The sequence below is a fragment of the Canis aureus genome, chromosome 1, assembly GCF_053574225.1.
Source record: "Canis aureus isolate CA01 chromosome 1, VMU_Caureus_v.1.0, whole genome shotgun sequence".
Lineage (NCBI taxonomy): Eukaryota > Metazoa > Chordata > Mammalia > Carnivora > Canidae > Canis > Canis aureus.
In genome coordinates this window covers 17,267,434-17,410,437 of record NC_135611.1, presented here as the reverse complement: position 1 = coordinate 17,410,437, position 143,004 = coordinate 17,267,434, and the positions used below count along the sequence as shown (strand labels likewise).

The 143,004-nt window shown below is 45.6% G+C and overlaps 4 protein-coding genes and 1 non-coding gene across 7 annotated transcripts; 1 reads left to right on the top strand and 4 right to left on the bottom strand.

Moving 5' to 3' along the window:
• Positions 1-18,510: 18,510 nt before the first annotated feature.
• On the top strand, positions 18,511-31,232 carry GRP (gastrin releasing peptide). The gene is made up of 3 exons (XM_077843059.1): positions 18,511-18,649; positions 23,739-23,981; positions 30,873-31,232. Exons 1-3 carry the CDS (start codon positions 18,511-18,513, stop codon positions 30,929-30,931), a joined length of 441 nt encoding a protein of 146 aa, XP_077699185.1. The 3' UTR covers positions 30,932-31,232.
• Positions 31,233-52,795: 21,563 nt separating this feature from the next.
• Positions 52,796-52,984, bottom strand: LOC144289434 (U2 spliceosomal RNA). Its single transcript, XR_013357330.1, has one exon. It is a non-coding gene; the product is annotated as a U2 spliceosomal RNA (small nuclear RNA).
• Positions 52,985-61,036: 8,052 nt separating this feature from the next.
• RAX (retina and anterior neural fold homeobox) lies at positions 61,037-65,451 on the bottom strand. Its single transcript, XM_077842958.1, has 3 exons — positions 65,163-65,451; positions 64,617-64,870; positions 61,037-61,549 (listed from the first exon to the last, which is right to left on the bottom strand). Exons 1-3 carry the CDS (start codon positions 65,449-65,451, stop codon positions 61,037-61,039), a joined length of 1,056 nt encoding a protein of 351 aa, XP_077699084.1.
• A 17,742-nt stretch (positions 65,452-83,193) lies between these two features.
• Positions 83,194-106,846, bottom strand: CPLX4 (complexin 4). The gene is made up of 3 exons (XM_077891504.1): positions 104,550-106,846; positions 98,664-98,751; positions 83,194-84,206 (listed from the first exon to the last, which is right to left on the bottom strand). The coding sequence occupies exons 1-3, from the start codon at positions 104,714-104,716 to the stop codon at positions 83,979-83,981; spliced, it is 483 nt and encodes a 160-aa protein (XP_077747630.1). The 5' UTR covers positions 104,717-106,846; the 3' UTR covers positions 83,194-83,978.
• A 919-nt stretch (positions 106,847-107,765) lies between these two features.
• LMAN1 (lectin, mannose binding 1) lies at positions 107,766-136,564 on the bottom strand. 3 transcript variants are annotated; one of them, XM_077891481.1, is made up of 14 exons: positions 136,311-136,563; positions 132,634-132,788; positions 132,443-132,550; positions 131,440-131,501; positions 130,320-130,419; positions 125,882-126,005; positions 124,070-124,128; positions 123,476-123,608; positions 121,443-121,636; positions 121,246-121,316; positions 116,423-116,576; positions 111,391-111,512; positions 111,036-111,098; positions 107,766-109,427 (listed from the first exon to the last, which is right to left on the bottom strand). In XM_077891481.1, exons 1-13 carry the CDS (start codon positions 136,546-136,548, stop codon positions 111,062-111,064), a joined length of 1,557 nt encoding a protein of 518 aa, XP_077747607.1. In that variant the 5' UTR covers positions 136,549-136,563; the 3' UTR covers positions 107,766-109,427; positions 111,036-111,061. The 3 variants fall into 3 exon arrangements, with proteins under 3 accessions (XP_077747607.1, XP_077747615.1, XP_077747601.1); XM_077891489.1 differs by having other exon boundaries at positions 107,766-111,098; positions 121,443-121,633; positions 136,311-136,564; XM_077891475.1 differs by having other exon boundaries at positions 107,766-111,098.
• Between the last annotated feature and the right edge of the window lie 6,440 nt (positions 136,565-143,004).

Here is a 143,004-nt window from a genome sequence, read left to right as displayed (position 1 = left end):
TTGAGCCACCACTGTGTCATCCAAAGTAGTAGCGACTCCTGTTAGCAAGCAGCAGGTGACAAGCACCCTCGACGAGCCCCTGCGTGCTCCCGTCATGGAGCTGTTGATGCCACTGGGGAAAACAGGCCTCCAGATTAAGCCTGTGGCTGTGGGTACCAGGCACCGTGCCCCAAGGAAATATGGTTGTGGAGGAAGGAATTCCATGTATGACCAGGTGCCTCTGTGGCTCCAGGACTGGATCAGCTTCAGGCCTGTGGCGAAAGGCACAGCTCATGAGCACCAGCCCCCTGGGGACATGTTCCCCCATGCATTGGGTGTGTGTATGTGTGTGTGCAAAACTGATGGGTTTGAGAGGAATGAGACACACATAGAGACCCTCCCGGCATCCTCCTAGCGGAGCTCATTCCCCTCGTTTGTAAGAGATGCGCTCAACATCACAGCGGAGGTAATTCAGTGCCATGGCTTTCCCTCGCCTTTGCCTCACTGGTGGGATTCAAGTTTGGAAAAATCCCATCTCAGCTGTGTGCCTCTGAGCTTCCCCCTAACCTCAGTAGAGCCCCTCGCCCCCATGGCTTGCCTGTCTCTAACGGCTTAGCACACTCTCCTTTTCCGTGCCTTGTCCCCCAGACAGATGGTGTTTATAGAAGGAAAGACATGGAAGCTATCGAGCTGCAAGGCTGGTGATCAATACCCAGAAACCGGCCCTCCCAGGACAGTCGGAGGAGGGGCTCTCAGTGGTGAGGCTGGAGCAGACCCCCCACCCCGCCTGGCCTGGCCTGTGTCCTATCCTGCAGGTCGGCCGGGCGGCCTAAAGGGATGTGTTTCCTGCAGCTTTTTCTTCTTCGGGCTTCAGGGCTGTGTTTGTGCAGCTTTTATAGTCGTGCAGCCGGGAGCAAACAGAGACCCGCTTTTCCCTGCGCTGCGGTCCCTCGGCCTCTAGGAGGTATTTATTGAGCTCCTGCTGATTGCTGTACTCTGCGTGCACGGTGGGGACCCAAGGGAAGAAGCGCCGGGCTCCTAGGGCTGATGCGCAGGCCGTGCTGCTAGGGCAGCCTGGCCTCTGAGAAACGTCCTGGGAGAAGGGGAGAGGAGCGGGGCAGCCAGGGTGAATGTGTTTGTGTCCTGGGAGCTGCGGGAACAACCGGTGAATGTGGAATCACACGCACATGCATGTGCAAGTGTACGTTTGGCAGCCAGGAATCTGGGGTGCAGGAGAGGGAGGGGCCTGATTTCTGAACCCACTGCTGCCGGGGGAGTTGGAATGCAGGGCTGTGGCAGTGAGCAGGGACTGGGGGTGGCATGGGGCCCGGCTGCTGAGAGAGAGACCATGGGAAAGACCACAGGTTCCCCCGTAAACTCGGGACAAGAGGTCGCTAGTCACAGACAGGCTTCCTGGTGGGTCAGGGGCCTGTCTGTAAGAGGGCCTGGCAACGCACGGGATTTGGGGCAGCCCCAAAGCTCGGCCAATAACAATTTCAGAAACCAACCTCTGTGTGGGTCCCTCTTCTTCCCCGTGGAAAGGTAATGTGTCTTTTGGTCAGTGCCCAAAATGTCTGTAGCAAAGATAAATGTGTTTATACTGGGGTGTGAGATAAGGCCTGTAATGCAGCAGGTGCTGCGGGTACGGGCATCCCCAGGGGGAGGTTAGAAACAGGCTGTGGGTTTCACTGAGGCCTGGGATCCCTCTCAGCAATGCCACGTGCTTCTGAAGTGATTCCCATCCCTCTCTGGGCCTCATCTTCTTCCTCTGCAGACTGGGGGCTGCAGTTTACACCTTCCTTGTGGGATCGTGCAGTCGTAGTTGTCAACCACCAACAACACCAACACCTAGCGACTGTTAGGAGCCCACCCATGCAATCGAGTGGAAAGTGACAGGGTCTCTATTTATCTAAGGGGACAAGCAAAGCGAAGTCAGAGGATACTGAAGGACTTAAAACTTTAGAAGTGGGGTGGGGCACGTGGGTGGCTCAGCAGTTGAGCACCTGCCTTTGGCTCAGGGCCTGATCCCAGGGTCCTGGTCACTCCCTGCAGGGAGCCTGCTTCTCCCTCTGCCTGTGTCTCTGCCTCTCTCTCTGTGTCTTTCATGAATAAATAAATAAAATCTTTGAAAAAAAAAAAAGGAATAAGGGGGAAATTAGCAAAGGCCACCCCAAGGCTGGCAATTGAAGGCAGAGGGATGCGCAGGTCCCCCACCCTGCCCAGAGGCACTTGGGGTTCCCTGGGCCACACTCTGGAAGGGATTGTCATCCTGTTGTCCTGAAGCAGGTGGCTTGGCTTCCTATCACTTCCGTGGATGTTTCACTTGCGTAAAGGAAACTCATTCCCAGGCCGACTGCTAATTAAATATGTTCCCGGTTGAGACGTGGTCTTTGCCCTCAAGCCATTGACAGTCTGAGTGGGGAGATCAAGTACCAGCGAAAGGAAGAGAAGTCGGGCAGGTTGAACTGGGGAGGGGCGGTGCACCTGCTGTGCATTGAGAGGCTGGGGGGGAGGGTGCGGGGGGGGGGTGCGGGGGCAACCAGAGACCACTGGGAGGAGGGGCATTTAGGGCTGAGCCTGGAGGAGTCGGGGCAGTGTGAACAGAACCAATGGAAGGAGCAGCCCTGCCGAGCAGAGGAGCAAAGAAAGCTAAGGGGGAGCCCGAATAGCAGTGCGGAGACCTGCGCCCCTGGACGAAGTGCTTGTGTCTGGCGTGCTGGGGACATGGGGGTCCCAGCTGAACCTAGGGAGGGTTCTGACAAGGTTCTGAAGCAGAGTCAGGCTCCTGGGGTGGGGGAGACACCGATTTCCTGAGGGGCAGGGAAGGCATTGAGGGAATAGGAGGGCAGGGAGAGGCAGGCGTGGTTCCCCAGGGCCGGGATGAGCAGGACCTGCTTGGGGGCAGGCAGGCGGTGGCAGGGGGCTTGTCAGGTGCACGGTGGCGCTGGAGTCAGGGACACTGACTTTGGGGAAGAGTCAAGTGGAGTGAGAGGTTTCCTGATTGCTCTTTAAAGTGATAACAGATCCTTCTGCTAATAAAAAATATAAATTCATCAACTCCCCATAAAGATCACAAACTTCCAGGAAATCAGACAGTAAGTCTCTGCATGGAGGGGGAAAAAAAAGACTTTGAGCTGGTGCATCGTCTGGCGGTTTTCTAGCTATTTCTCTCCCTTGCACTAAGCATGTGTAGACGACTATGTCTGTTAATATATATTCAGTTCATATCAGCCCTGGTTTTTGAAAGTCCCTGTGGCTCTGATGTTTTAAGTTGAGTAATGACAAATGTGTGGCAGTTTTTATTTTTTGTTATTTCCATGCAAACTACTTGAATGGCAGAGCAATGAAACTGCCAGCATGCAACCCATTAATGTCTTCCTGTCCCCAAGCTCATTCCTGGATCATTTTTCCTGAGGCTGGGGAAAAAAAAAAAAACAACAACAATAAAGCACCTTCCTTCTAACTGAGGGGGAAGGCGATGTGCTTTGGTATTCATACTTTTAAGTCAATTAAAATTGGTTTATCTGGTTTCTTTAGACTATAGGAAATTTAAAAGGTCATGAAATTTTTTTGGCTCCAATTAAAGAATTTCCTCATGACCAACTCTACTGCTAATTCAACCCGTTTCTTTAGGAGACTTAAGCCTCAAATGAAAAATAAAAAGTCAACCCCAAGGAGACTTAGAGTCTGAGCTGTGATTAAATTTACGCCTCGATTCCAAAATCAGAGAAGATAACTGGGAGCCCCTCCAGCCAAGCTGAAGCCAGGTTTATGACCCCTACTCCATTCATCAGAATTAACCGTTAATTTTAATTCAAAATCAGTGCAAGAGGGCACTCCACAGAGCCTCCCCTGGCACACTGGAGCCAGCATGCTAATTTTCTGACCATCAACAGCCAGCTGTTTTACCCAAGAAGTTCTTAAATGGCGGGAGGCCAAATATTTCAGCCCCAAGTGACACAAGTGAAGGTCCCAGGGACACAGTTTCTATTCTTTAAAATTTTTTTAAATAAATTTATTTTTTATTGGTGTTCAATTTGTCAACATATAGAATAACACCCAGTGTTCATCCCGTCAAGTGCCCACCTCAGTGCCTGTCACCCAGTCACCCCACCCCCGCCCACCTCCCCTCTAACATGGTTTCTATCAGCCTCAACCATGGCTCCAGGGTGACCCCAGCCTTCTTAATGTGCCTATATAAGAAAGCTCAACACTGTCAAGAGAATTTACTGTTTTTTTCCATCTAAAACCCAACTACAGGTCCCAGATGTCTCTTTTCTTAGAGCAGTTACTTTAGAAAAATTACAATTATAAATCTTTTCTCTGCCCTTTGAAATATAAATCCTCTGCCACTTGGGAAAGTTTCCTCGAGGATCTGGGAGCCACCTCTATGGAATGCAGACTCCCTGGGTGATGGCTCCTTTGACTCCCAGTCTGGTGGGAAAGTAGACGCCCAACTTTGGTGGGCACCTTGTTCCAATTCGCGAACTATCTCTTGTCATAAAGATATGAGAAGGGCGTCTCTCTGCTGGATCAGCACCAAATAACAAACACAGATGGTCTAATCACAGTAACCCCACCCCCCACCCCCAAGCGTCTCCTTCAGTACTCTTCCTTTAGCACAACTCATCATTTAAAAATTCTCCCACCTTCTATCTCAGCGGAGAAGAGTTCGGTTCTATACTGGTGGCTCTCCACTACCTTGGTCCCTTTCACAGCTGCCTACCTCCATTTCTCTGATACCACTGGTGAGGGGGGAGCTTGGTTCAATAGAAAGCCATGACTATGGAAGAGGGAGGTCTTGGGATTTACCCTAAAGGTATTTACTAAATCTCTGCCTCCCAGTAGACACTAGAGGAAGAAGAAGGTAGTGGTGGCTCACTGTGCAAAGGACAGCTTAAATGTGCAAAAGGTTGCTTCCTCCATATGAATAATAGCCCCTTGTCTGAGAACTTTACAGAGTACTGGGATATGTGTTGAGCTCTCAACATACAACATCTCATGAATCCTTAGAGCAACTCTACAAGATAGGTACCATTATTTTCTTGGAATCGAATCCTCAGGAAGATTATGGAGTTTGCTCAAGGCCACACAGCTCATAAGTACCAAACCCCGGGGCCAAACTCAGTATCCCTGCCTCCATTCATGTTTGCAGGGCTAAGGTAAAGAGCATGGTAGTAGACAAGTGAAGAACAGATTAAATTCACTGTTCTGGGAAGTGTTCTCTCCATGGGCAGTAGCTATGCCTTACTGTATGTAATCCAAGAATGGCCTTGCTAAAATGAGAGCCACAGCACCCATCTCTGTGGTAAAGATTCAGCTTTATTGACTCAGAACTGGGGTTCAGGCCCCCAAAATGGGGGTGGTCATCAAACAGGGCCTAGAACCCTGCCTTCTTTTCTTGATAGCCCCTACAGGTCTCTGAAGTGTCCTCGCTTGAGTCTCATTCCCCAGCTCCCTGTGGGGAGGGGTTTTGTCTCTTTTGTTGACTTATCTCTCTGCACTGTCTAGGAACGTGCTTGGCTCATGGTCGGCACTCGGCACTCGGTATAAATACATGTTCAAAAAAGGAAGAAAGGAAGGAGAGAGGGAGGGAGGGAAGGATAAAGGAAGATAACTGAAATGGGATTTAGAAACATACTATGTGTAACTTAATACCCACCCCCACCTAAACATAATGATGAGACGCTGTGGTCCAGACAGGTAAGGGGCTGGCCAGTGGGGAGCAGGTCTCTTTACTCCTCAGCCGGGTTGTTGGTGGTGCTGGTAGGAGAGAGGGCCCCCTTTGAGAATAATCTAGATATTACAGGGCTTCTCAGCTTCTGCACTATTGACATTTTGGGCCAGAAAATGCTTTGTTGGAGACTGCCCTATGCATTTAAGGTGCTGAGCCACATCCCAGGCCCCCATCCACCTGATGCCAGTAGCACTGCCCCCTAACACCCCATACCTCTGAGTTGTGACAGCCACAAGTCTCTAGGCATTGCCAAATATCCTGGGGCAGGGGTGATGGAAGGTGGGGACGTGGGTGGGGGGCAAAATTGACCAAAGTCGGGAAGCACTGGATTAAAAGGTAATGTAATGACTGGCTACTAACCAAGTGGGAAGGGGTAATTAAACTCTAGTGCTTCCGTTTAGGAAGTGGGGGACACTTCAGGCTTTGGTGGGGAATCAGAGCCATTGGGTACAGTGTGAGGAGAACAGGAATCTTGGGATTCCATATCCTCCAGGATATGGAATCCCAAGATTCCCAGAAGCAAAGGAATATTCATCAACATGATGACTCAGGAAATGAATGTTCTCGAGCTCTGCCTGACATTCCAGGTAAAAATTTAATAAGAAAATTGATCTGTCCGCACATGGCGAAAGAGAATCTAATGAGCAACAAGCCAGGCAGATTCAAAAGCCTCAAATTATTTTCTCTAATAGCGGCACAGCCATTTTTGAACACAATTATGGGCTTGAAACCCCGCAGGGGAATTCAGTGGAAATCATTTAAATATTTATTTGATGTGAAACCTCTGACCCAGGCAATTCATAGGGCAATTAAAGAAGGAGGGCCTGGAAGATTTGATGGAATGTAGTTTTGGGTTTTCTGACAAATGGTCGATGCAAGTAATAATTAGTGGCATCTTAAATTAGATCTAAATGTGAGTAAGAATCAAGGATCCCATAGGCCTCGGTACAGGAAACTGTATTATCCAATATACAGTGCTCATTAACAACCCGGAGGAGAAAGTAAATCCGACTTTAGATTTAGATTAAATTTGCAGATAATGCAAAACGAGTGACAAATGGCAAACACAGAAGATAAATTAAAGTCAAAATTACCAAAGGAACTAGACATTTGAGAAGCCGGGTCAGAGCTAAATAAGATGGCATTGAATGAGAAAAGGGAAAGCATTTCACCGTTGGGTTTGATTACATTTGACTGAGTAATCAGCAGGCCCACGAGAGAGGAGGGAGTGGTGTTGGAGAGGCTGGCGGGAGACTTGGCTTTCCTCCAACATACCTTGGAAGGTTGGCTTAATAACTTAGCATATTGTGTTTGAAGGAGATTTTGCTGCAGGGAAAGGGGAAGGTGGCAGATACAGACCTGCTGTCCCTGCAGTCCTAGCTCAGAGGTACAGAGTTTTGCGAAAGACAAACTGACCTCTGGGGAAGTCCATACCTTCATCAGGCTACAAGGTGATTCAGTGCTTCCAAGCCATCATTCTGTCTCCATCATCACCATCATCATCATCACCATCGTCAACAACACCCATTGAGCTCCTACAGATAGCCCAGACTCTGTTAGAACAACTTTATTTAGCTTAAAAAAAAAAAATCTTTGACAAAGGCTGGTGAACATCCATTGCTACTTGAACACGTGCCCTCACACATATATACTGAAGAAAAGAGCATTCAACAAAATCTACAACAGGAAGATAAACACTGGTATAATGGAAAAGATTTCTTTTTTCCTGATATCATGGAATAGTATAGAAAGCACTTTAAAATGCTGACATCACAGAGGACACTTGCTGTGATGAGCACTGAGAAATGTATAGAATTGTTGAATCATTATATTGCACACCTGAAACTATTGTCTACCTACAGCATGGCCTGCTAATTCTGAAGAAAATAAAATGCTCAAGCCATTTCCTCAGTTTTTCCTTTTTAAGTCCTCACAACAATCCTTACCAATGAGGAAACCGGGATGCAGAGAGTGTTTTGGCCAAGGTCACACAGTAAATGGTGGAGAAGAAGGGATTAACCACCCTTATTCCTTGGGGAACACACAGCAGCAGGAGGAAATCAGTGTGAAAACCTAGAAGATTCCCAGAAACTTTGAGAAAAGAATTTGATTCTGTTTGTAGGCAAATCCTGTTTGCTGGTGCTAGCAAAGAAACAGGACATTTCCCTTCAGTATGCTCCTACTTCCTTTTTCAGGATCTGCCTGTGTTGCTGAGGGATTTATTGATCTGTAAAAAAACCAATTTATTCACAGTACCTTAAGCAGATAGGGGTTTATTTGTTTATTTGTCACATGTAACAAGAAGGCAGAGGTGGACAGATGCTAGTGATAATTTCCTATTTTGGCAATGTCAGGCCTGACGTTTCTATATTTCTGAGCCTTCCTGTCATGGTTGCAAGATGGCTGCTAGAGCTGGGTGGAATGTCTGTGTTCAAGGCAAGAGAAGGTGGAAGGCCAGTGCCATCCATAGCTGTTCCCTTTATCATGAAGGCAAAAGCTTTCCCATGGGTCTTGGGTCCCATTGGCCAGTTGGGTGGCCAAAATAGGTCATATGAATGCTCCTGTCCCAGGAAAGACAAGAAAAGTAGGAAACCAGACAGCTATGATTGAGTTGGAGCAGCCATGCTCCACCATGAGAGGCTGGGCTCTGGGGGTAGCAAGAAAGAGATACATGGACTCAATGTATCTACGACAGGCTCCGTGTCTCCTTCTCTCTTCCCCTCAGCCAAGCAACTGGGTTCCTCCGGTGCCTTGATCTGAGTAGCTGACATGCTCTGGCTTAAGTGTGAGTCAATAGGGAGCTAAGATGGGCTCATTCACAATAGTTTGCAATAGTTCATTTTCAGTAGAGTGTCTTCAAAGGAAGTTAAATCATAAATCTGTAGAAATGGGTTCTGGAAAGCTGTCCTTTTGCAGGGGCAAACATTCAAGGAGGAGTTTAAATGTTCACTGGCTGAAGCCCTGGCAGGCATTTATTTCTGGGCGGTAAATAAAATCAGAATCAGAGGCATTCCGAACATGGAGTTATAACTTGATGGATTACTCAGACGGGGAGGATTGGCTTTTGGATCAGGAGGTAATGCTGGGCAGCTTTTTAGAGTGTTAAACATATAGTCAACCATATGACCAAGCAATTCCACTCCCAGACACTCACCCCAGAGAAATGAAGACATATGTTACACAAAGATATAAATGTTCTTAGCAGCTTCATTTATTATAGCCAGAAACAAAGCTCAAAGCAAAATGAAACAAAACAACCCCCTCCCCCCCCAATTGGCAACAGCCCAAATAAGGAAACAAATTGAAACACAGCCACAAGATGGAAGACTATTTATCAGAAGAAAGAAACAAACATCTGACACATGCAAGGTTGTATCTGAATCTCAAAAGCATTACTATAAATGAAAGACAACAGTCACAAAAGACTACAGACTGCAGAATGCCATTGACATGGAGCTCTAGAAAAGACAAACCAATCTCTAGAAACAGAAAGTGGATCAGTGATTTACTGAAGCTGGGGGTACGTTTGGGGGTGACGTGAAAGTTCTTGATTGGGGCGGTTGTACTCATTTCATACTCATCAAAATTCAACAAAGTGTGTCCTCAAAATAGGTGCCTTGTAAGAAGTCAATGATACGTCAATACAATTGGTGTATATTTTGAAAAATCCTATCCATGTCTCCATTTTCATGTTTTCTTTTTGTTTCCTTTGTTTCTAGCCAAGTTCCTTTGGAAAACCCCAACTTTGGTGGAACGCCAGGGAAAGCGGTATTTGCCCAATGCCTACGGGAAATGCAGAGTGCCTTTGAGATCACAGTTGCCCAAATTTGACAACAGAGAGAGACAGCAGGATGGTTAATTTTACGTGTCAACTTGGCTGGCCCTCAGTATCTAGACACTTGGTAAAACATCATTCTAGATGTTTCCGTGAAAGTACTGTTTAGATAAAATTAACATTTAAATCAGTAGACGTTGGGGAAAACAGATTGGCCTCCAGAATATGGATGGGTCTTACCCAACCAGTTGAAGGCCTTAGAGAAAAAAATCTGACCTTCACTAAGCAAGAAGGAATTTTGCCCACAGTCTGCATTTGGATTCTGCAACTCTGCCTTGAGTCTCCACCCTGCTGGCCCAGCCCATCAGATTTTGGACCTGGAAGCCTCCACTATTGCTTGAGTTAATTCTTTAAAATCTCTCGATACATAGATCAATCAACTGATCCATCTGTGTGTATTCATACATACACATATCCCATTGGTTTGTCTCTCTGGAGAACCATGACTAACACATACAGGTATAAACTAGATGTGAATTAGGCAAAACTCTAGATCCTTAGTATACAAGTTGTTGCACCAGGACAGCAACCAAGAGTTGTGTTTAACAGGGAGAGCCAGTCCCATACCACCAGGGTTCTAATGCCAGCTGCTTGATCATGGACATGTATTTACATTTTCTAATATTCTCTCTCCCCAAGAAAGGGAAAAATGAAATCATCTACCTGTCAATAAGGATTAAATGAGGTATCAATACAAAGCAATTCTCACTTTATCATAAATACTATGTCTACAAGAAGGTCACATGGAGTTAAGCCTCATGACTTCTGGAGCACTACTCTTTTCACTGCCTCTGGATACCTAGGTTGTGTCCCCTCCCCTGTCTTAGATGACAGCCAAATGACCCCACTTTGAACCTTACACGGACCCACATTAGTCTATACTTGAATTAGAATTCCGATTCAGGCGGAAAGGATCGTCACAGTATTACATTAGGTGCTACGATCGATCATTTTAAGCAGCTTCCACCTAATTCATCTGAGCTGACGTTATTCTCCTCCTCACTGGTCAGCAGACTTCAAGAAATGCCATGCATGCCACAGGACACTACTGTACTACAGAACCCACCCCTTCCCCAGCATTCCAGAGAGGCTGTGCTGAGAGGCTCCATGTTTGCAGTTGACCCACCAGCCACCCTTTCCCATCATATTGTGATATATTGGTCTGAATACCTGGGTGCCACAGTGCTAGGCGCCATCCAGAAGGAGCATAAGAGAGATGGATCGAGGTACCTTGATTTGATAAGCCAAATCGGATTAAACTAATAGCATTTCAGAGACCTTCCTGAATAATATTTTCCTTAGAAACTCACTACTAAACTCGGTTGCAACTTTGCCTGGCTGAAGTTGAGGGACTATGGCTGGAGAAGCCCGCTGGTGGAGGGGGATGAGGATTTGGAGATAACCATGCTTCACATTGGTGCAGTCAGCTTCTCACAAAGTCTAGAAAGGGCTTTCAAATGCATGGTCTTTTTTATTGTTGTCCTTACAAATATCCCAGGAGACAGCCAGGATGAGGAGCACAGCCTCTGTGGATAGGTCCTTAGGAGAAAGAGCCAGCGTTGCTCAGAACTAGGACTTGCACCACTCTGTGCTCACTTCTCCGCAGTCTGTGGGGTGGGCACAACATCTGAAGCCTCCTAGCCTTCCAGTCAGGGTTGGCCCGAAACAGGCAGCAGCTCATACAGTGGCTTTCATTCCCTACAAGGCCAACTGACCCAAGCATATATCTGTGGAAAGTTCTAGAAAACAGTGCCTCTTGCCCACCACCTCCCTTGACCAATGCTCAGCTCCCTCTGGAGATGAGCCAAGCAAGTGATTCTTTTGTGGTCACCCTCAGCAGCACCTCTGTCCCTCACTTTATTAAGCTTAGAGGGGACGTAGGCACACTGGAGGATGTCCAGACCAGTCAGGACTGGGAGGAGAGGGGCAATCATATTTGGGGGGGTGTTGGTGGCACAGGGAAAATCTAACGTAGGGAAGAATCAGGGCAGGCATGAGAGGGTTTGTAAGCAGTGGAGGGAGTGTCAGAAGGACTGGACAGGGCAGACCAGGACCATGACGGAGGAAGCTAGAGACATTCACTATAAGAAAGAGTTTTCCAATGTCAGTGTTCTCCAAAGAGGAGAACGAGTGAGTTCTCCAGTCCTGGGGTGTTCAAGTGGGAGCATCAGGAGGTCAGGTGAGAAAGTAGTTCAGGAGGACGAGCAGTTAGGTTCCCAGCTGAGGGTGATCATCCCCTCCCAAGGGGATATTTGCGATGTCTGCAGACACTGAGAGGTGCGACTAGCATCTCATGGGGAGAAACCAGGGGTCCTGCTAAATAGCTTACAAATGCCCAGGGCAGCCCCCACAACAAAGAGTTATCTGGCCCCATATCTGAATAGTGCAGAGGTTGAAAAGCCCTGGAACACAGAAACTGTAAATCTGGAATTGAGGGTCATGGTCCAGTCTGCCCGGTCATGGAGAAGACCATGGAAGGTAATCAATGAGATGCCAGGAATATTCAGATTTCAAGGAGGACGGCACTGTAGAATGTTCAAGTAGGCAGATCTCGGAAATATATTTTCAGTTTCAGACATTGTGGGCTATGTTGTGGGACTCTGGCCATCTTTGCTGTAGCCAAAACTATGAGCCTCTCTGGAAAGCAAACTGATATGTTCCCACCACTTCTGCCCACTTCCATGTGTAAGTTGGAAGGCGATGTACAAAAATCTACAGGCAGGGTGGGGTGGGGAGTGGGCAACAGCTGAAAAGAAGCAGAGGGGTTTGCAGTGAGATTTCACCCAAAAGCCTCTCAAAATTATCCCCAATATCCATTCTAAAATTATTTTTAGTATACCTTTTATGTCTTCTGGGCAATGAAATTTGTCACACCCCAGAAAGTTCTGGAACTACAAAGAAGTCCGTTTTTACCAGACTTACTGCAATTAAAGCTCAGAAATCAGATGGACCGGAGGTCAACCCTTGGCTCTGCCAATTACCAGGGGGCCATCAGACAAGTCATGTAATTCCTCCGGGCCTCCGTGTCCACCTTGATAAAATGGGATAAATAACATCCGCGTCCTTGGACAACTGTGAAGATCACACGAGCTAATGTACATACAACCAGGCATAATACCTGGTCCATAATAGGTATACGATTACCTCCTCGGGGGGCTAAATAACCTGGAGTTAGGCATTGAACAAGGAAAGTGTGCTATCTTGAAGCTCACAATGTATAATAAAAATTAGCTTGCCCTAATTATATTTCTCCATCATTAATTAAAATAAATAAGGAGCTGCCAATCCATACATACACACGACCTCAGTTAATCATCTCAACACCAACTCAATTTATAGATGAAGAGACTAGGATGCACATGCCAAGTGACTTGCCTGAGGTCACCCAGTTGTTCCTGTGTGGCTGAGACTGAATTAGAACCCACATCCATGCCGCACACAACTGCCCTGTTCCGGGCCGTGTCCCATCATTTCCCTTCTCAGCCTTCTTCCTTTGCTCTGTCCTGGGCCTGGAAACCTTGGGGTATCTCTCCACAGCAAGACCTGCCCTCAAAGCCTTCACAGACACCAATGTGTAAGTGACCAGTGACAGCCAACCCAGGCCCTCAATCTTAAGCAGGGACTCCCAGGCTGGACAATGAGGGGGCAATGATGGAGGTAGGACCCATTTCTGTATTTCCAGCAGTCACCTTAAAAATATACATTGACATTTGATGAAGTTGAAAAGATTAACTAAAAGCCCATGTTCCACTGATTTGAGCTGGAATTACATTGATCTTCTGCGGTACTCCTTATTTCAACATGATTAGACATACAGATGGACAATTCCTTATGTCTTTGATGAAGGAAAGTGGGAAATCTAAGCAATATGGTCAGCTTCACAATAAGAAGCCCATCAAAACCTGAATTCTTGGGATGCCTGGGTAGCTTAGTGGTTGCCTTTAGCTCAGGGTGTGATCCCAGAGTCCTGGAATCGAGCCCTGCATCAGGCTCTCCGCAGAGAGCCTGCGTCTCCCTCTTTTAAAAAAGAAAAACACCTGAATACTGTAGAAGAAATTAATTGAAAAATGCTTTAGTGATGAACTATCTGGGAATCACTGAGCTAAAAGGTAAAGTACAAATCATGGAATATTAGACACAAGACGACATAGACCTGAGGATCTGGGGAGAAAGGCCCTGGTGCATGAGACATTGGGTGCCCATCGGCTCATGCCTTCTTTTCAGGGAACGCTGCTTGCCCACGGGCCCCATGGAGCAGACACTGCCATAGACATCCTCATGTGTTCCTAGCCCCTGACAAGGGTTGACTGGATATTCTGGACTCATTCATCCATAAGCTGTGGGTCTGAATCAAAATAATGAGCTGAGTTGATCATGTTTCTCTCTTGGAAATTGGGAATTAGGAAACAGAGATGGAGGCTGTTTCCAGCAGAGGTGGAGGCCATGTGAAAAGTGGTCTCCTACAGTGGGTGCTGGGCTGGGGAGGTAACTCTCACATAGTGGGTGGGGAGGTAACTTCTCACGGAGTTTCATGGGACTGGAAACCCACGAATGGCCAGGGAAGCCAGTCCAGAGTGTGGAGAATGGAGCAGGTGTGGAGAGCAGAAACAGTTCATGAGCAGTGGCTCGAGGGGAGATTGGGGCCAATCCTAGCTCCCGTAAGACCTGGATGTATATTTATCTTCTGTGGAGTAGAGAGAGCTTGCTGGGGGGACCGCCATGGAATTTCCTGGAAAATGCCACTTGGGAGTGGAGAGAAGAGCACACAGGGGGGGTGGCCCTAGAAGTCTCCAGCAGGAATGCCAAGTTAAAAGTGAATGAACACCATTCTGTTGGCCAGAGTATTTTGCTAGATGTCACTCTTTGTCTCTCTTTTCCCTCTGTTCTGTAGACTGTGATAGACTGAGGGACTGGCCTCATTACTGCTCCCTGGATATTCATGCTCATACCACTGTCTCTTCGGGGACAGGGCTTTCCCACACCTAGATGTTGGGCATAGCCAAGTGACTTGCTTTGGCCAATGGCACAACAGGTAGACGACAGTGGGTGAGTTCTAGGTCTAGACATTAAGAGAGCTTGCATGTTGTATCTCTGCCACCACCAGGAGGAGACCATGCTCTGGCCAGCCCACTGGTTTCACCAGAGGGAGAGAAACATGGAGCAGACTTAGAACCTTGGCCAAGAACCCAGACCAGTGGAGCTGACGTGGGATCATCAGAGCCCCCCTAGTCCGCCATCCCACATGTGAAAAATTAATGCCACTGAAATGGTGTGCCCATTTGACACATAAAACTTTTGTGGAAGTAGCAAAACAGGAAGATCCATTTAGAAAGATTAGATTAAATGTTCTCAATTCAGGCCACAGTGATAAGAAAATATAGCACCCCATTGGGCCTAAAGGGTGCTGGCCATAGTGGATAGCAAGAGATTCCTGATGGGATGTAGATCTTTGGGACAGAGGGAAATGAGCTACAGGTCCAGTCTTTCCTGTCCCTGAAGAGATCCCCCTCTTTGCCAGCCTTGTAGAATTTCATTTTACTTCATTAAGTAATATTTGTAAGACCGTCCTCCTGCCCGAGGTACATTAGGCTGGTTTTGGCAGCTGTCCACAGAGGGGCAATCTGAGTCAGGCTCCTGACTATCAAGGCTAGTGTCTCTTACACTTACCTGTGACCTTGTGGCTGCCTGTTTCACCAATGAAATATGAGAGGAAAAGAGAAGTGTTACATTTGGGCTGCTGCATTCAGAGAGGGGGCTCCTCACTTTCCTCTTCCCGCCAGCTACAATTCAGGCCATGAAGGACAGACACTAGAACTGTACTAATAAAGTTGGTCCATGCCCCAGCTGCTCATCCTTGAACCTTCTGTTGCTCACCTACACCGTGATAAAGAGCTTGTGCTAGGGATGCCTGGGTGGCTCAGCAGTTTAGCGCCGCCTTCAGCCCAGGGCGTGATCCTGGATCCTGTATCGGGCTCCCTGCGTGGAGCCTGCTTCTCCCTCTGCCTCTCTCTCTCTCTCTCTCTCTCTCTCATGAATAAATAAATTTTAAAAAATCTTTAAAAAAAAGATTTGGCAAATCTTTATTTAAAAAAAAAAAAGAGCTTGTGCTAGAGTGCAAAACCACAACATTACCAGCACACTGTTGAACTCAGCTGACTTTTTTTTTCCCCCATAGGAAGATGTTCTCGATGAAGGAAGCGGTGCATTGATTTACATTTTGGTACAAGCTCCTTGTCTCCTTGTCGATCAGCCCTTTGAGGAGAGGCACACTGGGGATGGCAGAGGCACAGGATGAAATAAACCTGAATTTCTGAATATCCATATAGAACACAGCTGCTTTGCAGCTGAGGACATCTGCCCTAGGCTGTAATGAGAAAAAGAAAGAGACCTGTCTTTTGTTTTAAAGGTTTTGTTTGTTTGTTTGTTTGTTTATTTATTTATTTGAGAGAAAGCGAGAGCAAGCGAGGTCACAGAGGAAGAGGGAGAAGCAGACTCCCCGTTGAGCAGAAAGCCCAATGTGGGGCTCTATCTCAGGACCCGGAGATCATGGCCTGAGCTGAAGGCAGATGATGCTCTGAGTAAGCCACCCAGGCGGTCCCCCAAGACGTGTCATTTGGATGTGGCATTGCATTGTGCGATTTCTTTCTCACAGCACTTTAGCTTTCCCCTAACTAAGTCAGCGGGGTTAATCATCTCTACCTGCAGGGCTGTGGTGAAGATTTTAAAAGGCATAGAAGAGGTTACCAAGCCAGGATCTGTTCGGGCTCACTCAATGCTGACTGAATCAAGCATGCTATGGTTTCTTTCTCTAACTTGTAACAATCCATGGTCTTTTCCGGTTAGGGGACTGGACTCAGGTTCCCAGATCTGCGGGACAGTGCATCCATTCCCACCTATGGAGTCTCTTCCCGAGCCTAGGACTGGGCCAGGCACTGTGGACACAGCCCTGAGCAAGCCTGACACAGTCGCTGCCCTGATGGGGTGCCAAAGCAAGTCACATGTCCAAGCCCAAGACCAGGTGCAGACAGCCTGTGTGCTGGGATGCTTAGAGGAAGACCAGGAGTGGATGGAGCGACCCAGGTATTTCCTGGCCTGCAAGAGACCCAAGAAACAGTGGTTCGCCTGAATTAGCAGAAGAGTTGCACTTGCCATACAATTGTTCCTACACTTTAATATATTTACATATTGTGGTTTTTCCACAGTCTCATGGGGGCAAAGCATCATTTGAAGATCCTAAAATAATCTTGATTAAACAAAGGGAAGGGACATTTTTCTAAGACTTGATCTGCAAAGATAAAGGTTGAATGTTCCTCCAAAGACCCAAGGTTGTAGAAGGCATTTAGACCTGACCATTTCTCAGGTTAGTTGTTCATGTCTCAACTACACGGTAAACACTACTATGATCCAGGTTCTCTATAGGAACACGGGGGGACAAGACCAATAGAAGTTCATGGCCAAATGGGAGGCAGTAAATCTATGGATGATCACCATCAGTGCTCAGTGGAATGTCTGCTTACTGATGGGATGGATGCAGAGGCTGGGGACCCAGGATGGGTGGAGTCCAGGCCAGGTATGGACTTTTTCTACTGAATGTCACTTGGGTCATTCCCTCGAGATAGTAGTACTATATTTCTGTGGCTAATAATGTGATCTTGAATTTATTTATTTATTTATTTTTATTTTTTATTTCTTTTTACCTTATAGCCAGACATAGGCATGGAAATACTCTTCCAAGCCCAAATCAGTCATGCAAGGTGCCCATGTAATCTTCTCAGAATGGCACATATACAGTGAGTGACCAGATAGGTGGAGAAAAATGTAGGATTTCTACTTCTAAAGTATCAACACCAGAGTTGAGAAGGAACACCAGAGGCCCACCAGCGAGACAGGTCACCAGCACTGGTGAGGAGTAGCCCTGCAGGAGCCTTCCTCAAGGTGGGCAACAGCATCCTCCCAGCTTCTGTTTATTGTGGCATTGCTGTGGCCTTCATCTGCTTTGTATCCATGACATCAGACACCGGGGGGAGTTGGGCCCTTGACCCTCCTTGACAGCTGAGAACAGAAGGAACAGAGGGAAGTTGAGCAACTCTAGAGAGGCCTGTGCGTAGCAGCTTGGGGCAGTTTGAGCTTTCTGGTAGACGCAGCTGAAAGCAGCTACTTCCTGGAAGCAATAGGCTTCTGGAAGGGGCCAGGTGTATAATAAAATTATTGTCAGCTCTGTTCACATAACATATCCTTCCCGCTGCCACCTGCATCTCATCATACAAGTGGGCAAGGGCATCTCTGAAGTGTCAGAGGTGGGGTGAGGGTATTGCTGGTGGTGGTGAGAAGGGGGCTCTGAAGGGCGGTGAGAGGGAGGCAAGGTCCGGAGGGGTGTGGACTGGGACCTCGAGAGGGGCGGTGGTCCACGGAGGGGGAGAGGGGTGAGCATCCCAAAGCCCAGCCTGAAAGCATCTTTCCTCCGTGCTCCTCCGCCCCGCCCCAACTCCTCCCTGCCCACCCCCTGGGGTCGCCCGCGGGGTCGCAGGATCCGAAGGCAGCTCACCCGGTGAACCCCGGGTGGGGCCGGGGTGGAGCTCGGGGCCGTGGGGCCGGAGCCGGGGCGTCGAGATGGGCCGCATGAATCCACCGTGGGCCGGGCGGACAGGGCTAGGGGAAGGTCGGGAGGGGCAGTGCGCACGGCCTTACCCCGCACCCCCCACTCTGGGCCGGAAGATGGATGATTTTCGGGGACTGCTGTCCCAGCGCCCCGGCTCGCTGCGGGGAGACGTCAGAGCGCTCGGGGCCGCGGGAGAAGACCCCCCCAGCCCCACCCCCGCCCGGGCTGCCTATAAAGTCGGGGCCTCGCGGCGCTGCGGCGGCACCGGCGGCGCTCCCCGGGTCCCGCTCCTCGCGCCCGCGCTCCGAGGGGAGAGCGCGCTCCGCCGGCCTCCGCGCTCCAGCGCTTCCCGCCCGGACCATGCGCGGCCGCGAGCTCCCGCTCGTCCTGCTGGCGCTGGTCCTCTGCCAGGCGCCCCGGGGCCCCGCCGCCCCGGTGCCGGGGGGCCAGGGCACGGTGCTGGACAAGATGTACCCGCGCGGCAACCACTGGGCGGTGGGTGAGTGTCCCGCGCGCTCCAGTCCTCGGCGGGACCCCGGCTGGGGGAGGGCTCCGCCGCGACCCTTCATCTGCGTCCTCCCAAAGATCCACGCCGCCGCCGCCGCCCCCCCGCCCCTCGCGGGTCCCGGGAAGCCGTCGGTCCCTGAGCAGCCTCGGGCTGCCGGGAGCTCCTTCCCCGCTCGGGCACCCGGGCGGGCGCAGCTCCCCGAACCCGCCAACCCGCCCTCCGCACCCACCCCACACCTGCTTCGGCCAGCCGGGCGGTAGCCTCGCCTCGCACGGCTCTGTCCTTGAACGCCGCGGGCAGCGGGGTCCCCGAGCGCGTCCGGGAGCCCCGGGATTCCGCCCGCGGGGAGCCGGATGCGGGCTGCGCCCCGGGCGCCGCGCGAAGCCACAGGTGTGGGAGCCGGTCCTGGGGCCCGCCGCCGCCCCTCGGCCGCGGCTCTCCTGGACTCCCCCAGTCCTTCCGCCTGCGAACATTCCCTCTCCCCTGCCCCTTTGCCCAGCCCTCCCTCCATCCCTCTCTCGGGCTCGGGGAGCGCCCCCCACCCCCACGCCGGAGCCTCTCGGGCCCCCCAGACCCCGCTGTCCTCCGTCTGTCGAGATCTGCGGCCTCCCCGCTCCTTCCCCCTTCCCTCTGCCCTCACGTCCGACCCAGGGGAGGACGCGACCCCCCAGCTTTCCCGCTACTGCTGGCCGGCGGGGGTGGGGGTAGGGGCCCGCCACCTGGGCCCACCCAGCGTCACCCAGGGGCTCGCCCCCCCGCCAGCAGAGCCTCCGGTGCCCAGTGCAAAGCGTCCAGCTTGCTCGGAAGCCTCCCCACCTAGCCGGCCGCGACAGCTCCAACTCTTCCCGGGGAAGCAGGTCGATCCCAAAGCGACTTAAGGGGTGGCGGTGGTGCGGGTGGGGTGCGGTCCTCTCTTCCTTAACCATCTACTCAGAGGGGGCGACGGTGTGTTGGGAAGATACTTGCTAATCCAAGTACCAGCCGAGTCACAGATGGTGTGAGGACCAGGACGCATTTATGGGAAGAGGTGAGGCGCAGCTGTCCCGTGCTCTGCTCCTCTGTGCTGCATATGCTTTGGCAGAGGAATCCAGAACTCCGGGTTGCAGCGGGTTAGTCTTCAGCACGGCTAACAGAACCGGCTAACAGAACCTTTTGCCGAGTCCTGGAGGCCGCAGGGGTGCGGGTATTTGTGATCTCCGAGGGGACACTGAGAACCCAGCCCCGGGGCTTGGAGAAGAGAGGTTGGGATGGGTGGAGATGAAAAGCCCCCCCACCCTTGAAGAGAGAAGGATATTTAGAAAGTAGAAGCTGAACCTAGAATTGATGCTTTAAAAGGACTTCTGGGAATTTAGACCAAGTGACCAGTGTCTAGTCCAGCCACCAGCCGGTGGCCTAGGAAGGTAGAACGAAACTCCCAGGTTTCCAATCTCTTTTCCCTCATCCATCTTTTTGGATTAAAAAGACATATTATAAGGCAGCCCTTGCAGGCCAAAAGCAGGACAAGAGAGTCATATGGGGAGGAGAATCGTGTTGTTTTTGAGGCAGGCCAACCCTGATTGCTGTAGTTCTCCAACACATCTGTCCCATCCCCGCGTGTTTAGGGGCTCTGGTGGTGAAACACCCTTGGGCGTTCCTCATCCAGGAGCATACCAACCAGTGGCAACCCCCAATTTTCTCACTTTCCTATTTGTTCTGGAATGCACTCTTTCCCCTTTTTCTCTCTTGGCTGGCTGTGCAGAGATGGTGGAGAACAAGAGACAGAGGAAGGTGAAGTAGAAAATCAGTTTGGTCTAAAATAACATGGCGATTGAGGAAAAGTTTGCTTTGCAGAGACGTCTATCTCTGGGAATCTGAGCACCACTCATAAGCATGAATGATGTTGTTAGATTTTAAATTTAGCTTTCCACTCTCCTAAGTAAATGCCTGTCCTCCTCAATCACGGAAGACATGCAGTTTAGTTTCAATTATATCAACCGAAAGCTACATATTGCTGTCCAAGCTGTCAGCACAAATTTGCAGGTTTGTTAAGGGAATTGCTTCTTGCAGCTGAGAGAAGCATGGTGTGGCAATGGAAAGCAAGTTAACAGATGGAAAACTTAAATTCTTGTCTGGCTTGATGTTTATGGTAATGTTTTGTTTGTGCAAAATATAGATATGAAAATATAGGTCAACACTACTACTGGTAACTGTCCCCACTGCTCCCAGGAAATGCTTCCAGTCGTGACACTGATGTCACCTATGTTGTAGCAGGTTGAATTCTGAAACACCCAGGTTCAGCCGCAGAATGGCTTTCCATGGGAATGCTACCCCAGAGACTGTGAAATGTAGTTTCTGGATCACTCCAGAAAAACTCGCCCTCAGAAGAGTTCAACACTTGATGTCTCTATGTTTTAATGGACATTTTCCTCAGTTGAGGTGATCTTCAAATTTTGAGCTTAAGAAAATTCATTTATGCTTCCAGCCTGCTGTGTTAGTGGTATTTTGAAGTGATTAAAAAGGACAAAAGCCTTTTTTTTTTTTTTAAACTTCTGGGCAAGCTTTTATTTATTTATTTTTTCAAGAGCCTGTCTTTTGTCTAGGCGGAGATCTCTATTACTATGATACGGACACATAACAAACGAGGATGGGAAAAGAGGAAGTGGGCAGATCATCCGTGTTGCCATGGAGACTTTTATTTGGTTGGTAGTTGCCAGCTCCAAAGTGAAATAGGACCCAGACAGTGTGTTCCCTGGGATGCCATAGATGGTGCACTTTCCTTAATGACCAGTCAGTCTGTGGATCCGGGGATGAGAGCCTGACCAGCACCCACCCACCAAATATGCAGATACGTACACTGTCACAAGGAACTACGTTAAATCAATCACAGGATGGAGGATTACTTTGTCTTCCCGTTTTACAAAGGTCCACCAAATTATTCCAGTGTGACAAAAATGAAGATCTTATTTGTAAAAACGTCTCCATGGCCCCTCTGCTTCATTGGGGATAACACCTTTCTCATCTGTAGTGTCCTAATTAGATGAGAGCAGTGAGGGAAGGGAAGAGTGACCAAGGTGATTACTGTAGCATCAGGTTCTAATCCTGCTTTCCCATTATCATGATTCAATTTACTCCGTAGAAATAAAGCCAAATCCTTCAGTGCTTCCTGAGAAGTTGTGCAACATAATCACTGTTATGGCTAAAAGCAAGGTGATTTCATGGATATCCGGGCACCAAGTTGACCAAGCAGACAAGTGAGGAGCCAGTCCTTCAGGATTCCAGTCTTGCAGCTGGGGCTGTGTCCTCTGTAGGGTCTTGAAATTGTGTGAAGTGTCATGTCATAAGTGACTTGACAAGTGCTCACATGGCAATGTAGGAAAACCTCATTGTCAGGCAGGCTCCCCAGGACTCACAGAATTAATTTTTCTAAGTCAGAAGGTGGCTGGGTGGCTCAGTCTGTTGAATGTCTGCCTTCAGCTCAGGTCATGATCCGGACGTCTAGGGATCGAGTCCCACACCAGGCTCCCTGCTCAGTGCGGAGTCTGCTTCTCCTCTGCCCTTCCCCTCTGCTCATAATCTCTTTCTCAAATCAATAGAATCTTCAAAAGAAAAAAAATTTTTTTTCTGAGTCACATAATGAGTCGTGATACACTGATATATCACCTCTATTCCTTTTTATAACATTAGAAAGCCTTTTGTTGACCTTACCCTTACTGCAGACCCCAGAGTGATTTCTACCTGCCTTATATTTTTTGGAAGTTCAAAGACACTTCACAGCAGTATAATATAGTAGAGTCTGGACTGTGCGCTGATTTTAATTCTAGAATCTTTGCTTACACGTGGGTGACCTTTGACAAGTCTCCTCTGCATCGAACTTATTGTGGAGTAGACCAAATGGAACGTCCTGTAAACAGACGCCAACAGTAAAGTCCTGGTGAGGGCTCCTCTGGTGGTGGCCAGAGGTCTTGTCATTTTCAGTAGCCATGGTCTGTCCAACATTATTCCCATTATTCCCGCAATGTTTGCTTAAATATATCTAATGCCAGACAACATTGGAATCACCAAGAGCTTTCTTTCCTTATGAGCTTTAAATCAAAAGTATCATAGTTTTACGAGTATCAGGAGCTTAAAAGTACTATAAAATGCAAGTGCTGAGAGATGGGGAGGAAAAAAACCACGGAGGAAAGTAAATAAAATAATGTGAGCATTATTAGCAAGGGGCTAAGGCATTAAGAATGAAGACCTTGAATTCCACACCCACTTCTGACACTGTGGCTTTTCCCACTTACATACATGAATGTCCACGTTTTTAGTGGCCTGGCCTCTTGCGCAGCAACTTTTATTCCTTTATATATAGCAGTGTCCATCCCTGGACCCATTGGTGGAGTTTGACTGACCCTTTTAGACATCTAGGAGAAAATTCTGCACTTCTGTGACTGAAAAGTGTTACTCAGAACTTGTTTTCACCTCGTTTTTCATTACATACTCGGCAAATGAATTTCTAGGTGACAATTCCTAGATTCAGTCTCAGCTAAAATTCTAAGAAAGTTTAAATGAAAAATTCCTTTGGCACATTTATTTGTATTAGAGAACAGAGGAAACCAACATCTTTTTTTAATCACACCAAGAAAAGCAGCAAGACTCTTCTTTGCAGCAGCAATTCAGAAGTGATTGAGGAAGACGTTTAACCTCTGTCATTCAGCTGGGAATAGAATTTAGTGCACGCAGAATTGGTGGCAATATTTTAGGTATGGAAGGTTCCTTAGTTTTCATCCAGTCTGACCCGTTCATTTTAGAGTTGAGAAAATTGAGGACTGGGGATACTCAAAACTTGGCAGAGGTCTCCTCGCTGGTTAGCAGAGGTGCTGGGACCAACCCCAGGGCCCCTGGGTTGTGGTTATAAATTTTGTCCAACTTACTGCACATGTTGGACAGGGAGCAAAATAGATCAGTTATTGATGAAGTAACTTCTGAGAATTAAATGCTATTTATTCTGCGCTTGGGAGGAAGCTGTACACACCTAACTGGTGTCCTTTGAAATTTCTTGTTTATGAGTTCCCCTGGGTTCAATGGTCATATTTTGGTTTTGTGTTTCTTTTCACAGGGCACCTAATGGGGAAAAAGAGCACCAGAGAGTCCCCATATGTTTATGAGGAAGGGAGCCTGAAGCAGCAGCTGCAGGGGTACATCCGGTGGGAAGAAGCTGCAAGGAATTTACTAAGCCTCATGGAAGCAAAGGGGACCAGGAGCCATCAGACACCTCAGAGGGAGCCCCTGGGCATTCGCCAGTCTGCTTGGGATTACCAGGACGACAGCAACTTTAAAGTCATAGGTCCAACTCGTGAAGGTACAACACACTGGGTGGGAGAGTGGGAACGGGGTGGGATGGGGTGAAGGGTGGAGGTGTTTGGGGGAGAGCTGGAAGGTTAGGTTGGAGCTGAGAAGAATAAAATTGTGCAAGCCTTCAGAGCTACTTAACTAGGCTGACACCAATACACGCTGAGAAATGAGTAGGCGCTTCCCCGTCTAATTTCAACGTAATAGATGATTTTTCTTCTTAGCAAATCAAAAGGATATTGGTTCCAAACTCCAATTTAGGAGTTTTATTAGTTATCATGCTTATTAGTGATTGTGCATTGAAGGGATTTTTTTTTTAACCCACCAACCAGGCCCTCCCAGAATTTTTTGAAAGTGAGGCCAGAGATTATTTGAGTCTCTCCCTATGTTTGTTTGTTTTGATTTTTATTTAAATTTTAGTTAGTTAGCATACAGTGCAATATTGGTTTCGGGACTAGAAGTCAGTGATTCATCACTTACATACAACCCTTGGTGCTCATGGCCAGTGCCCTCCTTAATCCCCTTCACCCATCTAGCCCATCCCCCACTCACCTCCCTCCATCAGTCCTCAGTTTGTTCTCCACCATTAAGAGTCTCTTATGGTTTGTTTCCTCTCTCCTTTTTCCACCTTCCCATACGTTCATCTGTCTTGTTTCTTAAATTCCACATATGAGTGAAATCATATATTTGTTTTTCTGTGACTAATTTCACTTAGCGTAGTACACTCAGGCACCATCCACGTTGTTGCAAATGGCAAGATTTCATTTTTGATGGCTGAGTAATATTCCATATCTTCTTTATCCATTCATCAGTTGATGAATATTTGAGCTCTCTCCATAGTTTAGCTATTGTTGGTATTGCTTATATAAACATCATGGCGCAGGTGTCCCTTCAAATCTGCAATTTTATATCTTTTGGGTAAATACCTAGTAGTGCAATTACTGGGTCGTAGGGTAGTTCTATTTTTAACTTTTGAGGAAAGTCCACACTGGTTTCCAGAGTGGCTGCACCGGTTTGCATTCCCACCAACAATGTAGGAGGGTTCCCCTTCCTCATCCTCATAGGCACCTGTTGTTTCTTGTGTTACTAATTTTAGCCATTCTAATGTGTGTGAGGTGGTATCTCATTGTGGTTTTGATTTGTATTTCTCTGGTGATGACTGATGTTGAGCATCTTTTCATGTGTCTGTCAGCCATCTGCATGTCTTCTTTGGAAAAGTGTCTATTTATGTCTTCTGCCCATTTCCTTAACCGGATTATTTGGTTTTTGAGCGTTGAGTTTCATGAGTTCTTTATAGATTTTGGATACTAACCCTTTATCTGATAAGACATTTCATTTTTTAAAAAGATTTATTTATTTTTTTATCCATGAGAGACACAGAGAGAGAGAAAGAGGCAGAAACACAGGCAGAGGGAGAAGCAGGCTTCATGCAGGGAGCCCAACGCGGGACTCGATCCTGGGGCCTCCAGGATCATGCCCTGGGCCGAAGGCAGGCGCTAAACCACTGAGCCACCCAGGGATCCCCTGATAAGACATTTCAAATATCTTCTCCCATTCCACAGGCTGCCTTCTTTTAATTGTGTTGACTGTTTTTGCTGTGCAGAAGCTTTTTATGTTGATGAAGTCCCGATAGTTCATTTTTGCTTTTGTTTCCCTTGCCTCTGGGATGTGCCCTATGTTTGTTTTTGATGAGCACTAGTGGAGGGGGCTATTCACATACACTTTTAGAAGAGAACATTCTGGTTTGCTACCTTCTATGCAGAGGAGCACTTCTTTATATTTGTTCTAAGATTACTTAGTTTGGGTCTCACATAATATTTTAAAACTTGATGAACACATCTAATCAACTGATTTTTTTTTTTTTTTTGGTATAGTGTCTCGTAGAAAAGAGGGATAAGGAATTATACCAAATGGGCATTGCTTAGGTACAAAGAGTAAATGGGATGGAAGAGAGAATAAAGATGATGGAAGAGAGAATAAAATGTATAGGAAGAAAGCAAAGCAACAGAAAATGAAGTGATTCTCATTAACCTTTAAGAAGTTTCCACAAAATTGATATAAAAAGCAAAAACAATAATCACAATTCTAGTAATACTAAGGATGGCTGCTTTTATTGAGTGATTACCATAATCCAAGTACCAGGCAATGCAGTTCACCTTCACTTTTCTCTGTTCATGCTCACAGCAGTATTAGGAGAAAGATTCAAGGGACGCCTGGGTGGCTCAGCGGTTGAGTCCCGGGGTCAAGTCCCATGTCAGGCTCCCCGCATGGAGCCTGCTTCTCCCTCTGCCTATGTCTCTGCCTCTCTCTGGGTGTGTCTCATGAATAAATAAAAAAAATCTTTTTTAAAAATTTTAAAAAAGGAGGAAGATTCAAGAAAATTCTATCATTCTCCCCGTTTCACACATGAGTAAACTGAGACAAGTCACATAGCTTTTCACTGGTGAGAGCAGGATAGGAGCCCACGTCTCTCCATGGACAGTCTGGGGCCACACAAAGCATCTCCTGGGGAACGAGAGAGTCCTTGTGGATCCTAAATATGAAGGATGTGGGATCTAGTAGTAGCCTTGCTCCTCATGGTTTCTTTTTTTTTTTTTTTTTTAAGATTTTATTTATTTATTTATGAGAGACACACAGAGAGAGAGGGGGAGAGAGAGAGAAGCAGGCTCTATGCAGGGAGCCCGACATGGGACTCGATCCCGGGTCTCCAGGATCAGGCCCTGAGCTGAAGGCAGGCTAAACCACTGAGCCACCTGGGCTGCCCTCCTCACGGTTTCTGACCAGAATAATACTGCGTTTCACTCACCGAGCTTGGGGAGCTGGCGCCTTCACTCCTTCACGGTGATTAACTCTTTGACTGATGGGCCCTTTGCAGAGATGCAGGGCTGGCTTTGCCAAGCCTCGCTGGCTTCTCTGTGTTTCACTGCACTTTGGTCTACTGTGGATTCTCTATGCCAAACACAAATGCAAAGTTCACTTGTTGCATTAAGCACCTAGGGAGAAAAATCTCTAGGAGCCTTTATTCAGAAAGAAAATCTGGATTAAGCCAACCGATACGGAAATAAGTAGCAACTTTGTACAAAGCCCCGAGTGATTCTCTTACCCACATCTGTATTATTGGGGTCACAACCAGCTCACTTCTTTGTTGGTGGATTACAGGTCTCTGAGGGCTCCGGGAATTTAGGATTGACTTCCCAGCCCCTGACTGAAGCCTTTTCTTGATCAGGTGACTTTATGGACTTACTGCGTGGATGTCCAACAGCAGTGCCTTCTCCTTTGTCTGAGGAGTAACAATGATCACTGCCACAAAACTCCCTAAAGCAACTTTATAAACACGGAAATGGACTTACACTCATCACTCATTCCTTTTTTTTTTAAAAAAAAGCTTTTATTTATTTATTCATGACAGACACACAGAGAAAGGCACAGACATGGGGGGAGGGAGAAGTAGGCTCCCTGAGGGGAGCCCGCTGTGGAACTCAATCCCAGGACCCCAGGATCATGATCTGAGCCAAAGGCAGATGCTCTTGGACCACTGAGCCACTCAGGCATCCCTAACTCATTCCTATTTGAGTGAAACTGCAATATCCACTTTGAGTTACTTTATTCCTCTAACCCTGGATCTGCATAAATTTGAGATTGAAAAAAATTCAGCTCCCGGGGCACCTGAGTAGCTCAGTCGGTTAAGCATCCGACTCTTAATTTCAGTTCAGGTCATGATGTCAGGGTCCTGGGCTCAAGAGCCACATCAGGCTCTGCACTCAGCGGGGAGTCTACTTGAGATTCTCTCTCCCTCTGCTTCTCTGTCTCTTGCTCAAATAAATAAATAGGTCTTTTTAAAAGATTCAGCTCCTTCCTTAAAAATCAAAAATTTTCTGTCATATTCAGAAGAATATTCTGTAAGCTGAGAAGCCAAGTATGAAAGAATAGCTCCAAAATAATCACTGAGTGGTCATAGTGTGAGGTGGCCTGAGTGGGCAGTCACAAAGAGTGAGTGTTTCAAGGGGACAGTGTTTCTGTTTTCATGTGATGCAGGGGGGAAAAAGCTATCTTTTAATAATCAGACCTCAATTTTCTACTCTATCTTTTTATGTTTTGTTTTTATTCCTTCTATAAGCTTTGATGACCCATCCCATTTTATTCCTTTTTTTTTTTAAGATTTTACTTTATTTATTTGAGAGAGAGAGGTCACATGAGCAGTGTGAGGGTCAGAATGAGAGGGGAAAGAGACTTCACTGAGCATGAACCCCTTGTCAGGCTCAATCCCTTGACCCTGTGATCATGAGCTGAGTGGAAACCAAGAGTTGGGTGCCCAACTGACTGAGCCACCCCGATCTCCCACGTTATGTTCCATCTCAAGTCGAATAATTAACTATTGCACACATTGGTACCGTTCTTTTGGATATATTTCCCAGCAATATGAAAAAATTCAACCATTGTATAGTTGTTGCACAGACGGAAAGGGTTTATCACTCTTCTTGTTTGGAAACTCCATCTTAGTGAAACAATGTTGACATGCAAATTGAAAGCATCTTCTAGTTTTCTTATTCACAAAGAGGGAATACCAAGAGAATGGTTCTATTAGAAATCCATATATTGCTCAATGTTAGGACGAGGTTTAATAACTTAGCTGAGCATTGCCAGAAGTAGCAGCAGGAATTTTCAAAGGCTGAAGGACTTTTCTTAAAATTAAAAACTGTGCACATATGCTCTCCTCTCCCATTTTAGTCATAAAACATGAAGTCCTGTCGCCAGATCTCCCAGAGCTGTAGTCAGAAACTCTGAGCATCTTCATGTTTTGGTGACAAAGATATTTACTTAATTCAGGAAAGGTTTGTGTAAATGTGCACTGAAACTAGACTACTATAATCATGGCAGAAGAGCTCCAGAACTTTATTAGCAATTATGGCCAATCATTTTCAAGGTTAACCTAATCTTTTAACTGTACCCTTATCACAAAAAATTAATGGAACTTTTACCCTATGGTTTCTAGCACATGAAACAGTGTTTAGGTCAGCCCCAGTACTGAAAACATAATACTAGATGTGGCTATGGATTGTCTTGAGTTTCAAGGAAGTTTGAAGTTGACCTTTGGGTTCCTTTTGTAATTTAGAGCATTGTTCTTTGCAGCCTTGTGTGTGTGTGTGTGTGTGTTTTCTTTTATTCAGTGGACAAGAAGAAAGGGGCCTAGGGAGTGCATTGCGGAGGGTGTTACAGGAAGGAAGTAAAAATACAAGTTTGCCCTCACTTTTAAGGGATGGCTCCCACTGTCCCGTCAAATCAGCATTGAGAATAGAAAGGTTTTATTTCTTCATGTGTGAAACACTCCAGAGGAAGTTCCAAATGTAGGAAAAACAGCAATATGTAATTGAGAATAACTAAAAAGTCTCTGATCACCCTGACATTTCCTCTGAAGGATCAGAGTGAAGTCACCCCCACCTCCAGTATAGCTCCCCCCACCATAACGGACCCCTCCCTCTTGCCTCTGGCTCCTTGATCTTCCTCGGTTACCTTTACTTTTTCCTTGTAGCTTTACTTCCATTCCCTTGAGCCAAACAGCTCAGATTCAATATTTTGAGCCAGTGTAGGGGCTTCACGGATCCTTGCCCACATCCTCCACTGGCCCCTTTTATGAGCACTGGCCTATATTGCAAGATGGATGGAAGCATCTTCAGGCAGGCTGGTGACCCTTAACAGTGCAGCCCAGGTTACATGGAGAAAAGCAAAACTAATTAGTCTGTGTGGGAATTGAGCCTCAGTCCCTGGCCTTATTAGCACCTTGCCAAAGCAGTTGAGTCACAGAGCAGGTAATAATAACTCGTCTAAGTAACTCCTTTATTAGAAACAAATGGCGGGTCTGGCCATTGGGGAACCTGAATTGCCAGAGAACCTTGGAAAGTGTAATAAGCTCCAGTCTGGTTGAAAAGCATTTTCTCATTTCCCCATAGATAGGGTGCTATATATGGGGAACAAAGACATATTTTAACATTACAACTACTCATTCTTTCTTCAGTCTGAATTTGAGCAGAAGCCATAACAAGCAAGCCACAATAAATTTACAACTGGCGGAAATCCAAATTAGCTCCTGTTCCCAAGTTGCATGCTACTACCACTTACAGTCCGAGCTTCGTAATGTGTCATCCTGTGATTCATAAACTAGCTTTGATTTGTGCAATGAGGCGTTGCCAAACTAAACAAAGTAAGAATTAAGATTCCATATTCGCTAAGGGCCCCCCTACCAAGCTGACACTTGAGTAAGAAATTCCCGGTGATCATACATTTAATTTCCAACTGTGGTCAAAATATACCTGAATGAGGGGCACCTGGGTGGCTCAGTGGTTGAGTGTCTGCCTTCAGCTCAGGGCATGATCCCAGGGTCCTGGATCAAGTCCCACATCGGGCTCCCTGCTCAGCGGGGGTCTGCTTCTCCCTCTGCCTGTGTCTCTGCCTCTCTCTTTTTCTCTCTGTCTCTCATGAATAAATGGATGAAATATTTAAAATATATGTATATACCTGAATAGTCCTATCAGGATACAAGTTCAGCTAATGAAACAAAGAGAGCCAAACATAGAGCAGCTCCAGAAAAAAGAGGAAGTCAGTTTGTTTCTGTCTCTCTGTCTCTCTCTGTCTCTCTGTCTCTCTCTTTCCGTCTCTCGTTAGAGAACTGTGGTTCTCCAGCATGAACAGACTCAGAATCACCTGGAGGACTTCTGAAAGGCCAGATCGCTGGGCTCCCCCCACCCAGAGTTTCTAACTCAGTAGGTCGGGGGTAGACCTAAGAATTTGCTTTTCTAATAAGCTCCCAAGTGATGCTGATGGTTTGTGGGGGAATGTATTTGCCTTTAGCATGAGACTTAGGTATCGCTAACTGTTTGCTTTCCTCTTTTTAATATTTTTTAAGTTGGCGGACTCTCTGCTTCAGGTTCTCAACCTGAGGGAAGAAACCCCCCGCGGAATTAACATGGACAGCAACAGCCTCTCTCAAAGAAGCAAAGCAAAACCCTTAAGAGACTATGTTCTACAGTCATCGATTATACTGGATCATCAACAAGATTCCCTTTGTGCAAAACACTTAACTATTCTTGTATCTTTCAACCAAATCCATAATTTTCAAGCAGCATCTTCTGCTTTGAACTTGTTTGCCGTGAATAATTGTCCATAAAGAGTCTTCCAATCAATGCTCTTTACATCTAAGCTATTTGTCCATTAGACTCCAGCCCCCAACCTGTTACCATTCACAATAAAAAACCTAAGCACCTTATCCAAAGGGCAGATAGTTCTCTTATTTCAATTCCAAATGAAAGGATGCAGCAGAGATAACAAACAAAACAGCTTGATAATGAACTTGTGTGCTCACTGATGAAGATAGACTGGATTTTTAACTCTCCCTTCATTGTTTTGGGGAATTAATGTTTAAGATATTTTATTTATATATTTGAGAGTGAGAGTGAGAGAGAGCATGAGTGAGGGGAAAGGGAGAGAGAGAGAAGCAGGGCTCAGTCCCAGGACCCTGAGATCATGACCTGAACTGAAGTCAAATGCTTGACCCACTGAGCCACCCAGACGCCCCTTAACTCTCCTTGTGAAGGCCACTTACTGAATCCGGGTAGTGACATACAGCCTTTCTGGAGGCTTCAACTAGAAGCTCATATTCTCTTATCCTTACCATCACATGAGCTAGGCTGAAGGTAGAGGCTTACGCATCACTTAATAATTCTCATTTATTTAGCCCTTACCATGACCAGGTATTTTGCCAATGTTATCAATATTCTCCTCATAACAGCTTTATAAGCCAAGAATGAACATTCTCGCTTAATAGATGAGGAAACAGCATTAGAGAGGTCAAGTGACTTGGCCAAGGTCACATGGCAGATGGAACTTCAATTCAAACATCCAAATCACCAGAGGTTCTGCAGCATTTAACATTGTCCACGTTACCTTGTTTTTAACCTCCCTGTCAGTATATTTAAGCCCAGCGAGTAGCACTTTTTCTTCAAAATTTCATTGTCAATCTTGGAGGAAAGTGGTCCCCACAGACAGATTTAGTCAGCTCCACAACAAAAGGAGATGAATTCGAGAGGTTCCCTGCCATTTCCAGAGAATGTGGCCTGGCGGTTGGTAGCACTTACCAGTTCCAAATTTATCATGACATTCACACAGGAACAGATTTAAAGCTTCTTGCCATACGTTTAGATTTCCTTCGTTTGGGGAAATCAGATTTGAAACAGTAAAGAGATTTATCTTGCTCTTGTTTTGATTGTCAAAGAACCACAGAAGATGGGATGTTTTCTTTCTAATTTCTTTTAAAACCGTGTTGACTCACAACCCTCACACAGCCAGACCTGGGGAGATACATGAAGTGTGTCGCCAGTGTCCTGCCACCGTCCTCTTCCTGGGACTCTCCTGGTGTCTTTCCCAAAAATTTGATCCTGGGCTGTGCCGGGGAAAGTCTACCACGAAGCTAATGAGCAATTCCCTTCATTTCATGAAGATGAAAAGGGTCTTCCAGACCCAGGGGAAACTTTCTTGAATGCTGACACTTCAGGCAGGGACAGAAAGGCAATACTCTTAGAACACCCCATCTAGATGGTCACTTCTTTGCTTATGTCATAAGAGTAGATGTGATCCTGTGTTTTAGCTGCAATTATTTTTTTTCTCTATGTGTTCTGAGAGACAGGAACAGCTCCCTCAAATCTCCTGATCCTTGCAGGGCTCCTCTGTACCAAGGCCAAGTCAGCATTGGAATCTGTGTATTTGAGAGAAACAGTTTTCCCTCCTAGAAGAGCTTTCTTGAACCGTCCTTTGCAAGTGCAGTCCTATCACATATCACAGTGTGTGTCTCCCGGGTGGGGTAATTTTCAGCTGCGAATAGCAGCATCCTCCTTGACTTGTTTTGGTAGGAAAGGAACTCTTCTGGGAAGATAGGAAGCAGGGAAGATGAGAGAAATGGGCTCAAGGCTAAACTAGCAGGTTCCATGACCCAAGCCACGCCCCTGATGGGGTTGATGAGATGGTTAGTGCATACCCTGCTGTCCCCAAATCATTCTGCAGAACTGCCACACTTGGCACTGTTTTCTACGGCCTCTGTCTCCACTTGTGCGGGAAGTGGTATGTCCCTCCTCTCCAAAACTTCCTCAACCTTGGCTGACTTCCAAAGCAGAGTTTCGAATGTCTGTGTCTAATTGGTGGAACCTAGCTCACATGGCTGGATCTAGCTGCAAGGGAAACTGGGAAATGTAGCTTTAAGGATTCTATTTTGGAAATATGGGATTAAAACTGTGGGACCCCATCAAAAGAAAAAAAAAAGAGTGTGTATTCAAATCATATGGTCAGAGACAGATAACATATGCTTTTCTCCTTTTTCCTCAAAAAAAGAAACAAACAAACAACAAAAAAAAACTTCCTCTTTGATTTCTGCCCATTGCTCTTCTAGAGGGTAGTTAACATCCAGCCTGGGATTCTGGGAAAGCAGGAGCCTGGTGGCTGTTTTCCACAGCACAAGGCCAGATGTGCACGCAGAGAGCAAGAAGAGAAGACTGCATTTAAGAGGTGACAATATTTAGAAGTCCTTGCAGCAAAGCAGGATAACCAGTAGGAAGAATCCAGAAGGGAAGCAAGCAATAATCTTCAAATTTGTTCTTTTAAAAACAATCTTTCTCTCTCTCTCTCTTTTTAAGTGTTACAGGGTGGATTGCTCAGGGCAATTTGGCAGTCTTTGCTTATGATCAGAGGTTCAGTAACACACTAAATAGGCATTTCAAGCAGTGCAGTACAGTTTCTAGCCCCACAATGCGCACCTTTCAGTTCCCACTGGGGACATTTGATCATCACAAAGCTTTTTAACTCAGCTCAGATGTGGAGGGAGTAATCTAAGTAAATTGTGGGATTTGCATTATTCATTTTCTCAGCCACAGGCTGCTTCAATCAGACACTGTAAAATAGCTCTTTGAGGGAAACCCACAACAATGAATGATTGCCATTCCCAAAGCAGAAGGACGGTGGTCATCACGTGCACTGAAAGGGCTCCTAGCTTTGCCTCTTGGGACTTTGTGTTTTCCAATTAATCACTTCCTTAATTAGACCCAGATAAAACACAGAAACATCTCTCTGTTTCCCCTCTGGTTTTCCTTCCATTCTCCCCAGCCCACATAATTTATAGAACATATCACCTGATTGACAAGCGAGGTGGCTCTAGCCACGGGTGGATTGAGAGAGTCTCCAAGGAGAGAATTAAAATGTTCTTGGTCCTTTCAATCATGCCCTGCTCTTGCCCCACTTCTCCACCAATGAAGATTCTGGTGGTCCTCCCCAGCTCTGTCTCCAGAGACCCCCAGGGGTGGCCTCTCCTCGCTGGATAGGGCTGTGCTCTCCCGCCTTGGGGAAACAGACACCATTCTTGCACACATCTGCGGTGGCTGTGATATTTGGGCACAAAACATATAAGCTCTGTTATTTGAAATCTTCAGCCTTTGCCTTTTGGTCAGAACTGCAAAGGAGGCTGAGAAATGTAGTTTTTCCAGCTGGGGACATTGCTGCCACCTGCCCTTCCCTCACCCTGTAAGTCGCATTTACCTTAATATTAACAAGGACGAGAAGAGGATGGATGTTGGATAGGCACTGTTGGCCGTGTTGGCTATCAGAAGATCGAATCTCTGGAAGGAACCTAGCTGGTAGTAGTGGGTCTTGATGCTGACATGACCAGAAGACTCCTAGACAACAGGTCTTCTGGTTTAATGAGAAGTTGCTCTGCCCTGTGTCTCTCCTGAACATTAAATGTCAGAAAACCATGGTTTCCAGACAGTATGTTTTCTCTGTGGCTCCACCTATTCTTCATCTTTGAAAACAAGGGACTGGAGGGCTCGAGTGGCTCATCGGTTAAGCATCTGCTTTCAGATAAGGTCACGATCCTGGGGTCCTGGGATTGAGTCCCACATCAGGCTCCCTGCTCAGGGGAACCTGCTTCTCCCTCTCCGTCTGCTTTACTCTCTCCCTCTGCCTCTGTCTCTCTCTGCTTCTCCTTGTCCCTTGGCTTCTCCCCCCACTTAAACTCTATTGTTCTCCATCAAATAAGTACATTAAAATTTAAAAAACAACAACAAAGGACTATAATAAACATCACGCTTTGTTGATTGGAAGTCATTTTTATTACTAAAAAAAGTAAACTCAGGATACTTTCTAAATGCCTACTGGCATAGAAAAGCCCCCATTGTGCTGTGTCACACCTGTCTTTATAGAAGGATGTGTGTATTTATTTGTTTGTGTGGGAGATATGTTTGCATTCTTCTGCCCACATTTCTTTAGGAACAGAAGGACTTGGCAAACAAGCTGGAGGAAGGGAGCCTATAGCCTTGCTTTTGTCTTTTTGGTAGTCTGTTTTTTTTTTTTTTTTTTTTTCAGTTTTAGTGAGGTATCATTGACAAATAAAAATTGTGTATATTTAAGGTGTACAATATGATGTTTTGATATACATATGCATTGAGAAATGTTTACCACAACCAAGCTAGTTAATAAATCCATCACTTTACGTGTCACTTTTTTCTTTCTTTCTCTTTCTTTCTTTCTTTCTTTCTTTCTTTCTTTCTTTCTTTCTTTCTTTCTTTTCTTCTTTCTTTCTCTATGCAAAGAGTTAAGATCTCCTCTTAGCAAATTTCAAGTTTACAATACAGTATTATTAACTATAGTCACCATGCTGTGCATTAGATCCCCAGATTTTATTCATCCTGCATAACTGAAACTTTGACCAATATTTCCCCTCCCCCCCAACCCTGAGCCCCGAACCACCATTCTATTCTGCTTCTTTGAGTCAACTTTTTGGGTTCTACTTATAAGTGACACCATGCAGCTGTTGTCGTTCTGTGTCTGGCTTATTTCACTTGGCATACAGACCTCCAGTTTCATTCACGTCATCACAAATGACAGGGTTTCTTTTTTTCTAAGGCTGAGTAATATTCCACGGCCTCTGAACACTACATTTTCTTTCTCCATTCATCCATCGACAGACGTTTAAGTAGTTCCCACATCTTGGCGATTGTGAGTAATGCCGCAACCAACATGAGAATGCAGGTATCTCTTCAAGACACTGACTTTGTTTCCTGTGGGGACCCAGAGGTGAGATCGCTGGAACAGGAGGGAGTTCTAACTGTGGCCGTGCTTTCCTGCCCTGTGATCAGACTCGTGAGCTCATCAATGGCTGATGAGTGAATGATTCCACCCGACTCTAGATGGAAAAGAGATTTACTGTAGACTTTTAAGAATGAACATCATACCAGTTAGGACACTTTGGCTGTTGGTAACAGAACACCCTTAATTCAAATTTGCATAAAAGATAAAAAGATTTATTTTCTCACCAGGAGATGGGATTCAAGGTTGTTTAGTTCAGCTTTATTCAGGGACTCACATTATAGTCCAAAGATGTAGGTTTTTCCATCTCACCACTCTGCCACTGGCAGTTCAGATTCTCTCATGGTCACAGGATGGCTGCTGGAGTTCCGGGTGTCACATCTAGACATGACCATATTCAAAGGAAGAAAAGAGGCCATCTCTTTTTAGGCTCCCCATTATTAATAGTGATAAATCCTTTCCTGGAGGTCTCTAACCCACTCCTCACCTCCATGACCAGCTGGGTCACACGCTTGCCCTAACCCTGCCATTAATGAAGGGAATCTGACCGCTGGAACTGATCTCCCCTGATTAGGATTTACCAATGAGTCATGTGGCAGGAGGGACAAGAACATAAACAAAATCAAGACTCTCTCAGTGAAGAAGGAAGTGGAAGTGATTTGAGACGGACTTCCAACAGCATCTGCAATAAGCATGAACCTCATTTCTCATGACCTCACACCCTGGTTTCGTCGTATACCAATTTCAAAATGTAGCCACTGCTAGTAAGTATAAACTTGTTGGGTTTTAGTCTATTCTCAGATGCTCGTGTAAAGTCCTTCCAGTAGTTTTAAAACCATGAGTCCCAAAGAGCAAGCAATAGTCTATTTCTCTTCCTCAAAGCACTGATGTTGTGATTGCAGTTGACAGGCTGCTCCTGGCTTTTGTCTGGGCCTCCCTCAGCCTTTACTGCTTTCTTTGCCTGGCAAGACAAATGGCCATCACTGTAGCAACGTAATTGCTCCTCTGACTCCACCACTGAAATAAACAGAAATGAAAAGGAAACAGGGAGCTTCAAATTGTGGTCCCACCGCCTGGCAATCTCCCATGATACCTCAAGCGAGAAGCAGACTAAATGGGTGGGCTGGGGGTTGATCTTGAATTAAAAAAAAAAAAAAAAAAAAAAAAAGCCCAGACCAGATTGTAGAGAGGGTGCCTTTCTTCCCACTTAATTCCTAGGGTTGGGTGGAGAAAAGAAAAGTGGATAGCATAAAGCAATTTGTCTTAGTAGTCAGGAATAGGCAGCCTGCCGGTCAGATGCTTAAATAGGCATGCTGTTTGCCTGGCTGGTGTCTTAAAAATTAGAATTTGTCACACATATTTAAAAATCAAGGGATTTCACATATCAATCCAGGTTGCAAGCTCTTGCAAAATCCTGTTCTCCCTGAAGTCAGGCAGTGCATGGTGCTGCCCCTATGGGTGGGACTCACCTTGTCCACTTTGCCACAGTCCCCATCACACCCTAGTGTCCACCCCTTCCTGCTTAGTTTGTTTATATTACCTGTCTGCCCATGTGAGGCATTGAGTCTATGCTCTTGGTTTAACTATTAGGTATGTTAGAGGTAAGGGGAGTATCCATGCTTGTTGGACAATATTGTTTAAATTCCTGTCCCTGCTTGTGATTCTCTGGTTGTGCGTGCGATGTTTTGAAAAGACGTTTACTGCATAATATTTGCTCTCCTGGCTGATTTTGAAGATTCATTCATTCCCTTCCCAGCTGGTGGCTGGAATAAGTTAGAAAGCCTGTTTAAGAAGAGACAAAATTGCTAGGCAATGCCATCCACTCTGAAGTGCTACTGGTCAGACATCCCTGATAAGTGAACAGAGCTGGAATCAGATCACATGGAAAACTTACAACCGGACCATTTATTTCCAGAGATTCGTTTGCTGAGGCTCTTACTGTATCTGGAAACAAAGAGCAGGCCCCGCGTGGAATCTTGATGAATAACTGTGCTCTGTGCGGCACATACCCCACCTGACCTCTCCCTGCTTCACCTAATCTTGTGGCACTTAATGCATTTGTGAGAGATGGAGACCACAGTTCTCACAGAACCAACAACCATTACTTAGAGACTTTAATGCCACAAACAGGACATTTTCCTGTTCTTGGACAGTGAGAATGAGAGATTGAATTTGCACAAAGACTTCCAGAGATTCCTTATGATTTTGACAGGTGAGGTGGTAAAAGAAGGGAGTCCCAGATGGCAGAGGAGTAGGAGACCTGAGTCTCACGTGGTCCCAGGAATTCAGCGGGATAGCCATGAAATCATGCTGAACACCTGCGAACTCAACTCGGGATCTAAGGAAAGAATAGTTGCAACTCTGCAAATAGAAAAGTGATCACTTTCTACAAGGTGGGAGGTATGGAGAAGTGAATCCGAGAGAAGAATCCCAGGCAGGACAGTAGGGTCTCAGGATCCCCCCAGGTCACCGGGAGACCAAGGTGCCTGGGTGCAGCAGAGTTCCCAGGCCCTGGAGGGGAAACGGCTGCCATCAGTGAGCCCAGGAGTGGACACTCAGCTCTGGGTGGCATAAACCACGAACCACTGCATGGTGGGTGGCCGCTCTGCGAGTAGGGGCCCAGCAAGCATCAGAACCCCACGGAGAACCCCCTCCCCTGGGGGGAGCAGCATACACATGCACTGCAGAGGTCAACAGGGTTTGGGGATTCCCAAGATAGAAACCTTGGTCACAGGCTGGGTGAGCACAAAGTCCCATCAGAGACCAGGGAAACAGGGGTGACTGATTGCTTTTCCCTGAGGGCACACTGAGGAGTGACCCCCCCCACCCAGCTTTCAGCTCCAGGGCTGGAGACTGGGAGGCCTCCATTCTCACTCTCATCTTCTAAAGCTGTGAGGAAAGCCTTCGGGGAGCAAAAACCACCTAGAGCAATCTGAGCAAGGGCGGTGCAATTCTGCTGGGGGCAAAGACCCCTGAGACTCAGAGCAACAGGCGCCTCCCCCAGAAGGTTGGCAAGAACATCCAGCCAAGACCAAGTTTAGGGATCACTGAGAACTGCAAAACTCCTGCGCTAGGGGGAAACAGCATATAGAATTCATGGGTTTTTTTCCCCCCATAATTCTTTTTTTTTTTTTTTTTTAATTTTATTTATTTATGATAGTCACAGAGAGAGACAGAGAAGCAGAGACATAGGCAGAGGGAGAAGCAGGCTCCATGCACCGGGAGCCCGACGTGGGATTCGATCCCGGGTCTCCAGGATCGCGCCCTGGGCCAAAGGCAGGCGCTAAACCGCTGCGCCACCCAGGGATCCCCCCCCCCCATAATTCTTTAGTCTTTCTATTCTAATTTTCTTTTTTCTTTCTTTTTGCAACCAATTTCTTATTTTATCAACTCTTTAAATTTTTAAAAATTTTTATTTAACAGTTACATTCTATCCTTTTGTTGTATTTAATTTTGTTTTTGTATATATATGTTTTTCTTTCTTTACAATTTTGGAAGCCAGTTTCTTCTAACAAACAAAGTAAAAGATATTCAAGGTATAATGCTTTGCTCTGTTCTGTTCACCTGTCTGTTTATATTCCTTCTTTTTTTATTGTCTTTTAATTTTGATTTTTACATTACATTCTATCCTTTCTTAGTATTTAATTTTGTTTTTGTACATATGTAAATTTTTCTTTCTTTACAATCTTGGGATCTAGTTTTCTAAAAGACCAAAATACACATTGGGATCTAGTGTATTGTTCTGTTCTGTTCACCTGTCTGATTATATTCTCTTTTTTTTTGTTCTTTAATTTTTATTTATTTATTTATTTTTGTTTTGGGTCTCTTCTGCTTTGTTTAGTGTATACTTGTCTGTGGTCATTGTAGCCATTTTAGTATTTTCTTCTCTTGTTCATCATTCTACTCTGGCAGAAAGACAAGATAGAAAAACTCACCTCAAAGAAGAGAACAAGAGGCAGTAATGACTGTCAGTGACCTAGTCAGTATGGACATAAGTAAGATGTCAGTACTAGAGCTCAGAATAACGATTATAAGGATACTAGCTGGGCTTGCGAAAAGCAGAGAAGACACTAGAGAATACCTTTCTGGAGAAATAAAAGAACTAAAATCTAAACAAGTTGAGATTTAAAAAGGCTATTAATAAGATGCAATAAAAATAGAGGCTCTAACTGCTAGGATAAATGAAGCAGAAGAAAGAATTGGTGATGTACAAGACAAAATAATGGAGAATAAAGAAGCTGAGAAAAAGAGAGATAAACAATTACTGGATCACAAGGGGAGAATTTGAGAGATAAGAGATACCATAAAAAGAAACAATATTAGAATAATTGGGATCCCAGAGGAAGAGGAAAGAGGGAGGCAAGGGACAGAAGTTATATTGGAGCAAATTATAGCAGAGAACTTCCCTAATCTGGGGACGGAAACACACATTCAAGTCGAGGAGGTGCAAAGAATCCCCTTCAAAATCAGTAAAAATAGGTCAACACCCTGGCACATGATAGTGAAATTGCAAATCTCAGAGACAAAGAGAAAACCCTGAAAGCAGATCAGAAAGAGAGACTGGTAACCTACAAGGGTAGAAACATTAGACTGGCAGCAGACCTATCCACAGAGACCTGACAGGCCAACGGACTGACATGATATATTCAGGGTGCTAAATGAGAAAAATATGCAACCAAGAATACTTTATCCAGCTAGGCTTTCATTCAAAATAGAAGGAGAGATAAATAGCTTCCAAGACAAACAGAAACTAAAAGACTTTGTGATTATTTAACCAGCCCTACAAGAAATATTAAAAGGGATCCTTTAAGCAAAGAGAGAGCCCCAAAGTAACATAGACCAGAAAGGAACAGAGACAATATACAGACACAGTGACTTTACAGGTAATAAAATGGCACTAAATTAATATCTTTCAATAGTTACTCTAAATGTAAATGGGAGGGGGGCATCCTGGGTGGCTCAGTGGTTTAGCACCACTTTCAGCCCAGGGCCTGATCCTGGAGACCTGGGATCGAGTCCCATGTCAAGCTCCCTGCATGGAGCCTGCTTCTCCCTCTACCTGTGTCTCTGCCTCTCTCTCTCTCTCTCTCTCTCTCTCATGAATAAATAAAATCTTTAAAAAAATGTAAATGGGCTAAATGCCCCAAAGACAAGAGTATCAGATTGGATATAAAAGCAAGACCCATCAATAAATAGTCTGCAAGAGACTCCTTTTAGACTCAAAAACACCTCCAGATTGAACATGAGGAGATGGAAAACCATTTATACTGCTAATGGACATCAAAAGAAAGCTGGGTGGCAATGCTTATATCAGACAAATTAGAATTTAAAACAAAGCCTAATAAAAGATGAATAAAATCATAATTGAAAGGTCTATACAACAAGATCTAACAGTTGTAAATATTTATGTCCCTAACATGGCAGTAGCCAGTTATATAAACCAATTAATAACAAAATTAAAGAAACACATTGATAATAATACAATAATAGTAGGAGACTTTAACACCCCACTCACACAACAGATAGATCATCTAAGCAGATGACTAACAAGGAAACAAGGGCATTGAATGACACACTGGACCAGATGGACTTCACAGATATATCTAGAACAGAACAGCAACAGAATATGCATTCTTCTCAAGTGCACATGGAACATTCTCCAGAATAGATCACATACTGGGTCATAGATCAGGTCTCAACCAGCACCAAAGAATGGGATCATTCCCTGAATATTTTCAGACCACAATGCTCTGAAACTTGAACTCAATCACAAGAGGAAATTTGGAAGGAACTCAAATACATGGAGGCTAAGGAGCAACCTGCTAAAGAATGAATGTGTCAACCAGTAAATTAAAGAATTTTAAAAATTCATGGAAAAAATAAAAATGAAAGCACAACTATTCAAAACCTTTGGGATGCAGCAAATGCAGTTCTAAGAGGGAAGTATGTAGCAATACTAGCCTTTCTCAAGAAACAAGAAAGGTCTCAAATATACAACCTAACCTTACACCTAAAGGAGCCAGAAAAAGAACAGCAAGTAAAGCCTAAACCCAACAGGAGAAGATAATTAATAAAGAGCAGAGCAGAAATCAATGAAATAGAAACCAAAAGTGCAGTTAGAACAGATCAATGAAACTAGGAGCTGGTTCTTTGAAATAATTAATTAGATCGATAAACCCCTGGCCAGACTTATCAAAAAGAAAAGAGAAAGGACCCAAATAAATAGAATCATGAATGAAAGAGGAGAGATCACAATATTGAATAAATGCAATCATAAGAACATATTATGAGCAACTATATGCCCACAAATTAGGCAATCTGAAAGAAATGGATGTGTTCCTAAAGATGTATAAACTACCAAAACAGAAACAGGAGAAATAGAAAACCTGAACTGACCCATAACTGGCAAGGAAATTGAAGCACTAATAATAAAAAAAATCTCCTAACAAATAAGAGTCCAGGGTCAGACTGCTTCCCAGGGGAATTCCGCCAAATATTTAAAGAATCAATACTGGGAAGACCAGGTGGCTCAGTGGTTGAGCATCTGCCTTCAACCCAGGGCACGATTCTGGAGACCCAGGATCAAGTCCCACATCAGGGTCCCTGCATGGAGCCTGCTTCTCCCTCTGCCTGTGTCTCTGCCTCTCTCTCTCTCTCTCTCTCTCTGTGTCTCATGAATAAATAAATAAAATCTTTTAAAAACTTTAAAAATTAAATAATTAATTCCTATTCTTTTGAAGGTATTTCAAAAAATAGAAATGGAAGGAAAACTTCCAAACTCTTTCTATGAGGCCATCATTACCTTGATCCCAAAAGCAGACAAAGACCCTACCAAAAAAGGAGAATTATAGACCAATATCCCTGATGAACATGGATGCCAAAATTCTCACCACGATATTAACCAATAGGATCCAACACTGCATTAAAAGGATTATTCACCATGACCAAAGGGGATTTATTCCTGGGCTGGAAGGGTGGTTCAATATCAACAAATCAATAAGTGCAATATACCACATAAATAAAAGAAAAGACAAAAGCCATGTGATCCTCTTAATAGATGCAGAAAAAGTATTTGACAAAGTAGAGTACCCTTTCTTGATTAAAACTCTCCACAGTATAGGGATGGAGGGAGCATACCTCAATTTTGTAAAAGCCATCTACAAAAAGCCCATAGTGAATATCATTCTCAATGGGGGAAAACTGAGAGCTTTTCCCCTAAAGTCAGGAACACGACAGGGATGTCCACTATACCACTGCTGTTCAACATAGTACTAGAAGTCCTAGCTGCAGCAATCAGACAACAAAAAGAAATAAAAGGCATCCAAATCAGCAAAGAAGTCAAAATCTCACTCCTCACAAATGGTATGACACTCTATGTGGAAAACCCAAAGACTCCACCCCAAAACTGCTATAACTCATTCAGGAATTCACCAACCTGGTAGGATATAAAATCAATACACAGAAAACAGTTGTGTTTCTATACATTAACAATGAGACAGAAGAAAAATTAAGGAGTCAATCCCATTTACAATTGCACCAAAAAACCCTAAGATACCTAGGAGTAAACCTAACCAAAGAGGTAAAGGATCTGTAGTCAGAAAACTATGGAACACTCATGAAAGAAATGGAAGAAGACAATAAGAAATGGAAAAATGGGGGATCCCTGGTGGCTCAGTGGTTAAGTGCCTGCCTTTGGCCCAGGGCATGATCCTAGAGTCCTGGGATCGAGTCCCACGTTGGGCTCCCTGCATGGAGCCTGCTTCTCCCTGTGCCTGTGTCTCTGCCTCTCTCTCTCTCTCTCTCTCTCTCTCTCCCGCTCCCCTCCCCCGTGTCTCTCATGAATAAATAAATATCTTTAAAAAAAAAAGAAATGGAAAAATGGTTCATATTGATAGATTGGAAGAACAAATATTGTTAAAATGTCTATGCTACCTAGAGCAATCTATACATTCAGTGCAATCCCTATCAGAATACCACCAACTTTATTCACAGAGCTGGAACAAATAATCCTAAAATTTGTTTGCAACCAGAAAACAAAATAAAACAAAACAAAACAAAAAAACCAAAGAGCCAAAGGAATGTTGAAAAAGAAAACCAAAGCCGGTGGCATCACAGTTCTAGACTTCAAGCTCTATTACAAAGCTGTGATCATCAAGACAGTGTGGGACTGGCACAAAAGTAGACACACAGATCAATGGAGCAGAATAGAGAACCCAGAAATGGATCCTCAACTCTATGTTCAACTGCTCTTTCACAAAGCAGGAAAGAATATCCAATGGACAAAGGACAGTCTCTTTAACAAATGGTGTTGGGAAAGTCGTACAACTGCATGCAGAAGAATGAAACTGTACCATTTTCTTATACCATATGCAAAAATAGACTCTAAATGGATGAAAGGCCTAAAAATGAGACTGGAATCCATCAAAATCCTAGAGGAGAACACAGGCAGCAACCTCCGTGACCTCAGCCACAGCAACTTCTTGCTAGACACATCTCCAAAGGCAAGGGAAACAGAGGTAAAAATGAAATATTGGGACTTCATCAAGATAGAAAGCTTTTGCACAGCAAAGGAAACAATTGACAAAACCAAAAGATACTCCCCCCCCCAAAAAAACCAAAAAATAACAGACAGAATGGGAGAAGATATTTGCAAATGTCTTATCAGATAAAGGGCTAGTATCCAAAATCTATAAAGAACTTATCAAACTCAACACCCAAAGAACAAATAATCCAATCAAGAAATGGACAGAAGACATGAACAGAACAAGACATTTCTCCAAAGAAGACATACAAACAGCCAACAGACACATGAAAATATGCTCAACATTACTCGGCATCAAGGAAATACAAATCAAAACCACAAGGAGATATCACCTTACACCTGTCAGAATGGATAAAATTAACAAGTCGGAAATGACAAATGTTGGCAAGGATGCGGAGAAAGGGGAACACTCGTACACTGTTAGTGGAAACACAAATGGTGCAGCCACTCTGGAAAACAGCATGGGGTTTCCTCAGAAAGTTGAAAATAGAGCTATCTTACGACCCAGCAATTGCACTACTGGGTATTTATCCCCAAAATATAAATGTAGTGATCCAAAGGGGCACCTGCACCCCAATGTTTATAGCAGCAATGTCCACAATAGCCAAACTATGGAAAGAGTCCAGATGGATAAAAAAAGATGTGGTGTATATATGCAATGGAATATTGCTTAGCCGTCCAAAAAATGAAACCTTGTCATTTGCAACAACATGAATGGAACTAGAAGGCATTATGCTAAGCAAAATAAGTCAGAGAAAGACAATTATATGATTTCACTCATATGTGGAATTTAAGAAACAAAACAGAGGATCATAGGGGAAGAGAGGAAAAAATAAAACAAGACAAAATCAGAGAGGGAGACAAACCATAAGAAACTCTTAATCATAGGAAATAAACTGTGGGTCACTGGAGGGCGGGGGGATCAGGGGAGGTGTAAGTGGGTGATGGGCATTAAGGAAGGCACGTGATGTCATGAGCACTGGGTGTTTTTTTTTTTTGTTTGTTTGTTTGTTTTTTAGCACTGGGTGTTTTATGCAACTGATGAATCACTGAGCTCTACCCCTGAAACTGATGATATGTTAATTCACTGAATTTAAATTTTAAAAAATAATGAAATTCCTAGGGACAGGGATCATGTTTTAAACAAAAAAAAAAAAAAAAAAAAAAAGAAGAAGAAGAAGAAGAAGAAGAGAAGGAGGAGAAAAGAGAGAGATATTAAAAGAGAGAGAGTCATATGAAGCAAGAACCTCTGTCCTATTTGAAGATGTCAGTAAATGTCCAGTCTCGACCCTGGTGGGGCAGTGGAGGGCCCAGGCTTCCCTCCATCCCTCCTCGGTCTCTGAGAGGAGGGGCCCGGGCACCACATCTGACTTATTCCCTCTCCTCTGGAGTACGTGGGCTGACTTTCTACATTTTGGGTCGGCCAGAAGCAAAAAATGTGATCCCAACCATCTGCTGTTTAAACAAGAAGTGGTTCATTAGTTTAAAGTTCAAGAAACTGTGTTACAGGCAGACTAGCCACGTCAGGTGGCCGGAAGATGCCACCTGTGGTCCTGATGTGTCCCCGGAGTGACTCCGAGCTGTGCATTTCTGGCCCTGCTGGAGAAGCACGTGGTTTCCAGAGAGTCATGGAGGGAAGGAAACCTATGGCATTACGTGGTTGCTGAGGTGACTGATGGATTTAGTTCCTAGTAGACCTCAACCAGGATCCGTCAGCTGGCCTTATATACGGCCGACACTCAAAACAAGTCCTTTATTCATTAATAAGTCCAAGTGTGAGGGGCGCCTGGGTGGCTCAGTGGTTGAGCGCCTGCCTTCAGCCCACGGTGTGATCCCAGGGTCCTGGGATCAAGTCCCGCATCGGGCTCCCTGCAGGGAGCCTGCTTCTCCCTCTACCTGTGTCTCTGCCTCTGTGTGTCTTTCATGAATAAATAAATAAAATCTCGAAAAAAAAAACAGTCCAAGTGTGAGACGTAGTACTCCTCTGCTCGTGCCCTCTCGCAAGTCCACAGTGAATCTTATCATCCCAAATCTCCTTCTCGATGGATGTTGAAATAGTTTTCCTGTGGCCACATGGCCCGAATGGTCTCTCTACACGCTTCCTTGCTGCCTTCCAACCCATGATCCACACACCCTGGGTGAGCTTTTCCAAATTTAGAAGAAATCATGGACTTCTGCCGCTTAATACATGGTCTCTCTTCATTTTCAGGCAGAAGGCCAAATCTCTAGAGTTGTCTGTTGCCCTGCCTGGTCTGGCTGTGGTCTCCAACCTCACCTCTCCCCACCTGGGTCTCACTGGACTTCTTTAGTTTCATGGATTCACCAAGCTTTCTGCTGCTTCAGGGCCTTTGCCCATTCTGCTGCCCCCTTTGTACCTCCATGTCTGGGCCTAACTGTCATTTCCTCACCAACCCATCCCTTTCATCACCATCCTCCCAAGTAGGTTAAACTCTTCCATTTTTTTAACTGAAAAACGTGAGGTAATTATAGATTCACATGTAGTTATAAGAAATAATACAGAAGCTTTGTACACTTTGCCCCATTTCTCTTAATGATAATATTTTGCAGCACAACCAGGATGTTGGCATTGAAATGATCTTGCTAATTTTTTAATTCAGATTTCCCAGTTACACTTGTAACCATTTGTGTGTGTGTGTGTGTGTGTGTGTGTGTGTGTGTTCTGGGTTCCATACTCTTTTATCACCCATGTGGGTTCATGTTTCCACCAGCAGTCAAGATACCGACCAGTTTCAACGCTGTGAGGTCCCTCTTGTTGTCCTTCTATAACCCACTCTCCATCCGGCCATCACCCCTCACCCTGGCAAGCACTAACCTGTCCTCTATTTTTCAAATTTGTCCTTTCAAAAGTATTATATAAGTGGAACCATAGAGAACACACATCTTTTGGAATTAGCTTTCTTCCTCGGCATGGTTCCCTGGAAATGCATTCATGGCTGCATCTACCAAGACGTCACTCTTTCTATTGCTAAGTAGTATCCTGTGGCTTGTGGGCCGCAGTCTGGTTAGCCACTCATCTGTGCAAGGATTATCTGGGCAGACTCCAGGTTAGGGCTGCTATCAGCATTCTTGTGTAGGCTTTTGTGTGAACCTAAGTTTCCAAATTAGAGCCCCTCCACTAACACGGCAGCCCCCAGCTCCATATCCCGTTTGTCCAGTACAACCCAGATTTTTGCACCACTGGCTCCTGTTCAGGGCCAAATCATCTTGGGGTGGTTATTAGATACCACCCGGCCTCATGTCTCCATACTGCTCCGTACTGGCAAAAGTATAAATATACGTAACTATAGCAAGTCCCCGGTGCTATTATCTCTATACTTTTCATATATTGAAGTCCTGAGCCCCAACGTCTCAGAATGTGACCTTATTTGGAAGTTATGTTAATTATTAAGGAGTGAACTCAAGATGAAGCCTTTTTTTTTTCAAGATTATTTATTTATTTATTCATGAGAGAGAGGCAGAGACACAGGCAGAGGGAGAAGCAGGCTCCACGTGGGGAGCCTGACGCAGGACTCGATCCCAGGACCCCGGGATCACGCCCTGAGCCAAAGGCAGATGCTCAACCACTGAGCCACCCCGGCGTCCCAGACATCTGTTTTTATTCAGTATCTACTCATTCCCTACTCCAAACAGTGTTTCTCCTCCCTCCTTCCCTTTGCCCTATCTCCCATATTAGTCAATAAAGTTACCTTTTTTGTATTTAGCTTTGTATGATTAAATATACATATACTTTTCAGTTTTTTTATTTTTCTATTTTTTATTTTTTTTACTTTTCAGTTTTAAGTGATATTATTTGAGCTCTAGCTATTACACATGTGGCATTAACAAATTTACTCTAGTCCTATATTTTTCCTTTTTTTTTTTTTTTGGTCAGTTGCATCAGTTCCATAATATTCATGCCTCAACACATCCCTCATTCGTTTCACCATGGTTCTGTAGACAGCACATGTTCAACGCTCATCCACAATTCCTTGGCTGTAGTTTCCTTCATTATCTCCTGATTACCTGAAATCCATTCTTTAAGAGTTATTTTTTAAAAGATTTTATTTTTTAGGCAATCTCTACACCCAGCATGGGCCTTGAACTCACAACCCTGAGATCAAAAGTCCATCGACTGAGCCAGCCAGATGCCTCTCTAATAGTCACTTTAAAATGGGCTTAAGAAGGAATAATACCCTTTAGATTCCTGCTTATTTGCAACTATTTGTCAGCTCCATCTGGACACAAAATCCTTTCCTGAGTACCTAAAAAATACTGAGTTGTTCTGCATGGCTTCTATGGCAATCTCAGTGATGTGGAGCAGCATTTACACACTTTCTTCCTCAAATCATGACTACTTTCTAGTGTCACTGACATTGGTGTTCGAGGGTCTCGCGTCTTTTGCATAATATCTAGGTGGAGGAAATGGGAAGATACATTCACAAATACTGTGCTCATTCTGAAAGCCTCTGCTATGTGACTCTTAAAAAAAATAGAAGGATGTGCCTTTTCCTATAACAGGGGAACAGACACCACTTTAGCATAAATAGAAGCCATACCTGGAAATTCCAAATAGATTATCTTGTTCAGTGTTTCAGAACAACCCTTAACATAGATGACATTATGCAAATCATACAGAGTAGTAACCTGAAGTATGTAAGTTAAGAACTGACTCAAGGACACCTGGCTTGTAAATAGGAAAAACAGGGCAGAGGGGAAAGGCAAGTTCTAGTTACTCTACCGCAGTTGTCTCCTACAAATACCTTGGAGTCAAGGTAATCCCATTCCTGGGACAATGTCTGTTCCTCTAGGAAGCAAGTAAACGAATAGACCATTCTCAGTATCCTTTCCCACAGATGAGCCTTGAGAATCGCCAACATCTCGGTCATTGAAGGGTGGTCCCCAAGCTTCAAAATATCTCCCCACCATATTTCTTACACACCTACATCCCACCATTGATTCTTTGCATCGGTCATTGTACACCTCAGATTGTCTCTTAAAATGTATGTATTTCTAAGTGGGGTGGCGTATTAAGATATTTGTGTTCCTAATACATTGGTATGAAACACCAGGTATTAGAGATTAACCTGATTGGAAATCCTATAGTATATAATGTCTACTGGTAGGACTGAATTTATTGCCTATTTGCTGTAATTTGAAGGATACCAGGATGGGGACGCTCTGGATCAAATGTATTCACTTCACAGACATCTAAAATTCTCCCCCCAGTATGATTTTTAATTAATTGAATTTAAATTAAGAATTGCCCTACTTCAATACAGACAATATTGTACTATGATCATCAAACTTGCTGAGACGGAAACTTTATTATCACAACCACTAAAAAGAGGATAATTACGTAATGTGATAGAGGTGCCAAGTGTTGCGACAACAGAAATCATATAGCAATATAGAAATGTATCACATTAACAGGTACACCTTAAATTCGCCCAATGTGATATGTCAAATGCATTCAATTAAAAAGAAAAAAAAGAACTGCCCTACTTCAGGGCTCATTTTATTAAAAAATGCAAATAGTGCCTCATGAAAATTTTAAGGGGTTAAGTCACACCTGCTTTGCACGAATTCCCTTAGAACCCATTCATTCCTAACTTGAAGTGGGGGTGGGGGGGTGCATGAGAACATGAAATCACAGCTTGCTTGGCCTCCTGGTTTCTCTTAGGGTGGCTTTAATGATGTAGGGATCCACGGGGCTGGGTCCCAGCCTGGGCGGGAACCTGAGTGGAGAAGGCGGGCCTCTCCACTCAAGGGGAAGCATGGAGGCCACGGACTTGGAAGAACTCAGGAGGGTCATTGCTTGGCTGCGGGAAGGCCCTTCTTGCAGGGAAGCAAGCCTTCCAGTAGGACAGCTTCTAGGGCGCCGGCAGCAGGTGTAGTTCCCAAAACGGCCATTAGATGGCAGCCTCCGCCAAATTACCGAAGTTCGTGTGTTCGCCGGAGCCAATTGTGCAGCAGGGAAGGTAGTGGAGGCCCCGGGTCTGGCCCTTTGGTTTTGCAGCCCAGGAACTCCAGCCAGACCGAGCCTACGCAGCCTGAAGCCACTGATCATCAAGTCGGTGGCAGAGCTGGGGGTCCCGCGACCTCCTGCCAAGAAGTCCAGTCATCTCTCTATAATGGGAACCTGAAAGGAGTGCTCTTCACCTCAAACAAAATGAAATAAAGGATAGAAAAGACAGAGCAGGCCTGTTTGAATACTCACGTAGTCATGTGAGCTTGAGTACAAAGCCTTGCAGGCCAAACCTTGAGCCTCCAGCAGATTTTTGTTAATATATGTGCTGCCGAAGCGAGCACCAGATCTTTGTTAAATGCTAGGCAGTCACGTTTACCAAGGGCTTATTTGCTTTAAAAAGGGATGGAGGAGGATACTAGTCCTTTTATGCAAGACATTTGAAATACCTTCTCCTATTCCACAGGCTGCCTTTTAGTTTTATTGACTGTTTCCTTTACTGTGCAAAGCTTTTTCTCTCGAGGAAGTCCCAGTAGTTCATGTTTGCTTTTGTTTGCACCCCAGTGTTTATGGCAACAATGTTCCCCACAACGGCCAAAATATAAAAAGATCCCAGATGTCCATCCACAGATGAACAATAAAGAAGATGTGCTATGTGTATGTATATATATATGTATATATATATACACATTTATATATGTGTATATATATTTATATATGTATATAGGATTATTACTCAGCCATCAAAAAGAAGGAAATCTTGACATTTACAATGTGGATGGAACTGGAGGGTATTATGTTGAGGGAAATAAGTCAATCAGAGAAAGACAAATACCATATGATTTCACTCATATGTGAAATCTAAGAAACAAAACAGATGAGCATAGGAGAAGGGAAGGAAAAATGAAATAAGATGAAAATAGAAAGGGAGGCAAACCATAACAGATGCTGAACTCTAGGAAACAAACTGAGGGTTGCCCGAGGGGAGGGGGGCAAGAGGTGAGGTCACTGTGTGATGGGTATTAAGGAGGGCACCTGATGGGATGAGCACTGGGTGTTACATGCAACGGATGAATCACTAAATTCCTGAAACTAATAAAACACTATGTCAACTAAATTGAATTTAAATAAAGAATTTTTAAAGATAGATTTATTTATTTATTTATTTATTTATTTATTTATTTATTTATTTATGATAGAGAGAGAGAGAGAGAGAGAGAGAGAGAGAAAGAGTCAAGGAGAGACACAGGCAGAGGGAGAAGCAGGCTCCAGGCTGGGAGCCCGACGTGGGACTTGATCCCAGGACTCCAGGATCGTGCCCTGGGGCAAAGGCAGGAGCCAAACCACTGAGCCACCCAGGGATCCCCTAAATAAAGAATTTTTAAAATAAAAAAATTAGCAATAAAAAGGAGTTGGGGAGGACAGAAGAGGGGAATTCATAGACACAAGATCCTGGGGAAGTAGGAAGACTGCAACCAGGGAAACCAGAGAGATCCCTGGAGGAGATGAGCTTTGAACTAGGGTTAGATGCAAGGAGAGGAGAAAAGGAGACAGACACAGGATGGTTAGTATGAACCAGGTGGAAAAAAAAGCAGGAACAAGCCCACCTTGCAGCAGGGCTAGCCCTGTGCAAATGGCATGTGAGCCCAGCTTCCCTTGAGCCTCAGGCCTCCCTCTTTTCATGCTTGCTCCTCACAGGACGCCCCCACCATCCCCATCCCCACCTTTCTGAACTATCACTGGCAGAGAAATTTCCCTCCAGCCAAGCTTCAACATCACATGGTGATTTTAAGTGATTGCTCTTTCCCAGGAGAAGTGGGATTTTAGGCCAGTCTGTCATTTTGGATGAAAGGGTACTGCTCACCCTGAGAAATAGTATGGGGAAGGAATTACGGAGAGGAAGATGCTGTCCAGGTTGCTTGTTTAAAGCAGAGAGTCTCTATTATCACCCAGAAGGTCAATGGGAGGGGAAACGAGTGAGTAAGGCAAGCAGAAAGAGGATTTGAGATCTGAAACTGGAAGTGTGTGGATGTACCTCTGTGCCTAGGACAGTAGGCACTGACTATGTGTTAGCTGAATTAGCAAGTTAGAAGCCTGTTGCAGGTCCTGAAGGAAAATGAAGGCTTAGCCTCCTGTCGTGGCAAGGTGGCCAGGTTTGAGGGTGAATGAGGAGATTTTTGATGTTGCGGCTGCCCCAAGAGGGTGCACCATCCTAGAAGTACTGCAATACAGGTCGATGAGTGAAGTGGACAGAGCCAGCTCCTTTTCCACCTCCCTGCTCCAAAAATCCATGTAATATATTGTCTTCAGATACAGGACATGTCAGATAGTAAACTGATAAGAACAGATACTATACTTGATCTTAGCCAAAAGGCTGAGAAACATTTTTTTTTAGTTCAGTTTTGATCAAATGCATTTGAGTGAAGCTATTGAGTTGTTTGTTTGTTTGTTTGTTTCTTTTTTTCAGGGCTGGACAGTAAGTTTATACACACCCACATCAGGTCTAGGAGCCACAGTGGGCTCCAACTCATTTACAAGCATTTCATCACAGCACCTGCTTGGGGGCCCGCAGACGCAACCAGGCTGTCCCCGTACAGGTCCTCACATCGCAGTAATGCTTTATTAAAGGGAAGATTAATATGCAGCTTTTGGGGAGGGGGAATTTTTACAAGTATCAAAAGGAGCTCAGGGAAAGAATCCGAGCTCTGAGATCAGTGTACAGAAGATAATAGAAGCCGTGGGCATAGAGGGGGGTGCCGCGGGGGAGGGAGTGGAGGGAGAAGAGGATGCCTTGAGAAATGCCAGCATTTAGTGGACCGTGTTGGAGGAGCCAGAGGAGTGACAGCACTTCCACTTCTCTCATTCCACATCTAGGAAGAAAGTGAAACAACACAGTGGTCCTAGAAGTGGTAACTGATGATCTGAAACCCATTCAGTGTAAACTTCTTAGTCTTTTGTACACTGTGACTCCAACTGACTTCTCTCCATCACTCGCTCCTCTGCGCACACCCTCTGCTCTTGCCAAACTCGGCTCTCTACTGAACTTGCCCTGAGAGTTTCCCACCCCTATGCCTTCGCCCAAGCTCTGGAATATCTTTCCCCCACAGAAAATGCTTTAAGATGAAGGAGGGTGCAACATAAACTTCTGGCATGCAGCTAAAGCAGTGCTTAGAAGGATTTTTAGCAGCAAGTGCCCATATTAAAAAAAGAGGAAAGATCTGAAATCTACAACCTTCTTAGAACGCTCTCCTTCCTCCTCCCAAGCTCTTCTGCATACGACGCACGCCATGATCTATTTGAAGTGATCGTGTCACCACCTGTAGTGACATTAGTTAATTTTTGGCTGTCCAGCACCGGAACACCCTTCCCATGTTGGAGAATTCCCCTCTTTCCGACTCCTGATTGGATACAGAGCCTACCTCCTGCATTGTTTGTGGCCACACATAGACTCTTGTTTCCTTAATTTGTCCTTTGGCTCCTGTCGGACCAGCCTAGTTTGGGAGCCTCAGACAAGCCCTGTTCCTTCTTCCTTTGCAGGAAGGAAGTTGGTGACCTCCCCCTCAACTCTTCCCTGTTTTCTTCTTCCGTTTTTCCTTCACGGCTCAGCCTCAGGGAAGTCTTCCAGGACTTCATGACTTCACAGGCTAAGGCAGGTTTCTTTGTTATACGCTGTTACAGAATGTGGTGCTTCCTCTGGGAATCACCCACCCCTTGTGCTGGTTACTGCCCATCAATTACTGGGTGCTTCCATGGGGTCAGGCACTGAAGGATCAGACTAGGGCCTTTAAGGATCCTACAGTCCCCCTGGGGACCATAGGTGACACTGTGGGGTACGTGCTGGAAAGGCCCTTGAGTGGACAGCAGCGAAGTGCTCCTGGGGCAGTAGGCACTGGGGTAGGGGAGGACAAGGAACTGATGCTGCCGGAATGCAGCCAAGCTTCATGGAGGGGCAGAGCCACCTGGGTCAGGTCCCGAAGGAGTCCACCAGGAGCAGGACGCTGGGAAGTCCTTCTAGGCAGAAGGAACATTTATGCTCAAAGCCACAAAGTGAAAAGCACATGGTGGACCAGTGAGATGCAGGGTGCCTTGGTATCACTTGAACAGAAGGCAAGGAAAGAAAGAGAGAAAGAGGAAGAATGCCAGACACAAGCCTGGAAATATGGCTCGGGTCTGATTCAGAAGAGCCCCAGATGCCATACTGACCAGGAGGAGCTTAGATTTGGTTGCTTAGGCCACAAGAATTGTTTTAAGCAGAGGAATTGTTTGAGATACCTAATTCTGGCTATAGTATGAAGGATAGATTGAGGATTGAGTGACATGCAGATCCATGTGGAGGCCATGTCTTTATAGCTCGAGAGAGAGAGAGAGAGAGAGAGAGAGAGACTCAATACATGGTTGTGAGTGAATCAATGAAGAAGCAACCATAAAGCAGGAGCGTCTGTGATAAGTGCCATATGAGACGCTCTGCATGCCATGGGAAGCCGTGCAGCGCGGGGGAGATCTGGAAGAGAAAATCAAGGATAGGTGAGCTTAGACGTGTTCTGAAGTAAAAGCGATGCGGTTAAGTAATGAACTGCATTAGTTGTTGAAAGGAATGACTAATTAAGGGCTAGGTTTGGCTGATGGTGACAAATGGACTTGAAACGGAGAGCCCAGACAGCAATCCAGAGCCAGTACAGTGCTCACATATGGTCCCTTCTATCCTGTTACTCAACATTCTCAACGCATGGCTTCATGACGTGGTCCCAGATGGGTGCTCCAGCACCAGCACCACACCCTCCTTGTAGGCAGTGGACTATGGGGAAAGGGACACGGGCAGGGCACACCAGTGACGTGTAAGAACTTACTTTCTCGAAGTGTTTTCCCTTCCAAGACATTAGTAGATATTTAGTCATATCTAATTGATGGGAGTTTGGCAAGTGTCTTTGTTCTGGACAGCTAAGATCTGGAAGCTCTATGGCTGAGCAGTAAGAGGCACCAAGAATGAGTCTCATATCCATTGGGTGGCTCTGGCTGAAGAAAGAAGGAGGAGTTTTAAGGAGGTTTATAGGAAGCCACAGAGTAGAGATGAGTAAGTTTTGTTTTGAACATGTCTATTTTGGGCAGCCTATGGAACACAAAGTGGAGAAAACCAGTAGATATTTGAAAACATATATAGAAATGGGTTATTTCCTCTACTTACACCATGTTCCTTGAGGGTGGAGATTCTTACTATTACACGTCCATCACGCCTTACAGATGTCCAGAATGGATAAGGATTGCAGGGAAGTTAAGAAGGTGAAAACAACAATAACAACAACAACTAAGGGCTAATTTTTTTTTTCTTTAAGTACACATGGAGAGACTAGATATAGAACCCAGCTGGTGTCAGCACTGGAAAGAACTTTCTCAGGTAACTTTGGACAGGAAGGCACCCTAGTATACACCTCATTCAGAATCTACTGTGAACACACACCCATGTTAAGTACAGAGCAGAGGAAAGCTGCTTCTAAAATGGGATGTTACATTCCAGGTGACTTTGGTGCGGGCGATGAGGGAAGAGGGGAGATCTTGGAGATCCAAGTGTGTGTGGTGAGGGATGCGGCTACTGAAAGTCACCAGCAGGCAGTGTCACAGCTCTGCTGGCCACAGATCTCCCCACTTCCTGGCTGAGGGGCACTGCTGCACCTGTTTTTTTTTTTTTTTTTTTTTAGATTTTATTTATTTATTCTTGAGAAACACACAGAGAGGCAGAGACATAGGCAGAGAGGGAAGCAGGCTCCATGCAGAGAGCCAGAAGCGGGACTCGATCCCAGGACCCCGGGATCAGGACCTGAGCCAAGGCAGATGCTCAACCACTGAGCCACCCAGGCGTCCCAGCTGCACCTGCTGGAAGTTGAGGGGAACTTGGCATTCTCTGAGTGTTTTCCAGGGCTGTGAGAGACGTGGCCAAGGATCTAGAAGATTTAATCCAGTTTTGCCAAAGGGGGTTTACAGTGAGCAATTAAGGCACAGTTAAAGAATTAATCACTAATGAGTCATTAACTCTGCCCACTATTGTACAGTTAACAAGCTGAGGCCAGATTATTGGAGCCGGTTCCCAATTAAGGGGCCGGCATTGGCCGCAAAGCACACCATCCGCCTCTTGGAGGGTGGGGGCGCCAGTGGGGCGCTGCGGGGCCGCCTCTTTCCCAGGCGAGTTAGGACGCGGGTGGAGCCCGAGGCGGTGCGGAGCTCGGGCTGGTGCAGAGCTCGGGCTGGCCGCGCAGAGAGGAAGTGCCGGTTTTTTCACTAATTTTATCTGCCGGGGAAATCTTTTCCTCCTGGAGGCCTGAATTCTATGGGTGCAGTAAGGTTCTAGGAGCACTTGGCCGGAGGCGGAGAAGGGCCTGCGGCGAGGCTGCGGGGCGCGGCGGGGGCGGGAGGGTGGCGGGAGCCGGGACGCACGACTACCGACGTTAAGCCCCGAGGTCCCCACCCGACACCCCCGCGGGGCTGACGCGGAGTCCTGGGCGTCCCCGCTTCCAGAATCCCGCAGCAACGACCTTCAATTCACCGATGAACTTGGCTGAGAGAGGGGAGGATTGGGATCCCCCGCCTCCGCTCTTCGGATTCTGGATTAGCTGGAGGTGGGAGTGGGGGTCGGGCAGGGACTGTCTCCCCTGGTTTGACAGCTCCCATCTCCTAAACAAGGGGCTCTGTTTAAATACACGCGGGCCACCCCAGGCCGTTGCTGGCCAAAGCCTGCTCCTCCCATCCTCCCGGTGTCGCCCATTCCAGCCCCATCACCCTCCCGGGCAGCAGGGGTGGGAGCTCAGACCCGCCAGGCCCAGAGCTGGGTTTCGAAAGCCAGACGGCCCATCCGGATGCACGGCCTGGGCGGGCCTGAGGCCGCAGCGCGGGCCCCAGGACACGGAGCCAGGAGGCCCCGCAGGTCGGAGCGGTCCCTGGACCCCGTGGCTCCCGGAGACCCGAGAGGCGGAGCCCTGAGTCCCCCCGCGTCCCTGCGGGAGAGAAACAGCCCCACCGCCGATCCGGAGCCGTGGCGCGCACTGTGATCACGACACCCCCGTGGGCAAGAAGAGACTCCTTCAAAATGAGGAAAACGCGAAAACGGAAACAGCTCCCCCCAACGCGGGGGCTGCGGCCCGGGGGGCTCGGCCCCGCGCGCCCGGACCTGGGGATGCGCCCGTGGAGTGCGCGCCGCACCTGCCGCGGGGCGCCCCGGCCGCCCGGCCCGCGCCTGGCTCCGCCCCCTCCCGGAGTGGCCCAATCCGAGGCGGCCTTTCCGGCCCTGGAGCCCCGCCCCGCCCTGGAGCCCCGCCCCTCGGCCCTGGAGCCCCGCCCCTCGGCCCTGGAGCCCCGCCCCGCGCGGCTCCCCGGCTGGTACCCAGGAGCCGGACGGAGCCATCCAGCTCCAGGCTCACCCGCTTTCCTCCCGCCGCAGGTCGGACGGAGCACGTGTCCTCCGCTGGGGAGGAGGCTCCCTAGGCCTCCCTCCTGACTGACTGACTGAATCCGGTCAACCCGAATCGGTGCCTGCCTCGAGACCCAGGTCGCTGTGATTGGGCCTCGGTGTCTTTCCTCCCCAACCCTGTTGAACCACTCCCAACTAGTCCTTTCTCCCCTTCGGTGCACCCCGGGAGGGTCGCCTGAGCCAAACCCGCAATCTCCCTATGCAGGACTCGAGAACTAAGTGATGCAGGCTTACTGGGGAGACCTGTCCCCCCCCCTCCACTCCCGGAGTCCCTGGAAGACTCGTGGCCGCCCCAAGTCATAGCCAGCACAATCTAGTTTCTCGGAAGCTGCGACTCCACCTTGGCCGGCGCCTCTGCAAAGTGCTTTCTGTAGCCGTGAGCTTGAGCAGCATCCTACCCCCCCCCCCCCGCCGCGTTTCAGGGTCCTCTGGGGCTGTAATGCTCTGCTGCGCGGCCTTCTCACCTCCAGCCGGAGTTTCGTCCTGACTTCTGGCCTCTCCTGCGTTTCTACTCCTGGAGCTCTTAGAGCTGCTCTTTTAGGCAGCCCCTAGGAGTGGGGGGAGAGGGGCGCTGGGGCTGGTGGAAGCCCAGGAAACACTGCTGCCATCCATCCCTCGGGATCTTAATTCCCAATGTGGCATAATGAGTTATCCCTCAGAGTTGAAATAGGAGCATTTATTCAGCAAGTGTTTCCCGAACACTGCGCTATGCTTGCAAACTGACCAGAGCTTCTGGCTACTCCAGCTCCAACGCTTGCAAAAGGTGTTATTTGAGGCAACCTCCCTGTACCTCAGTGTCCCCATTTGTAAAATGAGGCTAATCGTATTTTCCTGGCATGGTCCTTGTGAGGCTTAAATGAATCAGCAGGTGTAAACTGCTTGGAAGAGTGCCGGCACATAATAAACTCAAAGATTATTAGCCGTTAGTATTTTGATCATTTTTCAAGTATTTGTCCCTGAAATTCAGGTATGACCCACCCTGCTGGTTTCTAAGGAGATGGTTTAGAATATTCATTCTCAGACTAAGTAGTAAGAGAGGAGAAAGAAGGGATGGAAAGCTGCAGATGATAAAGAATACAAAGAAAAATGGCATAACGAGGCAAAATGAGTAGTCATGGAAATGATCTAAAGGAAGCAAAGAAGATGCTGACGGTGGGATGGGCAAGTCAGAGGTGCCCAGGACTGTGGGAAGGAGAAGGAAGGCAGAGCAAGTACTCACCAGTGAAGTTGGAAGTTCTCGGAATAAATCCCAGTAAAGGGAGGGCATTAAAGGATGAAACGATGGATGAAAGGGGATAGTGCAAACTGAAAGAAGTTTACTTACACATCCACCCTGTTTGCCTATTTTCCCCCACGCCACCGGCTAGTATCACTTGGTCAATCCATCCATTTCCCAACCAACGTCCTTGTGAGGGAAAGTGACAGTATCACTTCCTACCTCTTGAGGGAAATAACAGATCCAGGAAACCCTTACTGGCCAGCCTGCTACATACAAGGCGCCACGTGAGGGTCTAGGGGCACACACCCCTGGTCATGCTATAGCATCTCGAGGCCCTGATGGCAAGGCTTGAATCCTGTGATGACACTTCCTCTACCCCCAGCCTCGGGATACTCCTCCTTGGCCCAGGTAGGTTTCAGGAACCCAAGAGCAGGTGGACTGGAATACCGTGGGATCGGAGAGGCGGGATCACAATCTGCGTTGCCTCGCGTGGCGTCCTTGGGTTCGTTTAGATAAGGAAAGGGGGCTGGAGCGGCCCACTAACGTGCTGCGGCACGGCGAGCCGCAGTGGGTGGATGATGCTAAGGCGCGGGCCGCGTCTTTCCCGGCGCACTCTAAGCCACGAGGCCAGAGAACGTGCGCGGCGGGAACCCGGGTTACATCCAGGACCCGCCGCAGAGACCGCGCTGCCCAGGGTGGGACGCCCCGAGAGCCGGAGGGGGACCTCCGGGCTCCCTCCCGCCCCAGAGCCCGCGCCAAAGAGCAGCGGAAACTGCCCACCACGCGCCGCAAGCACGGGTCCCCCGGGGGCGCGGCGCAGACAGCTCCAGGACACGGCCCCAGGGCGCAGCAGCAAACCTGGCCGGCACTGAACGGAACCGCGGGGCTGGGGGGTCAGCGGCGAGCTGGGGGCAAGCGAGAGAGGCTCGGGAACCAGAAGAGGAACAGTCGCCCTGCCCGTGTCCTCGGAGGACTAAGTCATCAGTCCTGGGTAGCAGGGGCTGGCACCCAGCCCGCGCCCTGGACGGTGATCCGGGGGGCCCTGGGGCAGCGGCGGGCTGCAGACGGGGAGGAGGAGCCACAGCTCTTCCCCGGGGCAAGGGGGTGCCGACGCTTCCTATTGGGGTCAATCCTTCCAGGGAGCGGCCGCAAGCTTGACTAGCGGGGTGCAGAGGGCCCGGGAACGCGCAGGCCGCTGAGCCTGGGGCTTGGGGCCCCCGGAGCCCCGCACGGTCGCCGCTCGGGCACGCGCCAGGGGAGGGCGCGCGGGGGGAGTCTCCGCGGCAGGAGCATCCGCAGGGGGGGCCCGGCTCCTGCACGACCCTCGGCTTTCCCCGACGCGCCCCGGGCGTCGCCGCAGCCCCTCCCGGACCCCCATCCGCACACGGGCCAGCGCAGTCCGGGGCGCCCTTCACCGGAGTCAAACCAGAACAAGGCAATGTTTAATTCTCCTCCCCAGGGCTTCAAACTACGCATACACAGTGCCTCGAACTCTATTCCTCGGCTCCCCCCTCCTCCCAGCGTCGTTTTCCGGGGTCGGGCGCTTTAGGTCCCCGGAAGCCCGAGGGCCCGGGCCGCTCGCCCCCCCCCCCCCCCGCAGCAGGGCCGGGGGCCGCGGGGACGGAGGGGTGGCCGGAGGGTCTCCGCACGGCTGGTGCTGCCCGGCGAGCCAGCTGCAGCTCAGACGGCTCGGGAGGGCGGCCGCGGGGGAGCCGGAGGCGGGAAGGGCCGGCCGCCCGGTCCCGTCGGGTCCCCGGAGCCCCCTAGAGGGCCTGCCACGGCTTCCCGATGGCCTGGATGTGCTCCTTGGCCTTCAGGCGCAGGGCCGCGATGCTGCTGTTGCGCGGGTCCGCCTCGTCCAGCGGGAACTTGTCCCCGAAGCCGGGCGCGCACGGGTAGGCGGGCGGCGGCGGCGGCGGCGGCGCGAGGGGCTGCAGGCCGGGGCCCAGCGGCGGAGAGTTCAGGAAGGGCGGCGGCGGCGGCGTGTAGCTGGCGGGCAGGCTCTGCGCCGGCGGCCCGAAGCCCGGCAGGCTCTGCAGCGCCGTGGCGCCCCCGCCCGGCAGCGGCGCCCCGAGCCACGACTCGAGCGGCAGCGCGCCCCCCGCCGGCCCGCCGCCGCCGCCGCCGCCGCCGCCCGGGCCCGCCCCGAGGGGCGCCAGAGCGGCCGACGGCGGGGAGCGGCTGAACGAGAGCAGCGGCGAGTCCTGCAGCTTCATGGACGACACCTCCAGCTTCTCCTGCCGCCGCCACTTGGCCCGGCGGTTCTGGAACCACACCTGCGGAGGGCAGCAAGGCGGCCGTCGGGCTGCGGCCGAGCTCGGGGCGCACCCCGCCCTGCTCCCGGGCAGCCCGGCCGGGCCGCGGCGACTCCCCCCGCCCCCACGCTCCCCTTCCCTTTCCACCCCGTTTCCACCTTTTTGCCCCTTGCCTCCTCTCGTTTCCTCGGAGTCGCTTTCTCCCATCTTCTTCGTCCCCCCCCCCCCCCGCCCCGCCCCTGCACACCTCACCCGCAGCTGCGGCTGTTCTCTATTTCCGACTCCTGGCACCCAGCGGGCGCTCCGAAAACAAACAAATGAATAAATGAAATTTAAAAATGAAGCTAACTTTGGGAATCGACCCAGCATTTTGGAAAGCAGGTCTCACCAAATTTCGGGGACCTGCTGGTTGGGCTCCGGCACTTCGGGTTAGACTTTGTTTCCTCCCTGTGTGGCTCAGCTCGCGCTCGCTGTGATTTTGGCTCAGACTTTCTGTGCTTTACCTGTTTTTGTCTCCATGATAAACATAGACATAGGTATAGACAAATACTCTAAGAACCCTGACTGACAACACTGCATGTTAACATACAGCGATTCCAGGAATTACTGGGTTTGAGAACTAGTAGGACAAAAAAAAGTGGGTTTATTTTATTCCAAGCTTATTTGAGCTGCTGCTTTCATAAGATCTTCCTTCTTCTTTTATTAATATCCCTTTGGTATTTCCTTTTTTTAAAAAAAAGTGATTTTTAAAAAAATTTATTCATGAGAGACACAGAGAGAGGCAGAGACATAGACGGAGAAGCAGGCTCCCTGCAGGGAGCCCAATTGGGGGCTCCATCCGGGACCCAGGGATCGCACCCTGAGCTGAAGGCAGAGGCTCAACCGCTGAGCCAACCAGATATCCTCCCCCCCTTTTTAAAGTCCTTTAGTATTTCTGATATTTCTTATAAATGGTTCTCAGTGAGTAGAGGAGTTCAAGTTTATTATATTTACGTTGAGTTTTTTTGGAGTCAATTTTGACATTAAGATGAGTTCAATGAGTTCAAGTTTTTCTTTTTTCTTTTCTTTACACATAGAAAGTCTGCACCGAGAGTGAAGTCTGGTCTCTTAATGATGAAAACGTCCATTACTGATTTGGTAAAAGCACAAGAAAAAAAGGTGTGATTAAGGTGGTGACCAAGTTATCACCCTTGGAAACAGAACCGGTCTAGTTTAGCAGAGAATCTAAAAGAACTTTGACCAAACTGGTGGCTTCAGTGTTAGACTAATGGAAGGAAATAGGGGAGTAGCTGAGACCTTAGGAGGGAGAAGGCAATTTTGAGTGGGGGTGGGGGGGGCGGTGGGGACGGACCTCCCAGCGCCTGGGCAGAGCAGGGCAAGTGTATGTAAGGCTAGGATTTGGGGGAAACAGAGAACAAAAAAGTGAATACCCTACTCCTTTGCCACAAAGGATTCATCCCCATAGCCGAGACCCCAATTTTCCCCAGAAACATTAGATATCTGCCGATAATAGAGAAAAGAGAAATATTAGCTTGGAAAAGGCTCCCATGCCACTGCTTCCTCCAATTCCCTGCATGCCCCATCCGGCCCCCAAAATATTGGCCAGAGTCTTCCACCCAGTATTCAAAGTCAGAGAGTTAAAGACTGGGATAGTCCGCTCTTAAGGGCTGTACTGCTGCCCTCTACACAGTTGGAGGTCCACAGTAGACCCCTCCACCCCGTCTGATTACATCATAGCCATGTGTTAAGAACCCGCCATATGCTGGGCACTGTGCTGGCCCTGTGGTCACAGAGAAGTCACATACACTGTTCTCAAGAAGCTGACAACGTAGAGGAGGAGCCAAAATCCCTGAACAAATAAAGAGGGAGGAAGGAACATAGGACGGAGGTGGTATCAAGTGTGAGGGCAGCCCCTGCCCTGGCAGTGCCTGTATTCTGTAGGGGCACCGGGAGGCTTTGTCTCTCCTCTCCCTTCATCTTTCACTGGTGTTCTTTTCTTACCCCGTACTCCATCCTCTCCCCTTGAAAAGCAGGTACTAAAATGTCTGCACCTTCAATGCAACCATTGCAGTTCTACTGCCCCAAAGTCAGAGAAATTGAACTGTCCTTGCAAATTAATCCTGAGTTACATTATGGAACTATATGTTAAAACTACGACATTTACTCATTACTTTAAACCCCTTATTACTTTAATAAGCAGAAGAGACAAAAGGCAAAAGCTTGTCTCCCCTTTTACCTTTAAGGTAAGGCTAAAAAGTCCCCAAACATCTGAATATCTTCACTTCCTGGAAATATAATTCATTAGACACGCACAAAAATCCCATCTTCGTTCCACCGCCTTTCAGATGCAATGAAATTTGTTCCCAATGACTCCCTTTCAGGCCTCTGTAAACTCTCCTAATTTGGAAATCCTCCCAGATTTTTCACAGATGACTAGCAAATATTTAAGGCTTTCAAATATTTTAATGATCAGGGATTAAAGATAATTCAGCTTTAATTAAAGCGAAAACCCCTTTACAGAAGGAAAAAAAAAGAAGAAGAAGAAAAAGAAAGAACGAAAAGAAGAGAAAAGGCCTCTCTGCAGCAGCGGGAAGTTTGGTTGGATGTGCACCAAAGAAGCAAAAGTCAATTTCTTAAACAAATCCACCAAAATTTGCAACTGCAGGCGCCAGGACCCTTGCAAGAAGACTGGGTTTTCGTTTCTCGACAGGGTGGGCGCAGTTAGCGACTAGGGTGGCATTTGGGGCCCCAATCCCGGAGACCGCCTACATCCCGTCCGGATCCTGGCTGCGTCTAACGAGCTGTCGCTCTTCATCTTTCCAGCCATTTCTAAGTCCCCTCTTTAGTTAAGAAAAAGGAGACCCCCTTTCTGTCCAAAGGGGGCATTGGGACAGAATGTCCAAGAGGGCTGTGCTGGGGCGCGCGCAAGGTGGGTGACGCTCCTCCGCGGCTCTGGGCGAGCCGGGTCGAGGCAGACGGATGGGTGGGAAGGGTGCCACGGTACACGCGTGGACGCCCGGGGACCCAGGGGAGCACTGGCTGCAGCGCGGGCCTCGGGCCCTCCCGGGGACCCATGTGGGCGCTTTACCTGGACCCGGACTTCGGGTAGGTTGACCTTGCCGGCCAGCTCCTCGCGGCTGTACACGTCGGGGTAGTGAGACTTCTCGAACGCGCGTTCCAGCTCGTGCAGCTGGTACGTGGTGAAGGTCGTGCGGTTCCGCCGGTGCTTCTTCTTGGGCTGCTCCTCCTCCGACAGCTTCGCGTCGCCGGTGGCGGGCCCGACCGGCAGCCCGGGGCTCGGCCGTGCCTCGCCGGGCTCCTTGGGGCAATAGGGCCGAGGGGCTGGGACGAAGGGGCCCCAGGCGGTCAGAGTCACTCCGGAGCATTCCTGGGCCCACTGCGCCCGTCGTGCGCGCCGGCAGCGGGACACGCGCTCCTCCCGGGGGCCGGGCCAGGAGGTCGGGGCAAGGCCGTGCGGGGCCCCCAAGACTTCTCCCACCGCAAACTGCACCCTAACCCCGACTCCGCGTCCAAACCCCTTCCTGGAAGGTAAGGCAGGGGCTTATTCCCCCTGCGGAGCTCCCAAGGCTGGGCGCCCCTCGGGGCCCCGCAGCCGCCAGGGATGCGCACTCACCTTCGTACTCCGGGGCCGGCGCCGGGGCCGGCTGCGGGGAGGGCTCGCCGCTGCCCCCGGGCGCCTTGGGGCAGGCGGCCCGCGCGCCCGGCCTCCTCTCCCGCTCCTTCGCGCCCCGGGCGCCCGGCTCCGGCGAGAAGGAGCCGAGGAGCCCGTCGTCCTTGGTAAATCCCAGGATAGCCTCGATGCTGTGCAGCCGCGAGGTGCTCCCTCCCGGGCTGCGGAGCAGGTGGCCGGCCAGCGAGAAGCTGCCGTCGGCCATGGCGGGGGCGCAGCCCGGCAGGTGCATGGGGAGCGCCGGCCGGCGGGAGGGCGCGGCCCGCTCCGGGACCCAGAGAAGAGCCGGCGCGGCCCGGGTCCCGCCGCCCCACCCGCGGGGGCCCGACCCCGGGTCAAGCTTCGCGGGGGCGCGGGCCGGGGCTGCGCGCACCGGGAGGCGGAGGCGGGGGCGGAGGCGGAGGCGGGGGCGGGGGCGGAGGCGGAGGCGGGCGAGCGCGCGGGCCGCGGCGGCCTGCGCCTGCGGAGCCTGGAGGGGGGACTCGGGGCAGCCGGGGCGCGGGGGGCTAAAGGCGGCGAGCCCGCGAGCCCCGGCTCCTCCCCTCGGCCGGGCCCAGCCCCTTCCCGCGGCCCCTCCCCCGGCTGCGGGGCGGGTCTTTCCGTCCCAGCCTCGGGGGCCCGGTCCGCCCCGAACTTCCCACCTTCCGCCTCCCGATCCGCTCCTAGCGCGTCCGGGGAGAGCGGCGGGGGGGTCCGGCCGGCCCGGGACCGGCTCCGGGCCCGCGTCCTCCGTCCGGCCTCGGGGGCCCACGCCCTCGGTCTCACCCCCGCCCCGGGACCCCTGGGCTTCCCCCTGGTCGGGCCGCCTCCCCCATCGCCCTCCCACCCCCGACCGCCCCTGCCCTCGGGCTCGCCTGCTCCGCACGGACGGTCCCCGGCGCTAGGCCCTAGGAAGCCGGGCCACGCGCGCTCCTTCCCAGTTTGACCCTCCCTCCCTCCCTCCCTCCCGACTCCCGCTTAGCCTCCAAGGGCGCTCCTCTTTCGGCTCCGTAGGCTGAAGCCTGGGACTTCGGGTTTATTTTGTTTGTCTATGTATTTTTGACTGCTCCCCCCACCCCCCGTCCTCGCGCGCCGCAGCCCCCTCACCCGAGCGCCGGCCCGGGAGGCGGCGGGGCCCTCCGTGCCTGCCCCCGGCGACCTCCAGGGCCCGACCGCGGGCGGGAGGCTGGGAGGCCCCAGTCGGACTTCGGGCTCTGGGGTGGGGGCGTGGGGCACACCCTCCTGGAGTCCCTGAGCTCACGTTGCGCAGGAACCGTCTCCCCACCAGAGTCTCCAGGCCCAGGAGATGTCCCAGCCTCAGGCTGACTGTGCAAGGACCTTGGTCTGTCTCGGGTGAAGGCCTCGCACTTTTCCAGGGTGTGTGTGTTGTGGGGGGGGTGCTATAGGCCTAATCTGCTTGCATTTCTTTCCACTTTGGGAGCCCCTCGAGGCTTCCGTGTTGCAGGGGGAGTCACAGGCCAGGTGGACTGATGGTTAGTGCGGGCAAGTGTTTTTTCACCACTGCCAGCGCTGTGATGGGCTCTCAAACCTGATGCCAGAGACCCGAGGCCCCCGGTCCGCCCTCACTAAACTATTAGCGGGAACCAAAATGCCCTCCTAAGAGTCTGAGGACCTACAGGCTTCTTCCCCTCCCCGCAATCTTATTGTGATATAATTGACATACAGCGCTGGGTAAGCTTAAGAATGGTATGATTTGGCTCATATGTGTGGTGAAATGATTACCACACTAAGTGTACATCCACCATCTCACACAGATACAAAATAGAGATTTTTTAAAATGTCCCCTGCAGAAGCTCTGATCTCAGCTCTCAGCACCGGGACATCTCTCCCACCCCACCCCACCCCACCCCACCCCATCAGTTTATTTCTGCTTGCATTCAGACGAGAATTTACTGCCTCCCTTCTGAGGGTCCTGCACTCATGTGGACCATGCTAGCACCACAAAAGAAAAGAAAGACTGGGCGCTGGCCTTGAGGAGTTTAACGTCCAGCCTGGGAGATAAGACAAAGGAAGAAACAAGACAAAAACCCTTATCTTCCAAGCCTGGCCTTTATTTAATTTTTTTTAAGTTTATTTATTTAAATAATCTCTATACCCAACGTGGGCCCAGAACTCACAACCTCATGAGATCAAGTGCTGCATGCTCTTGGGACTGAGCCAGGCAGGTGCCCCCAATCCTCATCTTTAAATTGGTGTTGGGCACATTCCAAAGGACATGTGACTACATTAAGGATCGCAGAATGATCAATTTTCTGTGACAGGCAAATGGGAGTGGGCATTACACAAATCATTCCATTGTTTAGTAGACCTATAGAGGGATAAATTAAAATAGCTAGCAGGAGGCTTTGCAGTAGATAGAATTTGAGCTGCTGATTCAAGTTGAGAAGTTACATTTTATTTTAAAGATTTGTTTGTTTTTATTTGAGAGAGAGAAAGCCTGAGCATGGTGGAGGGGGGGCAGTGCAGAGGGAGAGGGAGAGAGGGAATCTCAAGTAGACTGAGCGAGGAGCTGGTCACTGGCTGGATCCCAGGACACTGAGATCATGACCTGGGCCAAAATCAAGAGTCGGATGCTGAACTGACTGAGTCACCCAGGTGCCCCAGAAGTTATGTTTTATTTTAAGAAAAAGCTACAATAATGATAATCAATATACACTTTATGGTTTTTGCATTATCCTTTCACACTCTTCCCATCACAGGATCCTCACAATCCTGTGAGGTGAGCAGGGCAATATTTGTCCCCACTTTATGGAAGAGGAAACTGAGGCTCTGTATGATGTAAAGTGGAGGGGTCAGGACTAGAACCCAGACCACGGGACTCCTTGTTCAGCGTCTTCTGTCTACGGCTCGTTGGTAATAAGTGTTGTAGAGCCTGATGTTTTTGAAAAGAATAAAAGCACATCTTAGCCTGCAGTCCATCCTTCATCCTTCCTGGAGACTGGAGGCCGCATCTAAGAGGCTGAGATAATGGCAGCTTAGCTTCCCCAAGAAATGAAGTCCGAGCCTGTAGACAGTGGCCTTTGGGGCGCTGGTGTCTGGGAACACCGAACAAATCCTTGGGAGCTTCCCCCCACAGTCCAAGCAAAGTCTGCGCCTGGGACCCTGAGGCTTTCTAGGCTGTCAAAGGCACTGTCCCTGCAATACCACTGTCTGGTGGGATCCCCACCATGTGCCAAATGCGAGTTGCATAGACCTGATGGCTGAGATGCTAATGCCTTGGTGACCAGAGGGCAGCCATAGAGATAGCTGATTGGTGTTTGCTGTTTCCCCCTTGACCAAGAATGCTTTTTATGTAAACTTCCCCAATATTAAATTGATCTCCATAATCACTGCTAAACAAAGATTGGCAGTGTTTTCTTAAGCTTCTGCCCACACGCTAAGGGGCTTAGGGCCTTGTTTTCTAAAGTTAATTCCCTCTGGGACTGCCCAGTTCTCCCTAATAGGTCCAGGTGAGGTTAGCTTTTATTTACTGTTTATTTCAGAGTCTTGAGAGAAAAGCAGAAAAGACTTCAACAGCCACTGATGAGGGACTTGGGGTAGGGAGGAGGGAAACAGGGCAAAGCAGGACAAGGGGAGGTTGGGGCTTCCTTTGTGCGGGACATAAAGAGCTAGTCAATGCCATTGTGGGCACGGTGGAGGGTACTCCAAGCAATCAGCCGGGGGTCATTGTTAGGGGCTAATCTACATGTGTATTTCCCAAGAACTCGATTAGGGAAGATGAATGGACTCGGCCATGTCCCTAATTCTAGCAAGAAGCTGCATTTTTTCTAGCAGTGACGCCAGCTCATAATCAGCCCAACTTCAGCAACAGTAAGGAGCCTGCCTTCTGAACTCCACCTCTGTTTAATTCATTAATTCATTAGGTGGATCAAAGAAAAATCCCTCCTCCCAGCCCCCACATGCCGGCTGAACCTAGACATAGCTAAGGCCCCCTTAAGTTTGGCATGGCTCAGAGACACATTTCCAGAAGGGCGGAGAGCAGGGTGGTCACGGCTTGGGACGGTTTGCAGGGTGGGAGGTTCCACGTGATGTGCGAAGGACGATATCAAAGAGTAATTGAAGTGGGGTGGGGTGGAGGGAAGATTTTGAGGAGAAAGGGAATAGAGACAGGCTGGTATGAAGAAATGAAATCTAAATGTCACCAGCAGTTATGGAAAGCTGTAATGTAAAGTGGCTCTGTTGTCTTGGATGGATGCGGGAAGTCCCATTTCTGGAAGCGTTCTAGGGGGACTGCTTCCTCCAGAACACTCTTGCAAGAAATGGGGGCACTTGCAGAGTGAGTGCCTTGCACGCTGGGTGAGCGGGTGGCCTGTTCACAAACTAAACTTTTGCGTTTGACCATGGCTTCTAGTCATTTCACCTTGAGGCGATGTTTTAGGTTTTGGCAAAACGTGTTTCTTTAAGGGCCTATGCGTTACCACTTCATAAAGTGTGTAAAACCAAGTCTATCATCGGCATGTAGACGCTTCCCTTTAACAGATGTATTTTTATCCTGGAATAACTCCACCTGTTTCAGATCACGCTCCTCCTAGCTCATATGTGTTCTTCAAGGGAAGGCAACTTTAGTTGTAGCCAAAACCCATATAAACATAAAACACACGTACACAGTGAAGTTCAACAAGTTCAGTTTCAAGGGTTAAATATATTTCCTGAATGCTACCACCGTGCCAGTGGGCACACTTCAGAACACTTTATGTGGATTACCTACTTAGTCTTCACCGTAACCCTCCGACATAGTCAATATTTATTTTATAGACAAGGAATCTGAAACACAGGTTAAATCACTTGCCAAGGTTGCACAGGTGGTTTTAGGTGGAATCAGGAAATAGGTGTTTTTTTAGGAACATGTCTGTCTAACTACCATGTGTACTACCTCCCAATAAATACGGTGTGTTTACGTGCTAGACATTGTGAATTTTCTCTTGGCTGTGAGAGAACTAGCAGATAAGAACATCTGGGAATCAAAGGATATAGGAATACTATGGTTCAGAGTCTGGGTGATGTGAAAAAATTGTGCTGGGCAGTTTAGAATTTATTTGGTCAATTATTATGATGACAGAGATGCTAAAAAAAATTAATAGAAAAAAAATTTAATAGAGTATACCATTCAACTTCCCAAGCCTGTCCCATAAAGTTCAGGGAATCTTCTCTCTGTTCCCAGAGCTCCAATTTGTTCACAGTTGTTCGTGAACTATCTATCATCTATCTATCTATCTATCTATCTATCTATCTTTATCCTATATATATTTATTTATATATTTATATGTACTTATATATATAAATATATATATTTTTAAAGATTGATTTCTTTATTTGAGAGAGAGTGAACAAGAGCAAGAAAAAGAGCAGAGGGAGAGGGACAAGCAGACTCCATGCTGAGCTCAGAGCCTGGTGCAGGGCTAGATCCCAGGACCCCGAGATCATGACCCAAGCCAACATAAAGAGCTGGAGGCTTAACTGACTGAGCCACCCAGTTTTATTTTTAAGCATCAGCCTTGTGTCTTTTACTTTGTCTGCCTTTGATGCTATGAAGTGTCCCTGATACTAAATTGCATGTCATGTCATGGGCACAATATACAAGCTGCTTGACCATTGTAAATAAAAACATCGCTAAACTGTCTTTAATTCTGACACATGGAGTCCAGAAATGAAACACACAGTGCTTGTTTGTCTCTCGCTACCAAATCTTCCTAATCAATGAAATATTTTCGTACTTCAAGCACAGCAGAAGGAAGGTCAGGAAAATGTTCTTAGAGATGCTTATCAGAAAACCCATTCTTACAAGTAGACAACCAATAATGAATATTGTTGGCCACTTCCATCAAATTGGCACAAGTGATAAACACACTTTCTATACATCAGTTTACTACTCAATATGGCAATCTGAATATTTTCTAGTATTTTCAGACTAAATTGGAGTAGATGTTCATCAAAGGATACCGCGGTGAATTATTATTCACCCCATCACTTAATTGTGGCTAAAACACACCAACCAGTGAAGAGATGGGCATCGTATAGGCATTTCTGGTTGAATTGAGAGCCTCTCAGGTGGGGTGAATAATAATTGGGCAGATGGAAACAGACATTTGACCTAATCACAAGATGAAACCAAGGGCAGCTGGGAGCTGTTGAGTTTCACACTGTTTGGGAGGCTTCCTTTTGTGTAAGAACAGAGACCACAGCTTTCTGCAGATCATCCATTAATTAGCAAGATGTCTGTCCTCCTTTGGCATTCCTGGTATTTCCCAATTACAGTATATTTTACAGTAAATATTTTTAGGAATCACTTAAAACTAGCCTCCGATTTACTTTTCTGATATTTCATTTTTTTAAGATTTTATTTATTTATTTATTTATTTATTTATTTATTTATTTTTTATTTATTTACTTGAGAGAGAGAGAGAAAGAGAGCATGAGCAGGGGGAGGGGCAGTGGGAGAGGGAGAAGCAAACCCCCTGCTGAAGGGGAAGCCCACAGTGGGGCTGGATCCCAGGACCCTGAGATCAAGACCTGAGCCAAAGACAGATGCTTAACGGACTGAGTCTGTAGGGACACTGGGCTTCACCACTGCCATGCGGGGCTCTAGGGGTCTTACCCTTGGAAGGGGAGACTTAAGCTTGTAGTTGGAGTAAGTGTGTTTGTGGATACTGGGGACAAACACAATGAAGTTACTCCTCATGCTACTCCCCAAAGCATGTACCAACCCAGGTACCTTGGCCTTGGTCCTGAGCTGGCTTCTGCAGCTGATGTCAGTCCAAGTAGCCTCCACGTAAGAGAAAAGAATTCCCTTGGCAATAGATTCGCAGGGCATTTGGGCAAACAACTGATGTGCTGGAATTAGCTCTTTAGTGGCTTGTGAGAGCCGATGGTTAACATCCCTCCCCAGCTCTGAGTTCACCTATGTCACATTAGTGGCTTGAAACGAGTCATAGTGGGAATATTTTCGCCACAGATACCGGCAAATGTGAAAATCAGGGCATTCTTCCTCTTTTCTCCCCCTAATCCCGTTAGCAGTTTAAAAATAATCACCAGCATACCAATATTCTTATTTCATTAAAGAGTGAAGAAATCAGAAGCTAAAATACGATCTACTGAGTCATGTCCACTTTTTTTGCCAACAAAATGGAACATTTGCATCATTATCTGAGAATATGTAAAAAGAGGGAAACTTGGATTTCTGCCAAAGAAATGGCCTTTTTCTTTCTTTCTTTTTTTTTTTTTTTTTAGTTGTTAGGTGCAAAGCTATATTAAGATAATTCCTCTTTACTTGTTTTCTAATTAAACTAATTGAATTCAGAGTGTCTAGGGGAAGCACAAGAGACATTCATCTCAAGGAGATGATGGTCTTGAAGCCCATCAATCCTCTTTAGAGTGCTAAGAAGGCAAATCCGAGGATGCCCATTCTGCAGCAGCCGGACCCACCCCCCACTCAGAGTCTGGCCATCTCCAGGAGTCTCCTCCTGTCTTGTTTTGAAAGGACAGTTATCAAGGAGTCATTTTTTTTTTTAAAGATTTTATTTATTCATTCATGAGAGACACACACACACACGAGAGAGAGAGAGAGAGAGAGAGAGAGAGAGAGGCAAAGACAGGCAGAGGGAGAGGCAGGCTCCATGTGGGGAGCCTGATGTGGGACTTGATCTTGGGACTCCAGGATCATGCCCTGGGCCGAAGGCAGGCGCTAAACCACTGAGCCACCCAGGGATCCTCCAGGGAGTCAATTCTTATTTCATTTTTACAGCATCTGTGAGGTCAAGATTTAACCCTTCCCCATTCCTTTCATGGCCTGATTGAACACTTAGACACTCTCCTCTCTGCTCCAACTTGCTCACAAGTTGGCCACAGCCACACTGGTCTTTCTCCCTCCTTGAAATCCTCCAAGCCCCTTCCTGCCTCGGGACCCTTGCACCAACTAGTCTCACTGCCCGAAATGATCTCCCATAAATGTCCACATAATCCTTCTTGTCATTGTATTTTTCTCATAGCACTTTCCAGTCTCCAAAGCTATCTTATTTATTGTTTGCTTAATGGTTTGTTACCTGTCTCCTCTCATTAGAATCTAAGCTGCATGAGACCAGGCACCTTGTCTATTGGATCCCTAGCCTCCAGGACATGTGCTACACATGGTGGCGGTTGATTTAATGAATAACAGCAAGGAACTGTACTTTCCAGTTGAGGAAACAGGTTAAGAAACTTGTCTAATTCCACACAGCTATTAATTAGCACAAGTACATATTTTTTGCACAGCCTTATAATCAGTCATCTGCAGTTCCTCTAAATATCAGTTATTTCCCAGGTGTTGGAAAACGTCAAACTGCTTTGCTCTCCCTCCTACATAGTCTACAGAAACCATTTGATCACTTTCAAAAGTCAGTTCAGGCCACTCCAGTCTTGTTAGCATCAGGGCTGTCTGGGGTTTCCTCTCTGGTCTTTGATGTGAGGAGCCGGGTGATGCAGCAGCCACCATGCCCAGAACCCACCCCAGCAGGCTTCTCTCTTAGCGGGGTGCACCATCCTAGGGAATGCCATTCTTTTTACAAAGTGGCTCCTGCAACTCTACTGCGGAGTAGCTTACTTTTACAGCTGACTGCAATTTCATAGACATTGGTGTGTCCATTTTTATTGTACTTTCTCCTTTGACCCCTTAAGCCCTAAAAATGCTGATCTTATATATCCTGACCAATCTAATTAGCTCCTTTTAACCACCAGATGTTTTCAATAGGGTTTTCAAGATGCTCCCCAGAAGTGTCTTCATTCAGATGTCGGGAGCTTATGGCACTTACCGCAGGGTGTGTGCATTGTAAGTCCGAGGAATAAGCTTTAAAGAAACACAACTTGGAAATCCTTAAAGTTTTCTGAGATGGCTTGAGAAAACAAGCAGGCATCACTTTGTGCGTTTATGCTATCTTTCTATAGCTCTAGGAATCAGAAACCATCTAAGAACGATGTCTGTTTTATGGGGAGGGCTGACAACAGTTTTCCCAGGAGAACAGTGCTTCAGAGTAAGGTAAAGAAGCTGAATTTGGGTACGTGTGCAATTGTTATCCTCGCTGTGCTACTTTTGGTGGGGTTTGAAAACTTTCCCTAATAAATTCTTTTTCCACAAAAGAAAATCCAAGATTCTGAATCTGAATTTCATTTGTATATCAAATTTTATTGCATCCTGCAAGCATCATTTTTGTAGCTCTACAAACTGCTATTTCTAATGTAGATGAAAATTGAAGGATGATCTAGACATTCCACTTCCAGGTGGAGCTGCCCCCAATTTCATTGGAAAAAAGCATGAGGCAGCAGCTATAAGGTAGCCAGAAAAGCAGAATCAACCCGTGTCCATGGATGGAGGAACGCATAAACAAAATATAGTCTATACATACAATGGAATATGATTTTACCTCGAAAAATGAGAGCAATTCTGACATTTGCTACAGCATAGGTGACAAGTGAGGATGTGGCGCTGAGTGAATGTAGCCAGTCACGAAAGAAGAAGGATCGTGTCATCTAATCATATGAGGTTTGACTAAAAGTAGAAAGGTGGCTGCCAGAGGGGGAGGGGTACGATGGGGAGATCATGTCTAACGGGTTCAGAGTTTCAGCTGGGGAAGGTGGAAAAGTTCTGGAGCTGGAAGGTGGTGATCATTGTTCAGCATGAATGCACTTCATGTCACATAAATGGGGAATGTGGGGGGTGCCTAGATGGCACAGTCAGTTGGGGGTCAGACTCTTGATTTCGACTCAGGTCATGATCGCAGGGTCGTGAGGTTGAGCCCTGCATAGGGCTCTGAGCTCAGCGGGGAGTCTGCTTGAGGATTCTCTTTCCCTCTCCCTCTCTCCCCACTCACATGCTCTCCCTCTTTTTCTCTCTCTCTAAAATGAATAAATAGGGGCACCTGGGTGACTCAGTGGTTGAGCATCTGCCTTTGGTTCAGGTCATGATCCCGGAGTCCTGGGATCGAGTCCCACATCGGGCTCCCCATAGGGAGCCTGCTTCACCCTCTGCCTGTGTCTGCCTCTCTCTGTTGTGTCTCTCATGAATAAATACATAAAAATCTTAAAATAAAAAAAATGAATAAACAAATCTTTAAAAAATAGTGAAAGTGGTAAATTTTATTTGTGTATTTTACCACAACCAAGAAATAACAGTAAGACTTTTTAAAAAAAAGAAAGAAAGAAAAATAAATAAAAAATAAAAAAAATAAAAAAAGAAAGAATAAAAACCCAAATGTAGAGAGAGTCCTTGGTCTACTGCAGCAAACCCCTCAAAGTCTGTTTGCATTCTTTTTTTTCCCCCAATTGTTATTTGAAGGAGTGACATTATAATCTTGGGGAAGGAATTTTTCCCAGGTTTTCTAGGGATGGATGCTGTGACCGTATGGGGATATGTTTTATGTCTCTAATATCTGGATGTAACATCTGTTGATAGAGCTTGTGATCAAAACATGGACTGGCCACGGAGATGAGGAAAAGGAAGAGGGAGACAGAAAGACCCCAGTGGCCCCAAGCCCATGAGCAGCAGAGCATTCTGGGTTTAGCATGGTGTTGGGCCTGAAAAGCCACACAAAGCACTATTTTTGACTTGAACGCCTGGGAACACCACTTTTTAAAATGCCTATGAGAACGAGACACAAATTGGTCCTCCAGAATTCCTGTGGTTAGACAGTGAGCATATTTATTTCATTTTATTTTCTTCATTGCATTAAGAAATGTGACGTTTTTGTCGAAATGTTTAGTTTTTGTGGGAGTGATATTTATATACTGTTTAATGCTTTGAATTCTTCTTGTTCAACGTTGCTCAGTGCTTTGAATTCTTACATGAAAATTCTACACATGAACACAAGAATATGAACCAAGTACCTGTCCGTTATTTAAACTACTGAGCAGAGAAGAAAACGAGAGCCTAAAATTAAAATGCATGTGAGAAATAGGGGAAGGGGATAAGAGGATTCTATCTTGATGAGCACTGAGTAATATATGTAACTGTTGAATCACTACATTGCACACCTGAAAGTAATATAACGCTAAATGTTAACTACACTGGAATTAAAATTTTAAGAATTACATTATTGGGGCACCTGGGTGGCTCAGTCTCTTAAGTAAATGACTCTTGATTTTGGCTCAGGTCATGATCTCAGGGTCCTGGGATTGATCCTCATTCTGGGCTCCCTGCTCAACGGGAGTCTGCTTCTCCCTCTGCCTCTTCTTGTGCTCTCTTGCTCACTCTCTGTCAAATAAATAAGTAAAATCTTTAAAAAAAAAAAAACTTTGAATAAAATAAGATAAATAAAATCTTTTAAAAATTTCATTAAAATAAATAAATAAAATGAAATGCACGGAGAACTCCAAACTTAATTTCATCCATCGGTTTCATCCTTTCTTCCTATAGTACCTCTTTCACTAGAGCTACTAACAACTGGAAGAGTTTGTTCATTCTGCCCCCAATATTTAATGATAAAATATAAAACATGTGTTAAGAACACTTAAAAATAAAAAAAAAAATTTAAGGCAGCCCGGGTGGCTCAGCAGTTTAGCGCTGCCTTCAGCCCAGGGTGTGATCCTGGAGACCCGGGATCCCACGTCAGGCTCCCTGCATGGAGCCTACTTCTCCCTCTGTCTCTCATGAATAAATAAATAAAATCTTTAAAAAATGAATAAAAATTTAAAAAATTAAAAGGAACACTTAAAAATATACAATAAAGTTCAGAGAATTATAAGCACCATGTATCCATCCCTTAGATTTTAAAATTAGTATTTTGCCATATTGTTCTAATATATCTATTTATTCATCTATCTCTCTATCCGTCAGTCTCTTGTATTTTTTAGTACTTTTTTTTTAAAGATGTTATTATTTATTTATTCATGAGAGACACAGAGAGAGAAATAGACACACAGGCAGAGGGAGAAGCAGGCTTCCTCTAGGGAGCCCGATGCGGAACTGGATCCCAGGACTCTGGGATCACACCGTGAGCCAAAGGCAGATGCTCAACTACTGAGCCACCCAGGTGTCCCCTTTTTTGTACTTCTTAAAGTAAGTAGCAAATTTTGGGGCATTTCACCTCCAAGTGCACAAATGCATGCGTATCCTTAGCTAGAGTTCAATATTTTTTAAGGATTCTCTTTTTCGGTAAATAGACACATACATGCATCTTAACACACCATTTAATGAGTTTGACAAAACTGTGTACCTTAATATGCTGTTTTATAGCAAATCCCTATCAAGACCCAGTGCATTACTGGGGTGCCTGGGTGGTTCGGTCCATTAAGCATCTGCCTTCAGCTCAGGTCATGATCCTAGGATCCTGGGATCGAGCCCTGCATTGATTGAGCTCCCTGCATCCAGCCTGCTTCCTCTCCCTCTCCCTCTGCCTCTTCTCCCTTGCTTGTGATCTCATTTTCTCTCTCTCTCTCTCTCTCTGTCACTCATGCTCTCTCTCTCTCTCTCAAATAAATAAATAAAATCTTAAAAAAGAAAAGTCATGGTGTATTACTATCATCTCAGAAAATTCATACATACCCCCCCCCCCCCGCCCCCAGCCAGTGCTCACCACCATTGAGGCAAATACTCTTCTGGTATTTTTCACCAGACACTGGTTTACCTGTTCAAGAATTTCTTATAAATGGAATCATACAACACATACTCTTTTGTGTAAAACTTCTTTCACTCAATGATTCATCCATGTTGTTTGGTGTATCATTTGTTTTTACTGCTTAGTATTTCATTGTATGAATATTCCATCTTTGTTTATTCACCTATTGATGGACACCTGGACTGCTTCCACTTCCTGGGTATTATGAATACAGCTGCTGTGAACATTCTTGGACAATTTGAGGACATGTACTTTCAAATCCTAAGCATGCAATGAATGCTAGGTCAGGGATAGTGTGGTTTCGTCTGTTACTTGCATATGAAACTGCCAGAGCACTTTCTAAAACTGGTTGTACTATTTCACACTCATCCAGTAGCATAGGAGAGCTCCAATTGCTCCACATCCTCCCCGGCCCTTGTCAGTTTTTACAAACGTTGGACCATCTAGTGGGTCTGTGGCAGGATCCTATTCTAATCGCTTTTAATGTTCACTTCCCTGACAATCACACTGAGCGCCCTCTCATATGCTTGGCTGTTTGTGTGTCTTCCTTCATTAAGTGTCAGCTCAAAAAAAAAACAAAAAACAGAACCAAAAAAAGTGTCAGCTCACATCCTTTCCCTCTCTTTTTGTATTGTTTTAAACATTTTTTATTGTTGGGTTGTAAGAGTCTTAAAAATATTTTTATGTAAGTTATATTTATATCTAACAAAAGACTGGAATGGGGATATATAAAATATAAATTGACATTTTTTTTCTTAGTGGATAAGATTTTGAGAATTATTTCTTTTCAATAAACCTGGGGTTATTAGTCTCATGAATAAATAAGTGCAATCTTAAAAAAAAAAAGAATTTATCAAGTTCAAATTGAGACAACTAAGTTGTCAACTGTATTGGCGTAAAGTTCTCCGAAACGTCCCCTTCCTAGAATGTTAACAGCTGTAGGATCTGCAGTGAGCGCTGTCTTTTGTTTTTGATGTTGCTATTTTGTGTTCTTGGTCTTTGCTTTTCTGGACTGATCTAACACCTGTCCATTTTGTCGATCCTCTTAAAGAACTAACTTTGGGACTTTAAAAAAAATGTTTGTTTACTTTCTATTTTCATTGATTTGGGCTCTTATATTTATTTATTTTTTCCTCCCTTCTCCTTGCTTTGCTGTGTTATGTTTTTACGGGGAGTATTTTGGTGTGTTTGTTTAGCAGTCTGCAAACTTGGCTAGGTATCAACCCTTGACTGTCTCCCCTGGATGGGCAGCAACAGAGTTCAGTTGCTGACCTTAACTGGGCTGCTTGGGTCTGTGTGATGTGCACACAAGGTCAGGGATTAGCCAGGATCTTGAACAGACTTTATACTAAGAATTAGGACCATCCTCCTCTGGCTCTGTCCCTTCTGGAAACTGCTCTTTCACTTTATGGCTACTCCGGTCTCCCAAAACTCTGCTGGCTCTTTGAGCCAATAGGGCTGCAGGTTTTCTGAGTTTTAATGGTCTTGGCTGGACTGGGGTCTGCCCTCAGATGAAACAGGTAAACAAAGGAAAATTCACTGGTGCTTCTTCCTTCTTCCAAGTGTAAATTCGATTTGTCTCCAGCATGAACCTGCTTTCAGCTGCTCTCTGGTGCCTTCCGGGCTGTTGTTTCCTTTGTCAAGAGTTTAAAGTTGTTTTTAAAGTTGTTACCTGCAGGAGGGTTAATCCACTGGGAGCTAATCCTTATCAGAAAATGCAAGCCCAGTTTGTTCATTTTTAATCTCACTCCTCTCCCTGTCTCGTAGGAGGCGATTTGGCCAGATTTCTAGCTCCAGGAGTGGAACAGAAGTGCTTCTGCAACTCACAAACTGGATTACCTGGCCTCTGAATAACGGAGTTTGCTCTGCCAATACTCTTTCCAAAGAAGAATCCCTGTTTCCTTCTGCTGTATGGGCGTCTAGCTAATGGAGACCTGAGCAGTTCTAGGCAAAATTGGAAAGCCCATTTGTTTTTCTTAAAGATTTCTTTTTTTTTATTATTATTTGAGAGAGAGAGAGAGTGAGAGCAAACGAAAGGAGGGGCAGGGCAAAAAGAGAGGGAGAAGCAGACTCCCTGCTGAATGGGGAGCCAGACTCAGGGCTCGATTCCTGGACCCCAAGATCACAGACTGAGCCAAAGGCAGACGCGTAAATAGCTGAGCCACCCGGGCACCCTGGAGAGTGCACTTAATTTGTCTTCTTTGGGGGATGACTTTTCAATAAACCTGGGGTTATTCTATTTATCTTGTGTCAGGATTTGCAAGGTGTATTTTTTTTTTTCAAATAATGTGTCAAGTTCGGGACCCCTGGGTGGCTCAGCAGTTAAGCGTTCTGCGTGTGCCTTCAGCCCAGGGCATGATCCCAAAGTCCCGGGGGGTGGAGTCCCCATCGGGCACCTTGCAGGGAGCCTGCTTCTCCTTCCTCTGCCTGTGTCTCCGTCTCTCTCTCTCTCTCTCATGAATAAATAAGTAAATTTTTTTATTATTATTTTTTAAGATTTTATTTATTTATTCATGAGAGACACACAGAGAGAGGCAGAGACACAGGCAGAGGGAAAAGTAGGCTCTATGCAGGAAGCCTGATGCGGGACTTGATCCTGGGTCTCCAGGATCACACCCTGCCTGGGCTGGAGGTGGCGCTAAACCACTGAGCCACCCGGGCTGCCCTAAATAAGTAAAATCTTAAAAAAAAAAATTGTCTTCTTGGTATTCTTCTTGGTATTCATTCTTCAGCATTCCTCCCAAAGGGTCATTATGGCTCTTTGCACCTGGGCTAGAAATGTTCCCTGGGCTTCTAGATTTTTCTCTTTGTGGACAACCTTCTAGGTCCCTTCTAGTCCCTACCAAAACCCTCTGTCCCCTCTCTTCCCCCTAGGGCCTGTCGTCCCTTTGCTCAGGTGGAGGTGGTATAGGGACAGAAACCTAGTTCTGTGACAGTAAAAATGGGCTCATGTGCTCTCTTTCACAAGATAAATCTATAGTTGATACCAACCACCCTGAAACCATAAAAGGTAAATCACAGAAGGTAAAGGAATCCATCCTCTTCATTTTTATTCTCGAGAAAATGAATTTCCAGAGAAGATAAATGACTTGGTCAAGATCACACACTCGCAGGACTGGGGCTGGAATCTTAATTCCCTGGCTCCCAAATGGGCTCAAAGGAATGGCTGCGAGCGTGGAATCCAGTGGCTGGTGTGGAAGCTGAGGTAACCTCAGTTTTCCACATGGCAATTCATTTTACCACCTGGAAAAGAGAAAACTGAGGGGAACATCATCAAAGGCCCGAGTGGGGGTTCAGATTATCTGCACAGCTCCGCACAAGGGAACCTTGACAAATGAGTCCAAGAATCAGCCAGTTTCCATATAAGACAAGAAAGGGTTTTCTAGCAACTAAAGGTGTCCGCAAATGGAAGGGGGTTAGTGGCTGAATTCTCTGGAAGTGGCAGATGGTTAATTCTGAGGCTTTTAGATAAGGTTGAGTTTGGGTGTTGTGAAAGGAGTTCCTTTATTTATGGGAGTTTAGACAAGGTTCCCTCATAGTCCTCTACAATTGTTGGGTTCTCTGTTTTGGTTAAAGAACACCCCCCCCCTTTTTTTTTAAAGAACACCCTTTTGTGTCCATGACATGGCCCGGACACCACCTACCTCCAGAAGGAAAAAGGCCTTCTGAATGCCCGAACACAGGCCCTCCCTGCCTCAACCCCCACGTCCGTGTCGTTTGGTGTGCCATGGTGGGTTTGCTATGGTGTACTATGTATGGGGTTGCGTGGCGTAACGTGGTGTGATGTGTTGGGATACGAGAGGCATCCGACAACCATGACAGAGTCTTCTAGGAGCTCCACAGCTCCACCGGGATACAGACCAAAGGGCATCAGAGTAACGCTGATGTCAAGAGGACGCGCCAATGCAGTGACTTCCCTATCTGCACTGGCTGCATCTTCTAACAAAGCAAGTCTTCTGTCACAGTATTTTATGTCACAACCGAGTATAGGGTTGTGACACAACACAGGGCCACATGCATCCCCCATCCGTCCCGCTCATTCTGTCCATTACGGGGCAGAGTCGGGCACTGACCTGAAAATAAATTTCATCCATTATTTTATAGTTTTAAACATTTTGAATATTTTAAGTTTCCTGCTATAAAACAAGTCACCAATCACATGCCGGTTCGGATAAAAAGACAAGCATGGTTTTAAAATATGTCCATGGCATCCGGGGCTCATGGATACTGTGGCCTGAATGTGTGTCTCCTCAAAGTTCATATGCTGGATTCTAACCGCCGAGGTGGGGTCTTTGGGGGGTGTGATTAGGTCATGAGAGCAGAGCCCCCATGAATGGGATGAGCGCTCTTATAAAAGAGGCCCCACAGAGCTCCCTTGCCCCTTCCATGGTGTGAGGATAAAGGGCCCTCACCCGGCTGTCTTGGCACCCTGACCTCAGCCTTCCAGCCTCCCACACAATGGGATGAGAAATAAGCATTTTTTTGGTTTATAGTCACCCAGTCCGTAGTGTCTTATTATAGCAGCCAGGATGGACTCTGTAGTGGACTTGAAGACTCATTAGCTGCCAGCATTGCTCCAATATTTTCCCAGGGACTTCCACGAGGGCTAAACTTTTCCAAAAACCGTAGGTCCTAGACTCCTAATGAGTTGTTTTATTTGCATATTTTCACAACATGAAACCTTTCCTTCTACAGGACATTGAGGAACTCTGGTACTAGGACAGGTTCGCCCCTAGGCTTTTGATCTTAGTTCTTTCCTCTGATTGAGCAGTTCTTCTTGGTAAAAGCTGTCCTTGGGGGCACCTGCGTGCTTCAGTCGGCTAAGCACCCAACTCTTTGATTTTGGCTCAGGTCATGATCTCGGGGTCTTGAAATCGAGCCCCATGGTGGGCTCCATGCTCAGCCGGGAGTCTGCTTGAGACTCTCTCTCTCCTTCTCCCTCCGCCCTTCCCACCCCCATTCTTGCAAGTGAGCACATGTGCGTGTGTGCACCTTCTCTCAAGTAAATAAATAAATCTTTAAAAAGAAGAAGCTATCTTTGAGCATTATTTCTTCAATGAACAGATTCACTGAAAGGCTAGTATTTTGCTTTGGTTTGGTTGGTTTTAGATAGCTCTAGATGTTTCCGAGGGAAATATTCTAGGTCTTTTGAGCAATTCTCTTTGAAAGAGAGCAAGTGTTGAGGAAATCCGTGTGTCCCCTGGAAGACTGTGGTGCAGAATAAGGATGGCATGATTTACCGGAAGCTAGTCTGCAGCAGAGGGATGGGGAGGGACAGGTGAGGGAAACCAAGGAGAGGTCGCAGAGGCAGGATGGGGAGAAGATGAAGAGAGAGAAAAGGGGGAGAGAAGACACACACACACACACACACACACACACACAGTGAGATTCACTTAACTTCTCAGTGCTCTTTATTTGTCCATCTGCTCCGTTCCCACTGCAGTCACCAACAGACAACCGGTGATGATGCCGAACGTGGAACCAGCCATAGCCTTCCTAGTCGCCCCCTGCCTCTAGTGTCACCCCTCAAGTCCATTCTTCATATAGCCTCTAGCATGATGCAAAGCGCTAGTGAAGTCCATTCTCTGCCTTCATTTCTCTTCTTCATTGCTCGTCCCATCCCGCCACTGTCCCCTGGGCCTGGAACCATCCAGGTCCTCATCCATCCGTGATGAGGAGCAGCAACAGTGTCAAGGTCCCTGGGAGTGAGAGGCGGTGTGCTCTTTGCTTGCCCTTGAGGCTGCAGCCGGGGTTCCAGGGGGGCTCCCTGACCTTCCACATCTTTTCTCCAAAGGACCTGGAGTTATGCTAACGGATGAAGAGGACGAGACCTTGCCCTGGAAGAAAGCAAGTCGGAGGGGAAATGCCATCTGCTCTTGTCTCTTCAGGGCTGTCCTGAAGATCTTCAAGCAGATGTGTTCCGCGTCACTCCCAGATGAAATCTTGCACTGAGCCACATTTATAACTACAAGGAAAGTGTGTGTCCTACTGCAAGGTGCTGGCTGAGCACTCTACGGGGATGTTTAGAACATCAAGTCGTTGTCTACGAGTTTGTGGAGAGCTTCACCGTCGTGGTGTTTGTGAGTTTGCCGTGTTTAAGGACACGCTGCTGGAAACGCTCCGTGCAGAGTGGTCACCTCCACCTGGACTCGGTTCCCTCCTCCGCACGTCCTGCCCCTCACATCACAGCACACTTCTGCTCAGCGGTCTGCTTCATTTCCGTGAAGGTGGCCTGGGCTTTTTCCTTTATGGTATCCAAGTCCATGTTTTGGAGATTCTGTAAATGCCCAAGAATGGAATCCTTGTCTTCTTCCTCTTCTTGATCTTCATCTACCATTTTCCGGAGATCTTCGGGCAAGTCCACATCGTCTCCGGCCATCTGGATTTGGTTCTCGTCCATTTCACTCTGTGCAAAACACAAACACGGAAGAGATAAGCCACTCTCAGACAACCAGCCTCCAAGGAGATAGTCAAAGCAGCAGCAAAGTCCTCCGTTGGGGTGAATGATGGGGATGGCGAGCTCGGCCATCCCTCCGCAGAGCCTGGGCCCGGGAGCCATCGCAGAGGCTGGAGGTCCTGGTTGACATGCTCCCCTTCCGCTGCACCTTGGGCTGATCAGAACTTTTTACAACAGTGGTTCTCAAAGTGTGGTCCCTGGGCCCAGCAGCATTAGCACATCTAGGGATACTTTAGAAAAGGCAAATCCTTGGGTCCCACTCCAGACCAAGGGAATCCGAAACTCCTGGGTGGAGCCCAGCAATGTGGGTTTCAAGAAGCCCTCCCTTGTCCTGCTGCTGCCTGCAAAGCTTGAGAATCACACTGTAGGCTCCGCCTCAGGGCAGCTTTGCAAGCTTTGCAGTCTATCAGCCCCAGGATGTGCCTCAGTGGCCCTGGCTGATCCCTCCCTGGAGGGTGTGGTTGGGCTCTCGGTGGCCGTGGCAACTTGGGCTTAACCTTTGCCCCTTCCCTCCTCTCTACTAGACCGGGGCTCCTTGGGGGCACAGAATCACATCAAATTCAACCTTACATACACCCTTCACACCTGGAAGTGGTTCTGGCACAAAGCTCTTTGTTTCTTAAGTGACTCGTGGGTGGCATGGCTGCTCCTCAGCAACCTCCTGTGCTGCTGCTGCTAACACCACAGTTTGCCTCTCACAGATTCCATTTTATGATCCTGAGAGTGTCTGTTCCAGAATTTCCTAGTACCTGCTACCTGGTCTTAGAGATTCCTTTACCCCATTTGGCTGCAGGGACTTTGTTTCTTAATAAGAGAGAAGAATCTAAAGAAGTTTCTCTGGGAGGGGCACCTTGGTGGCTCAGTCAGTTAAGCATCCGACTCTTGATTTTAGCTCAGGTCACGACCTGATGATCTGAGATCAAGCCCCACATGGGGTCCAAGCTGGATGTGGAGCCTGCTTAAAATTCTCTATCTCCTGGGGGACTCAGCGGTTGAGCATCTGCCTTCGGCTCAGGGCATGATCCTGGGGTCCTGGGATCGAGTCCTACATTGGGCTTCCTGCAGGGAGCCTACCTCTCTCTCTGCCTATGTCTCTGCCTCTCTCTGTGTGTCTCTCATGAATAGATAAATAAAATCTTAAAAAAAAAAAAATTCTCTCTCCCTGTCCCTCTGCTCCTCCTTTTCTAAAAAAAAAAAAAAAAAAAAAAAAAAAAAAAAAAAAAAAAATTCTCTGGGAATAGTTTATATTCCCAGGTGGCTGTATCCAATGATTTCTGAGATCAGATTGTAACAGGAGGCAAATGGGGCTCCAAGGGCCTGGAAGATCACAGAGCATCAGAAAAGCAAAAGGTAGGAAAGATCTCAGCCGACCTTGGGGCTCACCCTCCTCGATGTCCTGTGACCAAGTGCATGAAAATTCACGTTAAAGGTACGACATTTACTTAGTCCTCATCAAACCCTCACTGATTGGACTTTAGAAAGATGCTGACCCCTGCTGAGTTCCCAGGTGGAGTTCAAGTGGACACCTACAGGAAAATATGAATTCTCCTTGCCTGGGTGATGAGAGGAAGTGACTCTAGGGGAACATCGGTGTCTCTGGGTCCGAAGAACGAGCCAGGGCAAGGCGTGCGCACCCTCTAGTCTGCATCTGTGAAGTGGATCTCCCGGGCCGGCTCCAGCTCTAGGGCCCCGTGGCTCCCCCACAGCTCCTTCCTTTGGTGGGTTCTCCCACAGGGTGACAGCCAGCCCCCCGCAGAGACCTGTGAGAGGCTGATTTGCAGGGCAGAGATGCTCCTCTTTGGGGTGTACGGTCCTCACACATGCCCTCCAGGAAGCCCTCCGGGAAGGGCCAGTCTCCACCGCAGCCTCCCCAGGGACAGAAGCCGGTCCCTGCACTTGGCCAGGCCTTGGCCCTTCAAAGCGCTTAGTGGATTAATTAGTTCCTCGTCAAACTGTTGTGGGGATTAATTAGTTAGTTAATCCTCAGGGGCTCCCAGCCAAGCCTCCCTTTCTATTTATTTTTTATTTACCTGCCCTAGAGGTTGCCTTCCTTGCTGATCATCCTCTGGGCACTTTTGCAGGGAAGAGAGGAAAGGCAGGACTTCTACCTGGCAGTCCTGTAAGTGCAGGACATCTCCCCTCTCTTACGCACCCCGGAATACATAATGATTTGAAAAGACATTCCTGGGAATTCTGATACCCTTTCCCCTCCCTCTAGTGGGTAATAAGATCTTTGTGGATGTCACCAGTGTCAAACCCAGAAGGAGTAGCCTGGAGGGACTGGCAGCTAGAGGGGCCAGAGGGCGGTGGGCCAGCCAGCAGGTGCTCAGAGGTGGGCCACTCATGAGGGCGGCGGGTCGGGGGCGGGCTGCGTCTGGGGGAGCTTCAGATTGGGTTCCTCCTTCAAGGAGGACTTTCAGGTTTATTTCCCCCTCATTCCGTTTGCCTGGGAAGGGAGAGCTGTGGGCTTCCACTTTGCCTTACAGCTCACAGAGGGGCTCTGGATCGGCACTTCTACCAAAGTGTGTCTCTGAGGGGGGTCCCCAGCCCCGCAGCATCGGCACCTCCTGGCACTTTGTTAGAAATGCACATCCTCGGGCCTCACCCAGAGCTGCTGACTCCAAAGTTGAAGATTTCTTAGCAATCTTCAGCTTAGCAAGGCCTCCTGGTGATTCTGGGTCGTGCTAAAGTTTAAGAACCATTACCCCACTATCCCTGAAGACAGGACCGTTGCTTACTCATCTCCAAGCCAGCAGAGTGCCTGGCACGCAGACCCAGACAGTAGATGTTCGCTGAATGATTTGATGAGCCTGCCGTCAAGGGCAATAGCCTTAACCATCCTTAAATGTGCAGATCTGCTTTTTGAAGGGCTCTTTTTTTTTTAAGATCTTAGTTATTTATTTATTCATAAGAGACACACACAGAGAGAGAGAGGTAGAGACACAGGCAGAGGGAGAAACAGGCTCCACGCAGGGAGCCCGATGGGGGACTCGATCCCAGGACTATGGGGTCACGTCCTGGGCTGAAGGCAGATGCTCAACCACTGAACCACCCAGGTGCCCCTCTCTGTGCCTTCTTAATCATAGGGACCCTTTCAGTAGGGATGTGACAGTGATCCGCCTTTTTTTCTCAAAAATACGAATAGCCATAGGCACGCTTGTCCCGCAGGCTTAGGAGCTTACAAGACCATCTAGGAGCACACCCCCTTCCATCTGTTCGGTAATCCTCTGAGGGCCCTTCCACGGGGCATCAGAGGTGTAAGGTGACTTGCCAAAGGTCATGCAGGGGGCAAATGACAAAGCTCAGACTTGAACCCAGGGCTCTGATCGCTGCATGCCGCCTCTGCGGGAGAATAGTCTGGGTCAGCTGCAGAAGCCTGTAAAAAGCCCGGACCCCTTTTTACAAGCAGGACCCTCACCCTTGGCCTGTCCTAGGCCTGGGGCCTGCTCACGTGGTTAGGACTCAGTGCTAATGAGGCTGAGGCCCAGGTTTGGTCCCCCTTTTGTCGTCTAGCCGCCCACTGGCCCTGTCTGGGTGTCCTCCCTTAGTTGTCAGGTATCCACAGCACAGGCTGCAGCCCAGGGAAATAGATTCTGGTGTTAGGGAACCATTACTCCACTATCCCTGTCATCCTTCTAGAAGGATGGTGACTGTAGGACTCTGACCATAGCCAGTGATAACACTGAATGCTGCCTTTAGACTGGACAATTGGAGCCACCTGCCGAAGGCCCCATGCTTTAAAGGGCTCCTCTGTCCCTTGGGCCACATTCCTTCACATGGGGTGGAAAGGTCACAGGGCCAAGGGGATGGGCCTTCCCAGAGCCCACAAGCCCTTTTAGACCACACTCTGGCTGCCTGGGACCCCGACTTCCCCACCTAACTGTATCCTGGAGACTGCTCAGACCCCTTCACCAGGCCGGTGCCCCTGAGAGTTCAGTGATCTGCTGGCCTGAGTCCTGCTGAGCCTCAGGAGGAGGGCAGGGGGTCTGTATACATAAGGTTGCCAGGGAGGGAGAGAGCCAGGGATGGGGGAAAGAGGAGGCTGGCAGTGAGCCTGGAACCGCTGTCAGAAGTCGTCCTCTGGGTCCCACAAACATGCACATGGGTCTGACAAAAGCTGAGGAAAGCCTGGTAGCTTTGTCCCAGAATTGAGGACCTGGTGCCTCAAAGGGAAATGAATCCTGCCAGGAATGAGACTTTTGGGTGAAAGCGGGGGCCATTTCGAGGCCAGAGGTAAGGGTAAAGGAGAACAAGGCCTCTGATAAGGCTGACCACCGTGTGCAGGAGTCACAATTGTCCATTGCACATCTCCAGCCCACCACTGAGGGTTATTCTACTTATGAGAAGCCTCTGGGGGTTGACTGCTTAATCTACTCCAAATAATTCAGGCGTCATCTAACTAATCCTCTACGACTGTAAGGCAAGTAAGAGAATCCCAGCTTATAGATAAGGAAATAAAGCTCAGAGAGGCTGTATCAGGTGTCCAGGGTCACACAGCCTGTAAGCGGTGGCGGTAACCTTCCTGCTCAGGCAATCAGATTCTCACACCAACGCTGGGCCTCCAAGCATCCAACAGGAGGGGCGAGACAAATAAGTCAGTGGCTGTTAAAACAGAGCTCTTGGGGCACCTGGGTGGCTCCGTGGTTGAGCGTCTGCCTTTGGCTCAGGGCGTGAACCAAAAAACCTTTTGGTGAAACTTTAAAAAAAAAAAAAGGCATAGAGGGTGGGTGGGAGAGCATTGGCCCTGAAGGCAAAGATCCAGGACCGAGCAAGCCATGAAGAAGAATCCGTGGAGCGTATGCAGTGGCCTCTGCGTGGCCTCGTCCCCTGGCCTCACCGACCTCCCTGCCCAGGAGACCTTGTCTGCCATCCACGCAGCGAATGTCCCGCCCAGACTTTCCACTGCCCGCTGACAAGTCAGGCCGGGGGACCGGGGATGTTTGGACACATCACACATCCAGGAAAGGCAGTGATGCCTCAGCACTTGCCCAGATACAAATGCAGTTGCAGACAACACGAACCAGCTCCAGGGAGGCAGGGAGGCAGGGAGGCAGGGAGGCCGGGAGGCAGGGAGACAGGGAGGCTTAGCCCCCGCCGCCCCCACCCCAGAAGCTTGGTGTGAACGAGTGGAAGCGAGAGTCAGGGAGGGAGGCGAGCCGGCCTCCCGTTAGGGGCCCGACAAGCTGCTCTCTGTTCTTAGAGGCTCTGTCTGAGAGGCCTTCTCGTTTCTAGAAATCTTATCAATTTGGGATATTGTTTAATGCAGTTAAGAGCTAATTATTTTTATGCCGGCTGACCAGAATCAGTTTTAATCTCTTGGTTTTTAACCAGATTTATAATCTTAATTGCCGGCGCTGAATGCCCCATTATTTAAATAGCCCCACATCCTGCTCTCGTTATTCCCTGTGACTGATTTCTGACCTTTCTCCGAAGGGTAAGCACGACCCTGGATTCACACTGTCTGAGCCCTAGATTTTGATAAACTGGCCTTCATCTTGCATCCACCTTGAGATACGTGGAAAAGCTACCGTATCTCAGACGGTTATGTTGCCCAAGAGCTGAGCGTTCACCACGTGTTAGAGTCCCAGTCAGTTGACCTTGGTGTGTAGCAAATACCGGCTTGATTCTGGGCAGATTTTGTTTGGGGTTTTTGGGTTGTTTACGTATTTTTGGTCTACAGGATACCAGACAGCGAGATTAATGGCTGTCTTTGACTTTGACCACTTGACCTGACATTGGATGCTTCCATATTTGTGAGGACCACAGTGGTGGTCCACAGTCGGTGGTCTTCATCCCAGGTATGAGGGAGGAACTTGTGAGACATTGGGGTAGAGTGAAAAGAGCACAGCCCGTCAGCAAAATCTTCCACGGCAAGTCAAAGTGAGCATGGCCTGCTTTGCGAGGAGTGAAGGCATGTATTGGGGCCAGAGAAGGAGGGAGAGAGGCGTGAGGCCCTGGGGCCCAGGCTCCAGCAGACCCACTCATCCTCATTCTGAACACTTGCCACTGAAGGACAGAGCCAACTTTATGTCCTATCCCTCTGGGACTGTGGTTCTCCACCCTCTCTGGGCCCCCGCCTCCCTTGTGAAGTCTAGAAATGGCTAGTGCCCACCCCCAGAGGACTGGCTCCAGGGATATGTGGCAGGGGCCTAGGCAATATAAGTTTTTTAAAAGCTTTCCAGGTGATTCTAGCGCTGAGCACTGTGGAGACCCTTGTCTGGGGCCGGCCACCTACAACGTCTGCTTGCTGTACCTCATTGCTCTTCCCTCATCAGCTTGGGCTGAGAGTGTGCAATGTGTAGGGCACATCAGGAATGAGCATTTCTAGATTCCAGCTGTGTACATCTCCCACTTCTTCCCTTCACAAAGGCATGGCCGAGGGGCTCAAGAGGCTCACGGGGGTCACTATCCAAGCCTCTCATGTTACAGAGGGGGAAGCCAAGGTCTTGAGACTTGCATAAATGTGATTCAGCTTGTTTAGGGCTGAGCGGCCAGCACCGCCACCAGGGCTAGTAGGAAAATATGGCCAGTGGGGTCAGATGGGCTTGGGGTCTTGTCTTGCTTCGCCATTCACAGGCAGGCGTGACCTTGGGAAGCCCCGCTTCCTCTCCTCTCCCAGCCAGTGTTCTCATCTGCGAAGGGGAAATACTATCCACCTACCTTATGGGGCGGTTGTGAGGATTCAGTGGGATTGCCAGCGTGGCTAAGTACTTCACTTGCATTCCCATGGCACCAGCGTCCTAGGGCTCTCTCTCCCCTTCCCCATGTCCCCTCCGGACAGTCAGTCTGTGGCTCGTTCAGGGGCATGAGTAGAAGGAGCAAACTGCTTTGGGACAGGATGAGGAGAAGGAAGGAAGGGAAGGTCCCTCGCGGCCACCGACACCCCCCCCCCCCCCGCCCGCCCCGATGGCCTGCCGCCCTGCCACCAGAAACAGCTGCTCGGGAGCAGGAGGTTTCAGTGTCTGGGGCCCTGCTGGGCAGCCCAAGAGCTCGGAATCTGAAGGGGGCGGGCAGAGAAAGGTCCACAGCATCATATCCTTTGTTAAGAGGCAAATTTTAAATTTTGTTCTAAGGGAGCTTTCAATGTGACACGTTTAAAGACAGCTCCACTGGTAGATCTCCTTCTCTCTTCATCTTTATTCAAAGTGAATGATGCCCTTAATACAGCAGACAAACACCAGGTGTAACTAAATCATATAGCTCAGCAGGGGGCACAACATTATTTTTCAATGACTAACCTAGATTGACAATTCCCTTAATAGGATTAGGGTTCATTGTGGAACTGTTTTCTCTTATTAATTTGGCTTGACTTACATATACATTTTGAATTGGCGAGGGAGAGGGGCACATTTGTTTCTAGAAAGAATCTCGGGGCCTTATTTAAAACGTTAACTTTCGGATATACAAAGTTAAAATGTCTAATCCAGACCTGTTCTTTTCATGAAAATTTATTTTCCTAAAATTCTCACAGCAGGTAAATTCTTTCTGCTGTTTTTGATACTTTGCTCTCTGGATACATTTTTTTTTTTTCTCCTTTTTCCCAGCGACATCCAACATTCAGCAAACGTTTTGTGCGCGTGTGTGTACAAACACCTGTGCACACTTTCTACGTGTCAGACATCCTGCCAGGCATGCAAGACAAAGGTGGACGACTCAACCCCTTTGTTAAAGAGCAGAGTCCAGCTGGTGAGAATATTCACGGTGGTAAGATAACATAAGAGACACGCACTCCTGTATTATGGGAGCATGAAGGGCAGCGGGGAGAAGGGGGCACAGGAGGCTCTGTAAGAAGTGGCCCTAGACGGAAGCCTCATGGGAAGAAAAGGGGCCACAGAGAGCAGAGTGTAGGAAACAAAGCAGAAGGAAGGTACAGTCCACGCAGGGACTAGCAAGAGCTGAGACCAGAAAGACAGGAGCCACGTCATGGCCAACAGGGCAAGGGATTGGGACTCCGTTCTCAGAAGTTGTGATAACCTTTTTTTTTTTTTTTTTTTTTTTTTTTTTAACAGGAGATAAACAGGACCAGATTTGCATTTTGGAAACCTCACTCTGTAATTTTGTGGGGAGCAAGACTCAAAGTGGAAAAGCCACCGATGAGCTGTTGTGGTCAGAAGTGAGATATGATGAGCCCTGCCCTTGGGGATGAGTTGAGAATTATGTAGGAGGTGACATTAGGGTGACTTGATGATTTACTGGATGTGAGTCTGGAGGAGGAGGGAAGAGTCAAGGCTGACTTCCAGATGTAGGCCCTGGGGACCAGGGCTGGCTGGGGATGGGGGGGGGGGCGGGGCACAGGCAACACTGAGATGGGGCCCACAGGAGGAGTGGGTTTGGGGGAAAACGGGCCAGATCTGTTCTGGGGAAGAGCTCGGAGGTGTCCAAGCAGAGGCAGCCGCGGCAGGGACCCCGAGGGAGAAGACTGCATGCGGGCTGCAGGTGTAGGTCTGAGAGTCATCCACACACTGGTGGCAGCCGAAAGCGACAGCAGGATCCCCGGGAGAGTGTGCAATTCGGGAGGACAAAGGACAGACCTGCAATATTCCAAAATCTGGGGGCAGCAGGCAGAGGGAAGGTAGGCCATGACCAAGACACAGGAGAGGCAGTTTGGGGAGGATGAGGAGAGAGGGGGGCTCGGGGAGGAGGTGACGGTCCTCTGTGCAGAGCCAGACTACCCAGCTTGGGAAGGAGGAAGACTGCAGCGGAGCAGTGGGAGCCCGTCCCTGGGGGGAGGCACCTGGAAAGGCACGTCTACTCCCCAAGTGCTATTTGCTTGTTTTCCCTGGGAGAGATTTGACCTTAACAAAGGCGAGATGGCGGGGAGGGGAAGGTGGAGACCCAGGACAGGGGCTGATCGCGGCGGAGCGAGACCCAATCCTAACACGAGCATCGCGGATTCCTTGAGGCGCCTGATGTCCCCCGAGTACCCCGGTGGCTTCAAAGCCGGAGGAAATGCACGCTGCGTGGACACGTGTGCTGTCCCTATATGCTCTGGATGGTTGCGTTCGACTGCTGCACTTACTGGACTCCTTATGTGATCACTGCAATTAAAAGGGGTCACCCGAAGACACAGGGTACAATACACGGGGTTGTCACGAACAGGGAAGGACAATCTGGGAGAGGAGGCTTTTGCTGTTCCCTAGGGTGCTGGGCCCCAAATTGTCCTTCCCCAAGTCCAGATTTCCTTCCCCCGCTCAGCAATCAGTGAAACCCTTTCACGGGGAACAGCAGCCAAATAATTTCTTTAGAAAATACAGTTCTGATTCCAAAATGCGACATAGTTATCCTCATTAGACCTGACAGCTCCCGGGAAGACATTTTCCTCAAATCTGCTCTCCGTTGGGCCTTGGTTAGGGGAAAGGCCCAGAACCGCCTCCTGCTGGTTGTGTGGCTGCTGTGCCGGTGACCCTGGAGAATTGTGAATGAGGCACCCAGGGGGTCATCCCTCGTTAGCTGGAGGACACGGTGAATGTGTCCAGCTCCCTGTGGGCTGCTAATACTATTAGTACGGCTGCTTACCCAATGTGGACTTTATAAGACAACAGAGGGCTTAGAAGTCTGCAAACCTCAAGACTCCAAACCTCAAGGGAAAGGAGGTTATTAGGAGCCCAGGAAGGTCCCGGTGACCCTTGCTTTCTGCCCAGCGCTGTTTTCGGGTTAGAGGGTCGTGTTCCTTCTCAAGTCTACCATCCTGGATGGAGACACGGTTCAGGGAGGGTGTGTACGGGACAGTGAGGCTCAGAAAGTACCGGGTGACTCGGGAGGCTGGAGGCCCCTCTGGCACAGTAAGCTTTGTGACCTTGGGCAAGTTCCTTGACTTGAGTTTCATGGGTTTTCAATGAGTCTTATGATTACCTACTGATGTGCTTTTTCAATATATAAAGAATAAGTTTAATAAAAATAGAAATACCATATATATATATATATATATATATATATATATATATATATATATATAGCTGGGGTGGAGGAGCTACAGTCCTGGGGCAGCCCAGGAACCCACCCGTGCCCTAGGAGGAGAGCCTGGACACTGGGTGTGCTCCTCAGACGACCCCGCCTGCCCCCGGTGATTGCTTATGGGTCATGACAAGACGATATTTCCTACCAGTGTCTTTTGATGACTGTTTTTAATAGTCACCAGCCTCACGTTATAGCCCTAGGACTTATTTATCTTATATCTGGAAGTTTGTCCCCTTTGACCCCCTTCACTCATTTTACCCTCCCACCCCCACTCCCACCCCCACCTCTGGCAACCACCAGTCTCTTCCCTGCGTCTGACTTCTTCTTCTTTTTAAGATTCCACATACAAGTGAAATCATGCAGTATTGTCTTTCTCTGTCTGACTTATTCGTCTTGGGATGATACCCCTAAGGTCTATCTACATTGTTGCAAATGGCAAGATTTCCCTTTTTTATGGTTGAATCACACACACACACACACACACACACACACACACTTGCACACCAGGATGACCATTTTCAATGACAGTAATCAAATAAGTTATCAATGAAGTGAGGTAATCGAGATGCCGAGCCCCACAAAGAGGATGTAGGTAATGATTTGGGGATCTGTTGCCCCATCTCCAGCCTGGCAGTTCCCGGCTGGCCTGAGCCCCCGTCACCCCTCCCTTCTGCTCCAGGGGTGTAGGACTGGCCTGGTCCCTCATGCCTTTCCCTGGGTGCTCTGGAAATAGGGCCATGGCCTCGAGCTTTCCCAATCACAGTGATGGCCCTGGGCATGGCCTGACCCCCCGGGGCCTCCTTGCTCCTTAGGGGAGCATGCAGGAGATGAAAACTACCATTCGGGGGGCCCGTGTGGATTTCGGAGGGCCTTCTAAGGACTCACTGCGAGGCGTCCTTCTGCAGCCCAACACCTGAGTTACACGCAGTTCCATGCAGCCGGCAGCGCGGCCGCTGCAGGTGAGCAGGTGAGCTGGTTGGTACAGCACGAGAAAAAGCCTGCCTTCCAAGGCCCAGGGAGTGACTGTCCCCACTGTGATCGTCCCCCCCCCCCCCAGTCATCCCCTCTGGGGCCGGATTCTCCAATGCCTTCACCTCAATTACCCGCATTTCAAACAATCCCCCTCCATCCCTCTTGCTGTGGAGACAGCGAGCCCCCACCCCCATTGGTGCTGGGGTCCCCGCAGGAGGCTCCCACGCTCCCCACCCGGCCTGTGCCCACCAGGCCCTCCCAGCCTCGCCCGCGCCTCAACTGCTTTACAATACAACACGCAACCTGTCCTTGGGAGCCAATGACTAGACTTCACACACACACACACACACACACACACGCACACACTCGATCTCGTGCAGGTATTATTTCTGTCCTCACCATCACTGTCCCTGCTACGAGACCCACAGTCCCCATGCCCGAACTGAGAAGCCGGCAGGCGGGCTCTGCGGGCTGCACTTCCCTGCGGCCGCTGTGCGGCGCGTTAGGGACACCAGGGGGCGCGAGGGACCCGAGCCTGTCCCTGCCCGGTGGCAGCCCCGCGCTGCTGCACAGTGGAGCCAGGCCAGGAGTGGCCACTCTGCACGGACAAGAAGCCGCCGGCCGGGGTGATCTCCGCCTGGGAACTGCGTCTGTCCCCCCGCTCCCCAAACCCCTGGCGCTCCCTTCTAGGCCTGGGGGCTCCTAAGCCTAGACAAGGTGGGTGGGAGGGACACACGTCACCTGCAACAGCCCTGGGTGGGGGGTGCAGCGGAGGGGGGTGCCCCAGGGTCGGCAAGATGCTGCCCTGAGGCTGGGCCGTTAGCCACATCTGGTGACACGTGGACACCGTGGAATGGGAACCCATTTGTTTTTCATGATAGACTTTCTATTAATTGCCATTTTGTGGAAGCACAACTAGGTTAGACTTTGCACGTGCTGTATGAAAAGCGGGCCACGGTACTGTTAGTATTTTCACTATTTTTCACACCACGGGCAGATCCTCGAAGCACCGCGTAGACTCAATCCATTTTTACCAAATGCAGCCAGTTACGGGAAAGAACCGTGGGGAGGCCTCCGCCTGAAAGCAAACCGTGCACCTAGGGATCAAGCGTGGAGCGCTTTCCGGCCATCATCTCAATTACTGGTCTAGCTTGTGTCTGGAACTCAGCAGCAGCCCCCGGGTCTGGGGTCCAGCCTCGGGCTGCCGTGAGCAGGAAAAGCCCCGAGCCTGCGGGGGCTTCAGGGCGGGGTTCCGCACCGTGTCACTGGAACACGGTGCAGTGCAGGTTGTCCCCAAAGCCTTCCTGCAGCCTGAAGCCACAAAGAGCTCAACGCTACACGAAAATTTGATTGTGATCTCAGGGTCCTGGGATTGAGCCCCACATGGAGCTCCCTGCTCGGCGGGGAGTCTGCTTGTCCTTCTCCTTCTGCCTCTGCCACGCACCCCCTCTTGCGCTCCCTCTGGCACATCCTCTGCTCTATCTTAAATCCAGGCTGTGGTTTCCTCGTGTCCAAAAATAAAATCATACAAAAGAGAGATACAGAGGAAAGAATTGCAGCCATGAGATGTGCACATTCACAGAAGAGGACCAGGCCCAGAGGAGGGACATTGACTACTACATCTGCACAGGCGAGTCTTCCCCGACAGGCTGGGGCTAGTTAACCACTTGGTGACCTTAGCACTGACCTTGCAGGGACAGCAGGGCTCTCTCCCTTTGTTTAGGGCTCACGGCTCCCAAGTCAGCTCTTGGGGGACCCGCAGGGGACCCACAGGAGTGGAGCTTCTGAGTCCTGACGTCACATGTCAACCCCTCCTCTTCCCATCAGCCAACCCACTGCTTGGCCAGAGCCTACAGGTGTTTCATGCTCTCTGCCAGCAGCCAGATGGCCGGATGGATCGTGCCGTCACCACTCTACGGTCTCCACCGAGAAGGAACAGACTGCTCCTGAGCCACAGGCAGAGCATAGTGGGAGACCCTGCGCTCTGCCCTTCCTGGCCTCTGCTTCCTCCTCCACGAAGCAGAGGTGATAATGGAACACCCCCCTCCCCCCAACCCCCAACCCCCCCACCCCCCCAACCCCCCCACCCCGGCCCAGGGGACTGTTGGGAAGGATTACATGAATTGCTAGGTCCAAGCTCTTAGAACAGTGCCTGGCACGGGACACGAGGTGCCAGCTGTGATTACTTTCTCCTTGTGTAGTTACGTATAGAAGTTGTACAGGCTTTACAGAAATTTACAGTAAAATGCCACTTACAGGTGTTAACTTCATTTTGTTGAGGGAAAATGGAAGTTCATAGAGGTTGAACGACTGGAATCTAGTTTTTATGAACTAGTTCAATGCTCTTTTCACTACATCAAATGCCTCAGTTAAGATGAAAACAAATATATGTGTGTGTACGTGTGTGTAGTATGTGTATGTGTGTGCATGTGGTGCATGTGTGCTTGTGTCTGTCTTTGTGTGTGCATGTGTCTGTATGTGTGTGCATGTGTGTGTGCATGGGGTGTTATATGTGTGCTTCTGCATGTCTCTGTGTGTATGTGTGCTTGTGCATGTCTCTGCATGTGTGTGCATGTGTGTATGTATGTGTATGCATGTGTGTACATGTGGTGTGCGTATGTGTGCTTGTGTATGCATACGTCTCTGCGTGTGCATGCATGTATGTATGTGCATACATGTGTGTGCATGTAGTGTGTATATGTGTGCTTGTGTATGTCTGTGTGTGCATGTATGCGTGTGTACATGTGGTGTGTATGTGCGCTTGTGTATGTCTCTGTGTGCACGTGTGTATATATGTGCATGTATGTGTGTGTGCATGTGTGCTTGTGTGTCTCTGCGTGTGCATGTGTGTGGATGTGTGTATGTCTATGTGTGTGCATGCATGTGTGCATGGGGTATGTGTGCTTGTGCACGTCTCTGTGTGTGCATGTGTATGCATGTGTGTTTGTGTGTGCATGGGTGTGTACACGGGGTGTGCATATGTGTGCTTGTGCATGTGTCTGTGCACATGTGTCCATGTGTGTATGTAAGTGTATGCATGTGTGTACATGTGGTGTGTGTATGTGTGCTTATGTATGCATACGTCTCTGCGTGTGCATGTGTCTGTGTGTGCATGTAGTGTGTATATGTGTGCTAGTGTATGTCTCTGTGTGCATGTGTGTATGTATGTGCATGTATGTGTGTGCATGTGGTGTGTGTGCTTGTGCATGTCTGTGTGTGCATGTGGTGTGTGCTTGTGCATGTCTGTGGATGTATGTCTGTATGTGTGTGCATGCATGTGTGCATGTGGTGTGTGTATGTGTGCTTGTGTATGTCTCTGTGTGTGCAGTATGCATGTGTGTATGTGTATGGCTGTATGTGTGTGCATGTGGTGTGTGTGTATCCATGAATGTGACCCTTTGCTGATCATCAAACATTCTCCATTTTCTATCATTTAAGAAATTAAATAGGATGTCTGCTGCGTTAAGAGCGTCTCACCTTTGGGAGTCTGTATTTTTCTCTGAGATGAACTCTGAGGCATGCCCTCTCCGCCTTTTTTTGTGTAAATGCAGCATCTCTTTCCATCCTAAAAGTAAAAGAATAGAATAAAGGATCAAAGGACATATTGAGCTAAGGACATTCCAACCCCTGCTTAGAGGAGCCTCTGCTGGGCTAAACCTTCCTGGTCCCCAAACATCTCCCTCATTCTCTTGTCATAACTCAACAGGACCCCAGACCCCAACGACGGCTTGGATCTGGGACTCTCTTTAGGATGCAGCCCGGAGGGGGGCAGAGTGGTTATTCCTGGTGTATAGCTGACCCCTCAGGGTTGCTCTCAGTAGGACTTGGGACCTCATACACCACAGCCACCTGGGTGCTGGTTAAGAGCGCAGCTTCCTGGGTGTGAGCTCAGACTGACTCATCAGACTCCCTGGGGGCAGATGAGGGGAAGCTATGTTTTTAACAAGCTTCCTGAATGATTCTTGGTCAAGTGAAACGGGGTCACAGCTTCCAGGGCTGGGGGGGCCCTTAGAGGCACATAGTCTTGAGGAATGTATAGAAAGCGGTTTCCCTTCACTGTCACCCCCTCTGGACCCCATTTTGGTACAGTGTTCCGTTCCCTGTTTGGAAGGGGGGATCCCCGAAAGAGGTAGGGTAGGTCTCCACGCTGCTCCGACCTAATAGGACTTAGGATCAGGCTGGTTTGCAACCCACCCCTTGCTCACGATGTCCTGGGCGGGAGCTGACAGCTTTGGGGCTGTCTGGGGGGCCCACGGTGACCGCCACCCCTCCCAGCTGCCCACAGTGGTGCCTTTCGAGTCTCCACCCATGGCCCTGCCCTCTGGCTGGATCGGACTGGCCCAAGCTGGGCAAAGGAAACCCTTTCTCTGGGAGTTTGGGATCGGGACTGGGAAAGACAGACCTTCACGGGAGCAGTTCGCTGCCATTTCCCCCCAGGGCCACACGGTCGGGATGGCACAGCCAGGACAGCTGACAGCTGAGAGGCAGGAGCAGAGCAGCCGAACGGGGGACAGGGGCAAGGCAAGAGCCAGGAAGGAGCTCACGGCTGGACTTACCCTGGTTCTTAGGTTAGGCCCGTGTGGGGCCTGGTGGGGTCTCTCCCTCTCTCTCTCTCTCTCTCTTTTTAAATACTTAAATTATTTATTTATTTATGGAGAAGGAGTGCAAGTGGGGGAGGGGCAGAGGGAGAGAGAATCTCAAGCAAACTCCGAGCTGGGGCTGGATCTCAGGACCCTGGGATCAGGCTCTGAGCTGAAATCAAGAGCCCAACGCTGGGCCGACTGAGCCACCCAGGCGTCCGGCCTGGTGGGGTTCCTTGCCCAGGGGTTTGGTGAAGCATCTTTGCACGAAGCATTATTTGCACTAAAATAAATTCTGCTTTCCTTTTCAGGTGACCACCCTGGTTTCTATTTCTTAACTTCGCGTTTTGAAATCATCTTCACCACCACACGGTCTGAAGGAAGGGCTGATCTGAGCAGTCGGGTTGGACTACTGACCGCGGGGCCCTGGGCGCGGGCCGTCCCTCTGCAGGTCAGGCCCAGAACATGCACCCACACTGGCTTCCATCTTCTGGCTTTGGAGAGGGAGACTGAGTAAGTGACTTGCCTAAGGGATCAGTGACTGGGGCTTGGGCAGAAGCAGATCTATTTTCCCCAATATTTTGCTAAGAAAAATTTTAAACATACAGAAAAGTTGGAAGAATTTTACAGTGAAACCCATACACTCACCACCTGGATTCTACAATTAGCATCTTGCTATACATGTTTGATCACATAACTTCTCTCTCTACCCATTCATCATCCGTCTTATTTTTTGATGCATTTCGAAGTTGTAGGCGCCAGTACTCTCTCCCCCAAACGCTTCAACACATATCCCTTTAACTACAGCCTTGTATTGGTTTGCGGTTCTTTTCTCTTTTTTCTTTTGAGTAAGATCTGTGTACAATTAAGTGCAGAGAGTTTACGTGTGCTGTGTCTGTTAAATTTTGTTTTTGGCTTGACGGGGACACAGGGTGGTCAGATTAAACATGATTTCTGGGTGTGTCTGGGAGGGTGTTTCTCCGCGAGATTAGCTCTCGAACTGATGGGCTGAATGAAGCCAGTTGCCCTCGTCGGTGTGCATGGGCAGCATCCAACCATTGAGGGTCTAACACGAAAAGGCAGAGGAAGGGAACATATTCTCTCTCTCTTTCCCTTTGCCTGTCTGCTCAGGCTGGGATCTCAGTCCCCCTGGCCTTACCTAGGACTCATACCCATCAGTCTTCCAGTTGAGATCGACACCAGCAACCTTCCTGGCTCTCCAGCCTGCAGACAACAGATGGCGGGACTTCCCAGCCTCCGTAATCGCGTGAGCCAATCCTTAGAATCAATCCTCTGGACACCTATGCACGTATGCATGTCCGTTTCTCCTATTGATTCCGTTTCTGTGCATAACCCAAACCTCTACTAAGATATGAAAAGCATTGCTGTCACCTGAGAAATTTCTCTCTTCTCCATGCCCAGTTAACAGCTGCTTCCCCAGTCACTGTCCTTTACCCACCATAGATTGCTTGTGCCTGTCCTAGAACTTTCCACAAATGGAACCATATACTACACACTCTTTTGTATGAGGCTTCTTTGACTCAGCATAAGAAACTTTTGGGATTGACCCAGGTGGTGTTATTTATCAGTGGTTTGTTCCTTTTTGTTACTGAGTGCATCGTCCTGTATGAATATATCATGCTGGTTTATTCATTCTCCCCCGGATGGACTTAGACTATTGCCCCTTGGGGGCTAGTGTAAATGAAGTTGCTGTGAACATTTTTGTACAAGTCTTTTTGTGCACATATATGTTAGTTTCTCTTAGGTAAATATCTAGGCATGGCATCACTGAGTTGCAGGGTACTTTGGCTGAGTGAGTTTAGTTTTATAAGAAGCTATCTGACTTTTTCCCAAGTGGCTGTACTATCTCACATCTCATTAAACAGAATAAAGGTTCTATGTTGTTCCATATTTTGGCCAACATTTGGTATTGTTGTCTTTTTAATTTTAGCCATTCTGGTGAGTGTAGTGGTACCTTTGTGTGATTTTAATTCTCATTTCCATGATGACTGAAGATATCAGATGGGCTTTTTAAAAATGTACTAATTGGCCATTTGTGCACCTTTGTGAAGTATTTGTTCAACTCTTTTGCCCATTTTTTTTGCTTTTATTATTGAGTTGTAGAAATTCTTTATATATTCTAGATCCCAGTCTTTTGTCAGATATGTTTTTGCAAATATTTTCTCTCAAGTCTGTGACTTGCCTATAAATATTTTCTTTTTTTTTTTTAAGATTTTATTTCTTTATTATATAGAATGAGTGATGGGAGGGTGGGAGGGGCAGAGAGAGGGAGAGAGAGAGAGAGAGAGAGAGAGAGAGAGAAAAGCAGGCTTCCCCCACCCCCACCCCCCGACCCCGGGGCAGAAAAAGAGATGCGGGGCGTGATCCTAGGACCCGGAGATCATGACTGAGCCAAAGGCAGACACGTAACTGACTGAGCCACCCAGGCGCCCCTATAAATATTTTCTTTTCTTTTTTTTAATAAATATTTTCTTAATGGTGTTTTTTGATGTACAAGATTTTTCAATTTTGATAAAGTCTGCATTATTTTAACATTTTTATGGTTATTGCTTTCAGAGTTTAAGAAATGTTTAAGAAATCTTGGCCTACCTTCAAGTTGCAAAGATACTGTTTTTTTCTAAATGCTTTAAAATTTTAGCTTTTATGTTCAGTTCTGTGATACATATCAAAGTTCAGGTAAGAAATACCACAGCAATTACTGTGCAATAACCAGGTAAAGGGACATTTTACTATTACTGAGAGAAATGGAGGGGTAAGGGGACTATTGTTGCATTCTAGGTGATGAAGCTATTGAAAACTCAAGCAACAAACTAAAAGTCATGCCTCTTGCCAGAGGGAAGCGGGCTGGCCCCATTGCCCTGCTATTATTTTTTAAATTGGATGACTACAACAAAAATTGATAATATTCACACACACACACACACACACACACACACACACACACAGCCAAGTAGTTGGCAAATAACCCAATCTGCTGATTGACGATTCGGCATTCTGCCCTTTGATCTATCCAGATATGAACTTAGGGAAAACTAGGACATTAGTTAATCAAACAGATGTCATATCTGTGACCAGATTTATTGCTTGGACCAGTTGGATGATATTTTACACAATCAGATGTATAGTCTAAATTTCTGGCCAGTTTCTTTTTATTGGCTCCCTTGAGCTAAGAATGTTTGGTGCTATTGTTCTGCTTCTGTTTCTTCATCATGCTTGCTTTTTGTTTCTTTGTTTACATGCCATAGGCAAAAGTAGCCTGTATATATGCAAACGATTGGGGTGTCTTTTGCCTAAACTTTATCTTAGCACCGACATGGTGTTTGCAGTTGCGTTTTTTTTTAATTGACTTTTTTTTTTTTAATTGACTTTAACTGACTGCAGAGCCAAGCATAATACATGCTAGGTAGTTTATGTGCTACAGTTTCTTTCAGAAAAAAATACAATAGACAGACTTTCCATTAAATGTAGGCTTTTGTACTTTCTTCGTTTCCTTCAGGTCATTAACCTTTCACCTATAATCATCTTAGCAATAGGATTTAGGCAACTCTTATGTAATTGATAATTAGCAAAAGAGCCATGATGGCAAAAAGAAATACTCTTATTAAATGAGAAATCTTTTTTTTTTTTTAAGTAGGCTCCATGCCCAATGAGGGGCTTGAATTCACAACCTCGAGATCAAGAATCAAGTGCTCTACCGACTAAGCCATCCAGGTGCCCAGAGAAATACTTTTACTGAACAATTAAAAAAAAAAAAAAAAAGATGAACATTTAACCTCAGGAGTGAGGCTTCAATTCTTCATTGTTACTAAAAGACTCTTATTCTACCTTAAAATGCAAAAAATTATGCACAGATTATACTTAAAGAGCAGTCTGCAGCAGTGAAAAATTGTTGGTGATATTCACATTTCATAATGTTCAATTAAAATGTTACTACTGTTTTATTTTTATTTTATTTTATTTTTATTTTTATTTTTATTTTATATAGCCAGGAGAACGTCCTCATGTAGCCAGGAGGATGTCCTTAATTTTTGGAGATACATGGCTGAAGTATTTAGGGGTGAAGTATCATGACGTCAGCAATTTACTTTAAAACTGCTTCTATCTACTATCTATCACCTATCTATCTATCCAACTAATCACCTGTAAGCCAGTACAACACAATGCTGTGACCTTATTCATAGGTTTATATGGGTGTTCATTATACTGTTCTACTTTTCTGTACCTTTACAATTTCCATAATAAACAGTCCACAAACTTATTCACAGTTTTCGAGAAGCCGAATCTTAGGACACAATCCTCGTGTTGTGCTTTCTAGGGCTTTCGCACACGTAAGAAAAGAAAGATTGCACCGTGTGCCCTTCAAGGCTCTCTTCCAGGTAGAAAGCCTTTGGTGTGCAAGCTTTCTACGTGCTAGGAGGGTGAGTTTGGGGAAGACCGCAGAGACAGGCTCACCCTAGTTCATCTGAGCACTTCAACCGAGCTTAATTAAAATGAACCTAGACTGGAAAAAGTGTTAAGCTGCTTTGAGAAGGACATATAGATTCGTTTATTATGGCTTGCCACCATCCCCACAGGCAGGACATAGTAACTGCTGAGGCGAGAGATGGTTCCTGGAGCAGAACACATGCTCCGAAGGTCAGGGGCACACAGCACAGGGGCAGCATCTAAAGAGCAAAGCGGAAGAGGTCGGGGAGCCCAAGAAGCTAGGGCCACAATGCATATCTTTAGGCTCGGAGAGGGAAAGGGAATCGTGTGTACTCACTTCTCCTCAATCATTTGCTTCTGATACTCCTCATACTCCTCTCTAGTCATCCCTTGAGCTGCTGCAGGATCAGATGTGCCTCCTTCTTCTTTCTTTTCTTCAGACCCACCACCGAATCCCAAATTCTTTACCTGGTTACTTATCATCGATTTCACAAAGAAAGCCATGGTTTCTGGCCCCAGAAAAATAAAACCAAAGCTCAGACAAAATGTGAAAAAGAAAGAAAGAAAGAAAGAAAGAAAGAAAGAAAGAAAGAAAGAAAGAAAGAAAGAAAGAAAGAAAGAAAGATCAGTTTCTAAATATCCTCAACGAAAGAAAGAAAGAAGAAAGAAAGAAAGAAAGAAAGAAAGAAAGAAAGAAAGAAAGAAAGAAGGAAAGAAAGAAAGATCAGTTTCTAAATATCCTCAACGACAGCAAAGCATTTAAGAGCAAAGGACTTTGCGTGGCCTCTTCTACTCAAGGGCATGATGACAGAGAAGAGTGGTTTGCGGGCCGTAAGCTGGATTAAAGAGATGAACTCCCTTAATATAGGGAGGCAGATGGTTCAGATTACTAAGGCATACAATCAGATGCAACCCACTGCTTTCTGAATTAATACACTAAGCTAATTTCAGAGGCAAAAACAAAAACAAAAACACACAAAAAAAAACAACCAAAACTCCAAAAACAAAATCCCTCACATTATCTACTCCTCTCCCTACCCATTCTAAATTCGAAATTATAAGCGCAGCAGGGCTTCATCAAGAGTCTGGGTTCAATTAATCAGAGCTGACTGATTACAGGCCTGTAACGGAATGTCCAAATTCCAGCCCTGAGCACAACATCCTGTTGAAAACAGAGTCCAGTGAGACTCAAAACCCAAAATGTTTCATTAGGCAAAAATAATCCTTTGATCCATCATTTTATCTCATTGGACTCCTAAGTCCTAGGCAAGGATTTGCCTTTTGGTTTGCTTGAATTCTGCACTGCTTCCGTCGTTACTGGGGCCCATATGTACGGAAATACTACTCAGCTGAGGCGAGTCTGAAGGGCAAGCCTTCGCTCGCATCTGGAAGATCACCCCGGCCCCTCCTGCGCCGAAATGGCACATCTCTGCTTGGAAAGGATGCACCACCCTCGGTGCTCGAACCCAGAGGGTCAGCACAACGTGGGCCAAACCATCCGCGTGTAACAGGGTCATCTTCTCGTGACCCCTTCCTCCCGGGGCCCTTCCCCAGCGCTCTGCTGGCGCTCACCGGTGTACTCCCATCAAACTTTGGACAACTTTTCCAACACGCAGCGGATTCTCAATGGCTTTCTTCAGGTCGAGGGAGGAATTGAGTATGGCTAAGACTTTAATCTGTTAGTAGCTTTCTAATTAAAGCCCTCCAAGAGGGGGTGGGCGCAGAAAGGGATGTAGGCTCTCTGTAACCTGTGCTTAGGATTCTGTCTGGAAGCACGAGCCCTGTCGGAAACGGGGCCCTCAGATCGGCGGGGCTGTGTCCTGGTTAATAATTCCCTACTTAAAGATGTTGCTACACTGGTCTCACTGTGAAGAGAGACAAAGGTTCGGGAGGGGATGGGAGCCGAACGGAGTGCTCCAACCCGGAGCGTACATTCACACCGGCTCCGCTTTCACTTACTGGCACACCGCGTGGAACTTAATGCGCTCAGTCCACTGTCGCTCCGTCTCCCTTTCTAACCCACTAGGCTTCCTCCCTTCAGCTGACAGGGTGAAAGCCACCGCCTGGGATTGTTTGCTCAGTTCAGCACGACCCTCCTTTAGGAAACACTGCAGTGTTTCATGAGATTAAAAACCACTTTTATTTCCCAGGGAAGAGGACAATCTGCTGAAGATCTGACCTATGTTAATCGTGCTGGTCTGAAAGTGAAACCCTTCAAGTTCCACTTTTCCGCATGGATGCGGGGGAGGGGGCAATCAAGCATTACAGACACGCGGGTGTGGCAGCTGATTACCCCTCACCCCCACCACCACTGTTTTCATGAAGTCAAATCTCTCATGGTCTCCTCAATAGGTGATTCCATTGAAAATGGAGTGTCTTTAAAATCTCTTTATTGCTCAATTTATTACAACAGCCTTTCCATTTGAGACATCCAATAAACTATCTGCTATGTGTAGAATCTTTTAGTGCTCCAAGAAAGGAAAATAAATATCCCAAGCTTTATGACATGGGACAACCAGGCGTACCCCCTCCAAAGGCTTCTCATCACAGCTGAATGTACCAAATCTCTACTATGGCAGGGCGGACAAGGCACATCTCCAATGTCCAAGTGAACTGCATAACCTCTGACCAGTGTGAGGGTTTATCTGTGCATAGTCTAGTTTCCGCCCACCCCACCCTCCCCCAGCAGACTCGCTCATCGGGCATTATGTCATTTCCTCTGATGCTTTTCAAACCCATCTAATTTACTTAAAGGTTTTATTTATTCTACGCAGTATTTCTGTTACAGCAGAAGAGAGTCCATTACCTTGATCTACCATTTTCTGAAACCACCTTAAAAGACTCTTTTACAATGCTACCCATCCTGTGAGATAAATATTGTAAGGAAACTTAAGATGGTGTTTAGTATATGGCAGAGCCAAGATTTAAACCCAGTTTTGTCTGACACCAAAGTCCTCCTTTCCTTTTAATACTGCATGGGCTCTCAAAAGTGGATTTACTTGGTTAAATCAATGGAGCTTGCCAAGAAGATTTAAGGACTTTTTAAAGCTGCCAATGGTAATGATTAAGAGTTCCAGCTTAACTACACTTTTATCAGTATTTGGTTTTTTTAAAGGTGAAAACATCAAAGACAGTTTTAACTGGTTGGTGTTTGTCATTACCAGCAAGGAAAAGCTATACCCATTTTCATTTCTACCTCTCTAGTTCTGCTTCCATGTGTTGATGTTGAAGCTGCATGTGGTGGGTCACCTAGGGCATAGTGTTTAGCAAATGATAGATGATAAAGGAGTCAGGGGATCCCTGGGTGGCGCAGCGGTTTGGCGCCTGCCTTTGGCCCAGGGCGTGATCCTGGAGACCCGGGATCGAATCCCACATCGGGCTCCCGGTGCATGGAGCCTGCTTCTCCCTCTGCCTGTGTCTCTGCCTCTCTCTCTGTCATAAATAAATAAAATATTAAAAAAAAAAAAAAAAAAAGGAGTCAGGATCACAACCCAGGCCTACTTGGAAAATAAGTGACTACTTATTAACCGAGATCAATAAAGGAAGAAGTAAATTTACTAAAATATTTCTTTATTTGAATAAGGTCAATGTCATTTCTTGAATTCCAGCTAGCATCAAATAACAATCAGAAAAAAACACTTGACAAAATGTTATCCAATTGAAATTAACAGTGGATAGAAAACCCTTTTAAAGTTTAAAAGAAATATATTAAACAGGCAACATACAGATCTAAAAAGTTGCAAGTGGTGATTTTACATTAGCTCTTATAAATAAAAAAATCCCCCATATAATCGTTTGTTCACTATCTCCCTGCTTAATAAGCACACGGACAGGAAAAGATAATCACATCTTAATATTCACAAGTGTTATTTAAGTTCTTTACAAAGATTGTATCTCTGCAACACATCGGGTCAGGCGATCCCTTATTCAAGTAATTTTGTTTTCCCTAAGTTATCAAAAAGTACAATTGTCCGAGAGAAAATGTCACAAAAATCTCAATCAGGAACGCAAAAAGCTTTAGCAGGCAGACTTTGAGATGGGAGTTTACATGGCTTGACCATGATCTGATGATTCTGTAAGTTTAAAAGCCATCAACCAAAGTACCAAGAGCTACAGGCGACAATCTGGGTTTAGTTTGTGGTTGTTAATAAATCAAGAGTTTTAGTAAAAAGAACATTGTAAGTATAAAAGAATCTGCACATTTGCTAATGTCATCAGCAATGAAAATGGCATATTATGCTCTCAGCTCAGCTTTAAACCAACAAAACCAAGTACTTATTTTTTTCCCCACTCCCCATCTTAGTGTTTCTCAGACACTAATGTGCTCAGAGTTACCTGCGGTGCTTGTTGCAAAGTGATACTCTGAAGCCCGCCCCTGAATTTTGATTCAGGTGGTTTAGAATGGAGCCCTGGAATCTGTATGCTTCACAAGCACACCATGACCCACGTGGTCCATGGACTACACTTTGAGAAACACTGATGTTCCTTTAATACACAACAAAACATTGTTTATCGTTTGTGGCTTCTTAGTAAAGTTTCAAGCTGAATAAAACATTCAAACAATTAGAACACAAACAGGTACATGAAATAAAAGTATTAGCCGTTATGTAATTGGATTTCTTTTTAAAAGTGGTATCACAAGCACAATGACTTACACTAAAATTTTAAGATCAATTTTGTTTTAATCCAAGGCACCTGTAAAATACTTGCTGGTGAGAGAGAAGTTAACAAATTTAATTATACAAAATAGTACAGAAATGAAAGAATCCTGGCAGTGACTGATTTTCCCACAGAGCAAACATTTTTCTTCAGAAATGAGTCACATAAAGTCCATGACTTTGAGGAAAATAGACCGAATTTCAAATAATATGATGAACAGCCTGTGTGTGAACTGCTTTACTGATTTTCTAGTAAATTACTAAGTAAAAAAGAAAGATTCATGCGCTTTCCTAATAGCTGTCTGCACTTGAATTAGTAATGGTCGGCACACTTCCTCCTGCACCGCAGCCTGATAAATGCACCAGGCACACAGACGCCTGGTGCTCCCTTGGTGCGTTCAGGCACATGTGACCATGGATGTTCTAACTCTGGATACTTTGCCGGATTTCCCAACTTTCACAGCCCACAACATCAATATTCTTCTGAAGGTTTTCTTTTCTTTTTTTTTTTTTTTTTTTCTTTCACAGATTTAAGAGCAAATTCTGTGATGATGTCTCTGGAACATGAATTTCAAAAGGTGAATACTACAAAGGAGAAACATCAGAAAAGCATTTTCTCTGTTAAAGTGACTGAAAGTAGAGTGAGTCGCCATTAGAATGTTCTCATTCAGCGTTCCAGGATAAATGCTAATAGAAAAAGTAGTGCTAGGACTGTTTGCGTACATAGTACGAAGTAGGTACTGCTATAATGCAGGCTTCCTCATAGTCTTTGTATAGATTTTAGGCAGTTAGCCCAATCTGTAAATGACATTTGAGAACAAATTTATGAAGTCTGGAAGAATGAAATGGTACTGTTTTATAAAACAGCATTATTTTTTATTTTGTATTCTATGACAAATGAAAGATTAACGATTTACCTAAAAGAGGTAAAAAGTATTTTCAAGCCAGCAAAAAACCAGGTCTACATCAGCTGTGAAAACATTAAGTTTACATTTTAAAATGTCCTTTACAGACTGTTTCTGTAATGCCTAGAACAGTTATGTACAAAGACTACAACTGCCCCTCCCAGTCTGACATTTCAAGGTTAAGCTTCCTAACAAGTGTTTCACGATATCTTTACTTCGGGCATTAAGAAAAAGAAGTCAGAAGTATTAATTCTATTTTTTAAATTTTGCCTTCAAAAGTCTTAACACTGCTTCTACCACAGCCTCCTTGATTTAAATGACACCAAGTCGACACCAGATCGTACGAAGTGACGTAAACCAAAACGTAGTGGTAGATTTTTTTGTGAACTTAAAATATCCTCAGGATATGCAATCTGAGATGAATTTATATACCATACAAAATGGGAGAAATAAGTTCCCTAGATTACAAACATAAATCCATATTCCTAAATAAATAAATTTATAAATAAATTCCTAAATAAATCCAATCATTTTCCTACTATTGACCTGATACTGCTGGCATGGAGACATTCCCGAGTATGAGCAGTCCTGAACTGAGCACATCAGCAGGGGGGAAGACAAACAGAGACCATTAACAGAGAAACGTTTTCACGTAAATGGTTTTTCAGGCAAAGAGCAGCTATTAATTGTCCTCCCCAAATTTCCTTTAAAAGTGGAATGTATTATTGATAATCAGAAAGATACTTCAACATTCTGAAGCTTATCTTCTAGATCCTAAAGCTCTCAGACAAAATATTCTTTGATTTCAAAGGAGATTATATTAGATTCAAGAACTGCAGGACTGGGTCTTGACCTCTAAAAAGACTCTGGTTATAAAATAAAATGGTGGGGAGCTCTTAGTTAGACCACATAGTCTAGGGGGAAGGAGGAAAAGTGTGTATTTATGTAAAATAAAGAAATTTCCAACTCTGGAGACTTACGGGTAAGTTTCACATCTGGGGGGTGCCCCTATTTTCTATTATTTACCATCTTATTTATCAATTTTCTTTTCAGTGGCTATACTCTACTGGCCAGAAACTCACTGAAATTTAAATAGATTTATGTACTATGCACAAATTTACATGTGGTTGTCTTTAACGTTTATTCTTAATGCAAATCAATGCTTAAACAGTCATCTTATACAAAATTTAATAATTTAGACTATGAAGCAATTTAAATACTTAAATTCCCTCAAAAAGACAACATTTTGTACATACATACATGATGTACACATATGAAAATGGTGGTCAAAAGAATTTTTTGGCAGCTGCTTCTTGCTGAGTCCTAAGGAAGAGGAGAAAGAAAAAAACTGAGAGTTCTATATATTTTACTTCAGAAAGAAATAGGATTCCTTAAACTTGAAATACACATTGCCTTTTGAAGTATAAAATGCATTAAGATAAGCATATATTCTATACATGCACTCCACGTGACTGAGATAGACTACAAATAATACTTTCTTTGTGTTAAACCAAATTTTACAAGTACTAAAAGTTCTGTTAGGTGCACAGATAACTTTGAGTATTTAAAATTAAACAAATACAGAAAAACGTTGAGTCAAATTTTAGAGACTTACCTATACATAATATAACCAATGAATAACACCGTTTGTACCATTACAAATATAACGAAGTGCATCGTAGATAAGCATGATGGAAATGGTGGTAGTTCTGGGCATTTTGGTCTTTCATTCAATGGCTATAAGGCAAAGAACTATCATAATTAGTCAAATTGGTATTTTAGAAACAGAAATAAATGCAAAAGCTTTATAAAATTCATGGTTAACTACATAAACTCAAGATTTTCGTTTATTTGTCCCATAAACATTTCTGCTCCCTTAACTTTTACCACTTAATATTTTAAAAAATAAAGCTTATTCAATTTATTAATTTTAAGTAATCTCTATGCCCTATGTGGGGCTGAAACTCATGACCCCAAGATCAAGAGTTGCGTGCTCTGACAGAGCCAGCCGGGAACCCCTACCACCTAACTTTCTGAAAGAGTAGTCAACATTGGAAGGCCTCTGCCTTCACGATCCAGTCACTAACGCACTGCCATCTGGCTTGAATCTTCAGCACAGTGATGATGATGTTTTGTGTTCTTGATGGTCACAGACCATGAATTCCCTGGACACACCCAGTTTATACTTGCTGTACTAGAGTAATTATTTCTAGTTCAGGCAATGACATGGTCACCCCGCCCCCCATAAGCTGCCTGACAAATATAATGGCTTTTTCTTAGCCCTCATCCTCCCCAAACTCCTAGCAGTCAACAGTACTAATTAGTATTCTGAAAAATGTTTCTTTCCCTATGTCCATGGGTATTCCTTCTACTTTAAGGGAGTAATTACATGCCAGGAACAAAGATTTACTCAAGGTATCCAGACAGAACAGTTTCTAGGATTAATTGTTCTCAGTATGTTTATATCTGTGGGACAACGCTCTTCAGTGCATATATGTACCACTCACAGCATCAACCTAGACACTGCAACACAGGCTACAGCTGGTAGAAAGTAACCTCAAACAGAACTAAGGGAATAGACAACAACGCTTTGGATGAGAGGTAATGGTCATTAAGAAAACTCTTAAGTCATATTTGAAAAATATGAATATCTAAGACATATATAAAATATAGGTAAGAAAGGCAGTATCCAAAAATATAAAGGAAAGAAGATTACATATTAAAGATCTAAGTTCTTCCCTTCTATCACTTACTAGCTAGTGACCTCAGGAAAGTTATTTAACATATTAACTTTCTTTCCTAAATGACAACAGATATTTAAAAATAAAAAAAACTTTTAACAACATAAAGCTCCATATAACATATAAGGAATTAGGACTTCTGGGAAGGTAGACTGGGTAATATGGATCAACCACCTTGCAGAAGATGACTAGCAGAGCTAGAAACAAATCCAATCTAAAATAACACCTGTCTGAAGGCAAAGGCAGTGAACTAGATAGCAAGAAATTATGGGATCATCATTTGGTGGCGCGGAGGCCAAAGAAAGACAACTTTAAACCCATGAATCAGAAAAGAAATTAAAACGGAAATTAAAAGGGGCGCCTGGGTGCCTCAGTCGGTGAGCATCAGATTCTTGGTTTCAGCTCAGGTCGTGATCTCAGGGTTGTGGGATGGAGCTATGGGGCAGGCTGAACTCAGTGAGAAGTCGGCTTGGGATTCTTTCCTTCTTTCTCTGCCCCTCCTCCTGCTCACACATGCTGTCTAAAAGAAATAAATCTTTTTTTTTTTTTTTAAGATTTCATTTATTTATTCATGAGAGACAGAGAGAGAAGCAGAGACATAGGCAGAGGGAGAGAAGCAGGCTCCTCACAGGGAGCCTGATGTGGGACTCGATCCTGGAACCTGGGATCACGCCCTGAGCCAAAGGCAGATGCTCAACCACTGAGCTGCCCAGACATCCCTAAAAGAAATAAATCTTAAAAAAAAGAGATTTATCTTAGAGAGAGAGAGAGAAAAAGAAGGTGTGTGTGCATGCAAGAGCTGGGGAAAGGGTAGAGGAAGAGAATCCACACAGACTTTGCACTGAGCTCAGGGCTCAGTCCCACCACCCATGAAATCAAGACCTGAGTCAAAACCAAGAGTTCCCATGCTCAACTGACTGAGCCATCTGGGTGCCCAGCTATAAATCAATCAATCTTTAAAAAAAAAAAAAAGAAAAGAAAATTAGGAAGAAAAAATGCTTATTGAAGGATTAATATAAATATTTAATGAAAATCATGGGATAGGAGAAGCAATTTCTGCTTCCACCTCCAAAGGGCTGATTAGGAACAGCTCTTCCACCTAGGACTAGAAAACAAGATATATGAAACAACTGTTATCAAACATTGGCCACAGGCAGTGAAGGCCTCTACAACTGTGACAGCCAAGAAACAGGAGTCAGACAAGCTGGGACCCATGGCAGATGCAGCTTAATGCCTGGAGGCAGAGTCTGCAGTCCAGGGAGGGCCCCCAGAGAGAACTGAGTAGTCCTGCTGAACTGAGAAGTCAGAGACTACAGCTGAGGGAAGCCCAGGTGGCGGTGTGACACAACATGAAAAGGGATAATGGCAGAGAAAGCTTTGGAAGTTTGCAGAAGAGCCCTTCAAATCTTTGGCTGAATCTAATCTGCACGTGTATGGTATGAAAGTCCACAAGGCTAGGAAAGAACCACCTAAAACCAAACAATTCCCAGAGCTCAAACTGCTGAAGTTCAGTACCAGAAAAAAAAAAAAAAAAAAAATCTTAAAAGCAGCGAAAACATACAAAGAAACAAAATAAGACTGACTTCTCAGTAGAAATTATAAACTGTGATCGTCACATAATGGGGTTCAGACAGCTGTGAGAGGAATAAGGAACATCTGTGCATCACTACAGGCACACTGGTAAGTGAAAGAAAGCAGGAAGACGACAACTATTTACAGTATGCTACTATCTGTAAAAAGGGGGAAGATTTCATCACAGTTTCTGCTTATATTACAAAAGCAAAGACAAAGGAACTATAACCCCCCCCCACCCCCCCACCCAGTTACTCAGTTGTTCCTTATAGGGATGAAATAAAAAGTACAAGTGTAAAAGTTAGACTTCTTTGAATTCTATCTTACTCTGTAGATGTGAGAAACCATCTGAACTTTAGTCTAGATCCAAATTTACAGGAAAATTGCATTGAGTATAATTATCAGTACAATCTCATTCATAATTGCCATCTTGTTACTTTTCATTTTTTCAATCTGTCCCCAGTCTTTTATTTTTATTATTTTTTTAATTTTTATTTATGATAGTCACAGAGAGAGAGAGAGAGAGAGACAGACAGAGGCAGAGACACAGGCAGAGGGAGAAGCAGGCTCCATGCACCGGGAGCCCGACGTGGGATTCGATCCCGGGTCTCCAGGATCGCGCCCTGGGCCAAAGGCAGGTGCTAAACCGCTGCGCCACCCAGGGATCCCATGTCCCCAGTCTTTTAGAGCTATTCAAAATACTCCTGTAAGAACAGATTTGAGCATACTAGAAATTTTTTTTTAAGATTTATTTGAGATAAAGAGTGAGAGAGCATGCAACAGTCAGGGGAGGAGCAGAGGGAGAGAATCCCCAGGCAGACTCCCTGCTGAGCACGGTGCCCAAAGTAGGGCTCCACCTCACACCCCTGAGATCATGACCTGAGCTGAAATCAAGAGCTGGATGCTTAATCAACTGAGCCACCCAGGTGCCCCTACGTACCTGTTTTATTGACAGAATAGCTGTGAAAATGCTGGGTTAAATAGGCAAATCTCCTAAGGGCTATGCCATTTCGTATCCCCTCAAGCAATGTGCTACTCTGTTTTCCTCAAGTCTTGGCAACAGAATATGTTGTCAGACTTTGGCTTTTTGTCAAACAGGTGTGGTATCACAGGAAAGTTTTATTTATTTTTCATTTCTCTTATTATTTAAGTAGCCTGAGCATCTGCTCATATATCGTACAAGCTTTTCCCAAGAACACTCTGTTCATTTCTCCAGTACCTTTTTGTGCTGAGTTGTTCCCCATCAAATTTTTAATGTTGATCATTTCAAGAAGATTGGACTGGAAGGGGAAGAGGCAAATACTACAAGCATTTGTAAATTTCATAAAGGTTTTGAAAGCCAGTAGTAAGTTAAGGAAAAACGTAAAACAGAAAAAACTTGTAAGTACCACAGGTCTATTGTCTAATACTGTCTCTTATGCATATTAAACTTTGAAAACACATTACCTATTTTTAATATTTATGGCCAATCTCTAAAAATATAGACGGGGCTTACATTTAAAAAAAAAAAAAAAAAAAGGCCTAATAAAACAAAACCAAACGAACAAAAAAAGTTTTAAAAAGTGATTCAAATAAATAAATAATAAATAAATAAATAAATAAATAAATAAATAAATAAATAAATAAAAATAAAAAGTGATTCAAGGGCTGCCTGGGTGGCTCAGTGGTTTAGCGCTGCCTTCAGCCCAGGGCCTGATCCTGGAGACCTGGGATCAAGTCCCACGTTGGGCTCCCTGCATGGAGCCTGCTTCTCCCTCTGCCTGTGTCTCTGCCTCTCTCTCTCTCTCTCTCTGTCTCTCATGAATAAATAAATAAAATCTTTAAAAAAAAAAAAAAGTGATTCAAGTCAGAAAGGAAAAGTTGCTGGAAAAAAGAAGAGTCTTAAAGAATGAGGCTACCAGTCAGCCAGTCTCAGATCTGGGCTTCCTCATTGCCCAGACCAGAGAAGTAGGAAGTACCCAGCATCAGTCTGTCTCAGCAAAGGGTCAAGAGATGTTCACCATTTTTAAGCTGTTTAAAGATAGCATTACTGATAACAAGAACCATTTTTTTTTTTAAAGAAAATTTACACAAAGAATCTAGAAAACAGAAGTCTGAGACTGTGACAGCTCCAATGATAGGAAAAGCAAAGTACTTTTTAAAAAATTCTATTCAACAGAGTATGGAAGCATGGAACATAAAGACATTTGAATCATATGGAATAATTCTACCTTGAATACTAAAAATAAACATTAGTATTAAGTAAAACATTAAAATATTTTCAGTAGAATATGTACTCTTCCTTTTCTAACTAAGGAAGACTGGTAATTATAAAAGTAGAAGGCAAGAGCTTACCATATTTCGCTGCACTAAGTTATCGATGTCCCGCTTCACAATGTGAAGATGCTCTTTGATGTCATTGAAGTGTTGGGTTGACTCATAAACTCCCCCTGCAGATCCAGGATGCTGTATGCCGCTGACCAGTCTGACAGTATCACTCATGGAATTCCTAAAACAGAAAATCCCTTTAGACAAGGGAATTGCTAGAAAAATGATTTTTTTTTTAGTAATATACTTCAAAAAGTTTAGATATACTTTTAAGCCCAATAAGTTAGATTTTTAAAAAACATTTAGGAATATTCAATTGTATTCAGGATTGGAAAATAATTTATAAAACTACAGTTTATGGGGCACCTGGGTGGCTCAGTTGATTACATGTCTGCCTTCAGCTCAGGTCATGATCCCAGGATTCTGGTATCAAGCCCAGAAGAGGGCTCCCTGTTCAAGAGGGAGCCTGCTTCACCCTCTCCCTCAGCCCCTCCTCCTGCTTATGTTCTGTCTCTCTCAAAGAAACAAATTTAAAAAAACAAAACAAAACAAAAACAAACGGAGATGGGGCTTTAGAGTGAGAGTGCCACCCTTCGCTCTCTCAGGAGATGAGGGATTCAGGGTATGGCCATGACTGCCACTAAAATTTGGAGGGGTTGATAGGGTACTTCAGGATGAACTGTGCATGCTGACAACATCCAGTTATTAACAACTGTTCCAACTGGGGGATGGAGTATGACGGACGGCTTTTATGCTCAACTTCTTTGTTTGTTTTTTTTTTTTAATTTTTATTTATTTATGATAGTCACACACAGAGAGAGAGAGGCAGAGACACAGGCAGAGGGAGGAGCAGGCTCCATGCACTGGGAGCCCGATGTGGGATTCGATCTCGGGTCTCCAGGATCGCGCCCTGGGCCAAAGACAGGCGCTAAACCGCTGCGCCACCCAGGGATCCCTATGCTCAACTTCTTTGTATGTTTGAAAATGTCTAAAATGAAAATAAAAATTGGTAAGGTGTTCTGGTATGCTAGAAATAGCATTTGAAAGTGGAGAGATAATAAAACTAATTCTGACTGTTTTATATTGTGACCCTTTAACAGTCAGGGCCTTTTTTTTCTTTTTCTGTAAACTGAAGGGTACTGTATTACATGCTACTGTTAAAAAAATTTTATGATTCTCGGAGGATATGAAAACCCATAGACATACACCACTCTCTCCATAAAAGGCAAATATTTCCTCTCTCTTTACAGTTTCTGAAGCCTATCCAGAAGGAAAAAAGCTCTAGAGGACAAATTCAGAAATCTGAGTTCAGTTTTTACCTTAACTTATGGTATGCATGACATTTGTTCTCAACGGGTGGGAGTTTATGAGGAGTGCTAACGACTCTAAGTAAGTGTTTTCATGGATAATACAGCCAGATGACTAGGATTTACTAACCACTAATTGAATCTTAAGACGTTCTAGTACCACTGTTAAGTGAAATAGGCAAAGCACAAAAGGGTGTCTAGAATATACTACCATTCATGTAAGAAAGAAGAGAATCTAAGAAAATACACATGTGCAGGAGAAATACAGGAAGAACAAACTAGAAATTAATGGGATAAGTTACCAACAGGGGGTCGGTGGGAAAAGGCTAGGAAGGGGGGGAAATGGGAGTGAGGTGGTAGTGATGAAGAGGGGTACTGAACATATAAATTTCGTCTTAAGAGTCTCTCCGAACTACCATTTTCGCATATCCTTCATATACCCCAAAAACACACAATTAAAATCAACCAGGATATAGGAAGAATACAAATGCTAACAAAGAACCTAACTCCATTATAAATGCATATCACAACCATACTGAAAAGGGTGGGGAAAGAACCGTACTAAGTAATTGGAAAATAGTGTCTGCATTACAAACTGGACGGTTAGACAAGAAGGACCTTTACATAAATCCATCAGTGAATATATTTCTCACAGGGATACAAGTTAACAATTTAATACCACTTTATAGGTACATTTTGTGTACACTAAAATAAATAAATATATTATAGATAATAAAGACCAAATTTCTCCCTCCTGGAGGAAGAATTTTTAAATAAGGAAAGAAGGTGAAAATAGATTCTATAACATTCAGCCTAGATGAGTCCAATCAGAATCCAAGGTGTCTGGATATCTCAGGGTTGTTTTTTTTTAATTTTACTTATTTATTCATAGACAGAGAGAGAGAGAGAGGCAGGGACAAAGACAGAGGGAGAAGCAGGCTCCATGCAGGGAGCCTGATGTGGGACTCGATCCCGGGTCTCCAGGATCACACCCTAGGCTGCAGGTGACACATGACGCCAAACCGCTGCACCACCCGGGCTGCCCACTCCCAGGGTTTAAATGCAAATGTAGAGTGATGGGTACAAAAATAAAGATGTGTATATGTGTGGGTTAGTATACATTCATATATTCCCTAGCTCTGTCTACTGAGAGGGCCTAGAAGCAGCAGCACTGCAGAGGTAATAAGCACACCCAACTGTCCAGATCTTGGGTTTCTAAATACCTTTCTTCAATAAAAGGAACCAAAGCTCACTGGAGAAGTGGTTGATTCTAGAGCTGGGGCAGAGAAAATACAAAATGAGACTAAGACACAGTGTAGCACCAGAAAGTAAAGAAATGCTTTTTAAAAAGATGGGAACTTGGGCTCAGCGGTTTAGCACTGCCTTCGGCCCAGGGCGTGATCCTGAAGACCCGGGATCGAGTCCGCATCAAGCTCCCTGCAAGGAGCTTGCTTCTCCCTCTGCCCACCCCCGCTCCTCTGTCTCTCATGAATAAATAAATAAAATCTTTAAAAAAAAAAAAAAAAGATGGGAACTTGTTCAAAGAACACAGAAGCCAATCTGGAGGAGTTCTTAATTACCAGAGCTGAATAATTTGAGCAATAAATAATGATAGGTAGGACTGTGACCACAGAATACATACCCATGAGTCCATATGATATAAATAATTGATTAAATAAATAAATGGAGCAGAAGAGAGCTGGTCCTTACAGAATTCCAATAAAACAAGGGAAGGAATGATGAAATAGAAAAAAAAAATCAGTATTTGGGAAACATCTCATTCTTGTTTCAGGCAAGACATCAATGGATGCTACAATTAGCAAGCAAAAGTTTAAACTGAAACAGGATATTTATATATTTACATGGTCTCAAAGTATCTTTCCCAAAATATAATTAATCACCGAGGGAAAGATAGTAACTTTAAAATAGGGAAAGCACAAAGAAACCACAACAACCAAGTGATCACGGCCAATGTCATGAACATGATACAGTGTTGTATTGTTGTCAAAAATGCAGAACCTCCATCCAATCACAAGTAAACACCAGACAGACCCAAATTGTGAGACAATGGACCAAATAACTGCTCAATGCAGAAGCTGTCACGGTCATGAAAGACAAGGGAAGATGAACTATTTCAGACAGTAGAAGTCCAAAGAGATAGAGCTCATGAGATGTGTGTTGTTGGATAGGATCCTGGAATGGAAGAAAAGGTATGCATGAAAAATGGGCGAAATCTGAATAAGATCATTAGTTTAGTTAATAATACTGTTACCAGTGGGGGGGCACCTGGGCGGCTCAGTGGTTGAGCAGCTGCCTTTGGCTCAGGTCGTGATCTCAGGGTCCTAGGACCGAATCCACCATCAGGCTCCCCACAGAGAGCCTGCTTTTCCTTCTGCCTATGTCTCTGCCTCTCTCTCTGTCTCTCTCATGAATAAAATCTTTTAAAAGAATTTAAAAAAATAGTACTGTACTGGTGTTAATTTTTTGGCTCTGACAACTGTGCTATGTTTATGTAAGATCTGCGCGTTAGGGGAAGATGAGTGAGAGATACATGGAAACTACTATTTTTGCAAGTCTGAAGCCGAAATTAGATCAAAATAAAAAAAATTTTACATGTTACATTATCCAGTCTACTTCTGAAAAAATTAAACTATTTAGGATTATAAATATTTTAATCATGAGTTTACAACTTAAAGATTTTTTTAAATGCCAGAGAAGTGAAAGAAGTACAAATATGCAGTTATAAGTGGAGTTGCCTTTAATCTCTCTATGTAGATATTATTACCTCCTGTTTAACCTAGTACTGTTTAATTTTCCAATGTTAAAGAACTCACTTTGACATTCTTGTTTGTCAAGGACTGTATTGGTTGGTGCAGTGCTCTGAAGTGCTGGCTTATAAAATGTAACATTTTGGCTGTTTCTCTACTCTAGGCATGGAAAGCTGTTAATTATCTGCTTAAGTGAATACTTTTTAGAAACTTATCAAAGTTCCAAGGACACAGTACCTCCTCTCTGCTCCAACTCCTTGTTCAGTCTCAGAGTACAAGACGGAATGAAAGAGAGGTAGTCACGCAGCATGTTTCCTTGAAAATGGTTTCGTTTCATCAGAAAGAAGTTCCCGCATCAGGCATGCTTGTAATTACAGTCCTATAATGCTACCCTTACTCTTCTAGGATTTTTCACAGAATTGTTACCTATTACATATATTCTTTTTATTTTAGAAATGTATGAATACTCCTGGATATCAAGTAGCTGCGTGACAAATGTACTTTTTTAAGAGATGCTAAAACATTTTTTTCTCTTCTGGCTTGGCACAATTCAAAACTTTAAGCCTGCTGGCAGTTTTTGAATACCAAAGGTTCCTGCACTTGCCACTCCCCAATTTATAAAATGAATCTAGAAAGTGATTCTTATCCTCATCCAGAATCCTTACAATAATAACGGGCTTGCATAGAGAAAGAGAGAGAGACACAGACAGACAGACAGACATCAGGAATTCTGGATAAATGTATCACCTAACAGATTTTACTTCTGTAGACTTACTTCACTTCATTTACTTGTCTCAGGATCTCATGCTGAGTGTTCACAATGGTATCCAGGTCTTGTTGAGTGACCTGGAAGAAAAATGGAAGAACCAAGTTTTGTAGGAACAGATGACAGAGTAGTCTTTCTTTCCTTCCCTCCTCCTTCCCCTCCATCAGACGCTACCTAGGGCACACATGCAAATTTGGAAAGCTTACCTGTCCCTGATGCCCTGGGATCCCTGCTCCTCTTTTAGAGATCTCCTCTGTCAAGGAAGAGACGTATCTTCTCTGCTCATCAAGAATCATATCTAACTGTCGGTTCAGCTGCTTGATTTCAAGATGGATACGATTTTGTCCTTCAAAGATTTGTCTCAGTTCACGGTCTCCTACACTCTCAAATACTTCGTCTGCTGAAATGGAAATTGCAAACCAAAATGACCAAAACCACCAACATGTGTAGTTTCTGAAATATCATAAGTGACTGAAGTATCAACATATGCTAAAATTAGAGTATCACCAATATGATCTACTTTAGTGGTAAGACCTCCCCAACAGTAAACATGCAGATAATTGATTCATTCATGACAAAATTACTATTTGTTTTTTGCTGTCTCTGGTGGCTGAACACTTATGATAGATTAGTTCTGAAATTTTTTTTTAATTTTTTTAATTTTTATTTATTTATTTTTTTATGATAATCACAGAGAGAGAGAGAGAGAGGCAGAGACACAGGCAGAGGGAGAAGCAGGCTCCATGCACTGGGAGCCCAATGTGGGATTCGATCCCGGGTCTCCAGGATCGTGCCCTGGGCCAAAGGCAGGCGCTATACTGCTGTGCCACCCAGGGATCCCCCTGAATTTTTTCACCTAAAAATAATTTTCTTTCAAATATACTATATGATTCTATTTATATAAAAGGACAAAACTAATCTGTATTACTAGAAATCAGGAATAGTAGTTGCCTCTGTGGAGGGGGGCTGACTTGAAAGAGGCATGATCAAAGATCTTGGGGTGATAAAAATATTCTATGTATTGACTTGAATGATGATGAAACACATTTGTCAAAATTCATCAAACTACACTCTTAAAATCTGTGCATTTTATTTATGTAATAAATTTAAAAATGAAGTTGTGACCATATGATTTTCCTTTTAAAGCTGACTATGCTAAAAACAAGATTTCAAACACTTTCTATAAATAAGCTTGATATACTCACAAATCATGTGATATTTAAAACAAATCCAAGAAAAGAATTAAATTTCTTTTTTTTTTTTTTAAGATTTAATTTATCCATTAATGAGGCACAGAGAGAGAGGTAGAGACACAGGCAGAGGGAGAAGCCGGCTCCTCGCAGGGAGCCCAATGTAGGACTTGGTTCCAGGACCCTGGGATCACGCCCTGAGGTGAAAGCAGACACTCAACTGCTGAGCCAGCCAGGCATCCCTAAATTTTTCATTTTTATCTTCATTAAGTCTGTTTCATATTATTGATTATTTAGAAGATCATATACTACCAAGAGGACAAAAACTAGCTATAGGCTTTATTAAATACAGCTTGGATCATGTGTGCTGATGGGAACGTTAAATAAAAGCAGATAATATAAGCCACTCAATTTGGACTCTTCATTTTATTTTTGACATATAGCACACTTGAGTTCAACACTGGCTTAGACCAATTATTTTAAAATTTGTAAATTTTAAAGTCTGGAGTTGTGTCAAACAGTAAGAGGAGGAGAGCCAGAAGATCATTTCGTATTACTTTCACAAGAATTTTGATATGTTTCCAGTATTATCTCTACATTAATAAGGTAGTGTCTGCCACTCAAAGGAAAGACATAAACCCTAGATGATTTTATTCCACAAACATTTACTGAGTCTCAACTACTGGTCTACTGGTGAGCATTGGAGTTTTCTGGGTTTTGTGTGTGTGGGGTTTTTTTTGCTTTTTTTTTTTTTTTTTAGGTTAGGGGGCAGAGCAGTAAATAAAAACACAGAATCCCTGTTGAAAGAGAGCCTGCGCTTTAGCGGATCACTGTTCATCCATATTACCTGGGATCTCCCACCCCATACTTTCCTAAAGCCACACTCTTATTGGTAGAAACATCAACCTCCAAGCCTTGTGAAGGCAGAAGATTCATTCACATATTGCTTCTGGAAACTACTTGGATATGCCAGACAAGAGCTCAAGGAAGGGACAAAGGCATGTGCCATAAGCCCTGTGTAGCTCTGAGGAAAGCTTCCTCCAACTCACCAGGATGCCACTGAAGGTCAGGATGGCCCTTCTGGAATTCCTCCTTTTTTTTATCCAATTCTTGCTGAAAGTGCTCAAACTCCTCTTGGTACTTTTCTTTTTCTTTTTCTGAAATTTCTTTATCTGCAGTAGGCTTTTTTTTGGAATTTAGGAATATATCATTAAAAAATTTCAAAGATAAGAAAAAATAATAAACTTCAATATACTTTCTTCCCCTTCATTTTAGCCATTCTACACTAGTTGAAAGGTTAACATAAAAATGTTATTTCTTATTTAAATTATAACAATTTACTCTTGCTACAAATAATTATAACAAAATAACAATACTATCCATTACCATTTATGGAGTGCCTGCTAGGAGTGCATTGTCTTAGGTAATGCTTCTGACACCATGAGGTGGCTAGTACCAATGTCTCAGTCTTACCAGTGAAGAAATGGAGCAGTACAGAGGTTAAGTAATGTTTACAAGGTCATACAGCAGTAACAGGTAGAAACAAGACCCAAACCTAAGTTGGGCTGCCCACGTTCTCGGCTACAAGGAGATGCTAATAAACTGAAAATAAACTTCTGGAAAAAAAAGAAGTGTATATGTACCGGTTCTTTCCCAGGCTCAGTCAATTGGAAAGTCAGAAAAGAAAGGACATCGTGGTCATCTACAAAGTAAAAAAAAAAAAAAAAAAAAAAAAAAAAAAACAGAAAAAACTCCGTAAGAGATAATTTTTATGGTTATAAAGTTAGAGAAATCTATTGTTTTAAAAATAATTAATATAAAAAATAACAAAAATTAGCTCTCAAGGCAAATACTGCTTCCATGAGCTTAAAGATAAGAATTCACCAGAAAGATCTGCATCAGAAATAAACTAAAATTCATTTTCTTTTATCCTAAACCAGAATACTTAACACTGTTTACTATATAAGATGTTTAATAAATAAGGGATAAGAGAATGAACAAACAGGGGGTCAAAGTAAGCCGAAACTCTTAAACCTGACACCAAGAGCCTCTCACATTTCCCCACAAAACTCCTTCCCAGGCTGTGTCCCAGCCAAACGAGACAAAATACTGTCCTTCATGTATTTCTGCACCTTTCTTTCAACCTTTCTTAGAGTACTTACCACTGCCTGCTTTACTTCTTAGTCTAAACTTGACACTGCTTCGTCCTGGCTTACTGGGACGTGTGGATTTTTACATGTCATGCTGGCATTACTAATACCATCTTCTTTTATTCTCAAAGCATTCCAATGTAGATAATATGACCACTCTATACATCATTCATATTTATTTCCCTCACACAGCAGATATTAATAATTTTACTTTATCTAAAATCATTACTTTAAAAATCAAATTAATTTCAGGTCATTTAAGCTGAAAACAGACTTAGCAGATCAAACCTCATAATGCTGACCTAAAATATCAATCCTGGCTAGTCATGCCAGCAAAGCAAGAGCAATTAATTCCAAGTGGCAATTGCTATGCTTTCTACCACTGTTATGGAGATGGAGATATGCAGCAAATGAAAGAGAAAATTTTAACACTTTAAGTGTGTAAGTTACATAACTTCAGATGAAGACGTATATAATAGGGCACTGAAATCCAAACCAAGACTTGCCTTGGTCTGGCCATTACTGGCCATGTAATATTTATAATGTACTTTAAGATTTGGCAAACTTAACTAAAAATAGGGTGAATACAATCTAACCTCTCCCTCCTTCCCTATGATATTATAAGGAACAATCATATATTTGAAAATAATAAAAAATTATACAACATATCACATAAACACAAGATTATATATATATATATATATATACATATATATTTTTTAAAGATTTTATTTATTTATTCATGAGACACACACAGAGAGAGAGGCAGAGGCCCAGGCAGAGAGAGAAGCAGACTTCATTCAGGGAGCCCGACGTGGGACTTGATCCCAGGACTCCAGGATCACGCCCTGGGCCGAAGGCAGGTGCTAAACTGCTGAGCCACCCAGGGATCCCAAGATGATATATATTTTTAAACACAAGATGGTATTAATGTCAAATGAGAAGATTATCACCAGATATGGGGGAAATATGGTAACTATATCTTGTTTAAACTTTAGTCCCCAATAATATTTCCTCAGGCTACCAAATTAATTTCAATGTGCTGTGACAACTTTCAGGATCCTAAATCACCTGGCAAATAACCTATTTTAGCCTTGACTTAAATATCAACCAACAGCTGTATGCAGCACCAGCCAAAGGTATACCTACAGAAGTCAGTAGAAAATTAGCAGATCCAAGTTACTAAAAGACTGGCTCTGCAGACTATGTAAAGGTTACAGCTAGTCTTAAAAAGTTAAAAGTAAACAAGTCTACCAATGAAACTCAATTCACAAACTTTTAATATTAAAAGATAGCAAGATTTACCGGCAAGACCTCCAGTTGCAGCAGATATTCCAAAATGCCCTTGAGGAGGGATAACCATATTTTCCAATTTGGCACAAAATTCATAGTCGTTTTTATCTGGTGTGAAGCCATTATTGATCATTACCTAAAAAGATATACCACAGCTATAGCTTTTACAACAGACACTGTAAAATGAATTTCAAGTAGTCAACTTATGACTAATTCATCTTTATATTTGGTCTACTAACCAACTGTCAAAAAGCTATCAGTTTTCTCTATTATAAAGGATAATCCCCTGTCCATGAAATAACCTCACTTATTTATTAACATCATTATACAAGATAGTTCGTTTTAAAGTTTTTTACCCTACAATGTGTCAAAGGCTTAAAGAGAAATCTTTGATAATGTTCCATGAAAATCTTCCAAAATAGAAGACTCAGGGAACCACAATGATATCCTTTGAATGATTTATCCAAGAGAGGGATCAGACTCCTTCTGAAACCCCAGTGCTATAGAGCTCAAATGAATAGGATGAATTTACAGTTTTGACTATAGGTAGCTGAGAATTAGATTGCCATAGAAAGGAGTGACATTCATTCAACTGGGGAGGGGGTGTTAGCAGAGAGTGAGCGAGCAGAAGGGACAGAAATCATATTGACAAAAAGGCAAAAAATGAAAAATTGAAAGGGTATCTAACTTTCTACTCTGCAGAATGTATTTTTCAAGTAATAACCCAAAATGTCTTTAAAAGAATCTTGGAATCCCAAGGTAGCACAGGAAGCCAGCACACAGCTATTCTGATCCCAGGCAAGCAGTGACCCAGCCTTTCACTTCTAGCAACCCAACTAAGAGTGGCTGAGACAGAGTGGAAGAGGAGGAGGGATGTGGCACCAGAGCAAGGCACTTGCTATTATTACTTATTATTACTTCCAGATGCAACTATCACTTGTCAGTGAGTGACAGGATTTAGTCACATATGTAAAATGATATAGTAGTACTCTGTCCACATTTTTTGCAAGAGATCAAGATGCCTGTCAATCAGTATGTAGCGTAAATCTCCAGGTAACATAGGATGGAAACGTGAACTCCTACCAATTTTTTTGAATTCTTTTTTTTTTTTTTTTTTTAGATTTTATTTATCTATTCATGAGAGACACAGAGACAGAGAGAGGCAGAGACACAGGCAGAGTGAGAAGCAGGGTCCATGCAGGGAGCCCAATGTGGGACTCGATCCCGGGACTCCAGGCTCACCACCTGAGCCAAAGGCAGAAGCTCAACTGCTGAACCACCCAGGCGTCCCAAATTCTTTTTTTCTTTTTTTTTAAAGTAGGCTCCCACACAGAGGGGAGCACAAGTGGGACTTGAACTCACAACTCTAAGATCAAGACCTGATCAGTATCAAGAACCAGATGCTTAACTGACTGAGCCATCCAGATGCCTCACTACCAATTTTTTAAAACCACCTTCCATTAGTTGGCTAACATTAATAGTCTGTTCCCTCCAATCAGTAATGCTATTTCAGTTTACAACACTTATGAATGGTTCTGCTCTACCGTGTTTCTTTCTTTTTTTTTTTTTTTTAAAGATTTTACTTATTCATTCATAGAGATACAGAGAGAGAATGAGAGGCAGAGACACAGGCAGAGGGAGAAGCAGGCTCCGCGCAGAGAGCCTGACGCGGGACTTGATTCAGAGTCTCCAGCATCATGCCCTGGGCTGCAGGTGGCGCTAAACTGCTGCACCACCGGGGCTGCCCTCTACCGTGTTTCAAATCAGAATCAACTATGAGTAAGACATTGTCTTTGAGATAAAAAACAAAGGTGTTAAGTTAATCACATCCTAATTCTAATACTAAAAATTCTCAACTATTCCAGTACTTTTTCCTTGAACCTGAACAAACCGAAAATCCATTAGGAGTCTTTACTGTCTAGCATTAATTCTTAAAAAAAAAAAAAAAAAAAAAAAAGAGGGAAAAATATATTCACTGTGCTCTGAGTTTGAAGGAATGTTAGGTATGTGATTGTACAGTTAGCACACACCCACTGATTAGTACCAGTAACACTTCTCATGAGATCATCAGTATTCACCTAATATCCCTTATTCATCTTATAGTTTCAACCCGTTGTTAAATACTACACTAGCAGTATTTAAAAATCTCTTGTTCTGACTATGTTCTTCTACTAACAGTATTTCTTGCTCCCCTTTGCTTTTTCCCTCTGAAGTTCAAACAATTGGGACAAGACAAATGTTTAGGTACTAACTCAATAAACATTTCTTGTTACTAAAATGAGCACAATATTAGGGACTGTCAGGAACACAGATATGATGTCTGCACTGACAAGTTTATGAACATATTGATGAGAAGAAACAAATCATAGTTAATAATAATTCAAGACAACATATATTAAAGGCCAAATATGTATTAAAGAAAAAGAAACAGAGTTTCGGAGTGATAGATAATTATGAGCCGATTTTTGGGAAATCTGATGGAACAGGGATCTGACCTAGTGTGTTCAAGAATAAGCATCGCTCTGCCACACAGAGAGAAAAGGGGAGAGTACTACAGGAAGAGAGGAGGCTGAGCAAACATATTAGGGCCAGAACTATGATATCAGTCGTGTATCCCGCCAAGTCTCTCTCAAATGTATTCCTCAGAACACTAACTCTATGGACAGTCACAGATATTATGTGCAAAAGTATTTCCATGACTTCCTAGAATCTTTAATGTGCTAATCTGCATAGCCATGCCACGTCTCTTCCAACTATGGAACTCCTTTGGGAGGACATTTTGTAGGACGACTGTTCTGGATATTGTTGGTATGGTTCACTGCGTTGGGTCGTGTAGGCAGCCCCCCTAAAACATGTGAACTAATGTGCATGTCTGCACTCCGGCTGGTGTCTGGGTCCTGCCATGTGAAGGTGAGCGTGACTTCCCGATGACTCGAATGAAACAGTATAGGATGTGTAATAATTACAGTGGAACCTAAGTCCAAGGCAACTGTAATGGACTGGACATCTCCTCTATTCTGATACTTTTAAATTAGTTTGGAATTTAAGGCTGAGCCAATATAAAGTTTTCCAAAGAACTGTCTGCCAGTACAAGGCTAACTCATGATTTTGAGGAAAGAAAAATTTAAACATGTATTTTTAATTTATAAGTATTACACAATCAGGTATTGATGACACCTTTAATAAGCAAAGTTCATATTATTAGTAATCATAGAACTGCTAGCTGGATATACCCACTTTAAAAATACCCTGAACTCAATGTGTCTACAGGTAAACTCATTACCAACCCTCTGCCTTCCCACTTCTCACTCAAATTCAAACACAAACAAATGTACTGCTTCCTGGCTCAGTTGTACAATTGACCAGAAATCCGGGAACTCTCTTTTGACTCCCCCACTGCACATACCCTCCCACCCTCAAGCACAGTCTCTCCGTCCTAATTGCCTCTCCTCTTCCCTGGCTCAGACTGCAAGTGGATTCTTGCAGGGAAGACGGTACTCAGTACTCGGTTCAAATCATGACTGCGTTACTTTTGTAGTATGACACTAAGTAACTTAAAATGTCCCATATCCCATTTCCCTGAGAATAAGATGGGGATGACTGCCCCCTAGGGCTGTTGGAAAGAGTAAGTGAGAAACTGCATGTAAAGTACAGAATACTGGGTGGGGCCCATTAAGTGTAGGAGACTCCTTTCACAAATACCATTATAAGAACACTGCTGCCCAAGTCATCTTCCCAAACTGCAAAAGAGATCATTTCACTTTTACCGCTTAAGACTGTAAACGGTTCCTTACAGGATAAACTACCCAAGACCTGTGTGACTTGTCACCCCCAACCTCTTAACCCCACTACCCACAGTCTCCTCTACTCTCTAGCCGTTTCAAATTACATGCTTTTCTCAAATTTTAAAAAGTCTCCGTGCTTCTCTTCTCTTCCTGTAATATGCATCCCATCTAAGAAATTTCCACTTCCCCTTCCAGGTGCAGCTCAGCTCTGAGAAACTGCTCCTGACCTTCCCCACTCCCACCTGCAGTTACAGGATTCTAACCCCTTGATTCCTTAGTGGTATGTGTGCCACAGCATGTATACCACCTAGCACAGTAATGTTACAGAAGTGTCTCCCCTCCACTAGACTTCAAGTTCTTTGGAGAAAATGACCTTTGTCTTACTCAGATTTGTATCCTGATGGTTTGGGTATGTATATAATGTGTGGCACATAGCAAGTAGGGTGCTTAAACGGGTACTGACTAAACGCAAACCTACTGGCAAGGTTTTACAACACATGACCACTTACGCCAATTCTTTAAAGTCACTTCTGTTCTCTCTTGGTAACGCTGAGTACATAAACAATATCCAAATTTACATGCCTTTAATTCCTATCAAAGACTCAAAACGAAAAGTTCCACTAGAATACTATTCACCTGAACATCTCTAAGTGCATGTTACTTACTGTCAGTGCCTTCTGGTAATATATAATCTTTGCCCGGACAGGATAGGGTTTATTACGAAAGTCCCTCTGGCAACTTGCTAAAGCTTGATTAGCACCATCACTACAGTATGAGGAAAGGGAAAACAAACAGAAAACGTAAGAATGCTTCTTAATGTTTAGAAACTCACTACTTAAGATGATCAGTGTCCAGGAAGATAAAATAAAATCAAGCGATGACAAAGTCTTGGGATATTTCAGGTTACTTATTCAAAAGACACAAAGTTAATGCACCAAGTTTTCCCCATGATTCCTGTCAGAACTATGGATAATGTCAGAAGTCAATGTTACCAAGTGCTGACAGCAAGAGGAAAGTTCTACTCTTCGACCTGAGACGAGGGCAATAGTCCTTTATGTCAGGGCAGAATTGAAATACGTATAGAGCTTTTAAAAATGCAGGTGCCTAGATTCTACCTCACAACAACTGAATAAGACTCACAAGGAGGCAGCCTTGGCACCTCTAGTTTGGTCATGATGGTCATGATGGTCATGATGAACCAGGATGATTAAAAATTATGAAGGCAGGAAACAGTAAACAGAAGTGCACATGAGTAATTTTTCTTACAACTCACTGATTGGCTCAAAGGTAATTCCTCCCAAAACAAACCCGTAAAAATAAAAACTATACATACACAATTCATACACATTATAAATATACCAAACACTTAGAAATCTTGTAGCCTATTGAAAATCTTTAAATAAAGTGACATGAAGGATGAATAAGGTGGTGTAAATTTCTTGGCTATTTGGTCAAGAGTTTCAACTTTATTTTTGAAAGATAAAGATGAAAGAAACACGACTAATGGCATCACTGAGAACCAGGAACATTTTATAAATCTTTCAAAATATTACATAATTTTAGGTTAAATAAAACAACACGTTTTTATGTTTGAATATGAGGTGGTCTATTGAGTGAACTTTAAAACAGGACCATATTAAAATAAGACCTTTCTACCAAGTTATAAAATACAACCCAAGAAAAAGAATAATATCTCATCTGGAAAATACTCAGATTTGCAACAATATTTTTACAAGGTTTCCAAAAAGAAGCTAGAATCAAATAATACAAAAAGCACACACTTACTTTTGATGATCATAATGGACTTGTCCATTGTTGCCTATAATTACTATAGCAGGATTATTTTTCTAAAAATAAAAAAATGATTTGTTTTAAAGTCCTTAGATCAAACAATTCTAGGTCATTCTAGAAGTGCTGTAAAGCCTTTTATATCTCTAAAATTCCACGACTCAAAAATTTTAAAATAATGAAGATTTCTATTGATTTAGAAAAAATTTAGTAAACTCTTAAAATCATTCAAAAACAGTCTCTCAACACCTCAATCAAGACTGATGATGTGATCTACGTGAAAAACCAACTACAACACATATTTGAGGGCTCACTGTGTGGGACAAGGGTGGGACCAAGGAAGCTTAGTAACAGGAAGACTAATGCATCTCAACATTGAGGAGTTATTCGAGTTCTCCTTTAAACTCTTAATAATGACCTCTGACAATCAGCAGAGAAACTACTAACTGAAACAAAGATCATCAATCCTAAGGCTGCTAAGGAGCACAAGTTAATTGTTTGCAAGTACATTTTGTTCTGAACTGTTTTAAAAGGCTCTCCTAAAGATTTCATCAGAGAAATTGGTGGATCAAAAAGGAGTGATTAACATACAAAAAGGTACTAACATGTGAGCTAGTAGCAGTAACACACAAGGGTGTTTTCATGAAAACAAACTATAATTCTAAACACTGCTGGTTTCACTGCCTACCTCTAAATGACTCAGGCTCATGCATCAAAATTACTAAGCACATATAGGGCACTGGGGAGGGAGGTCATTGCAAAGTTCTCAGAGCTGGAGATTCATTGAGACCTCAGGTTTGGGTGTATGACAAATCATGAGCAAAGAGCTTTTAATTTCTTAAGTCTCGGTTATAGAAAGACTAATCCTCATACTTAATATATAGTTCGGTGATTTCTCTAACCACTAACCTGTCAAAAGTGCTAATAAGCTGTATTTCTCATACCCTAACTCTGTTAGCAGATATAGTCAAGTAGGTCACAGTCCCAACAACAAATATACCTTTCCATCATTGTCAAAAGAATCAAAAAATATTCCAACGCCATTCCACATATCAGCTGATCCAAACACAGGACCCTCCAAGCCTTGATTTTCTGTATACCAAATTGCCTGTAAATAGACAACAAGGGACATTTAGAGGCTAGTGGCATATGCATTGACATACATTTTCTAAGTTAAAGAAATTATCATACCAGGCCATCAGCTCCAATTCGACCTCTTCCAGTCACCCGAAACGTCACCTCAACTTCCCAGTTCTCAAAGGCTGCTTTTGTTTTTGTCCACACTGATCCTCTCTGGCTTTTTAAAGATGGTGCTATTCGAATCTGATCTGAACTTGGAATAGCATCTAGAACAAAAATCAGGGAAAAAGAACTTTAAGTTATAATTAGGTAAAACTCAATAAACCATCACCAAGCTGTTCCATATACCTATAGCCATCTAATTTTAACTTGGTAACCTGTACAATAATTTTGTTAGGAAAAATGACATGTTGACAGTTTCAACTTTAAAAATTTTAGAGCTTTCTAACTGCCCTCCCACATCCATCTTTTGAACAGTGAAATAACTGAAAAAAAAAAAAAAAGCTGCAATCATACACTAAAAATTCAAGGGGCAGGAGGGAGGAAATTATGGCTTAAAAAGCAAACCAACTATTTGATTCCCATAATATTCTTTCTCAAGTACCTCAAAAACTTGTGTATTATTTTTTAAAAACTGCAAGCTATTCTACAGGTTTATAGATGTTAGAAAGCTCAAACAGTGTGAAAAGAACATACCACTAAGAATCAAGAGACTTATTCCTAGTCTCAGTTCAGCTGTGAGACTTTGAGCAAATAATTCTCTTACTGTCTTGGGTTCACCATATGTTCACCTGTAAAATGAAGGGGCTGGGCTTGATCACTTCCATAAACACCCCAAAAGTTAGATGCAAAATTTTGTGCATATATACATTCTTCTAGAGAGAAGGTCGATAAATAGTTCTTTAGCATCAGCAGATTCTCAAAGAGAACTGTGGTTTCCAAAATGGTGGTTTGCATTTCTAAGCTAGGTTCAAATCCCAGCTCCACCACTTCCTAGCTACTTGACTGTAGGCAAGTTTACTCCATTTCTCTAATAACCGCACAGGCATGTAAGTGCATAGAAGTATTTCAATGTTAGCTAGTCCAGTTATAGGACTAGGTATTATGGCATCTACCGGGCCTAATTTTGAACAATTCTAACACACCCTCTTGGATATTAACTAGTTCTGACACCCATTCTGGGGAATAACTGTATTATGTCCTTACAGTTAGAAGGATCTGATAAAAGACAAGTTGAGATACTTTAGTAAGGTCAATCACCGTCTCTCACCCTCACATTCAAGCACGTAAAGGTAGGGGCAAGAGTACCACGGAAAGAGTACCGGACACAGAATCAGAAGACCTGGATGTGAATTCTGTTCTACTGACACTAGCTATGTAGTTTTCCAAGAACCTTAACCTTTCTGAGCAGCAGTTTTTTCATCTCTAAGACCGCTAACACCTGCCTTGCCTGCAAATGATCAAGTCAGAGACTAAAGGTGAAAGCTCTGAGAGCTACAAAGGGTTACAAATTGCCCTGATCATTTCTGTGCCCTTATGAACCCAGGATGTGTACTAACAGTACAAAAGGACATGACAGTTAAGAAAAGAAACACCATTGATTTGGTCTTCATTTGGGTATGGATGCAATGATCCATGTTTAAACTAAACCTTAAATTTCTCTATTTTAAAAACTTTTAAATAATGGATCTCAGGGTAAAATGGAAAGGGAAAAAAATGATCAATGGAATTAAGGAAACAGACTGAAAAGCTACAGTGATGATGAGAGCAAGGGGTATTCATAGCAGGGGTTCCCAGAGTCAATATGCAGAAAAGTCATGGCTAAAACACTCATCCCTTTATTTCAAATCTGGTCTAGTTATCCAACTTTGATTTACCCAGGGAAACTATTTGACTTTTTTTTTTTTTAAGATTTTATTTATTTATTCATGAAAGACACAGAGAGAGAGGCAGAGACACAGGCAGAGGGAGAAGCAGGCTCCATGGAGGGAGCCCGATGCAGGATGATGCAGGACTCAATCCCTGGACCTCAGGATCACGCCCTGGGGCGAAGGCAGGCTAAGCCACCTAGGGATTCCCACGACTTCACATTTTTGCAACAGACAGGCTTAGTTGGGTATAGGCCAACTACCTTTAGAGAAGTTAAGGCAGCTAATTTGAGTACTTGATTAACAGTCTTAATTGGCTGATGCATGTGGTGTAAGAGTGAAAGACCCAGCAAGCGGGGGAGGGCAGAGATGCAGAAGTGAAAAAGTGAGCAAATCAACCATCACTACTGAGAACGTCATCATCATTCCAAACCAAAAAACATCCCCCCCCCAAAAAAAAAAATTTGTGTTTGGTACATCTGCAGCACCTTAGTGCGGTAGGAACCATGTTACCTTGATAACAAAAAGCCCAATAATACATGCTTGGTGGTTGGCACATGGTAAATGCCTCCTGACTCACAGAAATAATTGCACTCTACTTCAAATACTTAATGACTTCGGTCATTAAGTCAAATTGAAATTTTATACCTTCACATTATACATTAATTTCAGGGAAATGAGCCTCCCTCATAAGTGTGTTTCCTATTCAGTGATTACTTTCTAGAAATGGAATGTTCTGTTTCAAGCACCAGGCGTTGTAAAAAACGATGTACGCAAACCTCCTATAGACGCCTGTTTTATTACACATAAAGATGAAACTCAAAATGCCAGAATTTCTCACCCCACATAAAGGCTTTTACACCCCTTCTGTTTCAAAGGGTGCACCCGATGGCCACTGAACAGAGGTTACAGCGCGCCAAGTGTGAGGGCTGATTCCTTAGTCAGCAGTGACACATCAGCACTAGAAAGGACAGATACGTTTTCTTTCAGATGTGTAAAGATCCAGCAAAGCTGCTCTTATCTACTCACAGGGACAAACACACGGAGAGAGATTACTTTCAACTTCAAGAAAAACAAAAAACAACTAAGTATGACTTTTAAAAGGCTGCATATGTCATGTTATTCCCATGTATCAAGTGCAGAAATACCCCCCCCCAAAAAAAAATATATATATATATATCCCTTCTACTACGTAAAGGGACAAGTGCGGCTCTGATCGCACCAAGGGTCCATACAACCGAAAAGACCGAAGACCACAGCAAATCCCTGAGCGAGGCAAATGCCAGGTGTGGTTCCCAGAGCGTCACAGCGTCCTCGGACACAGCAAGTCTTAAAACTACCCTGAAAGCAGGGGCAGCCCGGGGGGGGGGGGGGGGGGGTGCTCAGTGGTTTGGCGCAGCCTTCGGCCCAGGGCGGGATCCTGGGGTCCCGGGATCGAGTCCCGCGTCGGGCTCCCTGCGTGGAGCCTGCTTCTCCCTCTGCGTCTCTCACGAATGAATAAATAAAATCTACCCTGGAACCAGCACATGCCATCTCCGGAGCCCTCGGGGCGGCACTGACCGTGGCCAGCAACCCCGGGAGGAGACGGCGGGGGAGGGCCCGGGTGGGGATGAGGGGATCCCGGGATGGCGGCGGATGGGGCCGCCGGACTCTCCCCGGGGGACGTGGCGTTGGGGCGAAACGCGGCTCAGGCCAGAGTGGGAGCGCCTGGAAGTGCAGGAAAGTAACTGAACGCCTCCAGACCCAACGGAAAGAACCGACATCAGAGACCGGGGGGCAGGGGGACGGGGGGCGGGGACGGGGAGGGGGGAGGGGGGGCGGCCCGCGCCGACCTGCGGGCGCGCAGCGGGGGAGGGCAGAGCGGAGGGGACCCCGGGACCCGGCCCCGGCCCCGGCCCCCCGCCCTCCTGCCCGGCTTACTCCCCGCGTGGGCCCAGAAGGGCACAGTCCCGTCGCTCTGCACCAGGTGCGGCCCCTTGAAGCTGTATTTGTACTCGAAACGGCGGTGTGGCGGCGCGGCGGCGGAGCCCGCGGCGGCCGCGGCCGCAAAGTCGCCTCCCGTGCCGTCGCCCCCGGCGAAGCGACTAAGCGACAGCAGCAGGGCGCAGAGAAGAGGCCGAACCCCGGCCCGGGGACCCCTCCGCCTGGATCCCGCCATCTTGGATTCTGAGAAGCGGAGGCCGGCGGGAGGGGGAGGGGCGCGGGAGCCGCGGACGGCCAACAGGGCGCGCGCTGATTGGTGGAGCCCGAGAGCCCCCGAGGGCAAGGGTGAGCCCCGCCCCCGGGCTCCGCTCGCCGCGCGGCCGCGACTCTCGGAGCATCAGTGGGCGGGGCCCCGCGGGAGGGGCGGGGCCTGGGCGGGGCTGCCCGCTGGCGCCTCCTGTCCCCCCCAGGGTTCCCCGCCTCTGGGGACCCGAGAGCGCGTGCCTGCCTGCAAGAAGCTTTCTCCCGCCTCATAACAGGCCTTAGTGGTGGAACCCGCGAGCCCTGACACCTGTGTCCTCTCTGGCTATATGCAATAAACCGTCCCAGTATTTGTTAGCAGAAAGTCATTTTTTTTTATTTATTCATGAGAGACACAGAGAGAGGCAGAGACACAGGCAGAGGGAGAAGCAGGCTCCCCATGGGGAGCCTGATGTGGGACTCGATCCCAGGACCCCAGGATCACAACCTGAGCCAAAGGCAGATGCTCAACCACTGAGCCACCCGGATGCCCCTGTAATGGTCTTAAAGGAGAAAAGGAATGGGGCAGGTACGTTGTTAAGAGAGAACAGTTAGAGAAGAGGCGACCAGAACGTGCCATGAGACCAGAGTTGGGCAATAGAAACAAAAGAGACAAGAGAACTTGACACAATGAATAACTTCAAAACGTAGGGCTTTACCTATTTCTCACCTAATCACACCTGATCACGCCCTCCACCTTGTATTTCCTTAGGTTTGCCTTTCAGTGGAAGTAATGTTTGCCTCGGCGGACGTTACAAAATACCTGCACCCACTCCATTCCTCCTTCTGTTCTGTTAAGAACACTGTTTTGTTTGGGGTGGCAATATGTCCGGCTGAAATACTCATTTCTCCAGCCTGCAGGACATCTAATGAGAGGTAGGCAGAAACGCCTGAGGAGGGGGGTCACAGACCAAGTAAAAAGGTAAAACCTCACTAGATGAAGGCTTTCCTTTTTCCTATTTGTACTGCTTACTGCCTGACATGTGTATGCAATGGCTGGAGAGCAGCAGCCACCTGGTGACCACTAAAAATGATGGCACAAGAAACCAGAGGACACCCTATCTTTAATGATTTTTTTTTTTTCCAGCTCTCTGGCAGGCCGAGCCTGTCTATCTCCAGACTTCTGTTTTCTGAGATAAGGCCCTCACTCATTTAAGCTATTCTTTCCAGGTTTTGTTACCTGCGATCCTAACTGGTATCATAGCTCACATGTATTGAATGCTACTATATATCAGGCACTATTCTGGGTGATAAATATATGTTCATTCATTGAGGAGGAAATTGACCCAATATCTTCATTTTAACACCAAAGCTTTGCCTTAGTAGTTTCAATTATAAGAAATAGTCCTCTTTCTCAAACTATATGTCTATCTTCCCTAAAATAACATGTTGAATGTCTTAAAAGCTGTTCTGCAAGTTTTTCCCAATTATAAATCAGTCATGAAATGTAAAGGCTTCTTTACAGTAGGATGACATTTTACTTTTGGGTCAATACCATAATGTTGGAATTTTGTGTGTGTGCATGTGTGTGTGTGTGTTTTAATGTATATGTTTTCTAAAATATGGCAAGATCTACCACTCGCCAATGGCTGAGGAAATTTTAAAAAATGAAACTCCAATTTTTAAATCAGAAGGGGTATATAAATTATGGAAGTCCCTTGCCATCCTACTGAGCCCAGCACAGAGCTGAGAAATGAAGTAGCAGTATTGGGGCTCACTTTGGTAAGTGACTTCTTGTAACTTTCCTGGTAAGAGCAGTGACTCATTGTATACCTCTCCTGTGCTAGTGAAAAGTGTCCTAGGTGCCAGGAGACTGACTGGACTGTCCCATTTATAAAACCGATGGTGATGGTTTGCTTTTAAATGAGTAAAAAGAGGGTGCCTGGGTTGCTCAGTCAGTTGAGCATCTGCCTTTGGCTCAGGTCATAATCCCAGGGTCCTGGGATCACTCTCTGCTTGGTGGGGAGCCTGCTTCTCCCTCTCCCTCTCCTTTTCCCTCTGCCTGCCACATCCCCCTGCTTGAGCTCTCTCTCTCTGTCAAATAAATAAATAAAATATTATTTTTAAAAAAGGGAAAAAGACCAGGAGCAGATTGGGAGGCATCTTTTCTTCCTGGTCTTCTCCCCACTCATTAAGTGTACTCAGTCTTGTTGGCTAGGATCAAGGATAAAAATCTATGGTCTATGGGACACCTGATAATAGACCCACATTTTCACTTAAACTGGCTGGAAAACATTTCACTTAGTTGCAGCAAATATAGCATTTAAACTAAGCCTACATGACAATTCATTATTTGTGTTAATGGATTAACTATTTCAGGGGTCTCTTAATGACTTTAAATCAATCATTTGATAAGAGTAATGAAAATGATGATATTATCTGCTTGATCCTTCAGTGTGTGATCATTCATTCATTCATGCATGTGTTCATTTGTATTCGCTCATTAAGCATAATTGAATACTCCACTGTACTAGAGACAAGACAGAGAGAACATAACCTGCATAAAGAATTCAGATTTTTTTTTTTAGGTTTTATCCATTTTTTCATAAGAGACACAGAGAGGCATAGGGGGAAGCATGCTCCCTCTGGGGAGCCCGATGCAGGACTCGATCCCAGGACCCCAGGACCACAAGCTGAGCCAAAGGCAGATGCTCAGCCATGAGCCACCCAAGTGCCCCAGAGAATTCAGATTTAATCTTAAACAATGAGAAAATTATTATACATATTTTAATAAATGAAATGTTTTGGGGTAAAAAAACAAATTAAAAACTCAATTTAAAGTGACTGAAAAGGGGCAGCCTGGGTGGCTCAGTGGTTTAGCGCCACCTTCAGCCCAGGGCATGATCCTGGAGACTTGGGATTGAGTCCCACATCAGGCTTCCTGCATGGAGCCTGCTTTTCCCTCTGCCTATGTCTCTGCTCCCCTCACTCTCTCGGTGTCTCTCATGAATAAATAAATAAAATCTTTAAAAAAAAGTGACTGAAAAAATAAGGAAAACTAAGTTTTCCACAGAACTGTACATTAGAGGTAGGACTGGGTACAGGAAGACACGAAGCTCTGCTGTGCATCTTTGAAATTTCCTTGGCTCTACCTTGTATTCACTTTGTCCTCAGGCCTCTCTCCAACTTCTAAGACGGCATATTTCATGGGAGAAAGGAAAAAAAAATACTCTTCCTACTTTGGAAGATGTTCTTCATTTTTCTTTCTTTCTTTCTTTCTTTCTTTCTTTTTTTTTTTTTTTGGTGAAGATTTTATTTATTTTTGAGAAAGAGAGTGAGAGAGCTTGTACAGAGAAGGGAAGGGCAGTGGAGGAGGGAAAGGGAGAGAATCTCAAGTAGATGCTGTGCTGAGTGTGGAGCCTGACACTGGGCTGATTCCAGAACCCTGAGATCAAGACCTGAGCTGAAACCAGGAGTTGGACACTTAGCCAACTAAGCCACTCAGGCACCCCAAAACTTCCATTCTTTATTCAACTTAGGTTACATGCCTATCTTTGGGACATTAACAGTAGCCAAGGGAAGACCACACACTGAATCAATTACTGACAAGAGTATGGGATTACTAGATTTGGTTAAGAACAGAGGTCCTCAGATCTTAGTGTGGTTCAGAATTTCCCACTTCCAACATTCATAGTTTAGTAGGTCAAGGACCAGGGCTCACAAATTTACATTGCTAATGAGTTCCAGGTGATGCTAATGCTGCTTGTTTGGGGACTACACTTTGAGAATCACTGGCTTAGACAAATCATGGTCTATCTCAGGAGCTGGAGATGGAGTTGGCTCCCCTGAGCTACATGAGCTATGTGTTGAAGCGGTGAATATCTGACCAAAGCTGGGGTCCAGTTTAGAAAGAAGAGTGATGAAATGAAAGATCAGAAGACAACCAACAGCATCTGCTACACTTGTTTAAGCAAGAACGTGATAATGCCATAGATTTTATACATTATTAAGGATGCAAGATAGAAGAGTGATCTAAATTAGGAGGACGTGATTGTAAGAACAAAGAGTTTCCAGTTCAAGATTATACCATAGTTCAAATAATCAGATCTTTGTAATCAACAGAGATGCAAGATGTAAGATTTCTGAGGAAGATGAACACAGATTTGGATTGCGTCTCTGGGTAGAACAGAGTATCATGTCTCCTGGGATATGGGTCATTACTGTCTCCATAAGGCCAGTGTGTAACTGCCTAGGACAGGGCCATAATCAATTCGCTTAAATCCTTCTCAGGATGGTTTTTAATTAGGGTAACTTTTATAGGTGAAGGTGTGATAATATGGAATTTTGATTGGTCAATCTTTTCATCAGTTGTATCTGCACCCATTAGACAAAGCAGAGTAAGAGAAACAAAAAAGTGTTTCCCAGTGGTGCTCTTTAAAACTCCCTGGTGCCAAGAGATGCTATGAGATACTGTGAGGATAAGAGTTTTATAAGCAGATGAGTGTAGGAGACTTGAACTTCCACATGGACATTAAAGTATTAAAAGCTCATCTCATAGAAATTCTCTGGTGATGAAGCCCAGTTGATTTGTTTTAACACATTTCCTAAAGCTATTTGGTCACAGGAGCCTTTTTGCATGACGCTTGTTAACATACTGCAGTACTCCTGTCTTGCGGAACACACTTTTGGAAATGTTAGATGAAACTACTTTGAAACACTATCAAAGAAATTCTGTTTAGGAATCACTCCAAGATTTACAAAACCTCTCTAAAAGCAGTTCACTCTGATGGCTAATCTGAGCGTACCATAGCCAATTTCTGGATGTCTCACATATACCATGATTAAGCTATGATCAAACAGTAATAACACGATTTTTGTAGGACTTCTCTGCTAATTCCTCCTTACACCACTACAGATGGACAAAATGAGGGCTGCTGATGCCTTATATGCAACAGATATTTCAATATTCTGGGGGCACCCGGGTGGCTCAGCTGGTTAAGCATCTGCCTTTGGTTTGGGTCATGATCCCAAGGTCCTAGGATCGAGCCCCTCATTGGGCTGTCTGCTTAGCAGGGAGCCTACTTCTCCCTCTGCCCCTCCCCCTGCTTGTTCTCTCTCTCTCTCTCTCTCTGTCAAATAAATAAAATCTTTTAAAAATATTTTTAAAGGTGGCATACAGCTGAGGAATATAATCATGAACACATAAAGTTTTATATTCATCAGTGAGCATTCCAATTGAATAGGATTTTAGCAATTTATCACCAACTCCTTCAGAAGTCTGCATGAATAATATGAGGTGTCCGATTACCAATGGTGTTTATTTCTAACACATTCCATTCAGTTCAGTTTCCTAAACGCTTCCTGGATGGCTGCCTATAAGATTTCAGGGTCTCTACTATTTCTAGTTTTTTACTTTTATGTTGAGAACTATTCATAATGTTTTAAATTTTAAGACCGTTTCCTTTTTTTTTTAGCTTCTAGAACTACACTCAACAGTTTCATTATAGTCCAGATGAATAAACACCTAGTCATGCTAAATGCATGCTGTCATGATAATTCTCATTCAATACCGCATTTACTCCTATTTTACTTCCAAAAACCATCTGAAGAAGCATCTTATTAGGTGCATTCTAAGGGTCCCTCCTTCCACTAATCTCCCTTTGAGGCCCTCATAAGGGAGGACACGATAGTGCCCCAGCTTTTCCCCAAAAAATGTTTACTTTCTCTTTTTTAAAAAAAGTTTCTTCCATTCCCTTGCTTGTCCCAAATTGGTACATGAAGCTTGATGATTGCACGGATGAAATGCATAGAGTAAAACCTTGCAATTATGGTAAAAACATGGACTTAAATTTAAAGCAGTTAGTTATCAAAGACAAATGGATGCAGGATTCCGCACTAGAATGAATCTGCTCAATATTGACATAGTGAATTGTCCCGAGAAGATTAAACTACAACTAGAAAAGCAGGCGGAGGAACAGTGAGTGACAGGGGCTTTATGGGGGGGCAATGCCTCCCAGGGGAGAGTTCATCTTCTTACTCAAAGAGACGCCTTCAGGGATCATGTAACTTGAATTCCCTGTGAATTCAGTGTCATCTTAGCTTGACCAGCTCTGGAAGAACATATTAACCTCCGCTTGTGATTTTCAGAAAACCATTCTAATTTAGCAAGTAATTAAGGGTCACATGCAGGATAAAGAGCTAGATAATCTTGGATTACCCACAGGAAGCTTTGTCTCCAAGGCAACCCCCAGTGGAGGGGCTGTTAATGCAAAGGCCAGTCGGTTAATGAACTGGGAATGGTAACTGGCTCCCAGGCCCATTTGAGCCAGGGAAATAGAAATAACAATTATATTGCTATTGAATGATTTAGTGATAGAAAATAAATGCTTCAAAAGCTATAGCAGGCTAAACATTTAGAGAAAGGATATAATTGTCGCTGTTCTGCAAGATC

Bases quoted from the DNA above. Each gene is read 5' to 3' on its own strand.
- GRP (XM_077843059.1), top strand. From the start codon at position 18,511: ATGCGCGGCCGCGAGCTCCCGCTCGTCCTGCTGGCGCTGGTCCTCTGC. The intron at 18,650-23,738 runs GTGAGTGTCCCG...TTCTTTTCACAG, and splicing joins CGGCAACCACTGGGCGGTGG to GGCACCTAATGGGGAAAAAG. The intron at 23,982-30,872 runs GTACAACACACT...ATATTTTTTAAG, and splicing joins CATAGGTCCAACTCGTGAAG to TTGGCGGACTCTCTGCTTCA.
- RAX (XM_077842958.1), bottom strand. From the start codon at position 65,451: ATGCACCTGCCGGGCTGCGCCCCCGCCATGGCCGACGGCAGCTTCTCG. The intron at 64,871-65,162 runs GTGAGTGCGCAT...CCTTCGTCCCAG, and splicing joins GCCGGCCCCGGAGTACGAAG to CCCCTCGGCCCTATTGCCCC. The intron at 61,550-64,616 runs GTAAAGCGCCCA...TGCCCTCCGCAG, and splicing joins TACCCGAAGTCCGGGTCCAG to GTGTGGTTCCAGAACCGCCG.
- CPLX4 (XM_077891504.1), bottom strand. From the start codon at position 104,716: ATGGCTTTCTTTGTGAAATCGATGATAAGTAACCAGGTAAAGAATTTG. The intron at 98,752-104,549 runs GTGAGTACACAC...TTTTACTTTTAG, and splicing joins AAGCAAATGATTGAGGAGAA to GATGGAAAGAGATGCTGCAT. The intron at 84,207-98,663 runs GTGAGACGCTCT...TGTTTTGCACAG, and splicing joins AAAAATACAGACTCCCAAAG to AGTGAAATGGACGAGAACCA.
- LMAN1 (XM_077891475.1), bottom strand. From the start codon at position 136,548: ATGGCGGGATCCAGGCGGAGGGGTCCCCGGGCCGGGGTTCGGCCTCTT. The intron at 132,789-136,310 runs GTAAGCCGGGCA...TTTTTGTTCTAG, and splicing joins CTTCTGGGCCCACGCGGGGA to ATGCTATTCCAAGTTCAGAT. The intron at 116,577-121,245 runs GTAAGTCTACAG...TTTCTGTTTTAG, and splicing joins AGACAAGTAAATGAAGTGAA to GAATTCCATGAGTGATACTG.